General features: G+C 42.2%; 1 pseudogene; it reads right to left on the bottom strand.

Annotated features, from left to right (window-relative positions):
• Nucleotides 1–42,110: 42,110 nt before the first annotated feature.
• On the bottom strand, nucleotides 42,111–94,665 carry LOC110219183 (inosine-5'-monophosphate dehydrogenase 2 pseudogene; annotated as a pseudogene).
• Nucleotides 94,666–144,179: the final 49,514 nt, after the last annotated feature.

The following is a 144,179-nucleotide window of genomic DNA, read 5'->3' as shown; positions in this document are numbered from 1 at the left end:
CTTGCTCATCCTGGCATTGTGATGAGATGATAGATGTAAAATCACATTGAAAAGTATTAAATGCCATACCAATCAATGCAGAGGCTGTTCCAGATAGAACACTCTGGAAATTATTAAAATCGTACCCTAAGTGCCTCAGTGTGCTTCTGGCCTTGAGAATGAGATCCAGATCCTATCCTCAAAGATATCAAATACCTGAGGATAAAAGATATAAAAAGAGAAAAATCCCTCCAAAAAGTCACTTAGCTTCCCTGGCTCTCAGTTTCCTCTTATGAAGAATGAAGGGGTTGGATTGGATGACCTGTAAGTCCCTTTCCACTCTAAGCATATGGTTCTATGAACTGAGAGCTTCCTACAGAGAGTACATGTTGAATTCCTAGACCATGCTGCAAGTGGCAGTTCTAAGTGTTGCTGCAAAACCTGGTTTGCTGCCCTCCCCAAAGAAAGCTAACCACTGTCCCAGAAAGATGGGCACTTGCTTAATTAATCAGACAGATTTTATCTTTTAAGACAGAAGTAGCCATGCATGGTGGTAGGTAGAGCACTGGCCCTGGAGTTAGGAAGACCTCCATTCAAATCTGGCCACAAACATTTGCTAGCTGTGTGACTCTAGGCAAGTCACTGCCTCAGTTTCCCCACCTCCCAGAGTTGTTGTGAAGATCAAATGAGACAACAATTGTGAAAGCACTTAGTAAAGTGCCTAGCACATAGTAGGCACTTAATAAATGCCTCTTTCTTTCTATGAGGAGTTTATATGAGGAAAAGCTCATGTAGTTTAAGGGCAAGCTTATTATCTGAGGCAAATTAAAGTGGATATGAAGAAAATATTTCTCACATTCAGAGTTATCCAAAAGTGGAATGGGATGACTCTGGAAGTAGTGTATTTCACCTTTACTGGAGATCTTCAAACAAAAATAACGTGGGCACTTGATGGGCTGTGTAAAGATTGGAATGGGGGCTAGATGGATGGTGAACACTGACCACGTCACTTTAGCTTACCTTTTATTCTATTTCAAATTAATTTGCAACTAAGCCAGAGGTGATCTTGGGAGTATCTAGAATATAAGAATCTTAGATAGTTATCTGTAACATAAGGCTTTGGTTTCCCTCAAGATATAATTGTATAAGGGGCAGCTAGGTGGAGCAGTGGATAGAGCACCAGCCCTGGAGTCAGGAGGACCTGAGTTCAAATGTGACCTCAGACACATGACACTTACTAGCTGTGTGACCCTGGGCAAGTCACTTAACCCTGATTGCCTCACCCAAAAAAAAGCAAAAAAAAAAAAGATGTAATTGCATAAAAGGAAAGACCTACACTGAGTGGGGGTGGGAGCCACTCTTTTTGGTTGGCTATCGGTAACGAGCTACTTGACTGTTCTTATCAGGAAAAGTCTTTAGCCAGTCTACCCTAGCAGACTGAAGCTGTGATGGATTGGCTGGCCCTGAAGAGGTGAGCCCAGTAGGGCAACATGCTCAGAAGAAACAACAGGACCAGTAGAGTCTGAGACCCGCAGGAACCAACAGAATCAAATGAAGTAACACACCTACAAGAGGTGCTAAGACCAGCAAAGCAATACACTTGCAAAGACTATACGGTAAGACCAGTGAAGCAATGCACCCAAAAGAAATACCATGAACATAATGAGAGCAGTTGTTGTTAGCTATATCTGACTCTTGGTGACCTTATTTGGGGTTTTCTTGGCAAAAATACCAGCATGGTTTGCCATTTCCTTCTCCAGCTCATTTTACGGATGAGGAAACTGAGGCAAATGAGGTTAAGTGACTTGCTGAGGATCATACAACTAGTAAATGTCTGAGGTCAGATTTGAACTCAGGTCAAATCCTGACTCCAGGTCCAGCACTCTATTCACTGGGTCACCTAGCTGACCCAATGAGAGCAGTATAATGATATCATCAGAAGACATTGGAGGTGTGAATTGCCCCCTCCACATGTGGATTCCTAATGAATAATCCATATGCATGTTTATTCTCCCCAGTGATGCTGTATATATTTTGGGGAGTGTGTGTCAGAGGTTTGTAGAGGGAATATTCTATTGGAAAAAACCTTACTATGCTATTTCATTAAATGCTTTTACTTTAAACTAATTGTGCTCTCTGGCTGACTAAACAAAAAAGGAAATACACCAATGGGGGCCAGTGAGTTATTGATTTTAGTGCATGTGGACCCACAAAGTGCCTTGAACCTAACGTGACTATTATTGGGGCTGCAATACAAGAAAGGGGCAGCCCAAGTGCTACATGTCTATACTAAATGAGAAACAATTGGGGTAAAATCAGTCATTAAGTCAATAAAATGTTGTTAGTGATTACCATGTACCAGACACTCTGCTAAGTGCCCCATGCTAAATAGGAAACAGAAAAACAGTGTCTGCCCTCAAGTAACTTATAATCTACTGGGTGAAGACAACATTCAAAAGGAAGCTGAAAAGAGGAGACAAGGAAGGAGGGGCCAGAAAGGAAGGGAACTGAAACCGGGGCATAATGGAGAGGTCCAGAGAAGGGCAGCTGGGGGAGGAATGTTGCAATGAAAAGGCACTGGATTTGGAGTAAGGAAAAACATCTGCTGTGCTCAGTTTCACAATTAACTAGCTATGTAACTACAGGCAAGTCACAATTTCTCTGATACTCCATTCTTTCATCTGTAAAATGGGAATAAGAATGGCCGGATCTCTCTGGCACACATCAATCTGCAGATGACACAAAGCTGGAAGGGAGGACTAACACACAGAATGATGATCAGTATCTAAGATCTCAAAAGGCTTATTGAATGGAATGATGAGCTGACTCTAATAAAATGGCGTTTAAAAGAGATAAATGTTCAAAGATGACGCTGAAATCAAATTGGCAAATGGCCGACGGGGGAGGTATGGCTAGACAATAGTTTATATAAAAAAGATATCAGAGTTTTAGAGGACAGCTAGCTCAAAGCTAGCCACCCCCAAAGCTAATGATATATTAGACTTCATCAAAAGAGGCAATAATGTAGAGGCAGTTAGGTGTTAAAGTGGATAGAGTCAGGAAGATGTGGGTTCAAATCCAGATGCAGACACTTACTAACCGTGACCTTGGGCAAGCCACTTACCCTCTGCCTTCCTCAGTTTCCTCAACTGTAAAATGGGAATAATAATAGCACCTCCCTCCCAGAGCTGTTGTGAGGATTAAATGAGATAATAATTGTAAAGTGCTTAGCATAGTGTCTAGTACATAGTAAGCACTATATAAATGTTAGCTATTATTGTTACTATTACTGCTTGGAACAAATCAAATTTGATAATGTATGTAAAAGGATTTTACAAACCCTAAAGTGCTACATAATGTTAACTGTTGTTTGCTATTGTTGTAAACTAGAGAAGTCCCTCTGTTGTTCTTCCTTCGTTTTTGAAGAAAACCGGTAACATTACAGAGTGGCTCCCTCTGTGTGCCGCTCTGGTCAGCATACAGAGGGACCTCCCTGGTTAACCACAAATAAGTAACGATAAACATGTCCAGAGTATTGACTCAGTTCTGGGTGCTACAATTTAGGAAAGCCATTAACAAACTTGAGTGTGTCCAAAAAGGGATTTTCAAAATGATGAGACCAGAGACTCTGCCATAAAAGGATTAAAGGATCTAGGAACGTTTAACCTGAAGAAGCGACTTAGTGAGGATAGGACAATTGTCTTCAAGTATCTGAAGGTCTCTCATGTGGCAGAGGAACCAGTCTTATTCCACTTGGCTCCAGAGGGTAGTGCTAAAAGCAATAAGTGAAAGGTCCAGAGAGGAAGATTTTTGGCTTGATGTAAAGAAACACTTCTCAACAATTATAAGTGTTGTAGAACTGGCTTCTCTGAAAGCAGGAGATTCCTACTCATATCAGAGACTGGATAATCCATTGTTTAGGGATGCTTTGATGGGGGTTCTTCAGCTCAGATTGGACTAAGAAGTCGCTGAGATCTCTTTCCACTCCCAGAATTGGGGAGCACTGAATTCTCATACTGTTGACGTCATAGGTTTGTTATGGGGACAAAATGTAATGATCTAGATAAAAATGCTTTGTCGATGTAGAAATTAACAGAATGGCAAACGATTATCATTATGGAGGGCCAAATGAGTGCTCTAAGAACTCTGAGGAAGGAGAGATCATTGTGGACTGGAGCGATCAGAGAAAGCTTCACAAGGTAGCCCTTGTAATTGTGGCAGGAAGGACAAATGGGATTCAGACAGGCAAGGAGGAGTGGAAGGACATTCTAAATTTGGGGTCAGGGGATGGTTGAATTCAACTCATTCTGAAAACCATTTATTAAGCACTGTGAAAGGTACAGTGAATACTGAGACAAAATTGAAACTGTCCCTGACGAAAGGTTAAAGAAAATGTGTTACTTGAGTGTAATAGAATATTACAGTGAATAGACTATAACAGAAACAATAAATACGAAATATTCAAAGAGGTACAAGAAGAGTTATGTGAACTGAGGCAATGAGCAATAAGTAAAACCAGTGTAGTGATATAGAGGACCACAATAAAGTAAATATAATAGCTTCCAAAGCCCCAAACCAAGCTTGACCCCAAGAAGAGATGAGAGAACGCAGCTGTCTTCTTCATGTTGAAGGTAGAGAATAATATATACTGTCTGGCTCAATTTGTTAATTTTGCTAGATTGCTGCCCACTCCTTTCTTTTTTATTATTTGCTATAAGAGATGGCTAACTGGGTAGATGAGGGAGGAGAGATACATTCAGAAGTAAAGGTGGTATATTTTTTAGAAGATAACAATAAAAATTAAAAATTAAATTTTAATTTTAATATTGAAAGATTTTTTTTAAAAAAGAGGAAACAAGGAAAGGGATTCAAGATGGAAGTGTAGTAGGCCAGCCTGAATGGAACAGAAGGTTTTTTTATTTGAGAATAGCTGAAGGTACTATTTATGCATTGGGAGCTAAGATTCAACTCAAAAAAAAAAACCCAAACCATAAGACAAGACCCCTGCTAATAAATAATCTTAAAATGATTGATGTTAAGCTTTATTCCAGTCGACATCTCCTTACTCATGGCCTCCCATTTGTGCAGGGAATGAGGCTTGTGCTGAAAGTCATCATAGAAACAACCTCCAACCTCCCCTTTCTGTCTCCAAGTTCCTACCTCATCCTCGTTCTCTTCCCAAGGACTCAGCAGCCTCATGCTCTCTTGTTCTCTCCCATCCAAACTTGATCCCAGTAAAGGCTCATCTGAACTCACTCCCATTGAGATATATTGTAAATGGCTAAAAAAAGCTTAATTTATTGTGCCTTTCCTCAAAACACACACACACACACACACACACACACACACACGTAGAATGGGTGCCCCAGGGTTCTGTTTTGACCTCTGTTCTACTCAACATTTTTTTAAGGAACTTGGATGAAAAAACATAGATGCCATGCTTTTCAAATCTACTATGGACAGGAAGAAAGCTTGGCTGGATAGCTAAGACAGGACTGGAATCTAAAAGGATTTCAGCAGGCTGGAAGAATGGGCTAAGTCTAAGAAGAGGAAATATAATAGATCAAAGGGATAAATGTAAAGTTACCCACTCAGGTTCAGAAAATCAATTGCACAAGTAGGAGACTGGGTGAGATTTGGCTTGGCAAATGGTTCATGTGAAGAAAAATCTAGGGGGTACTTTACTGGCCTAAACTACTGAAATGTTTCTACAATATAAAGTAGCAGACAAAAAAGCTAATGTAATCTTGAGCTTTTGATCCCCCAACTTAATTCGCATTTGATGTTTCACTCTCCCTCACCCCTCAATTCCAACTCTACAATGTGGCGAAAGGGCAAATTTGTTACGTCACAAAATATACCATGAATGCAGCTTCCTCCAGCTCTAAGAGCAGAGTAGGGGAAAGAGAACAGGAGTCTATGCTGGTAGGAGCTCTATGGCAAAAAGAACCCTTTGCTTTTCATAAGAGTCAGGGGAGAAAACTGCTGTTGGGTGGAAAGGTAAGAGTGTCAGTTAGTCAGTCAGTGAATTCATGTGGTTGTGAATATTTTGCAATTCTTCTTTTGAGAACTGTGTATTCACATCCTTTGACCTTTTTTGGAGAACGGCTATTAGTTGTGTGTGTGTGTGTACACTCTTGCACATGCACATGTATATTGTTTATATATCTTAGATGCCAGACCCTTAGCAGGGAAATTTTTATAAACATTTTTTCCCATTCAACTACTTTCCTGCTTATCCTAGATACATTAATTTTGTCTGTGCACAAGCTTTTTAGTTTCATGTGATCAAACTTACCTATTTCATCTTTTGTAATTGCCTCTATCTTTTTGGGTTAAGAATACATCTCCTACCCATAGCTGTGAGAAGTATATGAACTGCTTCTCTTCTAATTTTTTTTTTTACTAAATCTCATCATTAATGTTAATATTGCATATCCAAAAGTGTATTGTGAAATATGGCATAGGGTATTGGTTGAAACCTAATTTCTGCCAGACAGCTTTCCAGTTATATTATTAACCATCTATCTATACAATATAGCCCACTAACAGAATGTAAGGTCCTAGAGGGCAAGGTTTTTTTCTTCTTCAATTTTGGTCTTTGTTGCCCCAGAACCTGGCCCATAATGGGCATTTCATAAATGCCTGCTGGATTGGATTGGATTGTTTTGGGTTGGGTTGGATTGGATTGAGCAGTTTTCCCTCGGTTTTACTGCTGATCTTTTACAAGCTGCTACAACTGCTTTATGTCAGACGAAGTGAGGATCTGAGTAGAGGTGACATCTTACTTCCTGGTGGATGTGAACTGTCCACTGAGAAACTAAGTGGCTCCCCATCCTTGGATACCCAGAGCAGCCCCTCTCCACCTACTGCCACTGTTGGTGGCTTCAGCTGCAAATGGGTGAAGGGGTGAGGACCCTGTTTCCTAAATGCAGACCAGATCTTTACTCTGCTATGACGCAGTGAGGGGACCAGGACTTTGGTTTTAAGTTGGCACTTAAGCTCCCATGGAGCCTTATCAGCCAGTAGGGGAGTGATCGATATTTACACCCCAGCTCCCACTCAGCTCACAGGGGAAAGCTCTCATAAATCCACATGCCATGGCAAACAATTAAAAGAAGAGGAAAAAAAAAACTCACTACCCACTCAGAGTGCTCAGAATTGAGGAATTACAAGGTGGTGGCATGAAAAAATTATATAAAAATCTATTTTTACATCACAATAATGTGTTTTTATACGGGCAGTAATTTCAAGATGTGCAGTAAAGTGGCTTTTACATCAGGCAGAATCAGAGTTTATAGGCAATCGGTGCTTTTATCTGGGAAAATATAACTCACTTGTCCCTAAGCCATTCATCCTGAAGGCAATGTCCCATCATCTCCCGGGACATCATCGTTAGTGCAGGAATAATTGGGCGATTAAAGAGTTGGGCCTTCTGGCCACTGGGAATCTCTCACTGCATCATCCAAACAGGTCCCCAGCTTCTCTCCAAAGGGTAGGACAAGCTAACATCATAGAAGGAAGTATCAGGCAGATGGTGACAGGAGGATGCCGGTGATTAGAGGGCAAGTGGGACCTTGGGCCTCTCTTGGGAGAAGGGAGTGAGAAGATGAGGAAGTTGCTGAGACAGAAAATATAAAAACATCAGAATCTATGCACTGGGCCCAACCTAAAGACCCCATTCTCCTTAAACCTGGAATGAGGGATATTACCCCATGTATTGCCAGGGTTCTGTCCCTGGTAGAAGTATAAAACGGAGACTTAGAGGGAGCAGCTGTGTGGCTTGTGGGAGTTAGCTGTGGTAGAGCAGAGAGACCACTCTATTAGGAGGCAGGAGATCTAGATTCAAATCCTGATTCTATCACTAAATAGGCTTCTACCCTTAGACAAATCATTTCTCTGGGCTTCAGTTTTCTCAACTGTAAAGAAGAGATTGGACTTAATGATCTCTAAGCTCCCTTCCCACTCAGACATTCTATGGGCCATGAATCTCCTTCCTCAAAAGTTAAGATGCTCCAGCCACCCACTGGTTGATTTCCACTTTTTGTGTCATCTCATTTCTACACAAACCACAGCCTGACTGATGTGGTCATTGCCTAGACAGTTCTCTGTCTACAACAACATTTGGAAACATTGCTGGAAAAAAGGAATCCAAACAAAGGTACCTTTTGTAGAACCTCCCTGCCTCCTAATAGTCTTCCTTTCCCTCCCAGATGATAGGGTGGTCACCTTGGCTTTGGAATTGGCTGCAGATTGGAGAAGTCCAGAAAGGCCAGTGTTGCCTGTGTATCAATGGCCACTTAAGTTGTATGTGAAGTGATTTTAGAAGCCTGAAGATTACCTTGCTCAAAGAGCTCCCCTCTCCCCACCTCCCCAACACTACCACCACCAGAATATAAGCAATCCCACCATTTCTTTGCATTAAGACTTGAGAGACATAGCAGCAGCTTCAACTCCTGCCCCTGATACATATCAGCTGAGTAACCCTGGGCAAGTCACTTAACCTCTCAGATAACAAGTCATCTCTTTGGAACTCTAAGTGTCAGAGAAGGTACTGACTGGCATTAGTAGGTGTAGATAGGAAAGCAGAAGGAACAACCTTGAGGGAAGGGTACAAAGGTAAATCCTGGGGAGGGAGGAAAGGATAGATATAGATTCAGAGCATGGGGCACTGCCTGATGAGCCCAGGCTTGGGGAAAGGAACCACAGTGAAGAACTCAGGGTAGCCATGGCTGTGAATATGAGGGCTCTGGTTATCTGGGAGAAGGAGCAGAGGTTCACCAGAAGGGGGATAAAGAGATGGGGACTGGATCTGGAGCTGGTCAGATTTGGATCTAGTTGACCAGCTAGACCCAAAGAATGATGAATTATGGATCACAGGGTCATCAGGTTAAAGCTGGGAGGAACTTCAAAGACAACCCAGCCCAATCCACTGGCTTTATAAACAAGGGAACCAAGGTCCAGAAAAGTGAAATGACTTTCACAAAGTCACACAAGTCATAATGACATTGATGTGGTACTTCAAGGGTTGAAAAGCCCTTCTCATGTATTTTCTCATTTCAGCTTTACAATAACCTCGGGAGGGAGGTGCTATAGGCATTATTATTCTCCTTTTAACAGATGAAGAAACTGAGACTTGTCCAAGGTCACATAGTAAATGTCAGAGGCAGGGTTTGGACCCAGGGGATCCCTTAAGTCCAGTGTTCTGTCCACTGCACTGCAATGCCTCCCAAGTAGCAAGGAGCAAAGGCAGCGTTCAAACCTCTCTCTCTCTCTCTCTCTCTCTCTCTCTCTCTCTCTCTCTCTGCCTTTTCTGTGTCTCACTTTCATACTCTCTCTTCTCTCTTCCCTCTTTCACTCTCTTACTCTCTTTTGCTCTGTCTCTCTCCCCTCTCACTCTTTCATTCTCTCTCTCCCCTCTTATCCTCTCTCTTTCTTCTGTCTCATTCTGTCTCTCTCTCCTCTCTCTTATTCTCTCTGTTTTCATATGGAGGAACTGAGGACCTAGGAGGTTAACTGACCTACCCAAAGTCTTATGCCTAGTTACTGGCTGTGATAGGCCATTAGTTCATTCTCAGAGATCTAGAAAAATAATTGCTCTGGAGTTACACAGAATGAGAAGGAACGCCTAAGGGCCAGAGGTAAGAAAGGGAAAGACTTTTGCAAGGAATTGGAGTACACTGATATCATCAAGCACAGAAAAGACTCCTCTACAGGGATAGTGTCGTTTTTCATCTTTGTATCCAGAGTGTTTAGCAGAATGCCTTGCGCATAATAGATGCTTAATAAATGTTTGTTGAACTGAATTGAATTGGGCAATCTATCTGACTGAAGCTGATCACTGATCAACATCCAGGCAGCCATTGAATCTTTCCCACCAGCTCCCCAGCTGCCTGCAAAGCTGTGAGTGTGTACAGACTCTTCTGTTCATGGTGGTTTTGGAGAGCTCCTGTTTACTTTGCAGGCCTCAGGCTGGGGGTTGGTAAATGGGAAAGGCGACCGACTGTGGGGCCCCAGGGAAGAGATATGGGACCAAAGTCAACCTGGAAGGACGTCTCCATTGTAGGGCCGCAGAGCTTGAAATCTCCAGCCCAAGTCAATGGCTTGAATGGAGGCCTAGATAATAGGCTTATCTGATTTGTAGATGACCTTAAGAAGGAAGGATGTCAAACACATTGGACAATAAAGTTTGGATGGGGGAGGGCGGAGCCAAGACAGCAGGGTAAAAGTAGTGACTTGCTTGAGCTCTCCCCCAAACCCCTCCAGAATACCTATAAAAAATGGCTCTAAACAAATTCTAAAGCAGCAGAACCCACAAAAAGGCAGAGTGAAACAAATTTCCGAGACAACCTGGATGGTTGATTAGAAAGGTATATTTCACCAGGCTGGTAGAGAAGCACAGTTCAGAGTGGGCACGCAGGCAAGGCAGGCCTCAGCCAACCCGGAGCAGCCCTCAGAGGACTGAATTGCAGGCAGCTGTGGCAGTTTCCAAACTTCTCAACTCACAAACACCAAAGACAACTTAGAAGGTCAATGGGAAAGGTCTGTGTCTGTGGTGAGAGAGAGAAGCGGGTCCCAGCCCCAGTCCCCTATCTTGGCCCAGGGCAGCGGCTCCTTTCAGAGCTTCTGGCCCACAGAATCAAGTGTCTTATCAGAGGGGGATTGCAGAGATCTCTCTGCTGGTTCAGAACTCTCTTGCTTTGCCTATGCTTGGATCTGGGTCACAGTTCTGGGTGGTGGTCCTGGGGTGAGGAGGAGCACTGGCATAGTGGAGCTTATAATGGTGGTAAAGAGGAAATCCTCCTCACAGTTCCAAGGTGGAAAAAAGTGCTTGTGGTCACTCATAGACCATAGCATAGGCCAGGAAAGGAGTAAACACCTTGCCCCTTACCATACCACCTTGGAAGAACTGAAAATTTACAGGTCCCTAGAAGTATCTCGGAAAACAGCTGCACAAAACCCCTGAAGCTTGGGACAGTACATTCTCCTCACTGGAAGCAGACCTCTACCTTCACAAACTCTTAACAAAGAGTTTAAAACTCAACTAATTGGCTGGGATCATGAGCAAGCAGCGCAAAAAGAGTCAAACCATAGAATCTTACTCAGGTGACCAAGAAGATCAAAGCATACAACCAGAAGAAGACAACAAAGTCAAAGCTCCTACATCCAAAGCCTCCAAGAAAAATATGAATTGGTCCCAGGCCATGGAAGAGCTCAAAAAGGATTTTGAGAAGCAAGTAAGAGAAGTAGAGGAAAAACTGAGAATGATGCAAGAAAATCATGAAAAACAAGTCAACAGCTCGCTAAAGGAGACCCAAAAAAAAAAATACTGAAGAAAATAACACCTTAAAAAATAGCCTAACCCAAACGGCAAAAGAGGTCCAAAAAGCCAATGAGAAGAATGCCCTAAAAAGAAAAATTGGCCAAATGGAAAAGGAAGTCCAAAAGCTTACTGGAGAAAATACTTCCTTAGGGGCAGCTACATGGCACAGTGGATAGAGCACCAGCCCTGGATTCAGGAGGACCTGAGTTCAAATCCGGCCTCAGACACATAACACATACTAGCTGTGTGACCCTGGGCAAGTCACTTAACCCCATTGCCTAGCCAAAAGGAAAAAAAAATCAGAAAATACTTCCTTAAAAATTAGAATGGAGCAATTGGAAGCTAGTGACTTTATGAGAAATCAAGACACTGTAAAACAAATCCAAAAGAATGAAAAAATAGAAAACAATGTGAAATATCTCATTGGAAAAACAACTGACCTGGAAAATAGATCCAGGAGAGAGAGTTTAAAAATTATTGGACTATCTGAAAGCCATGACCAAAAAAAAAGAGTCTAGACATCATCTTTCAAGAAATTATCAAGGAAAGCTGTCTTGTATTTTAGAACCAGAGGGCAAAATAGAAATGGAAAGACTCCACCAATCACCTCTTGAAAGAGATCCCCAAAGGAGAACTCCTAAGAATATTGTAGCCAAATTCCAGAGTTCCCAGGTCAAGGAGAAAATATTGCAAGCAGCCAGAAAGAAACAATTCAAGTATTGTGGAAACACAATCAGGATAACACAAGATTTAGCAGCTTCTACATTAAGGGACTGGAAGGCATGGAATATAATGCTCCAGAGGGCAAAGGAGATAGGATTAAAACCAAGAATCACCTATCCAGTAAAACTGAGAATAATCCTTCAGGGGAAAAAATGGTCATTCAGTGAAATAGGGGACTTTCAAGCGTTCTTGATGAAAAGACCAGAGATGAATAGACAATTTTACTTTCAAATACAAGACTCAAGTGAAACATGAAGAGGTGAATAGGAAAGAGAAATCATAAAAGACTTATTAAGGTTGAACTGTTTACATTCCATAGAAAGATGATATTTGTAACTCTTGAGATCTTAGTCAGTATTGGGGTAGTTGGAGGGAAAAAATTATATGTATGTATAGATAGATAGATAGATAGGTGGCACAGGGTGAATTGAAGATGAAGGGATGATATCTGGAGAATAAAATTAAGGGGTAAGAGGGGATTATACTGGGAGAAGGAGAAAAGGAGAGGTAGAATGGGATAAATTATCTCACATGAAACAGACAAGAAAAGGCTTTTACAGTGGAGGGGAAATGGGGGAAGGTGAGAGGGAATGAGTGAATCTTATTCTCATAGGGTTTGGCTTAAGGAGGGAATAACATATACACTCAATTGGGTATGGAAATCTATCTTACCCTACAGGAAAATGGGGGGGGGAGGGGACAAGAAAGCAGGAGGATGATAGAGGGGAAGGGGGTAATCAGAAGCAAACACTTCTAAGGAGGGACAGGGTCAAAAGAGAGAATAGAATAAATGGGGGATGGGATAGGATGAAGAGAAATATACTTAGTTTTTCACAACATGACTTCTATGGAAGTGTTTTGCATGACTACACATGTATAATATGTACCGAGTTGCTTGACTTTTCAATGAAGGTGGGTGGAGAGGGAGGAAGGGAGAAAATATGGAACCCAAAGTTTTAAAAACACATGTTAAAAAAATTGTTTTCACATGCAACTGGGAAATAAGAAATACAGGAAATGGGGTATAGAAATCTATCCTGCCCTACAGGAAAATAGAAGGGGAAGGGGATAAGAGAAAGCAGGGAGAGATGGAAGGGAGGGCAGATTAGGGGAAGGGGTATACAGAATGCATGCCGTCTTGGGATGGGGGGAGGGATGAGATGGGGAGAAAATTTGGAACTCAAAATCTTGTAGAAGTGAATGTTGAAAACTAAAAATAAATAAATTTAAATAAAAAAATAAAGTTTGGATGCAAAAACAGCTCGGATAAAATGATGGGCCAAACCTAATAAGATGAAATCGTCTTAATACTTTGATGGATCCGTGTCGTCAGTGCTCGAAACCATTCACTGTTACCTGATTACAACCCATTCATGCCTTCTCATCCACCATGATTCTTTGGTTTTCCCCTAAATCCTCTAAGAAGCCTTTCTCTTTTATTTTCAGTATTTTTAAATAGATACCAATGCAGTGTCTCAGCTGTCCATCTGCTACTCCTCAATTTTTTTTTTTTGGAAGAGCTTCACAGTTTGCAAAGCTTGTCATGCACATGATCTTACTAGATTCTCACAACAACCTGGTGAGGTAGACACTGCAGGTAGTATTATTCCCACTTGACAGATGGACATAATGAGGCACAGAGCAGTCAAATAACTTGCTTATATTCACACAGCTAGAATGTGTGAGAGCCAGGAACTGCACCAAGGTCTCCCAGCACTATGTCCAGCACTCTTTTTAAAAAGCTGAATTTAGCTTTTTATTCAACATATTACAAAAAATAATTACTCACAAAGACCAATGCTCATGTCATCACCAGTTTTAGAGCTGGAAGGGACTTCCAGCTCTAACGCTGTCATTTTACAGATGAAGAAACTGAGGCCTAAAGGAGCTAAATAATTTGCTCAGCTATTGATTGTCTAAGGAGGGATTTGAACCCAGGTCTTCCTGACTCCAGGTCCTGTACTCTATGCGCTATACCACACTTTCTTGGTTTCCTCTCTCTTCTCCTCGACAGCTTTGCCCACAAAAGCAGGACGACCAGCAGGAGAAACACCCACTGCTGGGGCATATCCACTCAGTCCTACACTGCAGATGCAACTTTTAATGTTTACATTGCAAAGAGCTTTTGCCAATAAGTTGGGCCAGAAGTGTTCAGTGGCTACACCTGCTACTGCTAATGAGTACATTAATTTTACACTCTGAGCCATACCCCACTGTACAGAAGAATGAGGGCACATCAGATGCAGGAGAGTTCCAGGATGGCCATTTCAGGAGATGGGTTCAGGGAGATTGTTGCTGCTAGAGTTGCTGACCCGTGTCTGCAGTGAGGGTTCACCCCTCCTGGGCCTTAACTTCCAAGGAAGAACCAGTCACCTCACAGGAAAGAGCCAGAACTCTTTCCACTAAACCATTTCCTTGAAGTATCAGTCATTTGTTTCTTCTTAATAGGAGGCCCTAGAGGCAGCTAGGAGGTGGTGTAGGTACAGTCAGGAAAATCTGAGTTCAAATCCTTCCTCAGAAACTTACTAGCTGGTAACCCTCCACAAATCACTTAATTTTCTGCCAGCCTCAGTTTCCTCAACTGTAAAATGAGGATAATAATAGCACCTAACTCCTAAGGTTGTTGTGAAGATCAAATGAGGTAATGTTTATGAAGTGCGTAGTACAGTTTTTGACACATAGTAGTTGCTTAATAAATGCTTCTTTCCTCAAATGATTTTCTAAATCCTTATATACCTCTCTTTCTTTGTTCATATGGGAATAGAAAAAAAAAACACACCACAGTTGATCACGAGTGGACTAGATGGCCTTTGAGAAACTGTGAGCTTTTTTTTTTAATGACCACAAGCTTCCCATGAAAGCAAAGACCTATATTTTTAAATTTTTTTTCAATGAACAAAAATCCACCTTCTTTCCCTCTCACTTCTTTCCCTACTCAATTAAAAAAGAAAGAAAAATAAAATCTGGTAGCAAATATGCACAATCAAGCAAAACAAATTCCCCTTTGCCTGTGACTACAAATATTTCTCAATTTGAATCTGTCCCTTGAGTCCATGACCTCTCTGTAAGGAGGTAGGTAGGATGTTTCACTAAGTCCTCTGAAATTAGAGTTGGTCAATTTATCGATCAGATTTCTTAAGTCTTTCAAAGTTGTTGTTGTTGCTGTTTTACAGTGTTGCTATTGGGCATCATTCTCTTGGTTCTGGTCACTTTTGCATTAGTTCATATAGATTTTCTTAAGTTTCTCTAAAATTATCCTTCCCCTTTATCATTTTTTACAGCCCAGTTGTATTCTGCTCCATTCATATACCATAATTTGTTCGGCCACTCCCCATCTTTTTAACACCAACATTCTAACAGTGTTGCTGGATGGTAGGAAGCCAGGCAATACAGAAGTCTCTGAAGAATGAGAAATTAGTATTGCACAGAGGGCAATGGAGAACCATGTGTCAGGTGTGTGCAAACCACATATAACAAATAACCGTTGAAGATCTTCAGAGAAGAATAGTGAAAACAGATGTCATTTATATGATGAGAAGAAAAGATGGGCTGGTAATGTTGTGAGAGCAAGGAATAGCAGATGGATGGTCAAAGTGCCACACTGATACCACTGCAATGTCAGGTGAAGGTCTCCATCATGCTGAGAGGACTTCCTCTGTGCCACGATCATAGACAAGAGTTATACAGGCTGGACAGGATCATAGGATCATCATGATGAGATGAAAGCAACTTTAGAGGTCATTTAATTAACTACTCAATTTGACAGATGAAGAAACTGAGTCCCAGGGAGGATAAGTGGATTGCCCAAGGTTACACATGTGTTAAGTGACAGAGCCTGGATTTGGACCCAGTTTATTTGCCTCCAAACCCAATGCTTTTCCCCCTATATCATACTGCTTCTCATGAATTGCAACCTGCATCTTTGGAGGAAACATCCAAATCAGTGTCACAGATACATTTGAGTTTTTGAATAGGCTCCCCCCCCAAAAAAAGAAGTTGCTCCTCATTCCTGGAATACTGTTACCCTGGTCTCTTATTTTGCTGAATATTAGTGGTGGAGGAGGGAAGAACTCATAAAAAGGGAGAGAGGAAGGTAGACATTTGGGCCGTGGTTGCCTTGAACTGTGTTTTCCATCCTTGAGATGTGACAAACCTGCCTCCCTTGTCAGTCACACTGTGTCCTCAGTGATATATTTTATGCCTCTTCTCATATGCAAATCATCACTGGTAATGTGCTGTAACCCACTAACACCCACCATTCATCATTTCATTGCCCCTTGGGTCACCAGCCAATTGTTCATCTTCAGTCACAGGTGTTCCATGATTCTGATCCATCCAGATTCACTGGGAGAAGAGTTACTTCAGTATGAATGAATGAATGAAAAGGCAGTTATTAAGCACTCACTAGGGGCCAAGCCCTGTGCTAATTGCCAGAGACACACATAGAGAAAGCAGGACAATTCCTGCTTTCAAAGAGCTCATATTCTAAAGCCCTAAGGGTGCTACAGAGAGACAGATGGCAAGGCCCAGAGGCACCCTTAGCTGATGCCAGTAGTTTGGATGACTATTCTAGGGGTCTCAAAGATGTAGAGGCAGGGCATGTGGTAAAACTTGGAAGATCTTAGAAAGCAGTGCCAGGGCATATGGGAAGAAATAGAGCTGGTGACTCAACTCATCTAAGCCATGTGAGAAATTAAGCAATCTGAGTGGGTTCTCATCATAGAGGAGAAAGGGAGAAGACAATAGGGGAAGGGTCCCCCCCAGTGGTTGCTGGTTTTCCCACCGGCTGACCCAGATGGGTACTTCAAGGAGCCATGATTTTGTCAATGTGTGTTCTACCCCTATCAACCCAGATGAGAAACCCTCCACAGATTAGGATATGGTCTACAACTGTGGTGTCAAACTCAAATAGAAACCTATTCCTATAGGCTTCATATTAGCTTAGAAAACCACAAATTAACATTATCTATGTTCTATTATATTTTTATTTATTTTTTTTAGACATTTTCCAATTACATTTTCATCTGGTTGGGAGGTTTTCTCTAGCTGCTCATGGCCTAAGGGCAGTAACACATCTAGACTACAAGATTTAGGGTTTCTGGGATCACAGATTTAGAACTATGAAGGACCTTAGAGGTCTTTAAAGACTTGCTCAGGTCTTTCTTCTTGATGCTGTGGGGTTGTACCTCTATACCAAGAGCCCCATCTACTACTACTTAGTAGGTCCAAAAACAAAAATTAAGCACTCTATGGACAACTTAGCAATGACCCTCTTCTAGCTCAGCTAGGCTAGTTCTTGGACAATAAATATCCAGGCCATCAGAATCCCATACTCAAAGACTTGCTACCTGGATGGATAGGACCAGCTAGAGCTTGTCTTAGCCTTCAAGAACTGAGGGTCACCTCCATGCCACAAATGGGCATCAGAACAAAAATTTAGTGGAGGCACAAAGACCCTGAGGAGCTGAGATTTCCAATGGTGTGGGGAACTTAGCATGGGAATTCTCTCCACCAATGCAGATCACAACCCAATAGATGAGCCCAGGAAGTTACTTGAAGCACATAGAGATTAATTAACTTGCCCTAGAGTCACACTGCTAGAAAGTATCTGAAGTGGAATTTGAATTCAGTCTTTCTGACTCCAAGCCCAGTATTTTATATACTATGCCATGCTGCTTCTATACCAAGAGAATACTGGTGTTAAAAAGATAGACTTGCAGTGGTAAGCAGTTTGGGACAGTAGAAGGATAACAGATGTAAGGCTAGCAGGGACCTTAGAAGTCATCAAGTCCAACCTCATTATTTTTACAAATAAGGTAACTGAGGTTAGTTAAATGACTTGCCCAACGTCAAGTGTCCAACATGTGTAAATGTCTGACTTGTACTAGTTAGACACCAATAAGTTGTCCAAGGCAGGATTTGCATTCACTCAAAGCAATTCAGTTCTGGACTTAGGTAATTGCCATTGAAAGAGGGTGACTCAGATGGTGAGGTGACTTAAAATCATGCCATATGAGAACTAGTTAAAGGAATTGGGGGTCCTTGGGTTGGAGAGGAAAAGGTCAAGGAAGGACGTGATGCCTCTGCTTAAATGTTTGAAGGGCTATCATACTTTTTCTGCTTGGCCTCAGAAAGCAGAACCAGAGTAAAGGATATAAGTTGCCAGATTTCATCTTGATGTAATGGGAAAGTTCCTAAAAATTAGAATTGTCGAGGTAGTAAGTTTTCCATCACTTAAGGAGCTTAAAACAGAGGGTAGATCACCACTTTTTAAGGGTGTTGTAGAAGGTGTGGGCTTAAAAGTCCAAACCTCTGAAGTCCAACTCAGAGGTTCTAGGAGTCGGCCTCATAGTTTGGCCATGGGCTGATATGGTAGTCCTATTCTGGTAGTTTACAAAGCAGATGTGCTGTGTAACTGACCTAGCAGCTCCACTTCCACATGGGAGAAAGTCCAGCAACATCTCTCTGGATTCTCCATATTTTCCTCTGTCAATTAATTATTCAGCCAAGCATGTATTTACTTCAGTGCTTCTCAATCTTTTTGGTTACAGGACCCCTTTGCACTCTTAAAAATTATTGAGAACCCCAAAGAGCTTTCATTTGTATGGGTTACAACTCCTAATACTTATCATATGAGAAATTAAAACTGTTAATCTTAAAACATTCATTCATTTTAAAATAATACTACATCTGTTACATATTAACATAAATATATTTTTATGAAAATAAATATATTTCACATATGTACATATGTAGGAAATATATTTTGGAAATGTATATATTGTGTAAAATATTTCACAAAAAATTAGTGAGAAGAGTGGCATTGTTTTACATATTTTTGTAAATATCTGTAGTACCTGGCCTAATAGAAGACAGTTGGATTCTCATATCTGCTTCTGCATTCAATCTGTTGCAGTATGTTGCTTTTGTTATATATATATATATGTATGTATAATATTTTATTTTCCCAATTACATGTAAAATAATTTTAACATTCTTTTTTCAAATTTTGAGTTCCAAATTGTCTCCCTCCCTCCCCTCACCCCCTCATTGAGAAGGCAAGCTATTTGACATACGTTATACATGTGCAGTCATGCAAAACACATTTCCATGTAAGTCATGCTGTGAAAGAAAATTGGTTGAAGTATATTAAAGAAATCTGGCTTCCCACAATTATGTAGTTGGAAAAGGAAGGAATACTTTAATAGACAAATAACTTCTTAGTATTATTATGAAAACAATTTTGACCTCAATGACCCCTTGAAAGGATCTCAGGGACTTTGAGAACCCCTGATGCACTTTACTTGGTGCACTGCACTAGATACAGACTGCAGAGACAAAAATAAGAGTCTCTGCCCTCAAGGCGCTTACACTTGATCAGGATAATCAACACATATACATAAATATGTGCAAAATAGAATGCATGGTCATTTCAAGAGGAGCATCCCCAGTCGTGGGGATTTAGGGGAGCCTCATATAGGAGGCATCATCTGAGTCAAGCTTTCATGGAAACTAGGAATTCTAAGAGACAGAGGTGAGGAGGGAGTGCATTTCAGGCATGAGGTCAGCCTGTATAAAGGCATTAGAGATTAGAGATGGAATGTCATATGTGAGGAGCAGCCAGGCAGTTCAACTTTAGTCAGATGGCACAGTGGATAGAGTGCCGGGCCTGAAGTCAGGAAGACTCATCTTCCCGAGTTCAAATCTTGCCTCAGTTACTTCCTAGCTGTGACCTGGGCAAGTCACTTAACCCTGTTTGCCTCAGTTTCCTCATCTGTAAAATGAACTAGAGAAGAAAATGGCAAACCACTCCAGTATCTTTGCCAAGAAGACCCCAAATAGGATCACGAAGAATTGGACAAAACTGACAGTCATTTGAGTCAGATTTTGAGAGACAGCATAGGAGAGTGCTGAGAAGACCAGCCTTGGAGTCCAAAAACTCAGCTTTGAGTCTCTTAGTTCTGATATTTATAAGCTATTCGTGCATTTAACCTCTCTGAGCCTCATTCTCCACATCTGTGAAATGAGGATGATAATATTTGTACTATGTACCTCACAGAGCTGTTGAGTAGTAAGTCTGTTATAAATCCTAGAGTACTATATAAATGTGAATTGTTACAATTATTGAGCTTGGCCCCAATCTGTCCCACTTTATGAGGCTACACTCTATTTCATCCTTTCACTGGTTTCTTCTTTTTTAACCCTCTCATTCACCTCTATCTCCCTCTGCCTAAATTTTACACATAGCCTCTATCCATCTCAGCATCTATTTCTTCTTCTCCTAATCTCTATATCTCTGATTAGTTTTCTACTGAAGATGTTAAACTAGCCCTTTGTGATCCAGGGGACACATACAGCAATCGGTCTCTACATCTGCACTGTGACATGAAAGCTAAATCTTCAGTTCAAGCAAAGACAGATTCTCTCTACATCAAATAGCTGCCATGCTGACCTCTGACCGTGCAGGATTGTAACACTGAGTAACATGGCCTCGTTTTCTGTGAAGGCCAGGTACGTTAGAATTCACCCCACCCCTCCAGGGTTCTACGGTACCTTTACGGGGTTTGGGGTGTCTAGGTTCTCTGAAAATGGCCCCAGCCCCCACCAATGCTATTTCCCCAACTGTATGGGGGTCCCTTGTACCCCAGTGCCATTGAGTCACTAATAGTCAGATTAGCTTTTACACAAAACTATATACTTCAGAAGGCACGATCACAGCCATACAAATTTATTTCCCCAACCATATGTGTGGGGGGAGGATAAACTCTCTGCCACCACTACCACCTCAGTCTCTGGAGAGGAAAGCAGAATTATTAGGTTCATGGCTTAGCTCAGCTTCTATAAAGTTCTGTCCCAGTTCCAAGTCCCAAAGCCCCCTTGGGCTTGAGTCCCAGGGCTCCTGGGGGCCTCCCTGGCAGGCTGGCTGGCTGCACCATCCTGCCAGGAATCCTGTCTTCAAGGTCATCATGGCTTGAACACTCAGGTCCCTTGAGGATCACCTGAAACTGCTGAGGACAAACACAGAACAAAAAAATACTTCCAGGCCTGTTTCTGGCAGAAGAGGGAGAGCGGGGGAAGTCCTTCCCCTCTCACCAGCTCCATTCATGGCCCTCATGGAGTTACCCTCTGGACACAGCAGAAAAAAGAGGTCAGAAAAGAGCGATCAGCTCAGTCTTGCCAGTCTTAAAGATGCAGGCAGCTAATCAAAGGAGGCTATCCCTATCTACACTCAGAGATCTCCTTGTTAGGCAACCTGGACATGCTCCAAAGACCCTGAAAGGATGTCTCCGTGTTAGCAGAGACAAGCCCAGGTTTCAGGATCATAGACCCGGAACTGGAGGATTTTCTCTCTCCCATTTTACAGAAAAGGAAACTGAGGCTAAGGACTTGCTAAAGGTCAAGCAGGTAGTAACAGAGGCTGTATTTGGGTTCAGGTTCTCTGATTCCAATAGCAGTGCTCTTTTCACTTTACTACCTCTGCCTCTGGACAGCTAGGTGGTGCAGTAGACAAAGCACCATGTCCAGAGTCAGGAAGACCTGAGTTCAAATGTGGCCTCAGACATTTACTCCCTCTATGACCCTGGGCAGATTCCTCATCTGTAAAATGAGCTGGAGAAGGAAATGGCAAACCACTCCAATATCTTGGCTAAGAAAACCCCAAATGGGGCCACGAATTGAACAGGACTGAACAACTGCCCCTAATTTGCTGTGTGTCCTTACCTCCCTCAGACTCAGTCTCCACATCTGTAAAATTAGGATTGACCTAAATGATCTCTGGGGCCCCTTGTAGCCCTAACACACTAGGCTTCCGGGATACCCCCATCGCTGTACTCACTCCCTGCCAATCACCACATGGATTCGCCCACCCTTAGAGCTGAAAGGGACCTTAGAGATCAAAGGCCAACCTCCACATTTTACAGATGAGAACACTGAGGCAAATAGTCTCTCCCAGAACAGATCTAGGCTTGGGATGACAGCCTTCTGCGTCGGAGCGCCAGGCTTCATCCCAGCCTTTGGGCCAAGAGGGCAGCTGAGGCACTCAAAGGGGCACCAGGGACAGAGATGGACATGCAGCCCATGAGTCCTGCTTCCCAATTCGGTACTTTCTCCATTGCGAACCTTCCAAACCCCAGCTGGGTTGAATGCCCGGTCTCCTCACCCCCGCCCAGGATGTTCCTGTAGCCTCCCACCCCCACCCCAGCTTTGCCATTCTCCCCGCAGGCTGGGCCAGAGCCGCCGTCCCTCCCTAGCTCCCCCTGGGGGGCGGGGTGCAGCCTCTCCTCCCCTCCCCAGGCGGCGGCGGCGACGGCGACGGCGGGGGCAGGCTTGGAGCCCGTGTTCCCCCACAGTGATTTCATGCCCCATAAGACGGGCAATCAAAAATAATAGACACACAGCAACCTGCCGGCGGCCTCGCTGCTGCAGCTGCTGAGGTGGCTGCTAGGGAAATAAAACCAATTCCCAGCCCTGGTTGGGAGAAATAACAGCATCAGCGAGGAGCAGCGTCTCGGTCTGCAAAGCCCCAGCCAATAAATGGGCTAAAAATAAGCAGCCCTCTCCCCACTGCGGTTCCCAACCTCCTTTCCCTGAGTTTAGCTTGCAATTACCCATCCCAGCTGTCTCTCTGCTCCCCCTCTATCCCCTTCCCCCACCCCTCCCCCCTTTCCCCACCTCCTCCCCCTCCTCCTCCCCCTTTGCCAACCCCCAACACTCCTCCTCCAGCCTTGGTCCACTGCTCCCTGGCATGCCCAGTAGACATGCTGCTGCTCCTGCCAGGGAGGCACGCACGAGTAAGATTCCTTCTCTTCCTTCTCGAACTGTGTTAGCCTAGAGCCCAGCTAGCTGTCCACCCCCTGATGAGGGTGGAGCTGAGTAGTGCCCATGGATAAGGCGTTGGCAGGCTGGAAAGGGCAGGGGCCAGGTTGTGGGGAGGTAGAGACAGACAGAGAGGGAGGAGGGGAGAGACAGAGGCAGACAGACAGAGAGACAGAGAAGAAAGAGGGAGAGGAAGAGAATCAGATTAAATGCTTACAGAATTGAATTGAAAAGGAGAGGAAGGCAGTGGAAGGAGGAGAAGGAAAAGAAGGGAGGAGGCAGAGAAGTGAGAGAAAAGAAGAGAAAAAAAAGGAGAGGAGAAAGATGAAATGAGGAGTTAACGTTGTGGCAAAGGCCCTCATTGAGCGCCTTTAGCAATTATCTTAGGTGCCAATGACCACAACAGGTATGTAGTTGGAACAGAGACGGGACTTGTGATTTCATTGATATAGGAAACTCTCAAGTGAGGAAACTCCCTTTACAATGCAGGTGAACACATTCTCTGCAACGTATAATCTTAGCTGCCTATAGAGACATTAAATGACTTGCCCAGGGTTGTAAAGCCAGTATGTGTTAGGGATGGGACTGGAACCCAGGTCTTCTGGGCTCGAGGCCACCTCTCTAGCCACTACACCATTCTGTGATTGTATTATTTACCCTCATTTTATAAATAATGAAAATCTTTGAACTCCAGCTTAGCTAAACTAAGACTTCAGACTCCAAGCCTGGCAAATATTCCAGTATACCACACTGCCTCCTCATTAAGGCCCTTGGGCAGTCACCCGAATTAGCCACTCCTTAGGTTTGAATTCCACTATAGATAGTCCTTCTTTTTAGTCCGGATGACATCATTTTGCAGTTCACTTGGCTGACAGAGGAAAGCTGTCAATCAACTGATCTCTCCCTGCCATAGCTTATAATAACAATAAAGCTTCTCTTTCTGATCTGATAAAAGTTGGCACTGAAAACTCGGCTATGGTCTGGCAGGAAACTTTAAGGTATGAAAGGTGCCCAGGTTGTGAGCAAGGGAGGTATGTGATACCTCCCTTGGGGTAGGGAGCTCATGCCAGGCCCCTCATTAACCTTCAATGAGTATTACTCATTGTCTGGCAGATAAAGTCCAAAGTCCTCAAAGGCCATTAGAAATTGTGGAGCCTCTGTAGGTCTTAGCCATTATCTTCTATTGCTCCTTTATTCTAAGCCTCAGGATAGCTTCCCCCTTCCCTGTGCCTTCCCCACATACAAAACTCATTGCCACCTCCTCCGCTCTACTTATGCTGGGTTTTGTGTTTTGTTTTGTTTTGTTTTTTGCCTAGGATGCCCTTTCCTTTGCCTCATCCTTTAAGGTTCACCTTTTCCATGAAGACAAGTAGAGAATCTGAGGCCATGTTGCAGGAAGCAGGTCTTGGGAGAATGGGGCAGTTTGGGTTGAAGGTGTCAAGACCACTGAGGTCACCTTGGGAATGTTCTTTGGCTGACAGGCTGAGATGGAGGTGGTGGTGGGGTATAGATTTAGTGAATACCATCTGTGGAGGCCAGAGCTGGAACTAACACCTGTTAACCTTAATTAATCTGTGGTTGGTAGGCTAAGACTAAGAGGAAAGGAGATCGTACAATTCAGGGGTTCTGAACCCTTTGGGGGACTGTAGGTGGGTTTTGAGGGGGTCTGTAAACTTGGATGGAAAAAAATATCTCTTAATTTCAGTGTAATTGGTTTCCTTTGTAATCCTATGTATCTCACAAATTTAAAAGCATTTGAAGAGATCCATGGGCTTCACTAGAGCACCAGAGGAGTGTGTCTCACACACACAAGGTGAAGAATCCTTTACCAGTTCAATATCTCCTTATCCTTTTTTTTTTCAGTTTTCATGCTAGTAACTTAGCAGAGGCAAAGCTAGAATGCAGGTGTTCTTATTCATTCACTACATCACACTGCCTCTCGTAAACCCTCCTCAAGGCTTTGAGTCTGCACTAGAATATCTGCTATTTGACTCAGAATAAAATAAAGTTCTTCAAATCTGGAGCCACTCAGCACTCCCTAACACATCTTTCCATCTCCACCAGAGTAACCTTCTCCATCCCCATGGCCTCTTCATCTGATTGCTAGCTCCTCTCCAGGCTCCATTGGAGAAGCACCAGCAACAGTCTTATTCTTTTCCAATTAGCCCATGACTTCCTGGACCTCTTCACCTATCCCACTCCCCAGATCCCTTTTATGTTTTACCTTCCCCCACAGAATGTAAGCTCCCTGAGGACAGGAACTGCCTTTCCTTTTGCTTTTCTTAGTATTTCCAGCACGTAGCACAATACCTTGTACATAGCAAGTGTTTAATAAATGCTTTATCTATCTATCCATCTATCTACCTACCGTTCTATTTCTATCATCTATCTGTAATCTATCTCTATTATCTATCACCTGTCTGTCATCTATCATCTGTTTGTCATCTGTCATCTATCTCTATTTCTCTATCATCTGTTATCTCTGTATTAATCAACTATCATCTGTTTATCATCTGTCATTTATGTATCATCTATTCCCTACCTGTCATCTATTTATCTATCTTTTTATTTGTCTATCTATATCTATGAGCTATGAGAATTTGCTTGAATTTAAAAACCTATTCATGTATTAAAAGATGATGGCAGCTAGGTGGCACAGTGGTTAGAGTGGGCCTGTAGTCAGGAAGACTCATCTTCCTGAGTTCAAATCTGGCTTCAGACACTTACCAGCTGTGTGACGCTAGGCAAGTCACTTAACCCTGTTTGCCTCAGTTTCCTCATCTGTTAAAAAAAAAAAGGAGATGGAAAAGGAAATGGCAACGCACTCCAGTATCTTTGCCAGGAAAACCCCAGATGGAGTTGAGAAGAGTTGGACAGAACTAAACAACGTAAAAAATGATACTCCAAGGTACCCCCCGCCCCGGCCTCCCTTCCATCTTCCAGCTGCCCCTGTGTTTTGTACCCTGGGTGGCTGCTTGTCTTGCCTCCCTCTATTCATGGCCCTGATGGGGCATCTGACCTATTTTCATCTGGCCTCTGCCCAGCCCGCTGCTCCTTATTTGGTTACATGCTGAGTAAGTTGTGTCTGTCACAGGCAGTTCAAGGTGAAGGAGGCAATTTGCCCCGTTCCTTTCTTTTGGTTTCTACAGCTAATCTAACTCTGCTGTCTCGAACAGTAGCAGGTGGTATCCCTCTGCTCCAACTGCTGCCTAGAGAACAGAGCAGCTCCAGCCCTGACCTGCCTCAAAAGAACAAGAGGACAGGAGACTCACGATAGAATAAAAAGACTTGGTAAGTGGACGTTGGCATGATTAGCACCAAGCAGTTTTGTTTGCTTCCAGTCTTCTCCCCAATTACTCCCTTTCAAAAATTCTATAATCCAGACAAACTAGGGCACTTGCCATTCTTGTCCTGCCTTTGGCCACCTCTGGGTTTTTGGTCCATGCTGTCTTCCACATGTGGAATGAGCTCCCCTGCCCCCCCCTTTCCATCACCACTTATTGAGGTCCTTCCCTTTCCCAGCTCAGGTGCCATCTTCTCCAACACTTCCCTGATTCCCCTTCCTGCCCCCAAACTGGGATACCTCCAAAATCTTTGTTTATATCTCTGCTTTCTCAGTGTACAAGCCTTCATTCCTCAACCCTTCCCCCCTTCCTATTCAGTTATGAACTTTTGGGTCTTATGTAAGGTTTGTATTCCTTAAAAATTGTCATAGTGACTTGCACTGTTTTCTGAATGAATCAGTAAATGAATGAATGGATGAACAAATGAATCATCTCTAGCTGATTCATTATAATGGTCAAGTAGTTCAAGTCTGCCTTCAGACACTTACTAGCTGTGTGACCCTAGGTAAGTCACTTAACTTCTGTTTGCCTTAATTCACTGGAGAAGAAAATGGCAAACCATTCCAGTGTCTTTGCCAAGAAAATTCCATGGACAATATTGGCATGCTGTGGTCCACTGGGTCACGAAGAATCAGACACAACTGAAGGACTGAACAACAATAATGATATTACAAGTAATCCATTCAATCCAATAAGCATTTAAGCACCTACTATGTCAAGGTACTGTAATGAGTGATAGAAATACAAAAAAGGAAAAAAGTCTCTGCCCTCAAGGAGATTACATTCTATTAGGAGATTAAAAATCATGTAAACAGGTAAGTAAATAAGAGATCATTTGTATTTGTGATGTTTATGTAGCACCTAGTGATTATCCCTAACTTGCAGTATAAACCCCCCAGAAATTGGCCACCCAAGATTTAAGGTATTTTGTGGGGCTGCATCCCCTAAGACTGTAACTCAGGAGACCCTGTCACAAAGGTTTTTAATTAAATACGTAGTAAGAAAAGTAATAACAAAACATTTCCCATAAACCAGGGGCCTTCATTCCCACAAAGGCACATGTGGGGTAGGTCACATATGCAAGAAGCACATGGACCCAGGATATGCATGGAGGGCACATGTATTGGGGGGGGGGGGACACACCGCATACCTTTGATATTACAAGGCCGACGAAGTGTGAAAAGGGCAAAGGACCCAGGTTGAAATGTACCTCAGATATTTACTAGCTGCGTGACCCTGGGCAAGTCAATTATCTTCTCTGGACCCCCTATGTTTGGCATTTAAATCTTTTTATAATTTGGCTCTAGTTATCTTTCCAGACTGATTACTCCCCCTCCTGGAAGGAGGATACTCCAGCCAATAATTGTTCTGAACACCTGACCTTCCCATCTCCTCTCTGTCTCCCTTTAAGCAGGTTGGACCCTCTTGTCAATAATTCTTTCCCTGGGCACAAAGTCCTTTAGGGCTCAGCTCAAAGACCACTCTTCAAGAGGCTTTTCCTTATTCCCCCAATCACTGTGCATTTATTTCATGTATTTCATATATTTACTAATCTGTGAACATATTGTACCCTCTCCAGTAGAATGTAAGTTAATCAAGGGCAAGGACTGTCTTGTATTTGTATCCCCAGCATCTAGTTCAATGCCTGGCCCATAGTAGGTGCTTAATAAATGCTTATTGACTTACTGACTGACATCATCACTCTGTGGGACTGGTCTCAAACAGTAAGTAGGAAAGCAGGATAGACCCACACCAGGTAAGTGAACCATGCAGCATTATATAATGATAATCAGGTACTAATTTTGCAGTATGATACAGTATGAGATAACAAGTGCAAACCGAGTCAGAGCAAGGAGAGGACTGCATGGGGTGGAATACTAAGGAAGCTATTTATTCCCAAAGAAGCCTGGGCAGGTAGGATTGGGATGGAGGGAGGGGGGAGTTCCTGGAATCCATTCTAGAATGGAATTCCCAGTAGAAGCTTCTTTTTCCTTCAATTGCCCCTACCCAGGCTCAGGAAAATACTCTACTATCTTAATTATCCCTCCAAGGGGCCAGGTTCAGCCAGCACAGCTGTCGGAGCGCCCATATTAATACACCCCAAGAGAGGCAGCAAACATCTCTGAGGGTGAGAGGCAGGCTTTCTGTTCTGGTTCAGGCTAAACAACAACCCCAGTGGGAGAGGAGGAAATTTCCTACACACACACACACACACACACACACTGCCCCTCCCCAGTCTCTCTCTTTCTGTCTCCTCTTCTTTGTCTCTCTGCCTTCCTCTATTCTTCTGTTTCTCCCCTTCCTGACCTATGTCACATTATTTGACAAACAGTGAATTGCTTAGCACTAATTAGGTGTTCTAGATGGATCATTTGACATCACTAGGGAAAAAAAAGCCCAACTTCTACAACCCCTAATTTTATCCATTTCTCATTGTTTGGGGGACAGGGAGGAGACAATGGGTGAGAACATGGACCAATCTAACAGTCAACAAGTATTTCTCTTCTTCACCTATTCTTACTGGGCTCTGTGGGGAATACAAAGCAGCATCTCTGCCCTCAGGGAGCTGAGAATGTTTTTTTGCTGAGACAAGAATCCTCTGTTCATAGATACAGGCAAGGGCATATGTGTAGGGGGAAGGAATCTTAGAGGTGTTATGATCATACATTTGGAGTTGGAAGGGACCTCAGCTCGTTACAACCCCTTGATTTTATAGACAAGGAAATGGAACTTCAGAGAGCTTAAGTGACTTACCCGAAGATGCACAGTATTAGTATTATAGGATCATAGAGCTAGGGCTGAAAGGGACCTCAGGTAACATATGATGCCACCTCCTCATTTTACAGATGATGAAACTGAGGCCCAGAGTCATTAAGTGATGTGACCAAGGGCACCTAGCTAGTAAATGGCTAGGATTTGACCCAGGTCTTCTGACTTCAGAGTCATTCTCTCTACTACTACCACTACCACTACCACTACCACTACCACTACCACTACCACTACCACTACCACTACCACTACCATTACCACTACCACTACCACTACCATTACCACTACCACTACCACTGCTACTACTACTACTGCTACTACTACTACTACTACCACCACTACCACTATCACTACCACCACCGCCACCACCACCACTACTACTACTACTACTACTACTACTACTACTACTACTACTACTACTACTACTACTACTACTAGTACTACTACTACTACTGCTAGCTAACACTTATACAGCATCTACTATGTACCAGGCACTGTACTAAATGCTTTACAAATATTGTCACATTTGATCCTCACAACAACCCTGGGAAGTAGAGGCTATTATTACCCACATTTTATAGAGCAACTAAGGCAAACAGAGGTTAAGTGATTTGCCCAGGGTCACGTAGCTAGTGTATGAGATTGGATTTGAACTCAGGTTTTCCTGACTTCAGGCCCAGCATTCTATCTACTGCTCCACATAGCTGCCACTGCCCCTCATCTAGTTCAACTTTTTTTTCATAGATGAGGAAACCGAGGCCCAGAGAGATAAAGCTGAAGTGACTTGTCCAAGGTCACACTGGTAGTAAGTGCCAGAGCTGGGATTTGAACCCCAACCCTCTGACTCCAAATCCTGACCTCTTTCTACTATCCCAGGGTAATATCTTATCCTCAGCAATGGGTTGGGGGAAGTTGCTTTCACCTCAGTAGCTTTATCCTTTTCTCATTTTCTGATTCTATTAAGTTTTGAACCCCAAGAAATAGCTCCAGGGACAGAGATAGGGTGTGTGTGTGTGTGTGTGTGTGTGTGTGTGTGTGTGTGTGTGTGAGAGAGAGAGAGAGAGAGAGAGACAGAGACAGAGACAGAGACAGAGACAGAGACAGACAGAGACAGAGACAGAGAGATGGAGAGAAACGGAGAGACAGAGAGAGACAGAGACAGAGAGATGGAGGTAGAGAGGGAGAAAAAGTGTAAGAGATATATAGGGATAGAGACTGAAAGAGATATACAAATAGACAAACTAAATTATAGAAACCCAGAGGGGAGAGAGAGAGAGAGAGAGAGAGAGAGAGAGAGAGAGAGAGAGAGAGAGAGAGAGAGAGAGAGAGAGAGAGAGAGCGCAACAGAAAGAAAGTGAAAGCCTAAGAGACTAAGAAACATTGATTTGGAAACTGAGGGGGGAGAAATGTTCCTTTTAAAATTATTTGGGAGGGAAAGGAAGGGGCAGAGGGAGGCTCCACCAGACAAATCGATAGGAAACAAAAAATAGGCTGAGATAAGCACTCAGCTCTCCCCTCGCTGGAGCCCCTCGTCACTCAGGCATCTCTCTCGGCCCCTCTGGACTGCACACAGGGTGATGGATGAGCCCTTGTTGCTGAAAGGACTTTTAGTGCCTGGTGCTGTGACGTGGGTCAGATAAGAGCTGAATCCAGATTGGAATTGGTTATTTCCCACAGCAAAAGCTATTGATCCCAGAAGGAGTTCAAATCAGCAACAGGGGCTAGAAGCAGACCCCAGGAAGGGAGGGGGATGCAGACCAGCAGTTAGCTAGCAAGGCCATTCTCCTCTGTCAGGACTGCTCAGATCCAAGCACAGCTCTGAAATAGAGGACTCAATTCAATTTTAAAATATTTATTAAGCATCTTCTATGTATGAGGTACTGTGGACATGGGCGTAGTACACACTCTAGGGCTCACTCCCAACTCCCCTTGGACCAGCAGGTAGAATCTCCAGAGCTCAGATCCTACTTCTCCCTTAAGGATTCTAGAGGCTGAGGGCTTGGGGGGTTGGGGGTGGGGAAAGGGGTTGTCTAATACCATAGATCACAAGCCCCCATCTGATGTGTTCCTACCAATATCAATTAACCAGTTAATATATCCCTTAATTAATTAACATCATTTAGCTTTCCCAAAGGATGTCAAGAAAGTGTAGCAAGGACTAAATTACAACAACCTCACAAGGCCATAACTTGATCTGTTCCATCTCCAGATGCTCATCCACCTAAGATCAGGAAAGAACAAAACCCACCAGACACATAAGAAAGCAGCATCATACATTCACAGCCACGTGAGGCCAGGTATGGAGGTACAGCATCCACTGTGACAGCCATTGCTGTTACCACCATTACCTTGTCCTGCAGGGTGACTGCAGCAGTTCCCTCCAATGGCACAACCAGGGAAGAGTATGCACACTCAACTCTAGCTCGGCAGCCCTAAAACCTTTTCATCACTATATAGTGTACATAGTAGAGTATGTGGGGTGTTCAGGAGGTCCAGCACTGCTGGTGTGAGGGCTGCTCATCCCCCTTTGGTGTCCACCTGTTACCCAATTCTCACCTGTGGCTCCAAGAAGATGTAGTAGCCACATCCCACTAAATCATCTTGGCAGATGGGCTAAACCAGGTTGAGGGTAACTAACAGGTCTCAAACCCATTGGTGAGTTAGGGGGGTAGCTACCCCAAACATGTGAAGACTTCCCTCAGTGAAATGGGCAGATGAAAACAGTTTATTCCAATGGCCCAAAGGTGGCTGGGGCAGGCACTTTGGAGCACCTAGAGCTTGGTCAGGCATCAGAGATGCCAAGGTCATCCATTGCATCCCGGACCATCACAGGTCATCCTGACTTTTGTCCTGCCACTAGACTTTAGTGAAAAAATGATGAGAGATTTCTAACAATGTAAAGAGTGCACCCTCACTGTAACAAGAGTTCTAGTGAATGGCACAAAAGACCGCTGGGTCTGGATAGATAGCATATATTTAATGTATTTAATCACTCTATGTATTTATGTATTTATTTTTTGTCTTCCTCTTTAGAATGGAAGCTTCTTGTGAGTAGGAATTACACCATTCTTTGTACTTGTATCCCCAGTGCCCAGCACATAGTAGGTGCTTAATAACGTTTGTTGATTGATTGGCATTTCTTACCTTCCTGGCCCAGTGCTCCCACCTAGAAAATCTGCAAACTTTACTTCGTGACCCGTTTTGCAACATCACAAATTTAGGGCTGGAAAGGATTGTTTTGTGGTAGTCATTGTTCAGTCATTCAGTTGTGTCCAACTCTTTGGGCACACAGGCCCTTCTGTCCTCCACTATCTCTCAAAGACTACCCAAGCTCATGTTCATTGTTTCCATGACACCGTCTACCCATCTCATCCTCTGCTGTGCCCTTTCCTTTTGCCATTAATCTTTCCTAACATCAGAGTCTTTTCCAATGAGTCCTGTCTCCTCATTATACGGCCAAAGTAGGGACCACCTTATCTTATTTGCTCATTTTTGCAAATGAGGAAACCAAGACCCAGAGAGGTTAAGTAATTTAGCCAACATCACACAGTAAGGTAAGTAAATAGCAGAGGTAGGATTCAAACCCAGGTCCTCTGACACCATATGCAAGTCTTTCTTGTCCCTAGTTTCTCTCACAAATGCACAGTTAAGCTCCAGGAAGAAAAAGTTTATTTACAGCTCAAAGATAGGACTCGTAACAGAGCCAGTGAACAAGGCTCCTCCAGAGACCTGTATAACCACAGCCACTTATTAGCTAGGACTCCCAGCAGTAGTCCCCTCAGCATGGGGTACCTTCCATGGCCCCCATCAGACAGTCTCAGCTATTGCTCCAAGGCTCACTCCTCCTGTAACTTTGGAGAGCTCCCAGCAGGTGGCATCACTGGACCCTTCTTGGAACCTACAAGCTCTCTGTCCTAGGCAGAGTAGCCACTTTGGAGGTAGGATGGTAGGAAATGCAGTCCCCCTCTCTCTTTGCATTACCACTCAAATTCAGGGGCCTCCATTCTGAAGCCTTCTCATGCATCAGGGTTGCTGCAGCCATCTGGCCTTACCCAAAAGTTGGCCCACACTCGGACCCTCTCTCTTTTCCAAGTTTGTCTGACACCTGCTTGTTAAAGGGTAATTTCAAAATTGGATGATGAGAAAGAAAAAAACATTATATGCCCTGATACAGAAGCACGGGGCATTCTGCCTATCACAGATGGCAGCGTCGAAGCTGAGGACAACAAGCAACCCAGTTGGGCTGGCTGGAATGTAGAGTAAATGGAGGAGGATAACATGAAGCAGGGCTGGCAATGAAGTTCAGAGCTGGACTTTGGAGAGTCATAGATGCCAAACTAGGGAATTAGTGTTCTATCTCATGTGCAGTGGGGAGCTGCTGGTGTCTTTAGAGCAGGAGAATAACACACTGAGATCTGTGCTCTAGGAACATCGGCCATTACAGGACCTTTTGGCCACCTACAGTGTGGCTATAGAAGGGAGAGGGTAGAAGAAGGGAGATCAGTTAAGAGGCAGTTAGAGTAGTCCAGGTGAGAAGTAATTAGAGCTGAAACTTGAGCGTTGATAGTAATGGGTGGGGGCCGGGGAGGGACAGGTTCAAGATGTGTAGAAGTAGAAATAACAAGACTCAGCAACTGATTAGATGTGGGGGCAGAGAAACAGAGAAGGACAGAGACACAGAAACAGAAACACACAGAGACAGAGAAAGTCAAAGAGACGGAGACCCAGAGAGAGTCCATGATAACAAGTGTAGAGGAAGAACAATTTGAGGGGAATTGATGAATTCAGTTTTGGATGAGTTCAGTTTAAGCTGTTAATGGATCATGCAAGTAGAGATATCTAGCCCCTTTGAGGTGCCTTAAAGAGGGCATGAAGTTGAGAGAAGAAGCAATCAGAAGTAAAGTAAGGAGATCTGATTTTCAGTTTTTGTTCCACCACCTTCTCACATGCTGTGTGTTCCTAGGCAAGTTAGTTAACCTCTCTAAGCATTTGTTCCTTCGACTATTAATTGGGAATAATGAAATATGTCCTACCATCCTCACAGGGCTGTTGTAAGGTTCAAATGGGATAATGTATATGGAAATGTTATGATCTATAAAACACTATCCGACTGTTATATATTATTAAGAAGAATAGCTGCCATTAATAACATGCTTTAAGGTTTTCCAAGCAATATATATATATGTATATATATATATATGTGTGTGTGTGTATGTGTGTATATACACATACATGTACATACACATATATACATATATAGTTAGTTATGGTTATATAGTTATATGTAGTTATATAATAACAAATAGTAGATATTGGTGATATATTTATTGAATATTTATTTCTGATTATGTTTTTATTTAATATATAATCATTACAATATATTTAATATATGACATGTATATAAAATCTCATTTGACCCTTATAACAATCCTGTGGCCTAGGTGCTATTATTATCCCCCTTTTGCAGATGAGGAAATGGAGAGTGAGAGAGGTTAAAGTGATTCACACAGAGTCATATAGCTATGACTAGCTATATGAGTATCTGAGGCAGGCTTTTAACTCAGTACTTCCTAACTCCAAGTCCACTAGTCTACCAAGTTGCCTCAGTAATAATAGCATTAATGTTAACAATTACTAGTAATTATTATTGCTAATATTAATTGTATTACCATTATTGGACAAAATGTTACCCCAGTCCCACTATTATTTCCACTATTGTTTGTCCTGGCTTCTACCACGACCATCACCAAAGTAACCTTCTTTTCCAACATATAGAGTATGGAGAAAGAGAGAGAGAGAGAGAGAGAGAGAGAGAGAGAGAGAGAGAGAGAGAGAGAGAGAGAGAGAGAGAGAGAGAGAGAGAGAGAGAGAAATAAGAGGAGAAAATCAGGAAGGAGAAAAAGGAATGTAAGACAAGGAGAGAGGGTGATAGGGAAAAGAAAGAATTATGAAAGGAAAGGTAGACAGGAAAGAGGGAAAGGAAGGAAGAGGATGAGGAAGGAGGAGAAAAAGAGAAAAGGGAGGCAAGGGACAGGAACAAGAGAAAGAAGAAAGATTCAAGTAATGAGAAGGGATAGAGGAAGATATAAACAGATGAAATGAATGGGGGGGAACAAGTGAGGAAATCCATCTTCTTCATCATCTTCTACTTATGCAATAATCCAAAAACCATTAAATAAAAACAAACAACTGCAGGGCAGAAACTAGTTTTGGCCTAGGACTGTTTTCCTCTAAATTCCACCCAAAAAATGATGAGAACAAGATAATAATAATTATTATAATAACATGTTTACATAGCTCTTTTTCCTCACAACAATCCTGAGAGGTAAGTAATGTTAATGTTCTTATTTCCATTTTACAGGTGAGGAAACTGAGACCCTTGGATCATAGCTGTAAGAGACCTTAGAGTCTCCAACTCTCTCATCTTACAGAAGAGAAAACTGAGGCCCACACAGGTTGTGACTTTCCTATGACTACTCAGGCTAGTTAATATCTGAGTCAGGGATTAAACTAGCGTCTTCCTGACTCCAAGTCCAGTATACCAGGTCCTCCACTATTGTGACAAAAAGAGAGGAGAATCTGTGTGTGAGACATAAAGTGAGCCTGAGCCTGAGGCCAAGAGCAACACAGAGCTGCAGACTGAAAGAGGTGCCCGAGGGGGAACAAGGAGAGACAGAGGAAGAAAAGAGATGAAGAGGGAAAGGGAAAGTGAGGGAGCCATCTCAGATTTCTTCTCTACCTAGGAACACAGAGAGGTTCGTGATTGCATGTAGAAACATACTTGGCAAGACCATTAGACACTAAGCTTAAGTTAAAAAATATATACACACACATATGTGTATGTATATGTATGTATGTATACATATATACACACCATATGTGTGTGTATATATCTGTATCTATCTATATCTATATATTTATATCTATCTATACACATACACACACACACACACACACACACACACACATACATCCCTGTGCCATAAGGAACAGCCGCTGATCCAGCCACACCACTCCATGGGGTGAGTGATGATGGTGTTCTGATGGAAACCACAGGTTTCTGAGAGCCTGGAGTGAGTCAGGAGAGGTGACTGGGGCCTGTGTGGGATCTGCCCTAGAGCTCTCTTGCAGCGGGGCTGTGGGTAGGAAGGAAGCAGTGATGGATTTTCCCAGCAGTAGCAGCTCCAGGCCAGCAGCCCCCAGCTCTCTGAGAGCAGTACTGCGCTAGCCTGACCCCGATGAGCAGGACTGCGCACAGGGGAGCGTGTGGGTGGGATGATGGATGGCCTAGCGTGAGGCTGCCTGCGAGGGCCTCTCTGGCCTCCCAGCACAGTTTCCATCTTCTCTTTCTTCACGAGGCAAGATAAGGAGCTACGACAACTTAACAACCTCAGGAAGGAAAAAAATAGCGCCCAAGGAGCAAATGTGGACTAGATTAAATTAAAATTAAATTGAAATAAATTAAATTAAACTGGCAACTTTCCGGTGCTCATCTCTCAGGCCAAATGATTGTGCTTCAGTCCAATGTTACAGAGAAGAATGGGTGGCGGGGGTAATTAACATGTTTCATTAGCAGCCTATCACTTAAGCTGGCCTTTCTCATCCACTCCCAGAATAAGATTAAACACATACAGGGGCAGAGATCCCAAACCCTGGGGATTTAGATGCTTTGCTGCTTGAACTTGGTGTCTGTGGGCATCTCGTTTCCTAGCAAGAGGCAGTGGAGGGAGTGGAAGGACAGAGATATGAGTGTTAAGGATGGAGTTTACCAAAGCTTCCTCATCTGGATTTTTAAAGAATTCATTAAGCTCCAGATGCACTGGGAGATTGAGATCACAGGTCCTATCAAGGCTCCAGCTCCTACTCAGGAGGCTGGCCCCAGTCTTGGATACCGAGCCCTAAGCTGGAAGAAAGGGACTCCCTGGCCTGTGGTTGGTAGCAATAGAGCTCATACCCACCATTAGCTAATACTTACATCAGCCAGCATCATACAGAGGCAACATGGTGCAGTGGAAAGTGTACTGGATTTAGAGCCAAACACCTCTCTGCCTCTATGCCAGGTGAGAAGCTCATTAGCTATGTGACAGTGGGGATGTCACTTTATATCTCTGAGCTGCTATTTCCTCTTCTCTAAAATGGGGATAATACTCACCCTCTCTACCCCCTAGGGTTGTTCTAAGGGAATCATTTTGTAAACCTATATAGAGGTAAGATGGTTAATGTTCTTACCATCTTGAATTTCTCCTGTAGCTAGGGTGGGCACCTTAGCAATCTGGGGACTTCTCCAAACTAGAATAGTTTTTGCCCCCAAAGTTAGCTGTGCATCATTTTATCACAGATTTGAGTGGGCTTTCCAGGAATCCTGGATTGATGGCCAGGTGGTATTACTAATCCTACTGAACAGCCAGATTCAGGAGCTAGGCAAGCTCCATGCTTGCCTTGGTGATTATGTGCTCTGAGTAGGCATGCAGAAGCAATAAACTATGATTCTTAGAGGGACCTTCTATCTCTCTGGATGGCTGCCCTGTCTAGTAGTGAGTGTGGATTTACCCAATCAAATCAGCTCTGAGCTTCCACCTGCCAGCCTGGCCCTTTTCCTTCCTGAACTTGCTATTTTTCATTGAACCTTAGATATGTGGCCTTGGCATAAAGGAGTCAGCTCCCCACAGAAATGAGCAAGCATGTTTGAATAGCACAAATAGTGTTTTCATTTTTGCAAGACTAGGACCTGTGCAAGCCACTCTATGAAACGCGTATGGGGATGAGTCTATGGGGACCATCCAGCATGGGGGAAGGGAGAGAGGACATTATTCCCATTACAGAGACTCAATAAAGGTAATACACAATTCATAATAGGACACTTAGCTTATAGCTGTATGTCCACAGCTTCTTCTAGACCAGAGGATTCTTCTTAAAACAATTTTTATATAGCAAACTTGGCCTTTGAAAAATATTAACTGTATTTCTATATAATTGGTTTTCTTTGCAATCCTAGGTATTTTATGAATTTAAAAATAATATTCTGAGTAGTGGTCCATTGACTACATCAGACTGTCAAAGGGGTTCATGATGAAGACTCAGGAGCTTTGAACTCAGGTCATCACTGTTTCCCAAGGCACAGGACATGGACCCAAACAACTGGTGATGTTCTGTTCAGTGTCTTGTTGATGTCAGGGTCCTCCGGCTTCTTCTTCTTCTTCTTCTTGGCTAGGCAATGGGGTTAAGTGACTTGCCCAGGGTCACACAGCTAGTAAGTGTTATGTGTCTGAGGCTGGATTTGAACTCAGGTCCTCCTGAATCCAGGGCCGGTGCTTTATCCACTGTGACATCTAGCTGTCCCCCTCCAGTTGCTTCTTGAAGTGACTAACCCATTGATTGTGAGATGGGAGGCATGGATCAATGACAGGGCCCAGCAAGGAGAGCCTGATTTAGTCATTCTGCCTGAGCGTCCCTCACCTTGAGACTTTCAAGTTTCCATTCCCCAACAGAGGTATGTCTAATCTCCTTGGTCCCTTCAGGTTTATGTGGAGGGCTGACTCAGACCGAGGGCAGGCTGCATCCCACTAGAATCACAGGACAATAGAATAGTAGCGCCAGAAGGGACTTTAGAGATACTCTGGTTCAACTCTCCCAATTTATAGATGAGAAAACTGAGGCCCAAAGATGTGGTAACTCCCTCAGGGTCACATACCTAATTAGTGGCAGAGTTCAGATTAATAACAATAGCAGACATTTTTATGGTGCTTTAAGGATTATAAAGCGCTTTACATACAATATCACATTGGACTAAAACCCAGGTCTTTCAACTTCTAGGCTCAAACCTGTTAAGTCTCCATAGGTGAAGGAGGTTCAGCACCTTCCATTCCATTGCTATAAAATTGAAGTCATTGATTTCCAGTTCTAGGATGAGGAAATTCCCTCCACTAATGCAGGTAGACACTTTCTCTGCAATTTATAGTCTTAGAGCAGAGGTCCTTAACCTGGAATAGATTTTGAGTAGTCTATGAACTCAGATGGGAAAAAAATTACATCTTTGTTTTCACTAACCTCAGAAATGAGCATTTCCTTTAATTGTTTCAAACCAGGCTCCACCAGACTGCCCAAGGGGTCCATGATACAAACTAGGTGAAGAGCCCCTGTTTTAGAGAGTGGCCTGAGACACTAAGAGATGAAGTGACTTGTCCAGGGTCACACAACCAAGATGTGTCAGAGAGAGGGCTTGAACCTACAGTCCTGTTGTATGCAAGACCAGCTTTCTATCCACTAGGCCTCAGTGCTCCTCATAGGCTGCCTCACTGGTGACACAGTAAAAAAAAGTTAGTGTTAAAGCCCAAGTGTGGTAACCCAGGCAGATGTCCTCCCTTTCAGTACCCCACCCTTACCACTACTCCAGGGGAATGAGATAACCCCAGTCCACCTTTAGGAGCTGCAAGGAGGCTGATTAATTAATTAACCCTCATTGAGTGCTCAGGGAATAGGCTTTCTCATTATTATTTTTAATCAGACTTTGCAGTTTTATAGTCCCTATCACCCCAGGGCTACAAAACAGCTTTTAGTTAATTAAGCCTGCCAGTACTGGGCCTCATCCTGCCTCATCCCAGAGAGACCCGGGGGAGGGGTCTCTAGGCTGGAAAAGGACCCATGAGTCCTGACTGTGAAGCAGGGGCACTAGCTGAGGGCTGCCTTTAAGAGAGGTGCAAAGAAGGGGCCAGGAGCAAGCTGAAGAGAAAAGAAGGAAGTTGATTGGTCTTAGCTTCGTACTGCTGGAGCAGATTAGTATGGATAGAGTATTGGTAGTGGGGAGAGGCAGTTAACTAGTGAGTGGGAGTGGGTTAGGTCCGAAAATCTTCATTTCATCCTGGCCCTGGCCCAGGCCTAGGCCTCTGGGGGATCGGTTTACTTTTCTGTACAATGAAGAGCGTACAGTTAGCTAGAGAAGGAGGAAAGAGAGGTCCTGCTTTTCTTTAATACTGTGTGCCTCCTTTCCCACCCTGACCCCATCTTACCCCCACTTCTCAGCATGGTGTCCTAGGCGCTGGACCTAGAGTCAGGAAGACCTAGGTTCAAATTTCAGCTCAGATACGGATTGGCTCTGTGATATTGGGCATATTTCTCTGTGCCTCCCTCCCCCAGGGCCCTCTCTTCACAGTCCAGATCCTCCTCTTCACTACAGGGGCAGGAGGTAGCAACTCCCTCAGCAATTCAGCCAGGAAACAGGCAGCAGTGCCTAGGAGCCAGTAGCCTCTTGGCAAACAACTTCCTCCCCCTCTGACTCCTCTCCCCACTCCCTTCCCCAATCCCCACTCCTCCAAAACACACACACACACACACACAGGAGTTTTCATGTAATATGAGAGGGGTTGGACTTTACTGTGACCTCTAAGGATCTTTCCCAGCTCTGAATCTATGATCCTATGGGTACAATCCACTATCAGTCAATTAACAAGCACTTACCAATAGCTTCCTGTATACCAGGTACTGGGGATATGAAGAATGAAACAATTCCTATTCGAGAGTTTACTTTCCTCCATTTTGATATATCCCCTCTTCTTCCTCTCTCTATTTCTTTATCTCTCTTGCTCTTCTTCCTTCTCCTTTCCCTCAATCCCTCTCCCTTTCTTCCTCCCTCTCTCTAATTTTTCCCTCTACCCCTTCTTTTCCCTCTATTGCTCCATTTTCTCTTTCATTTTTGTTTCTCCCTTCCTTCTTTCCCTCTATTCTTCCCTCTCTTCCCTTCCCTCCCTCTTTACTCTTCCTTTCCCTCTATTCCTCCCTTTCTCTCTATCCTTTGCTCCTCTCCTTTTTCTTTCTCCCTTTCACACTCTTTTCTCTCCCTCTTTCTCCTTTCCCTCCTCTTCCCTCTCTCTCCCCTCCCCTCCTCTCCTTTTCTCTATCCCTCCTTCCCTCCCTTTCCCTCTCCTCCTTTCCCTCTATTCTTCCCTTTCTCTCTATCCTTCCCTCCTCTCCTTTTTTTCTCTCCCTTTCACACTCATTTCTCTCCCTCTTTCTCCTTTCTCTCCCTCCTCTCCCTCCTTTTCCCTCTCTCTCCCCTCCACTCCTTTTCTCTATCCCTCCTTCCCTCCCTTTCCCTCTCTTCCTTTCCCTCTATTCTTCCTCTCTATCTCTCTCTCACCCCCTTTTCCTCTATCCCTCCTCCAAAGCCCCAGATACCTGGGTCTGGAGAGAATTGTTTCTGGTCCTTTTTGTATTCCATTCAGGCTCCCCAGGGAGGAGGGGTGGTTATCCCAGCTGCCTCCTGGGCCTTCCACTGAGTTGCTCAGCAGTGACTCGCCCACACTGGTGCAGATGAGAAAGCTCAGAACAGATGAGGCACAGATGTCAGAAGCAGCTGGGGCACCGGGTCTGGGACCATCTACTGCTACCTCTCCACCCTCCCCCTCTCTCCACAGCCCAGATCCTCCTCTTCACCACAGGGGCAGGAGGTAGCAACTCCCTCAGCAATCCAGCCAGGAAACAGGCAGCAGTGCCTACGAGCCAGTAGCCTCTTGGCAAACAACTTCCTCCCCCTCTGACTCCTCTCCCCCCTCCCTTCCCCAATCCCCACTCCTCCAAAACACACACACACACACACACACACACACACACACACACACACACACACACAAAGAGGAGTTTTCATGATGCCCTAGACAAATTCTTCCCTTACTCTGACACCAAGGTAAGCATCTTGGTGTTTGAATGAGATTGAGAGTCAAAATAGCCTTAAATCATCTAGGTGAACTCCTCCCTCATTTAACAGGTGAGAAAAATGAGGCTTAGATTAAGTAATTTACTCAAGGTCACACGGGTGACCTTGACAGAGTCTTGATTTCAGGGCCTCAAATCCAAATATACTCTTTCCACCGTACCACATTACCTGCTCTCAGACTCCAGATTCATTTACAAATTGTGCTGTGTAAAGGATGATAACACGCCCCAAAATGACCTGAGCAAGGCCTTTCTCTGCTTAATAACAATATTTACAAAAGGCTGCCCTAAACTACTCTCCTCCTGCTCCAGGGTGTGTGTGTGTGTGTGTGTGTGTGTGTCTGTCTGTCTGTCTGTCTGTCTGTGTGTCTGTGTGTGTGTCTATGTCTGTGTGTCTGTGTCTGTGTCTGTGTGTGTATTTCTGCAATAAAACAAAACCAGGCCACTTCTCAGAAGAAACACCGCCTTCCACTTGTACAGATTGGTTTCTTCTCAGATTTCAGCTTCCCTAAGTACATCACGGCTCTGAGGACATCATGGCACCAATATCTTGGCAGGAATGCTAGATACCAGCAAGTAGGGAACAAATTTGTGGATGGACCCTTTGTCCTGAATGGTCAGATGCCCTTTAAGCCACTTTGATTTTGTCTGCTTCACTGAAGTAGTGGTTCTGATTTGTTGAAGTTTTTGTCCATGGTATTAATGGAGTCCATCCCCTAGTTTAGAAGGATCTCAGCAGAGAAGTATTCCTCTCAGGTCTCTGTGAGGGCTGCCAACAGAGAGCCCATCATCACCATGGAAATTCTACGGGCAAGAGCTTTGGCAATGTGGCCAAATTTTGGATGCCGCCGTGGGCAATGACTGGGACACCAAAGTGCCCATGCATATTCTGAGACTTTGTATACAGCTGTCACCTGGGGCCACCCACATGCCAGCACCTCCTGTGTAATGCAAATGGAGCCACTTCCCTTGACAACCCCTAGCGCACCCACTCCAGGATCAATGACGTTTTTTGCCTGTGTGGGTGTTACCACATTGCCACTGATAACCTGGAGGTTGTTATATTTCTCCTTGATTTACTTGATCATGTTAATTTGGAAAATGGAGTTTCCTTGGGAAGAGTCCAGAACAGCCACCTCGACACTGGCCTGGGCCAGCAAGTGAAGCCGATGTTAGTCGGCCTCCTGGGTGCCAATGGCTGCCTTGAACAAGAGCCGCTTCTCAGTGTCTTTGGATGCCCACGAAGCAGTCCCGAGTCTTTGCCAGGTCCCTGCAGGCAATGATGACCACTAGCTCCTCATCCACCTTCATAACGGGTAGCTTCCCTTTCTTACTCCTCTGTAGGATTTCATTGGCTTCCTCTAGTGTGATTCCTGCTGGAGCCACCACTAGATGCTCCTGCCTGGTCATGATCTCACTTGGGACACAGTCACACTTCTTCTTGACAAAGTCGATGTCATGAGAGGTGATGATGCCCACTAGGTGGCTGCCTGTCTTGTCATTGTCCGTAATTGGGATTCCACAGAAGCCATACCTGGCCTTGGCTTCAAGCATGCCTCTGACTTGATCTTTGGGGCTGAGGACCAGAGGGTCAATGATGATGCCCTGCTCATATTTCTTCATTTTGCACTTCATTGGCCTAGAATTCTGAGCCAATACCTCCTGTGAGCACCATCCCAGCTTTAGTGACTGTTTCCATTAGAGATGAAACAAGTGAGGTCTTCAGGGTTATCTTCTTGGTAAGTGCTGAGGTTAGGTTTACTTGCACTACTCTGAAGTCTATATAGCCAAGGAAAATGAGGAAGTCATTGTGTATGAGTCCATCCCTACAGTGCCCTGGTAAGAAGTGCTGCTGCTGATGATATAGTCTGCCATGTTGGGGGTAGGACTGGACAGGACCAGGAGAGGAGGGAGTCGGCTAGGCTGCCAGGAGGCCTGGGTTGAGCTTCATGGGGCATGATGCTTTTCCCGCAGAGGTGCAGGAGGCTCAGTGGAACCAATATAATCCTGACCCATGGCTCTGTGCCCCAATAAAGTGTCTTTTTAAACTTGCAGAGTAAAATTGATGACACATTACAGCAGAAACATATAAATGTGAATTATTATTACTATCAATTTCTACGGGCTGTATATCTTAATAAGGAGTCAAGTGCATGAAGAGTAATTCCTTTCAAAAAGTGTGGTATAGTGGAGAGAGCCTTGGTTTTGGAGGTAAGACACCTAGGTTCAATCTCCAGCTTTACTTCTAACCCTGTCTGACCTGGTACTCAGTTTTCTCAGCTTCAAAATATAGGAGTTGGATTTTATGATCTCTAAGGTCCCTTCCCGATTATATGTGACCTTGGATAAGTCTCATCTATCCCCACTGAACTTCAGTTTCTTTTCTTTTTGCTTTTTTTTTTTGGTGAGGCAGTTGGGGTTAAGTGACTTGCCCAGAGTCACACAGCTAGTTAAGTGTCAAGTGCCTGAGGCCAGATTTGAACTCAGGTCCTCTTGACTCCAAGGCCAGAGCTCTATCCACTGCACAACCTAGCCATCCCTGAACTTCAGTTTCTTTATGGCGGGGGATGGAGGGGAGGGGGAAGGGTAAGACTAGATGATCTCTAAGGTCCCTTCCAGATCCAAAGCATGTGCTTTACTGAGAATCCATCATGTAGAGAGTTTTAGGGTGTAGGGATATATAAAGGAATTAGAGAAAACAATCCCAGAAAAGACAAATGCAGATAAATACATGTGGACATAGGAAAAACATGGTCCTAAGAACATGGGTTCATACATTTAGAACTAGTAGGAACCTTAGAGGTTCTCCATCTAACCTTTCCATTTTACAGATGAGAAAACTGCCAGAGAAGTAATCAACTATAAACATACAAAATCAGAGTGTAGGAAAAAAGAGTTCTGGACTTGGGATCAGAGAAACTGGGTTCAGTGCCAAAGCACTGCTACTTCCCTGGGGTGTGTTGGTAAACATTTATCAAACAGGTCCCTGGAAAAAGAAAGAAAGTACATTTGACAACAAAATGTGCATTAATATTTTTCTATCACTTTTTCAAGTCTAGATAATCAACAAAACAATAAATCAAGCCCTGATTTGTAGCACATTATTTTCTGAAATATAAATGCTTATATTGAACATTTAACAATCAGCCCCTGCTGGTTTGAGCAGGCTCCAGCACCCTCCTGATAATACTAGGCAGTCTCTCTGGACCTCACTTCACTCACACTATTTCTCACTCGCTGATATACCACTATCTTTGTACCCCACCAAAGCACAGTGATCCTAACCCCTCTTCCATTTCTGGAACCTTATATGAAATCAGCTCTCATTTCCTGAAAAGTTAGGTCAATATACTCCTACTCACCAACTCTACTCATCAGCTCTAAGATGATCCTTCCTCTGTGTGTCACCTCTCTCTGTTAGAATGTAAGCTTCTGGTAACAAATGTCAAAGTCAATCAAAACAAATTCCTGCATTGACATATATGAAAAACTGTTTCCTTTTTCTTTTCTTTTTTATTTTGGTGGAGGAAAAAGGTGGGAAAGAAAAAAAAGACAGATTTTTCTTAATTGAAAAAAATTAAATTTTAACGATCAATAGTCAGTTACTCTTTAAAAAAAAAAGAGTGTAAAGAAAGTTGAGGAGAACGTGGAAGAACAACACAGTGTTCCTGAATGGTTCAAAAGAGAAATAAAAAATTGTGAGAGCAGAATTTGTGGCATATACTACTAGTAAAAATAAGGGGTAGAATGGGGGGGGGGAATCACCTCACCTGAGAAACAAAAAAGGGAACACTAGATTGGGAATGCAAATATACAGAAGTGAAGGACAATCTAGAAGAAGAGAAGCAAAAAACAACATGGAAAGAAAATATGTTCACTATGCAAACAAAACATACCAATCTCGAAGAGAGGATACACAAGAGATAAACTCAGGACTATAGGTGTCCCAGGAGAACAAGCCAGGATGAAAAACCTTAACATCACAGTGCAGGAAATAATAGAAAAGAACTGCCCAGAATTTCTGAACATAGAAAGTGAAATTCCAAAAGAATTCACAGATTACTTCCAGGAAAAAGCCCAAGGTTGCAAACTCCAAGATATATAGTAGTTAAATTTAGCAATTCACTTCAGAAACAAGTTCTGCAAGCTATCAAGAGAAAGACCTTCAAACACAAAGGAATGTAAAGTCAAATAACTCAAGACTGTTCTGCATCTACTAGGAAATATAGGAGGGACTAGAAACGTGTTTCAAAGAGCTGTGGAGTTCAGGGTGCAGCCTAGAGTGATCTGCCCTGAAAATCTGAACTTAACCTACAGGAAAAAGGATAGATGTCCAATAATAAAGAAGAGTTTGAAACATTTTTAGGAAGAAAAACAGAACTGAAGATATTATTCGTTTTCTGAATACCACAAACAACAGACACGTAGGAGGATTGAAATCAGCAGCCGAGGACAGAAACAACAGAGCCCTGACAGAGAAGTCAGGAAGAAACTTTCTTTCTAAATGTACACAAGTAGACAAGGGTGAAGGCTTAAGTCTGGTAGAAGTAACAGTGAAGAGGTGGGCATGGGCATTATTGACAGAACCCAACAATACCCTGCTTACCGGTGATGAATGTCTTTGTGGGACTAACTACGTTACATTACTGGGGATATAAAAGGGGGGAATGGAGCAGAGGTTTTGATAAAGGGGAATGTGTGACAAATCAAGGACAAACAATGAGGGGAAAGTGAGCTTTGTGGTCTCAGAAGAGCCTTTGCTGTTTTCTGGCACCGTATACTGGGATGCAGTATGGGTAAAGAGGAGGGGTGAAGGATTGAAAAGTGAAGGGAAAGGAAGTCTCAAGGCATTGTTTTGGTGGCAGGAAGGGGTTCCACAGGCAAATGCTCCCGTGGAAGAAGAGATATGGTTTGGGACCTTTACCGGGTGTGGCCTGAAAGACTGTGTGATTTTACCCTGGGAGTCGGGGAGTCTGAATTCCTAGAGCAACTAGCACCTTGGGGAGTAGGAGAGTATGGAGCCGGGAAGAAATTTACAGGAAAAAAGGGAGGGAGGAATAACCAAGGGAGGGCATAGATCAGTGGTGGGCTACATAATCTGGGCTGCGGTGGGGGAAGGACCCTAATATGGGAAAGTGTCCTTTTTGACACCTGAAATCGACGGAATTGTGCTGAAGTCAAGCACTATGGAAAAGGGGAATCTTGGGGGCAAGCTCTACTAGACAGGGGCAGGAACTGCCTAGAGGGGAGAGCTAGAATGGATATCCTGAAAGCTTTGATGGTAGGAGGAATACAGAGAAAAAAGAGACCAGATAATTTAAAAAGTGACGGATATTCCTTTTGAAAAGGGGTGCAAAAATGAAATTAAAAAAACAAACAAACTAATGAGTAGAACTAGTTGAAGGGAGGTAAAGGAAAGGAGAATCTACTTCACAAGAGGAAAAAAAGAGAGGAAAAATCATGTAACCAGATAAAAGCAGGAGAGACAGGAACTAATAAGCAAAACTCCAAAGGGTAAGGGGTAACAACTTAGACAGGAGCATCAGGGGTGAGAGGAAGACAGCCAGTGGGAATAAAGCTATCTTTAAAAAGATTATGGTAAAGTAACTGGAGGAACCAAGTTCTGTGTTTATAGCAGAAGAGGGAAAAAAATCTTAAGTCGAGGGAAAAAACAACATTAGAGATTTATAGAGGAAAATATAAACCTAATTCTCATAACTTTAAGTATGAATGGATTAAACAGTCTAATAAAATGAAAAAAGAGAGACAGAATGGATAAGAAAACAAAACCCTACAATCTGTTGTAAATGATAGACATTTTTTAAAAAGATGCACAATATTAAAAAAAAAAAGAATGTAAGCTTCTGGAGGGCAAGGATTGTCTTTGCTTTTATAACTGTATTCCAAGTGGTTAGCACAACACAGTAAGCACTTAATAAATGCTTATTCATTTCTTCATTCAATCATGAGAGGGTTAAACCCCATGGTCACTAACATCCCTTATAGCTCTAATATCCTCTGATCCCACGACTAATGAGGGAGTTTGATTCACTGATTTTCTTTGTCACAAGAGAAGCCTCATTGAGTAAGATGTGGGGAGGATGTTGTGTTTGGAAATGACTGATATAAAACAAAAAGCATCAATAAAACCTTTTTTTTAATGGAAAAAAAAAAAAAAGAAAAGTAGAGAGAATTTAGGAATCTGACCTGAAGATCAGGCACGTCAGGCCTTTTGCATTAGCCAAAATATCAATATTCAGAATAAAGGAAAGAATAAGTGAACAGGGTACACGTTGAAGATCCTGTATAATTTACTTAGACTTTGCTTTTTTCCCTAGGTCCATTTGCATGTCCAATCAGAGTGCACCACGAGAATGAAGAGGAGACTAGTTGGACCAACCTTCATTTAGTTCCAGTGAGGTATTACTGGCACAGTCTGCAAAAATTTTCTGGGTAGAGTGTCCATCAGGGATTTAACAAAAGTTAAAAGGAATTTTCAGACTTCAAGTCAGGTAATTATCTGGGAGAAAATCAGTCAAAAGAATAGGACTTAATTTTAGCCTAAAGGCTTCTAACTTTTGCTGGTTGCCTGACTGGTGGGGGGTGGGAGTGAAGGGTGGGGACTCACAGCCCTAGGCTATTCACTAAGGAAAAAAAAAATCAGCCTAAGCTCCTCAGGGAGAGTCTTTCTAACCACTGCATCCCAGGATACCGTGCCAGAGAACAGCAAATGGCCCTGAAGAGGCTAAATAGCTGAAGTCTAGCAGGAGCACTTGAGTGACCACAAGAGAAGCAGTGACATGATAGAGAAGAGAGATGTAAATCCCAGCAGAATTAGTGTACTGAATACAGATGCAATGTCTGATTCAAGGCCCAGCAAGAAAGCAGTGAGATGATATCCCCAAAGGATATGGACAGTTCTGCAGCCCCAGAAACATGTTTCTGGAGCTATGAAGTCTTCCAGCATATACTCCTTCACTCATGTTCCCTGGCCACATAAGCTGCGTCTGTATGGGCGCTCCATGTACATTTCCTGGTCACAAATGTTCCCTATGCGTATCTTCATACAATGGAAAAATGCTGACTCTAGAATCAGAGAATCCAAGCTTAAATTCAATTCTGTTACTAATTGTGACCTTAGGCAAATCATTTAAACTAGGGGCAGCTAAGTGGCTAAGTGGCAAAGTAGATAGAGCACCGGCTCTGGGTTCAGGAGGACCTGAGTTCAAATCTGGCCTCAGACACATAACACTTATTAGCTGTATGACCCTAGGCAAGTCACTTAACCCCATTGCAGCCCCCCCCCCAAATCATTTCAACTACCTGGACCTCAACTTTCTTATCTGTAAAAATGAGGAGATTGGATTAGATGGCCTCTGAGCTCCCTTCCAGCTATAGATTAATGATGCTATGATTTCTTCCTGATGGGTGGCGTAGATATATACTACCATATGTAGTGCACAGAAAAGTAGGGTGTATGGGGTGTTCAGGGAGGATTAGCACCTGTGGTGAGAGGGCTTGCCAAGGCCTTCTCAGGGCTGCTCATCTACCTGGTGTCCACCTGTCACCTAGCTTTCACCCGTGGTTCCAAGAAGCTTTAGCATGGGCAGTGGCCACACCCTGGGGAAACCATCTGCAGACTAAACCAAATTGAGGATAACCCACAAGAGGTCCACTGATGAGTCAGAGGACTGTCTATGTCCCCCCGCAGCACTGGCAGATATGCAATTTGTTCCAATGGCCATGAAGGTGACTGAGGCAGGTGCTGTGGAGAGCTTAGAGCTTGGTGAGACATCTAAGATGCCAAGGTCATCCACTGCACCCCCAGCCATCACCAGCCATCCTGAGTTTTGTGTTGCCACTGGATTTCAATGACTCTGAAAGAGAGAGGGAGGCTGCCGACTTTGTAGAACTCTGCCTCACTTAAATCAAATTTATGCTCAAGTCAAAACATCAGCTGTGATGTCATTAGTCTTCTTTGAAAATGAAGGACAAAGAAGAACAAGAACACAGAAAAGTATACTCCCCGTGCTCATGGGAGGATCCTTTCTAGGTATTTTTTTTTGCTGTGTTTTTGATTAAAGGTCTTTTGATTTGAACTAATGTGTCCTCCTATTGACTGGTATAAATAAACACATTATGGGGGGAGGTGATGAACTATGTCTCTAGTCTGGAATAGTTTTCTGAGGCCCATATATAAGGAAAACTATAAGAAATACACAAAGCTGACAAAATAATCTTCCTAACACACTGTAAGGGTCATGTGCGACCATGACTCTTCCTTCTTCACCTGTTAGCTCAGCCCTCTGTAACTTCCCCAAGTAGCCATCCAGCCTACATCCAAACACCTCCAGTGAAAGGGAGCTCACTATTTATGGAGGCGGCTCTTAATTTCCACTCCACTTTTGCACTTGCAGTTCTTCGTTTCAATTCCTCAGAACAAGATGTCCCTCCCAGGATAAACTCATCACTTCTAATTTCATCACCCTGCTGCTAACTCAAGCCTTGATATCACCTCCCTCAGCCTCTTCTCCCCTCTGAGGGAGGGTTGGAGACTGCAGTACCAAACTCCTCCCCACCCCTTAAAGAGGTTAGAGCTTGGACTTCCAGCTCAGTCCAAGTTGTATCTGCAGTTCTGCTTGGTTTCAACTCCACAAAACAAGATACCCCCATGCAGGTATCTCTTGGGGTCCACCATTTCTCCCTCCTGCTTCTAGCCTCCTTTTGTGTATTGTGTTTCCTTGATTAGATTGTAAGCTCCTTGAGGGCAGGGACTGTCTTTCTTTTTATTTGTATCCAATGCTTAGCACAGTGTCTGACACATTACAGCTGCTTAATAAATGCTAATTAAATTGATTAATATGTTAGAAAGTCTTTTTTTTTGGTGAGACAATTAGAGTTAAGTGACTTGCCCAGGGTCACACAGCTAGTAAGTGTTAAGTGTCTGGTCTGAGATCAGATCTGAACTCAGATCCCCCTGATTCCAGGGCCGGTGCTCTATTCACTGCACCACCTAGCTGCCCCTAGAAAGACCTTTCTTAAATTAAGTCAGAAAGCTATATCCCTGTAACTTTTACCTACTGGATTCTTCTCCTGCAACATCTCTTGCATCCATTCCCTTCTCTCCACTTAAGCAACCACTGACCCAGTTCACATTCTCACCTGGGCTATTAAAGTAAGTAACCTCTTAGTTTGTCTCGCTGCCTGTAGCCTCTTTCATCTCCACCCACCCTCCCCACCACAGATCCATGTTCCTAAACCACAAGTCTGACCACATCAGCCCCCAGCTCAAGAAGACTCAGGGATTCCCTCTTCCTTCAAAATACAAACTCCCCCTGTTCAGCTCCTAAAGCCTTTCGCAGTCTGGCACCAACCTGTCTCTCCAGATTTATCTCCCACGACTCCCCATCGTGCATTCTTATATTCCAAACAAAATGTCCTACTCGCTGTTCCCTCTACATGACCTCCCTCTATGTCTTACAGGCTGTCTCTCCATACCTCCAATGCTCTCCTTCCTCATCAATTCCCATTAGAATCCTTAGCTTTCCATGAAAAGATTTATATGCTCTGATGTATAGTGAAGTAGACAGAGCCAAGAAAACAGCATACACAATGACTGCAGCGATGTAAACAAAAATTACAACCACAAAAAATCGGAAGTGAATGTGGCAAAATTACCAAGGACAAGCATGACCCCAAAGAAGAGCTCTGAGAAGCTGCCCCCCTCCTCCTCCCACTGCCTTGCAGAGATGGGAGATCTACGGGTGTATAATATTTCAGATATTTTCACACTTTTTCTACATATTGATTGGTTTGCCAATTTTTGTCTTTTCCACTTTTTCTATTAACAACACCCTCTTCCTGGCTCTTCTCTATGGGCATAGTTTTAGTTACCCTGCTCTCTCTTGGTTTTCCTTCTTCCTGTCTGGCCCTTCCTTCAAAGGTTATATTTTGCTAGATTTTTATCATTTGAAGGAGTGACTAGACAGGCAGAAGGAAAATGAGGAGAGAGTCAGGTCAAAAGCTGGAAAGAGGTCAAAAAGGATGAGGATTGAGAGAAAGCCATTAGCTTTAGCAATTAAGAGATCCTTGGTAACCTTGGAGAGAACAGTTTCAGGTGCATGGTGAGGTCAGATGCCAGACTGGTGAGGGATTGAGAAGGGACAGCTGGGAGCAGAGGTAATGGTAAGGAGCATAAATGGCTTTAACTGGGAGTTTGGCTGTGAAAGGGAGAAAAGATAAGATCATAGTTTATGCCCCCTTTTTACACACAGTGAGGGCTAAACCCACAAGGACACATGCCTACAAAAAGCAGAGACTTCATACCTTCTGCCATTACCCTGGTATTCATGGACCCTAAGAAATTCCTCCCATCCTATCCCTGATTCAATAGTTTGGCCCCATATAAATTTGGCCAGACCTAGATTAAAATCCTAGTTGCCCCACTCTAATTACAGGTCTGCCCAAGAGATGTTTTCCTCCTAACACCCTGCTGAGGTGGATGGAGTTTTGATAGGTAAAAACTGTGGAGCATTTATTATTTTGGGGGTGGAAGATGGTTGGGATTAGGGCTACCTTTACCTTCAAATTAGGAGTATTTCAGTGGGGGCCAGGGAAGAGGAGCAGCTGGATATTGGAAGGAGTTGGATGTAGTAAGTAGGAGATAGTGTGGGCAGCTAGCTAGGGCAGTGGATAGAGTGCCAGGCCTGAAGTTAGAGTAACTCTGAGAAAGTCACTTAACCCTGTTTGCCTTAGTTTCCTCATCTGTAAAATGAGCTGGAGAAGGACATAGCAAACCACTGCAGTACCTCTGCCAAGAAAACCCCAAATGGGATCATGGAGAGTCAGACACTAGTGAAATGATTGAGCAACAACAAAGGGAGATACTGAAGACAAAGGTTACCTTTTCCCGGAGAAATTCTGCTTCAGTCTTGCTTTCTGCTAGAAAAGAAAAATAAAACCTTCTTCCTCTTCCTTGGGACATTTCATGATCTTTTGTTCCCATCAGCCTAGCCCCAGATTATTTGTATCATGGGTTTGATAGCCTGGGAATTTAGCCACTCTGTATGGAACTGCTTCTCACAGGAAGATACTGGGCCCTACCCTGGGCTGATGCTTCATTTTCCCTCTCTTTCTATTTCCTAGCATCGTATCTGAAGGGTGGAAACATCAGAGTCCCACTGGGACTAGAATCCAGGAAGATTGCAATCAGAGGAACCTAGAAGTGGAACCTTCAGTCTGAAAGTTTGAGTCCCCTAGTCAAACTAGGCAAGACGTTTTCCCTTTCTCCAACTATTTTCAGCCCTCCCCACCAGCCTGCTACTTCCAGAAATGACCTCCCCTGCTGCTAGTTTGTGCAGTGGAGACAACATTGGGACTGGAGTCAGGAAGACCTGCGTTCAAATGCCCCCTCCCATTCCTCCTCTGTAATGAACATAATAATAGCATCCACCTCTCAGGGTTATCAAGGATAAAATGAGATAAAATTTGTAAAATGCTTTATAAACCCTACAGACCTATATAAATATGCACCATTCTAATTACCATTGTCTCCCCAATAGAATATAAGCTCGTGTGTGTGTGTGTGTGTGTGTGTGTGCCTTTTTCCATTTTTTGTTTTTGTATTCTCTGGGGCTAGCTTAGTTTCTGGCACATGGCAGGTGCCTAATAAATGTTGGCTGGTTGATTGTTTGAGGTCTAGGAAACTAGCTGGCCTTAACTAGCTGGCAACTAGTTGGACAAACTACTGAATCTCTATGAGCCTCAGTATCCTCAGGTGTAAAAAGAAGGGAGATGGACTAGGGGCTCCCTAAAATCCCTTCCAGCCCTAGTATAATCTATATGTGCATCTAGCAGGAATCCTTGCTTCAGCAAGAGTCCAGGATTCCAGCATGAGAGATGGGGATTTGGAGGGCTGGGATGAGAAAGGTTGAAATGGGCCCAGACCTTGTTCCTTTTTCTCCTCCAGCCTTGGTTTTGACCTGTGCAATCTCCTCCACACAATCGCCATGGATTTGCCAAAGTCCTACCCCTCTTCCACCTTCCCTAGCTAGTCTCAGAATTGGATAGAAGCCCAGAAATCCTCTTGAGCATGAAAACTTATAGTTCCCGGCAGCCTCCACCAGATGGCAGGCAAGATTAGCATCTCCCCATCACTGCTGCAGGACTCTTCAGAGACCGAGGAGAGGAACAGAGGGGACAGGGTGTGGAACTCAACTCCGGGGCAACGGTCCAGCCCCCTGCTTGGGGAAAAATGGGCTTGGGATCAGGCACTGGCATCACTAAGGACCTAGAAGTAGCCCAGGGGCCTGTGTCTTTCCTGCTAGGCCCCAACCTTGTACATCTGTGATGCTCTCTCCTCTCTCAGCAAGCCTTCCTCCTTGCTATGCGGAACATTCTCATTGAGGGGAAGAGGGAGGGTCCTCCTGTCCGGAGGTAAAGATACAGACACTCATTCTCATTACTGTTGAGTATACAGACACTAACATTTTAGGTCAGTACTATGAGGACTGCTTTTTTGATGAAGGGAACTCCCTCCACAGGGACACAATCTTTCAATCAAACATAAAGCACTCATTAAGTGTCTCTTCCACTGGGGCCATTGTGTTAGGTTCTGGAAACAAAAACAAAAAGATAACAACAAAAGAGTCCTTACCCTCAAGGAGGTTACATTCTGTTGAAGGAAAAGACATGTCCACATATATCTGAATGTAAGTTATGTACAAGGTCATTCGGTGACATTGTGGAGATTAGGCAAGTGTTCCCCTAAGATGTCACTCAGGAAGAGCTTTGAAGGAAACTTTGCAGAGATAAGGGCGTGCATTTCCTATAGCAAGGAAACCACACACTTTGCAGAGGCGTGGAGAGGGAATGTTGTGTGTGAGGAGCAACAAGCCTGTCAGCATGGGCTGCAAAGTAAAGTACTGGAAGAGAGGTAATGTGACAGAAAGTCGGCCTTTTTTCAAGTCTGACTGAGGCTGGGTAAGGATGGTTTCATTCTTTGTATTTGAATCCACAGTATCTAAGTAGGGAAGTAGGTAATAAGTATTTATTAAGCACTTACGATATGCCAGGCACTGTGGCAAGAGTGGGGACTACAAGTACCAGCAAGAAAGAATGACAATTCCTGCCCTCAAGGAGCTTACTTGCTAATGGAGAAGACAACACAGAAAAGGGAACTGGAAAGGAGGAGGAGGAGGGGAAAGAGGTAGCTGTGGAGGCATGGTAATAAAGTCCTTAGAGTCAGAAGCATAGAAGGGGAATGAATCATGGCCAACCTGGGCTGTCTCCAAAATGGAGGCCCCAAAAGGAGCTTACCAATGGAAGAAAGGGTCTGCATGGCAGAAAGATATTACAGAGTAAGAAGGTCTCACATGCTGAGTGAAGTTTCTGGGTGAGAGGGCAGCTTAGTCAATTGTGGCAAAGTCCATAGGATCAGAAGCAAAGCCAGGAGGAGAAGGAAGGATGACTATCCTGGATCCATCCTCAAAATGGAGATCCCAGGGGCAGCTAGGTAGCGAAATGGATAGAGCATCGGCTCTGAAGTTAAGAGGACCTGAGTTCAAATCCGGCCTCAGGCCAAACACTTGACACTTCATAGCTGTGTGATCCTGGGCAAGTCACTTAACCCCAATTGCCTAAAAATAAAAAAATAAAGCGAACAAAATGGAGATCCCAAAGAGAAATCACCCATGGCATCAAGGAAAATTTAGCACAGTGCTTGATACATAGCAGGTACTTGATAAATAATTGATTGATTGATTCTCCCATTGAAAAAACTAATCTCTTTTCTCTTTCATCAAGTTCTTAAATCCATTGCCTCTTATTCTTGTCAAAGCTCTCTAGCCTCAGACTATAAGCCTCAATCTCCCATTTTGCTTTTCTGTCTAGCACCAGCCTCTTAGGGCATGTGGTTCAATGTAAAGGCCTCATGGGTGTGAGGTACTCTTTCTATGTCTACATGTACCTTGGCATCTCCATCCCTACTCTTTGAATACCATAGAATTCCTTTCTATATCCAATAGTTCTTATGAATGGGGGTAGGGGAAAAGATTTACTAAAATGTCTTTTTTATTCTCCTATCAGTTAAACATTTATTGTGGCTATAGATTATCTCTGTGTGTAATGCTACCCCCAAATGCAATTCAGGGCTCTGTGATAGCAAACATCACTAGGTTACATAAATGACATCATCATTTATCTCTTCAAAGACATCCAATGTTTAGAAAGTCACTGGCTGAATAGTCACGGTATATCTTTGGTGACTCATTGCTACTTCTGAATACTCAATCTCCTCATCCCCTTTGGAGGAATGAATGTCTTCAGTGTCCTGGCCTACAGCTCCAACTCTGGGCCCAAGGATAGCCTAAGATAAATGGGATTGTCTATGGCAAATAAGGGGTCAACTGACCAATTGGGTGGCCTTTGTTCTCTTGGAATATCCAAGGTAGGAGCAGTCAGAAAATGAGTGGCCATCAGTTTTCTATTTTGCATTTTCCTGCTATTCCACAATTTTGTAACATGGTTATTCCCTGGCTGGAATTCCTGACATTGAACTTCAGCAATCGAACATTGCCTTTTGCTTCTGGACTCCTCTGGGCCAAAGCCAAGTCAAATACTGGTCATAGGTTTGTAGGTCTTTTCCATCCTTGGCAAGGCTAAAAGCACAAGTCACAGCTGGGGCTTTTACCCAAACATCCACATGTACAAAGTGAAGCCTGTGGCATCGATCTTGGTGCCATTCTAGGCATGCATTTTAAAAAGCTACATACTGACTCCATCAAGCCTTCTGCTTAAGCTTCAGTGTCTCCCCCCAAATGTTCAGCAAAGTGTGACTAAAATACTTTGGCCGTGGGTCTCCTTGAGGCGGGGATGGCATGATTCTGGACTTCCTCATCCTGCCAGATTGTGCATTATTTTGAGCAGCTTGCTCTCAATACTTCCTCCTTGATTAGAATGAATTCTGGCAGCAAAACCACATACTGAGAAATATTTCTCCTAATGTAAAGGGGGGAGAGAGAGAGAGAGAGAGAGAGAGAGAGACAGAGAGAGAGACAGAGAGAGAGACAGAGAGAGAGAGAGCGCTGGCCTCAAATCTTAGAAGACCTGGGTTCAAGTCATTCATCTGATATACACTGGCTGTGTGACCATGGACAAGTCACCCAACCTCTTAGTGCTCTAGGCCAGAGGTATCAAACGCAGTCTGAACTAGATTAAAATATAATTGGGAAATATTTATCAAAATCAATAAAGATATAATAAAACACAGATAATATCATGTTTTAAAACTAAGTCAATGTGTGCCCTTTGGGATCCTTATAAATGGATTAGTGGGCCTCATTTCTATTTAAGTTTGAAGCCACTACTCTGGACAACTCTCTAAAATGAAAAATTTGCTTAGAAGTACTGACCTTTGTTGGTAAAGGGAGTTTTCTCATTTGGGAGTTCCTTGTACAGATTCTATCCCTATCCTAATCCTTTGGCTACTGTAGAAGCACCCTGGTTGCTGATTGGGTAAGCTTGTATATATTAAATGAAAAGATATGTGCCTACTAGGATACTGACTCATGCTCTTCCACCCCTGTTCCTCTGCCCAACCCCCAGCCCAGGCAAGAAATCTGCACACACCAGTTCCCAAGGTGTACCACCACTTATGTTCTCCAGGTAGACAGCTGGAATAGGTGACACTTGCCTTTGAATTCACTGGGTACATCTCACGCTTCTGGGTCACTGGGGGCTGGCCTGCTCTGCATCAAGTCCATAGTTTTCTCTTGGTGACTTTCTCTCAAGTATCATCATCATTTCTCCCAAAATCATCATGGAGGGCCTTCTGAGCCAGGGATCAGTAGGCTCTGAGCAGCATTAACTTACTTCTCACATCATCTGTAGGATCAGTCCTAGTCTTTTAAATCCCAACTAAAATCCTACCTTCTAGTGGAAACCTTCCCTAAATCCTCTTAATTCCAGTGCCTTTCCTCTGTTGATTATTTCCCACTTGTATCTGACTCTTTGTGACCTTATTGTGTCTGACTCTTTGTGACCCTATTTGGGGTTTTCTTGGCAAAGACACTGGAGGTGTTTGCCATTTCCTTCTCCAGCTCATTTTACAGATGAGGAAACTGAGGCAAACAGGGGAAAGTGACTTGCCCAAGGTCACATAGCTAAGAAGTGCCTGAGATCAGATTTGAACTCAGAAAGTTGAGTCATCCTGACTCCAGGGCCTGGAGCTCTACCTAGCGCCACTTGGCCCAATTTCTACCACTCCCTATAATAATCACATGCTTTCACAAGAGTGAAGCCTGAGTTCCTGAAAGTCATATCTCTTTCCCCGGCCAGGATCACTGCTTCCTTGCAGCCCATATCAGTCATCCATGTTCAAGAGGCAGATTGGTGGAGGAGGTAGAGGTGTTGAGTCATGACGACCTGGGTTCACATCCATGTGACCACCTCACCTGAAGACTGTGACTTTCAGTGACTGTAGTAGTACCAATCTCACACAGTTGTTGTGAAGCTCAAGTTAGATAATGTTCATAAAGCACTATGAAAACATTGGAGCACTATGTAAATAACCGCCATAATCCTAATCTTGGCAGTAAAGATTGCCTCAAAACTGCAAAATCTAAGTCAGGTTCACATCTGTGTCTAGGATTCCCAAATTTTTATCTCTGCCCTTAACATCTCCCTAGATTTCCAGTCTTGAACTTCCAGCTGCCTGATGATTACTCCTATTGGCATTTCAAACTCAACAGGTCCAGAACTGAATTTATCTTCTCCACTAAAACCTTCCCCAGCGTCGAAACTTTGGAATCATCTGTAACACTGGGTTCTTGAAAACCCTAAGACCTCTGACTCTGGACTCTTGCTACATTTTCAGTGTGGTCCATTTTGTGTAATCAATTGTGCAAATCTTGGCCTGACCTCTCTATTTACAGACCACATGTGAGCCACAAATCAAATAGCAAAAGCATTAAATGAAGACACAAAATCAATGTAAATAATGAAGGGGAACCAAGTAGTAGAGATCTTCTCTGCCCCATCCCCCAAGTGGGTGGAATCCCCTACACACCCTAAAATGGTGGACAGGGAAGAAACTGCCTGGGAGAACTTATGAGGGGGCCGCTAGGTGGCACAGTGGATAGAGCACCGGCCCTGAATTCAGGAGGATCTGAGCTCAGATTTGACCTCAGAACAAACACTTGACACTTACTAGCTGTGTGACCCTGGGGCAAGTCACTTAACCCCAATTGCCTTTAAAAAAAAAAAAGGAAAGGAAAACTTACTAGGAAGTGAAGATACTATCCATTGGTGCATGAGCAGATAGGGTAAAGAAGCTGTTAGTTGCTTCTCCAGCTCTTCTCAGCATACTCTCAGTCCTGATAATTAGGAACTATTTTGCCCAACTGTATGCCAATAAATTTGGCATACAATCTTAGTGAAATGGATGAATATTTACAAAAATATGAATTGCCCAGATTAACAGAAGAGGAAGTAAAATACTTAAAGAACTCCATCTCAGAAAAAGAAATTGAACAAGCCATTGATGAACTCCCTAGGAAAAAAATCTCCAGGGCCAGATGGATTTACAAGCGAATTCTATCAAACATTTAAAGAACAATTAATTCCAATACTCTCAGTCCTGGAATGGAGATCTACCTCCCATTGGGGCTGAATTTGCCTTGGCTCCAACTCTCCTGGTGGAGTCAATCTCCTGGGTTCCCATCCTCAGCACAACTGTAACTTGAACGTGCCACACATGACTGCAGTGCTGGCCTCTCTCTCAGCAGACAACGTCCCATGATATCAAACTGGATCAGTTTGGCTTTGCTCATTTGTTCAGGAATATCCCAGGATTATTCTTTTCCTATGTTTCCATTTCATTTGCCTTCATCTTTTATTCATGCAACTCTGTATCTCTTTTCTACCTTTTTAAAAGTTTGTATCTTCTTGAGTTATGACACTTCCTAAGTCCAGGCACAAGGACCCACAGGATTCTAACATCCTCAGACTTCCTCCAGTGAATAGTAGCGCCCTGGTTTCTCCATCAGGGAAAATTGAAGCTACACTAGAGAGTTCTCACTCAGAACAATCTGCCACTATTACATCCTCCTCCAGCTAAGAAACTTGTAGTCCCTGCATATTAAAGTGGGTACACAGGTACATCAATAGGTAGACGTCTTAAACATCCATTAATTTGCATTTATCAAAGTCACAAACAATTATGCTAAGTACACAGGTTTCATCCAAGTACATATTACATAAAATAGTAAAAAATAACCACTTCGGAGCTGCCTGTAGTAGATCCCACATAGTTCATGTGAAGAAATATAACATGTAGCACATACAGTTAACTTGTATAACATGAAAAATAACACGTCATACAATGCAGAACATCACAATGAGGTTACATACAAAGTATATACTATAGGAATGGACATTTACTAGCTCTATGTGGTAAACTCCTCTCCCATTATTGCTGAGACATTACATATTACCCTGGTTATGGGCCAGATGGTCCTATCACTTCTTTGGTGACCTGCTTTCAGATGTACACCCTGAGAATCTTCATATTGATTAGTTTGCAGGCTCAATCCTGAGACCACGGCTGGCCCAGGCTGACTATAACTGTATCAGGTCCTTAGTGAATCAGATTTTATAGATGATTGCTATTCCTTTGGGGAACCACACAGCTGGCTTATTAGGCAAGGAAGGGATGTCCTCTGGATTCAGCCTCTCTTCTATCTGGGCAGAATCTCCTTCAGGCCAGAAGCTTTGACAGGCTTCTTTGACCTTCAAAAGAGTATCAAAATTCAGTTTCCTCATCAAACAAATTATGATCCAAATCGTCTCCATATGGTCCATCAACTGATGCCAAATGTCCATTTGCAATGGCTCCTCGAGCCAGCCCACTTCTCCAGTTCTCCGTGGTTCCTATTTTCCTGTTTTTCTGGTCACTAGGGAGTTACCCTTTCTCCCATAAAGGCAGTAGGTGGTTGCAATGTCCTGTCTTTTCAGGGCCCTGACAATTCTGTGGACTGGCAGATTGTCTCCTTTCAATGACTTGGGATGGGGTGACTCTTCACCGATCCATTATCCCATGTTTTTACTAGCCACCAAAAGTTTTATAACAAAGCTTTCTCCCTGATGGTGAACTTCGAACTTGCAAATCATACTTGTCCCTCTCTCAGCTCTTTGGAGCTGAAGCTAAGCTAGACAGAGAGTAGACCTCCTTCAGCTTGTTTCTGAGCCAAGAGATATACCCATTGTGGGTCTCCAGATCTGTTCCATCGCCCAAGATTCCAAAGCATGGATTGATGGATAAATGTGACTCTTACCCAAGCATCAGAAAGTAGGATTCTTATGTTCTCCAGTGAACAGTAGTGATATCGACTTGATACAACAGGCATTTGAAGATGGACAGGAGAGCTCCCCACTCAGGGCAACGTGTCTTATACCATATCTTTGATTCTTCTCTTGCCTTAATAATAATGATAATAAGCATTTCTTAAGTACATACGATGTGCCAGACACTGTGCTGAGCACTTTATAAATATTAACTTATTGGATCCTCTTAATAACTCTAACGAATAGTTGCTATTATTATCACCATTTATAAAATGGGGAAACTGCCTTGCCTAGGGCCACACATCTAGTAAGCGTCTGAGGCTGGATCTGAACTCGGATCTTCCTGACTCCAAACCTATCACTCTATCCATTGGGCCACCTAGCTGCCACATATCCTTGACATATAGCCAATTGCCAAATTCAGCCAATTCTCCTTCCACATCTCCCACATGTATTTCTTTCTACTCATGCTGTAATTATCTCATTCCCTTCTTACCTAGTCTATTATAATAGATTTCTTAATGGCCTTCCTAATTCTAGTTTATTTCCTCTCCGATACATACTTCACATTGTTATGTAAGTAACCTTCTTAATGCAGCTGCTCTGATTATGTCCCTTCTTTGTTCAAAAAACTTTCAGTGTAGCTCCCTATTTTCAACCAAATAAAATACAACCTTTTGATACAGGCTTTCAAAGCCTTTGGAGTCTGACTCCAACCTAGTTTTCCATATTTCACTCAGATTATTGTCTTTCATGTATCCTCTGTTCCCAGATCTTATCCTGTGCTTTGCTCATGATGTCCCCCATACTTGGAACAGACCATCTTCCCCTACCACTGCAGATTCATCTATCAAAATTGGGTTTCCTTTCCTTCAGGGTCCAGCTCAGATGTCCATGAAAGCTTCTCTGCCCCTACCCCTGCCTTCTTCTTCCTTCTCCAAATCCCAATGAAAATTATCTTCCCCTCCTCAAAATTGCGCATCACTTTGGCTGATTGACTAAACCTCCCTTTTGCAACTATCTCAGTCTCCCTTATATCATATTATTTGTCTCTATGTCTTTCTCATCATTAGGCCATAAACTCCTTGAGGGCAGAGTTTGAGATGTAGCTATCTTTAGATCCCCAGGACCTAGCCTACCTACATAATAAGCACTATTAACAAAAGTAGTGAGACATAATGGAAAGAACATTGGTCGTGGAGTCAAGAGGTCTGGATTCAAATTCTAGCTCCCTGGGCCTCAGTTTCCCCATTTGCAAAATAAGGATAATAATGCTTGCCTTGTCTATATCATGAGATTGTGTGTACTGTAAAAAAATGTCTATTGTAGTGGAAAGAGCACAGGATTTAGGTCAGAGGATCTGGGATTGAATATTCTGAACCCAAATCCAACTTCAGACATGTACTAGCTTTGTGACCTAGGGCAAGTCACTTAACTTCTGTCTGCCTCAGTTTTCTCTGTAAAATGGGGATTAAAATGTAGCACCTATCTTCTAGGGTTGTTGGGAGGCTCAGATGAGACCATATTTGTAAAGTGCTCGTCATGGCTCCTGGCACACACGTGGCTCTATAAATGTTAGCTACTGTTCTTACTGCTGTTATCCTGGCTTTGCCAGTTACTAACTCTATGACCTTGGGCAAGTCAACTAACCTCTCTAGAACTCTGATTCTTCATCTGAAAAATGGAAAGGTTAAACTGGAACCTCTCTAACATCCTCTGTACTCCTAGGATTCTATGGCTTATTACACTGAGTTACTACTATCACCACCATCCCAAGATACACTGGCATTAAAAAAAAAAAACATGGAAAACTCAATCCTTAACCAAAAGGAATAAATCTCCAGTGATGGAATTTCAAGTGCCTTGGGGAAATATTTCCGGTCAGACCTTCCTGTTGCCCTACTTCAGACATTTACTAACTGTATGACCTCGGGCAAGGCACTTGACTTCTGTTTGCCTCAGTTTCCTCATCTGTAACATGGAAAGAATAATAGCACCTACCTCCTAAGGCTGATGTGAAGATCAAATGAGATATTCATAAGCACTTAGTACAGTACCTGCCACATAGTAGGGCTCAATAAATATTTGTTTCCTTTCCTTCTCTTTTCCACTGCCTACTCCTCTTACATGCAGCATGGTCCTGTCTCTTCTACAGTCCTCACAGACTGGGGCCTCATAGGAACAAACAGTGAATCAGCAGCCATGTCATGGCTCCCAGCCCTGTCCCTCTTTAGGCAGTACTCTTTGTTCCCTTAGAAAGTTAAACCTAGGTCATAGTCCTGTCCCTCTTAGCATTAGTACCCACCATCTCCTTTCTTCCATCCCTCCCTTAGGCTTTGGGAATTCAAGGATCCACTTAGAGATTGCCGTGGGACATGAAGTAAGGAGTGAACCATTGCAGCCAACACCAGGTCCAGAGCTCCAGAATAACGCCCTGAGGGGATAACCCTGATCAACTGGTTTCTGCTAATACCTTGGCTTCTTGACTTTACCCAGAACTTTTCCTAATGAAATTAGAGCCCTAGACTCTTTTGTCTTCCTTCTTTTTTCCTGTATCATGCAGGTTATGCTATGTAAAGTCCAATATCTTTCCTGATCTATCTTTACCCACTGCTGTCTTACCATTGGGAGAGCTCTCTAAAAACCCCTAGAAACTCCTTTTGGGTTCCCTTCTTTTTATTTTTGTTTGTTTATTTTTAGTTTTCAACATTCACTTTTATAAGATTTTGAGTTCTAAATTTTTCCCTTCCCTCCCCTCCCTCTTCCCCAGATAGAATGCAATCTGATATAGGCTATACATGTACAGTCATATTAAGCATATTTCCACATTAGTTATGTTGTTAAAGAAGAATCAGAGCAAAAGAAAAAAGCCAAGAGAAAGAAAAAAAGAGAGAGAGAGAGAGAGAGAACAGTATACTTCAATTTGCATAGTTTTGTTTTTGGGTTTTTTGGTGAGGCAATTGGGGTAAAGTGACTTGCCCAGAGTCACACAGCTAGTGAATGTTATGTGTCTGAGGCCACATTTGAACTCAGGTCCTCCTGACTCCAGGGTTGTTGCTCTATCCACTGCACCACCTAGCTGCCCCAGATTCCATAGTCCTTTCTCTGGTTGTGGATAGCATTTTCCATCATGAGTTTTGTGGAATTGTCTTAGATCATTGCATTGCTGAGAAGAGCTAAGTCTATCAAAGTTGGTCATCTCACACTGTTGCAATTACTGTGTACAATGTTCTTCCGGTTCTGCTCACTTCACTCAGCATCAGTTCATATAAGTTTTTCCAGGTTTTTCTGAAATCCACCTGCTCATCATTCCTTATGGAACAATAGTATTCCATTATATTCACATACTACAACTTGTTCAGCCATTCTCCAATTGATGCGCATCCCCTCCGTTTCCAATTCTTGGCCACCACAAAAAGAGCTGCTATAAATATTTTTGTACATGTAGGTCCTTTTACCTTTTTTTATGATCTCTTTAGGATACAGACCTAGAAGTGGTATTGCTGGATCAAAGGGAATGCACAGTTTTATAGCCCTTTAGACATAGTTCCAAATTGTTCTCCAGAATGGTTGGATCAGTTCACAACTCCACCAACAATGCATTAGTGTTCCAATTTTCCCACATCTTCTCCAACATTTATCATTTTCCTGTTTTGTCATGTTAGCCAACCTGAGAGGTATGATGTGGTACCTCTTGGTTTCTCTTATGAATTCTCTTCCCAGTGCTTACAACTCTGTACTCTATGTGACCAATATATTTTAGTATTTAGCAGAAGTAATAATACTGGGGTCTCGTGCTTCCTCCAACCCAAACGCTCTGTCTTAGACCTGCAGGGACCTATATAGCTCCAATGGGGAATCTGCTGCCCCTGGCGACTCTCTGAATTGTCCAACATATACAGAGGCTCAGCCATATTAGGAAGAAAGTTGGGACCCTTGGTCATTATTATTAAAGAGGGGAGTGGTGAAATTGTTGGAGATTGAATTGACAGCTGATTAGGTCCTAGCTAACTCACACACTTACCTTTCATGGCCAAGAGTAAAATAATCGTTACCCAGATTCATAAACTGGAGAGCTGAGACTGAGAGTATCAGCCACCAAGCTAAATCTGGTGTTCCAAAGACGAAAGTCAGATTCTACTTATTGGCCTCAACAAGACTGGGTTATCCACCCATTCTGACCATTTGTGACAAGTGACTTTCCCAGTGTGCCCCCCCATACACACACATATGAGATTCCCAGACTCTCCTTGTGACCAAGGGCAGCTGTCCTGGGACAAATGCGACTCTCCTTGGTGGGGAAAGCAGTTTCTATATGAAACCAACTGGCTTGAGTAGGGCTTGACTGGATGATTGAACTTCACTTTCTAACTTACAAGTGTAGCAAAAGCTACATTGGTATATAGAAGCCAACCCATGGAGCAGACACAAAGCTGCCCTCCCTGGTTCCAGCTGACCACACAAGAGCTTTGGGGACTACTTCTGTACATTTGGTGATCCAGAATTGAAAGGACTGCATTTTGGTATGGCATGGTAAATCCTATGTGATCTCTTCATTCTTCCCTGACCCAAGGGAAAGGCACTGCATTAGTTATAAGAAGAGATAGATTCTGGGTCTAGCCTTTCCTTTGGTTCTAGGTAGTATCATGTGACTAAGACTTCTAGTAGGGCTGGCCTTTTTTCCTCCTTTAACCCTCAGCATCATGGTGACCATGCCCACATAGTACCAAATACAAGGAGCTTCAACTAGATAAACTTGTGCCAGGGACCCTGTCTTTCTTTTTCCTTTAGGGTTTTGTCCTCTTCTGATCCTAAGTGAATGAGTATCTATCAATCAATCACTGGTGGGATGTGTACAGTCTTGGAGATGACATTCTGAGTTTGAGATGTCCAGAAGCACGAGGTCTCATCAGACTGCAGCTGGAAGTCAGTAAGGGAGGAGTCCCTGGCAACCACTCCATGAGTCTTGCAATGGACAGCAACTAACAAGAGAACTGGCCCAGAACTGAATGTTTTACTAGCAAACATGCACTAGGAGTGGTTTGGAAAGTACAGAGACAAGCTGAAACATAAAATACCTAATTAGCAGTTCTACAAACTGCTTTACATTCTGCTGAGGTTGAAGTATCAGCCTCCCAGCACTTTGTAACAGTAATTATAAGTTAAGTTACTAAATCCTGTTTTAAGTCAGTTTGTTAAAGTAGTCTGTGTTTTGTGTTTGACTTCTTTTGTGTGCAGGAATAAATTACCTGTCCCCTACCTTATTCATATTAACAGTAAGTAGCTTTTTATTACCCCTTTACTCGAGATGTGATATGTAATTAAGCTAAAAGTAAAATCTTCCCTGGGATGACAGGGACAGGGTTCAATGAGCCAATCAATGTGGTATCAGAGAGCCTAGTTTCTCTCAGAGGCCAAGAACCCCCAGGACTGAATCCAATCTAAACAACACACCTGTTCATTTTTTAAAGATATATTTAATTTGTTTCTATGTAGAAGAGATTCCATTATGCCATGGTCACATGACTGGGGCTCAATTAAATAAAGGAGGTAGAGTTTTGAAGTAGGATGGGAAAGCAGAGATGATTCTAATTGATTCTAATAATTTTAATCCACACTCCCTAGATAAGGAATTGGTGTAGATAACCAAAGAGAGGTAGAGCTGAGGGAAGAGAAGGTCAGTCATTCTGTAAGAGCCATGGAGAACTTGGCAGTTCCCCAGAACTTCCACCATGGGGTGAAGTACATAATCACCAAGGTAAGCATGGAACTCACCTAGAGCAAGATCCTGTTTGTTGAGCAGGACCAGACATTTCCTAGCAGTGCCACACTAGAGGTTTTGTCTGCCTGTTTATCTGTCTATCTATCCACCTATCTATCTATCTAGTTGTCTATCTATCTACCTACCTGTTTATCTATCTATACATATATACACACATACATACATACATATGTCTGTCTATCTATCTGGAGAGGTAGAGAGGTTAGGGGAATAAGCAATATAGCTTAGATCAGAGGTGTCAAATACAGTGTCGGCAACACTCCTAAGTATGGCTGAACCAGATTAAAAGGTAGTTGGGAAATAATTAACAAAATACATAAAAATACATTCTAAAATAAGCAATGTTACTATGTGGTTTTCTAAGTCAACATCCAGCTACAGGGATGCTTATGTATGGTTTAGTGGCCCCCGTTTCTAGTTGAGTTTGGCCCCACTAGCTCAGAAGATAAAAGGTCAGACGTGGAGTTAGAAAGATCTGAGTTCAGATACTGCTTCTAACACACACTAACTGTATGACATAGGTACCCAGCTTCAGAAACTTACTCCATACCACCTTTGACATCCCTAAATGGTAAAATGGAAAGAGTGCTGGATTATGGAGGAGGATGGATTGGAGTAAACAGAGATTTGGGTCATGGGAACCACTCAGAAAACCATCAAAATAGTCCAGGCAAGAGGAGACAAGGGTTTGTACCAGAGTGGTGGCTGTATGAATGGAGAGAAATATATATGTGGTTGTATATACACACATATGTATGTGTGTATACATGTACGTATATACATGTGCGTGTGTATATTTGTGTGCATATATGTGTATACACAAAGAGACGTGGTACTGTGAAGGTAGAAATGACCAGATTTGGCCACAGATTAGATATTTGGGATGAGTAAGTAAGGAGGCCAGGAAAGCACCAAGACAGTGCACCTGGGTGGGGCAGCTAGGTGGGGCAGTGGATAGAGCACTGGCCTTGGAGTCAGGAAGATATGAGTTCAAATCTGACCTCAAGCACTCACTAGCTATGTCACCCTGAGCAAGTTACTTAATCCTTATTTGCCTCAGTTCCTCATCTGTAAAATGGAGGTATATAGGAGAAGGAAGTGGCAAATGATTCCAGTATCTTTGTCAAAAACCCCCCACAGACAAAAGTCCATGGAGTCACTTAGATTTGGACAGGACCAAATGACTTAACAACATCAAGAAGAGGGCACCTGGGTAACCGGGGAGGGCGGTGGGGGCACCTTCAACAGCAAAAGAGAAATTGAGAAGCCTAGCACCACGATAATAGCACCCTCAAGCAGAATGCTCTCACTCCCTATTAGAAGGCAAAATTCTCGGGGACAGGTACTTTTTTTTTTTTATCCTTTACACTTAGCATAGTGCTTGGCACATGTAGGTGCTTGATGCATTTCTTTTCTTTATTCATACACTTATTCATTCATTCCTTTAAACAGTCTCTTACATTAACCCTCCACACCAACCAGTAAAGTCTTTTTCTACGTTTTGCCTTGTTAGAATGCTTCCCTCCCCCCAATCCAAATCCTAACCATCTTCTAAGGTTTATCTTAAGTTTTACCTTGTCCTATTACTCCAGCCCAAAGATCTTTTCCTTGCCCAAATCCCTGATGTATTTCCTGGCCCGACCACACAGTTTAGCATTTGTTATATTAGTAACAGGGGTTGGGAACCTCTAGCCCACAGGCTACAGAAGCAGCCATCAGCTTTATTCCATTTGGCCTGCAGTAAGTTTTCTAAAATTAAATGTCTGATAGTCAGTTCGCCCTGCCTCCCTGAGGTTAAGATCAATAAATACAGCAGTGCCCATATCTGAAAGTGAGACACAAGTCCCAATGTTTAGCTAAGGGACAGACTCACCATCATGTTTCACTCTTATTGGGAACAGACACTTGGCAGGTGTCAGGAAGTAACACTTGGTGGCCTTGGGGGAAGGAGGAGGATAGAGAGTGAGGTAGGTAAAAAGGGAATTTACAACTTTGACAGCCACACTGAGCCCTGGCCTAGGGACAGAAGGCATCATGCCAGGTGGCATCTGGGAGGTTGAAGGGAAAGTGAGTCTTGAGACAGCAGGCTAGAACTTGGAGGACAGGGGTTAATGATAGCGGCAGAGGGTGGGAAAAGTGAGAAGTCAGAGAGGGGCATAGGGGCATACAGTCCAGGTCAGAAATCAGAGAGGGAAATAGGGTTTATGGACAGGGCCAGACATTAGATATGGGGCCAAGAAGAGGTCAATTTAAGCTACTGAACAAGAATATTGAGCCAAAATGAAGGAACAGAGGCCTTGGAAAAAAAAGACTCTGGGGTCACTAATGGGGCTGGATAGATTAGTTCAAGTAACATTTATTAATTAGCCACTCTACACAGAGTACTATGCTAGACGATAGGAGAGATATAAAGGTTGAATAAAAAATTGGTTTCTGCTACTATTGAATTTAAAATCCAATAGGGGAAAAAGCACAGTCACATACTTCTGTGGATCATAATCTCATTTACATGGGTACTCCCTCCATCAATGCAGATTGTGACGTGGTCACAGCTTCTCATTCTGTGTCTCCCCTCCTTTCCATAAGACCTCCATAGAAGATCTGCTCAATGCACTAGAGGTCTTCTTGTAACACAGCATGGATACCAGTATAGCTTTCCTACTGCACTCTCTCTCTACATACATACATACATACATAATACATACATAACACATACATACTTACATACATACATACATATATACATACACATATCTCCTCAATATACAACCATTTTTACCTCTGTTTCCAATTGCACATTTTCTAGACAACAGGGTTTTAAATCTTATTTTTATTGGAATCTTATTTTTATTTGAAGCACTATATAAATGCTAGCTATGGTAGTATAGTGGATAGAGCACTGTGTCTGCAGTCAGGAAGACCTGAGTTCAAACCCAACCTCAGACACTATCTGTGAGACCCTAAGCAAGCCACTTAACCTCTGTGTGCCTCAGTTTCCTCATCTGGTAGTAATCGCACCTACCTCTCAGGATTATTGTAAGGATCAAATGAGATAATGTAACATGTATCAAATGAGATAACATATGCAAAGCTCAATATCAATGCTGGTTTTATTGTTACTTTGTTGCTGTTCAGTTGTTTTTCAGTCATGTCCGACTCTTCCTGACCCCATTTTGGATTTTCTTGGCCAATCTGACTTTGGCCAGGATCGCACAGTTAGGAAGTGTCTGAGGTCAGATTTGAACTCAGAAAGATGAGCCTTCCTGACTCCAGGCCTGGCACTCTCTATGCACTATGGTGCCACCTACCAGTCCATTATTATTACTATTCATCATTGTAATAACTGCAATGTTGTGTAACAAGTAGAGGTTTTTTTCCTTCTCATAATAGATCATTTAAAGTGTGATTAGGGTAATGGATTTAACAGTCAAAGTCAACCCACCTCATTCTTTTAAAGGGAAAGAATTTGTTTGACCCTTAAAATGTTGAGCTATCTAATAAAAACTTATTTTCTTACATTTTAAAATTAGATAGCTCCCTTTGGGAATTCCGCCCCATCTCCCGTCCACCCACTGCCCTCTTCTCCATTCAATTTTTTCTTTTTTTCTTTTAAATATTTTTCCAATTACATGTAAAGACAACTTGTAACATTCATTTTTAATAAAATTTTGAATTCCAAATTTTCTCCCTCTCTCCCTCCTCTCCCCTTTCCCTAACACTGTAAGCAATTTTATATAGGTTATATATGTGCAATCATGTAAAATATATTTCCATATTAGTCATATTGTGAGAGAAGAAACAGAATAAAAGGAAAAAAAACAAAAAGAAAAAAAATAGTATGCTTCGCTGCGCATTCAGAGTCCATCAATTCTTTCTCTGGATGTGGTTAGTATTTTTCATCATGAGTCTTTTGGAGATGTCTTGGATCACTGTATTGCTGAGGAAGGCTGTTATTCATAGCTGATCATCACACAATGTTGCACTTACTACGTATAATGTTCTCCCGGTTCTGCTCACTTCACCAACAAATGGATTTTGAGAGTGCAAAACCAAGTGAGAGTTATTGCCAGGAGGAGACAGTGAAGGTTTTATCGAGTAGACAGTATTTGAATTGGTGATTAAAGGCAGGGCAGGAATTTAGGCAAAGAAAGGGAAGGAAGGCAGTCAAAGCTTATAGAATAACATAAGCAAAGACATGAAGACAAGAAAACACAGGGAATGGTCAAGGGACAGCATTCCAGTTTAGCTGGAACACTGAGCATAAAGGGGAGCAATATGAGACAAAATTGGGGAGCTGTAAATTGTGAAATGTCTTAAATGGTAGATAATGAGTTTGAATTTTACTATGGGAATAATAGGGACCACTGATGATTTTTGGGAGCAGAGGGCTAGCACAATCAGATCTATGAGTAAGAAAGATTATTCTGATGTGGAGAATAGATTGGATTAGAGAGAGGCTGGAGGCAGGAGACTGTTAGGAGGCTGTTATGATAGCTTATGAGGGTAGTAATAAGGGTCTGGGCTGATCTAGGTTGGCAGGAGATTGGAGATATTGACACTTTCCCCAGGTTTGCCACTGGTTTCTTTGTTGAGTACTAGAAAGCTCTTTCTCCACTTCTTTTCCCCATCTCACATGGAACAGTAAAGTAGAAATGGCTAGGACAGCCAGGGCCAGAAATCCAGAAGTCAAGTTCCCAGGGAATATTAGATAGTTGTCATAGGTAAGTCAGAGGTAAAGTCCAGAGGACTCAGCTAAAGCAAGAAGGAGCAAGGAAGTAACAAGGATGCAGGCAACCAGGACCCAGCAGTGAGAGCATAAACAAGCAGCCCAAATGCACAGGAGATGACGAAAGGGGGGTCTATTACTTGTTCTCTGTTTTCTTTATGCACTGGGATGTCTATGGCTGAGCAAGAGTTCACAGGTTTGTGTTCATAGTGACAAAGTCTTAGCGCAAAGATTCTTCACTTTTTTTGCACCAGGGACTATCTGACAGTGTGGTAAAACCTATGGACCCCTTCTCAGAATACTGTTTTATTTAAAAGTTCATAATCGAAAGAAATGCAAATTTTTCAGTTTGAAGTTAGTGAAAATAAAGGTGTAATTTCCCATCCAAGTTCATAGACCCACTTGCCATCTATCCATGGACCCCTTGGGGGTCTGTGGACCCCAGGTTAAGAACTCCTGTCCCAAAGACAGCTAGGTGGTGCAATAGAGTTCTAGGCCTGGATTTGGGAAAACCTGGGTTCGAATCTAGCCTCAGACACTTACTAGTTGTGTGACTTTGGGCAAGTCATTTATCCATTGTGTGCCTCAGTTTCCTCAACTGTAAAATGGACATACTAATAGCACCTGCTTCCCAGGTAGGTAAAGATCAAATGAGAACATATTTGTAAAGTGCTTAGCACAGTGCCTAACACACAGTAGGTACCATATAAATCTTAACTATTATTATTGTGATTATTATTAGTTCATCAGATCATAATATAGGAGTGGGGAGATGAACTAAGAAAAGTTGTTCATCTATTCCTACCTGCTCCACCCCCTGCTCATGGCCTAGATGAGTTTCCTAATATAAACTCTCTTCCACTCTGGGAAGCTATATTAAAGGATCTGTAATTCTACATATTTTTGGCTCCAAGCCCCCAAACAAATATAGCACTCCAGCAAAACACTTCATTATTAGATCTTTCTCCCTAGGGATGCTCCTTCTTCAACTGCATCCTACCAGCTCCATTTCAAATAAGTATACCCAGATGAGCATAAGACCTTTGCATATAGTTGTTTATAAAGACAAAGTAGACATCTAGAGCAAAGAAAAGTAAACAGATTTTTCCTGGGCTGAGAGAAGAGACCCTGGGCTCCTATGAGAGAGCCTAAGGGGAAAAAGAAGATACAGAATTATCACGTTGGAGTCAGTAGTCCTGGGATGTTTTAGCAATGCAGCATCTTATCTCAAAGCACTTTGAGCCTTCTCAGCCCAAGCAGGCTCAATCCTGGAAGGCAGGTCCTTTTACAGTGGCTGCCTCTACCCAATTCCTCATGATTCTGGCTTCTCGAGTTGTCCCTGTCTCCAGCTCTACCTGAGTTCCTCTTCTCATTCTACTTCTGCCTGGACTGACTTTTACAGGTAACCCTGCGGCCTAGTTTGTGCCATTCCATTGCTCCCTTTCTAATTCACTCAAAGCACTTGTTTGCACCTCACTTTTTAAAAAAAATCACCTTCTACGTACTTTTTTCTTCTTTTCCTTTTTACAGTTCATTTAATGCCTCTTAATCAGCCCCTTTTCTGTGAATAAACCTCGGACTTTCAAGGACCAACTCTCTTATAAGAGGGTCATAGTTTTATTTTTTTTTTAATTTTTCTTTTTAGGCATTTAGGGTTAAGTGACTTGCCCAGGGTCACACAGCTAGTAAGTGTCAAATGTTTGGTGTGAGGTCGGATTTGAACTCAGGTCCTCCTGACTCCACGGCCGGTGCTTTATCCACTGCGCCACCTAACTGCCCAGAGGGTCATGGTTTTAGAGGTAGAAATAACCTTTCTAATGTTCTAATGCAATCTCCTCCTTTTACTGATGTGCAAACTGTGTTAGCCCAAGGTCAAACAAGTAGTAAGTGATCTGGAATTATTTTGTAGATTCTTATACACTAGCAGTCTCCAAAGTGGAGGCCAGAATCTCATGGGAATCTATGGGATGGCTCGAAGGATTGTTCAAAGGAATGGAAAATGAGTTGAATCCCACCATCCACATGAGAAGTAATTATGGGAACTGTCCTCCACACCACCCATTAACTTCCAACATTCCCCCACTCCACCTTCTCCCTCTGTTCAAGCTACCAACCTCCCACTTGTGAGCTGAGTATCTGCCCTACAGTATCTGTGTAGTTACAGTGTGATTGCTTCCCCAGGCACTTACAGCACCAACTCTGCAAGTACCATTGGGATAATCTCCCCCACGTCCCCAGCATGTCCACCCCCTCCTTCCCAGACCAACCGGTGGCTTTAGCAGTCATCCCTTGGAGAATGGGCTCTGTGCTCTGGGACAGACTGCTAAATAAGAATCCCATCTCTCTTTTGGTTCTGCATGGAACAGTCAGTAACATAGAATGATCAGGCGTAGATGAGTTGTGCTAGAACTCAAATGCCATAGCATTCTCTTTCTCCCCAAACCCATCCTTCCTTCCAAACTCCCCTAAAATGATCAAGGGTACCATCATCCTTCCAAACACCAAGGTATCCACAACTTTGGTGTCTTCACCTATTTTCCTTATCGTGTTGCCACATATTCAATCAGTACCAAGTCTTGTAAGGTTCCCCATTCACATATCTCAGGTCTGTTTTCTTCTCTTTACTCCCACAGTCACCAATTTAATTCAGGCTATCATCACTTCTCACATGGACTAGAATATTTCCAACTGTAAAATGGAGATAATAATAGCCCCTACCTTACAAGGTTGTTAATAAAGATCAAATGAGGTAATATTTGTAAAAGCACTTAACAGAGTGCCTAGCATATAGTAAGCATTCAATAAATACGAATTCTCTTTCCTCCTCCCCACCAATTGCAATAATCTTCTTCCCGGTCTCCCTGACTCAAATCTTTCTCCATTCCTATCTGTCCTCCACACAGCTACAAAAGTGATTTTCCTGAAGTGTAGGTCTGAACATGTCACTCTCTTACTTAAGGATCTGAAAAAATTATGATATGAATATAATTGAATACTATTGTGCCACAAGAAAGAGTGAAACCTGGTTTTGGAGAAAACTGGGAAGACTTATATGAACTGATGCAAAATGAAGGGAGCAAAACCAAAAGAACAATTTAAATAACCACGATGTAAAGACAATCCTGAAAGACTTATAAGAACTCTAATCATTGCAATCATCAACCATTCCAGCAGGCCAATTATAAAACATACTACCCATCCCTTGAAAAAGAGGTGATGGACTCAAGATGAAGAATGAGACATACATTTTTTGGATATGGCCACTGTGGGAATTTTTTTGCTTGACTACATATTTTTGCAAGAGTTTTGATTTTCTTTTTTTAATGAGAGAAGAAGGAGCAAAAGAGAGAGAAAATAGATTTTTATTAATTTAAAATTAAAAAAAATTTAAAGTATAGACTTTAAGAGGTGAGGATAGAAGAAGGGGGAAGGGATGGAGGAGGGAGAAAGGCAAGAGAAACATAAGGAAGAAGAAAAAGAAAGGAGGATATTCCAGCCAGGAAGAAGTCATGAGCTATGGCCTTATCAGCCTTCAAAAAGTACTCATTGGGCAGAAGCACTCCCCCCCCGCCAAAAAAAAAAGATACAGGGCATGGACTATTCTGTTCCCTTGTTCTCTGCTTCTCAGAGGGTCCATATTCCAACAGATCTTCGGGTCTCAACAGATTATAAGGACGAGCTAAATCTAACAGGATGAAATCAGGATAAATGTTAAGTCCTGAACTTAGGTTAAAAAAAAAATCAACCTCACATATATAAGGTAGAGAGTGTGGCTAAACAGTAAGCAGTTCATGTGAAAAAGACCTAGGAATTTTGATGAACTGTAGAACGACCAGTGTAACCAAAAAGCAATGCAATCTTAGGCTGCATTAATAGAAATTTAGTCTCCTGAAGTGAGAGGTAGCAGTACTAATGTACTCTGCCTGTGATAGACTACACCCAATAAATTGAGTGTATTTGGTTCTGGCTACCACTTTTTTTTTTAATTAATATTATTGTAGGGGTATTGTTTCATCTCTGTCAGGTTAGCCCTGGGCTATTGCAATAACCTTCTGGTTGGTCTCCCCTCCCCTGGAACTGAATATCCCATTTTTATTAGCATTATAGAAGTGAATATTTCTTCATTATTGTTTCCTCTCTGTAAGGATAGTCTGGACTAATGCAATAGCCTTCTGGTTGGTCTCTGTGCCCCAAGTGTCTCCCCACTCTAATACATTCTCCAGTTAGCTGCCAAAGTGATTTTCCTAAAGACCTAATAAGTCTGATCTTGTCATTCCCCTACTCAATAAACGCCAGTGGCTACCTATTACCTCCAAGATCAAATAGAAAATGTTACGTTTGACATTTAGAGCCCTTCACACACTGGCTGCTTCATTTCTTTCCTATCCGCCCACCCTTTCCCGCCCTCCCTGTACTCTATGATCCAGCTAATTAATACATTGGCCTGTGTGCTGTGTTCTTTTCCCATTAGATTGTAAGCCCCTGCAAGGCAGGGACTGTCTTTTTTATTTGTATCCCCCATGCTTAGCACAGTACGTGGCACATAGCAGGCCCTTAATAAATGTTTATTGACTGATTAACTGTTCCTTGCCAGTGACACAATCCAGCTCCTGACCCTGTATTTACACTGACTGTTCCCCAAGCCTGGAAAACTTTCTCTCCTTGTCTCTGCCTCTGGGTTCCTCAGCTTCCTTCAAGACAGCTCAAATCTTACCTTCTTCAGGAGGCCTTTGCAGATTCTCCCCTTACCCAATGTCTTCCCTCTGATATCATCTCATCTCCCATTCACACTGTAAATATCTCACACGTACATAGTTATTTATGTGTTGTCTTCCTCATTAGACTGTGAGCTTCTTGAAGGCAGGGACTGTATTTTTGCTTTTCTTTATGTCCCCTGGACTTAGCACATGGTAGGCTTTTAAGAAATACTTGATGGCTGATTGACTGAAACAAAATTGTGAAACTCAGATCTATGCTGGGTATACAGGCCCCAGTTTCCTTTCTCCTTCTTTTCCTCTTGAGAGAGACTTCCTGATGGCCACATGGGTCTCAGACATTTAGCTGCTTTGAAGATCAAAATTGTTGTTGTTTGTTCTTTGTTTTTGAAGAGAGTCAATGACATCACAGTGTGATGTCATTGACTCATGTGTAAATTGGATTTAAGTGTGGTAGAGTTGCACAGTCCTCCACCTCACTCTGTCTCCCAGAGTCATTGAAGTGCAGGCAAGATAAAAGTCAAGATGACTGGTGATGGCTGGGGACGCAGTGTATGACTTTGGCATGTTTATCTGACCAAGGTCTAAGCACTCCACAGTGCCTGCGTCAGCCACCTTCATGGCCATTGGAACAGATTGTTTTCATCCACCCATTCTGCCAGGTGAAGTCTTCACATGCTTGGGGTAGACACCTCCTAACTCACCAGCAGGTTTGAGGCCCATCAGTTACCCTCAACCTGGTTTAACCCATCTGCCAAGACAGTTTTACCGGGGTGTGGCATCACACAAGATCAAAATAAGACTTTGGGATTGGAACTGTCTCATAGCAGTGGCCACTGATTGCTGCCAATGGTCAGGACCAGATGAAGAGGAGATGAGCACACAGAGCAGTGCTCATCCAAACTCCTGTAACTCTGAGACCAAGACATAGAAAGGAAGTGGAGTTCAAAGAGCACTGAGTTTGGCATCAAGGGACCCAGGTTCAAATCCTTGTTCTGAAGTCTACTACCTGTGTGACCTTAAGCAAGCCGATTAGCTTTTCTGGCCTCATTTTCTTTACTTTTAAAAACAGAGAGATTGGGCCAGATGACTTCAATGGTGCCTGCCAGCTCTAAGTCTATGGTCCTATAAGAGCAATGATAGCAAGAGTGGATCTGGAACAACAAGGAGGAGGAGATGGCTTTCTTCATACCCACCAACCCCTACCCCAGATTACCTTTGGTGTAATTCTTGACCCTGAGAGGGATCCCACGAAATTACTTCCTTCATCTTTTCCAGATGACTTGGGACTGTTCCCTCAGAACTCCACAGATCACAAGTTTAGAGCATAAGAGACCACTCTCCCCTTAGAGGGTCTATCTAGTCAAACTCCCTCATTTTACAAATGAGGAAACAGGCACAAAGAAGTTAGGTGACTTCCCCAAAGTCACACAGATAGAACATGACAGAGGCAGGTCTGAAATCCAGGTCCTCTGACTCCAAAGTTGGCACTCTTTCCACTATACCACACTACCTCTGGGAGTGTAAATGGAAGGAATTTGGGGAAATGACTAAAAGAGGACAGCTTCATGTTGGAGCACTTGACTTCTGTTTTCCTTTTCATTTGCACTAAGGACTCTAAAAAGTGTTATGGTATGGTGAGTACATATGTGTTGTAAAGGTGGAGCACAAAGACAAGATTCCAGATGTGGGTTGGGGGAAGAGTCATAGTTTTCCTATTTTAAATAAGTTTAGCAGTGTTTCATATCATTTTCTAGTTTCAATTCTGAATCAAACCAGCAAGGGGATTAGCTCAGCATTGCCCTGGGACCTGCACAGTGGGGCAGTGTGGAAGACACTACAGCGCATGTGCCAGAGAGATTCTGATGAGACCACTTGGTTGATGCTTGAGTCGGAGTGCTACCTCATAGGCAATAAGGTATCACATTCAACTGAAAAAAGATTGTAAATTCATGTTATAATGCCAAACTGACTTTCTGCGTTCTTAAGGAAGGCAGTTTATGATTGTTTACACTGTGGAAGTCACATTCTGTGCCCAAATGTCAGTATACACACAAAGTCACATGTACAGTCCACACACTGATGTTGCCTTATGATTATCAATATTTTGAGAAGGACACTGATGAAATGGAGGGTGCCTGGAGGAGGCAGATCAAGAAGGCTAAAGGGACTAGAAACTAGGTCTAATGAAGATTAGTTGATGGAAATTGAAAAGTTTAGTCTGGATAAGAAAAGATAGAGATTTCTGTCTTCAAGTATTTGAGGAGCTGTTTTGCAGAAGAAGAAATAGACATGTTCTGCTTTGCTCTAGGGACAAAACTGTGGGAAAACATAATTTGGCTTAATATAGAAATTTCCAAAATATTAGAGCCTTCCTAACAAATCAAATAAGCTACCTGCTGAAGTACTGAGTTCCACATCACAACGTGTAATAAAGCAGAAGTTAAATAACTAGTTTCTGGGAATGTTAGAGAATAAATTCATACTTTAGGGGTGTTGGCGTTAGCCTTGAATCACTTCTACTACCTGCCATCTTTGTCCATCTACACGTACTATTGAACAAAAGTGGGGAAAATCACACAGAAGTTTTGATTTGTGTTATAAATTTGTTATGCACAAATTTATGTTATTCAACCTCAATTGGTCCTCACTGCTTATAGACAATCCTGCTATACTACCCTCATCAACTCACAATCCTAATCTCCATAGCAGCTCTTCCAAACCTTTTTATCCCTCCTCAAATCTCTCATGTTCCCTCCCCCCTAAATTCAGCTAAGAACTTTGCTTCATATTTTACAGAAAAAATTGAAACCGTCCATCATGAACTCCCTCTTCTCTCCTCTTTCTCATCTCATATCGCTCATATGCCTTCTGCCACCATCTCCTCTTCTACCCCTGTCTCTCATAATGAGGTATCTTTACTCCTTACCAAGGCTAACCCATCCACCTGCACAAGTGATCCTACTGTACCCCAAATTTTCCAACAGATTTCCCCCTCTGCCATCCCCTCTTTATCAGTTATTTTCAATCTCTGCTGACTCTTTCCCTACTGCCTGTAAACATGCCAGTGTCTTCCCATCCTCAAAAACCCTCACTCGATCTCTTCATCCCTGACAATTATCATCATTTTTCTCTTCTGCCCTTTGTGGCTAAACTCCTTGATAAGACCATCTTCACTTTCTCTACTCTCACCCTCTTCTTAACCCCTTCAATCTAGCTTCTTATTCACCAATCCACCAAAGTTACCAATGATCTCTTGATGCCAAATCCAGTGGCCTTTTCTTGATCCCCAATCTCTTCAACCTCTTGGCAGCCTTTGACATTATTGATCACCCTCTCCTTCTTGATGCTCTCTTCTCTCTAGCTTTTCAGAACACTGCTTTCTCCTGTTTCTTTGGCTGTTCTTTCTCAGTCTCTTTCATTGGCTTCTCATCCAGATCATGCCCTCTAACCAAAGGCACCCCATAGTGCTCTATCCTGGTTCCTCTTCTCTTATCCCCCTGCATTACCTTACTTGGTGATCTCATCAGTTCCCATGGGTTTAATTACCATCTCGATGCTGATGATTCTTAGATCTACATATTCTGGCATGACCTCTCTGCTGGCCTCCAGTCTCACATCTCCAATCTCACAACTGTCTTTTCAGACATCTTGAACTAGATGTCCAATAAACACCTTAAACTCGACATGTCCAAACTGGAACTCATTTTCCTTCCACTAGAAGCCTCCTCACCTCTTACCTTTACTATTACTGTAAAGGGCAACACCATCCTCCCAGTCCCTCAGGCTCAAATAAGAGTCATCTTGGACTCCTAGGTATCTCTCACCCCTCCCTCCATATCCAACATGTTGACAAAGCCTATCAATTTCCCCTTTACGACATCTCTCAAACATGCCCCCTTCCTTTGCTCTGACCCTGCCATCCCTTTAGTTTAGGCCTTCATCACCTCACACCTCATTGCTACAATAGCCTGCTGGTGGATTGGCCTACCTCAAGTCTCTCCCCACTCCAATCTATCCTCCATTCAGCCACCAAAGTCATTTTCCTGAAAAACAAGTCCAACCATGTTACTCAATAAACTTCAGGGGCTCCCAATCACTTTCAGGATAAAATACAATGTCTTTTTTTTGCATTCAAAACCCTTCATAACCTAGCCCCCTCCTACTTTCCCAGTCTTCTTACACCTTACCCCTCCACCCCATACTCCTCAGTCTAGAGACAGCAGCCTCCTTACTGTTCCATGAAGAAGCCACTGTCTCTTGACTCTGGGCATGTTCTCTGGCTGTCCCCCATGCCTTGAATGCTCACCCTCTTCACTTCCTTCTCCTGGCTTCCCTGGCTTCCTTTAAGCACCAGCAAAAATCCCACCTTCGTCTGGAAGCCTTTCTTTACCTTTCTTAATTCTAATGCCCTCCCTCTCTTATTTACTTCCTGGTTATCCTTTAATATGGCTTATTTGTACATTTTTGTTTGTTTGTCATCTTCCTCATTAGAATTCGAGCTCCTTGAGGGCAGGGACTATCTTTTGCCTCTTTTTGTATCCCAGCACTTAGTACAGTTCCTGGCACATAGTAGGTAACAAATGTTTATTGACTGAATGACTGCATAGGCGGACAGAACTAGCTAAGCTCTGAGGACTTTTCTAATGTTCAAATTCTTTATGATTTGCCCAAGTTTGTAAAAGTAGTTAACTGCAGAGCCAGAACTGGAATCCGGTCTCTAGACTTCCAATCCAGTTCTTTCCATTCAAATAAAGAGAGAAAATACATATCAGCATGTGACAACCAGAAAAGAGAGTTTGGGTCTGGGGGAGGGTAAACGGTGAGTGGAGCCACTGAGTATTCCATTGTTATGCCCTTTCCAGTAGCAATGATAATATAATATAGATTTGATCACCATTCCCAGGGTAAGAGGTACAAGAGGTGTGGGAGAGGGTGGTATTGGTATATTTTGCATGTAGATGGAACTGGTGTACAGATGAGTATGAGTTTCCTGGTGGATGAGTGCATAGTGTATGGAATATGGTTTGGGGCTGGCTAGATATAATGGATTGAGTGAGTTTGTACTACTCATTCTTCAGGACTACTCAACTCTAGATTGGTATTCCAAAGCTGAGTGGATCAACTCTCCTCCCTGACCCCCCTCCAGATATGGCATGCCCAAATGGGGCTATTCCAGGTTGGGAGAAGGGGCAGGGCAGATGATAAGTTGTCTACAGTAGATGGATGTGAAGTATTGTTTGAGGCTGGCTAGATCAGAGATCTAGAATTCTAGAAGGGATCTCAGATGTTAGCTAGTCCAGGGGTGGGGAACCTGCAGCCTCGAGGCCATATGTGGCCCTCTAGGTCCTCAAGTGCAACTTCACAGAACAAATCCCCTTAAAAAAAGGATTTGTTCTGTAAAACTTGGACTCAATCAAAAGGCTGTACCCAAGGACCTATAAGGCCACATGTGGCTTCTGAGGCTTGCAGGTTCCCCACCCCTGACAGTCCAACTTATTGTGCAGATGAGGAAACTGAGGCCCAGAAAGACTAAATGATTTGCTCAAAATAATTTAAATAGTAAGCTACAGGCGCATCATCGATTAATCGATCAATAAACATTTATCAAACACCTGTTATGTGTCAGGCATTGCACTAGGTGCTGGGGATACAAAAAGAGGCAAAATACAGCCCCTGCTGCCAAGAAACTCACAGTCTAATGGGGGAGGTAACAAGCAAACAAATATGTACAAAGCAAGCTATATACAGGATAAATAGGAAAAAATTGATAGACAAAAGGCACTAGAATTAGGAGGCTTTGGAGAAGGCTTCCAGTAAAAGATTAGATTTTAGTTGGGACTTAAAGGAAGTAAGGGAGGTCAGTAGTTGGAGTAGAGGAGGGAGAACATTCCAGACATGGGGGACAGTCAAAGAAAATGCCTAGAGCTGAGAGATGGAGTGTCTTCTTCATGGAATAGCAAGGAAGTCAGTGTCTCTGGCTCAAGGAGTATGTGGTGGGGAATAAGGTGTGAGAAGACTGGAAAAGTAGGAAGGGCCTACATCATAAAAGGCTTTGAATGTCAGAGGATTTCAGATTTGATCCTAGAGGCACTAAGAAGCTACTAGTGTTTATTGAGTAGAAAGTTTCATAGTTGGAGCTGTGCTTCATGGAAATAACTTTGGCGGCTGAATGGAGGATGGCTTGAAGTAGGCTATTGCATTAGTTCAGGCATAAAGTAATGAAGGACTGTACCAGCATGATGATAGTGCCAGAGGAAAGGAGGGGGTATATTTGAGAGACATTGCAAAGATGAAATCAACAGATCTTGACAACAGCTTGGATGTGGGGGATGAGAGATAGTGAAGAGTCCAGGATAACTCCTAGATTTTGAGTCTGAGAAACTGGGAGGGTTGTGTTTGCCTTCTACAGTAATAAGGAAGGTTGAGGGAGGGAGGGCAGTTTGGAGAAAAGACAATGAATTCTGTTCTGGATATATGGAGTTTAAGATTTCCACTGGATATCCAGTTTGAGATGTCTGAAAAAGCAGTTGGAGATGGGACATTGGAGGTCTCTCCAGCCTTGACCCCAACCCCTGTTCAGCTTCTTTTTGTGTGTTGTCTTCCCTTATTAGATTGTAAGATCCTTGAGGGCAGGGACTATATTTTTCATATTTGTAAACCCAACACTTATTAGGTTTTTACATAGTAGGTGCTTCATAAACATATCGATCCCTCAGTAGAGTTCTAAAACTAAATGGATTAATTCCTCCAAGGAGTGAGTGATGATGCTGGAGGTCTGTCAGAGGGTGTTGTTCCAAGTGGAGAGAAAGGGGTTGGGGAAGGAAGATGTCCTATAGCAGATCAATGACATTAGACACAAATCTACATAACTATAATATACAGTATTGCATGTTAAATGCATTACAGAATTATAAAACAATTCTGTAAGGAGGTTGAAAAAGGAAGGTTTGAAGAGACAGCTGCACTTTGCCCTCGAGTAAAGAGATCAGGACATGTTCCGATGAGTAAAAGGTGAAAGACTACTGAAGTTGGGACTTGGGTTCTAGTTCCAGCTCTGGTACTAATTATGTGACTTTAGACTAGATTGTTTCTAGGCACATCCCATCGAGCTGTGAGATTCTGTGATTCTATGACCTATTGGCTATCAGGCCTCAGGTAAAGTGAGATCCTGCGGCTACACTGTGGAAGCCAGCAAATGATAGTTTGCTCTGGTGGCTGGGGTCAAGGACACAGTCTCTTCCCTTTTGTTTCTCATTCTGTGGTCCCACCCCCAACCAATGACCTTTCCAACATGTCACAAGGACAGAGGTCCAACTGTATCTGCTCAGAACAAGCTATTCCCACTACTTGGAAGACAATTCAAAGCACATGTCCTAACAGTCAATAGTGTCGTCTCTGGCTCCCAAAGACAACATATTATTGTCCAACAGTTATCTTGTTGATTACAGAGGACCAGAATGAAAATGCCCAAAGATTGCCCTCCCTTACAGTTCTCACCTTTCCTTCTAGCAAGCATTTATTTAGGCACTTGGGAAATAAAGGAAAAAAATGAAAAAAGTTCCTGCTCTCAAGGAGCTTACATTCTACTTCTAATGTAGATGAGGGAATGTCAGAAACTCTGTTTCATTTATACTGTATTTTAGGTACTAAGAAGACCTAGAGAGAATTGCCAGACATAGAACTTTTTACCCACTCATGAATTTTTCCACAAACTTGCCATTGCGAGTAGCGACTCTACACTTTCCAGGTCTCAGGCTTGAACTAGTTTGGACAAGACATGGGGTGGATGGCACTGGTCTCGGTTGCTCAAAGAGGCATTGAAATCATCCCCACTGCTATCAACTATCAGGGTGAATGGAATAGACATAGTTTATCTAGATTTTAGCGATGATTTTGATAAAGCATCTCGTGTTGTTTTTGTAAAGAAGGTGAAGAAATGTGAACTATACTAGAATGCTGCTTAAAACTGCTTGATGGCTGGCCTCAAAGGGAAGTCATTAAGGGTCCAAGGTCAGTGTGGTGAGGTCTCTAGTGGAGTTCCACAGAGATCTGTGCTTGGGTCTGTGCTGTTTAACATCATTATCAATGATTTGGATAAAGATATACAAGGCCCATTCGTCAGTTTGCAGGTGATTCAAAGCTGGGAGAAGTAGACTGAATGATAAAGTCAGGATCCAAAAATATTTAGACAGACTAGAGCGTTGAGCTGAATCTAATAACGTACAATTCAATGGGGATAAATGTAAAGTTTACACTTGGGTACAAAAAAATCAACTTTACACATATAGGATGGAGAAGGCATGGTTAGGGAGCAATTGTTCAAAAACGTATCTGGGGGTTTTAGTGGACTACAAGCTTAATATACCAGCAACCTGATTTGACATCCAAAAAAGTTAATGCAATTTTGGATTGTATTCGGAGGGGCATAACTTTCAGGAATAGGGATGGCTCATTCCTCTGTTTCTACCCTCATCAGACCCCATTGGGAATACTGTGTTCAGTTTTGGGTGCCACAGTTTAATAAGACCATTTATAAGATGGAGAGGGTCCAGAGGAGGGCAACTAAGGGGTCAAGGGCCTTGATTTTGTGCATGAGCATTCAATGTAGGAACTGGGCATGTTTAGTATGGAGAAGAAGATTTGTGGACATAAGATGATAAATTTAAAGCAGGAAGGGACTTCAGGGACCATTGCATCCAATCCCCTCATTTTATAGATGAAGAATTGAGCCCCAGAGAGGTTAAACGATCTACCAGCATCATACGAGTTGTAAGTGTCAGAGGTGGGATTTGAACTCAGGTCCTCTGACTCCAAATCCAGCAATGTGATAGTCATCTTTAGGTACTTTAAGGACTGTCATATGAAAAAAGATTAGACTTGTTTTATCCCAGAGGACAAAACCAAGAGCAACAGGAGGGAACTTCAAAGAGGCAATATGAGTGGGCTACCTGCAGTGATTGTGGGTTTTCCCTCCTTGGAGGTCTTCAAGCTGAGGCTGGGCATTTGTCTTTGTGCCAGGCACTGTGCTAAGCACCTTACAAATTTTGTTTCATTTGATCCTTACAACCCTGGGAAGTAGATGCTACTATTATCCCCATTTTACAGTCAAGGAATCCTAGGCAGAAAAAGGTTAAAGGAGTTACCCAGGGTCACACAGCCAGTAAGTGTCAGAGGCTAAATTTGAAGTTTTCCTGACTCTAGGTCCAACATTTAATCTATTGTGCTACCAGATGTCTCTGTGAGTAATCACATTATATAACCCCCTTCTCTTGACTCAAAATATGTTCTAATTAAAGGCTCTATACCTGGAGTTCATCAGAAGAGGCCATGTGGCCAAATATGTAGCTGGCCCTCATAAAGACTATAGCTACATACAAGTGGTAAAGCTTGGCTCAGGGACAAGTCATGAAAAACATAAAAAGACATCAACAGGAGGCCTTTGATGATTTCCTAGACTTGCCAAGAAACTGCCTCATGGAAGGCATTCCACTGGGATATTGGTGAGACTGAGGGATCAGGGAAGCTACCCATCAGCCAGCTGCTAAACCACCAAGAGCTCTTCTCTGCCTCAAGTATCCTCACTTTAATTATATGTTGTTGCTTAAAGCTTAATACGTTCTAATACTAAGCATTAGAAAACAAAAGCCCTTTGTCTGCCTATTATTGTAGCATAGCGGGAGGCAGGGAAGAGCTCAATAAAGACCTCTACCTTGAGGAAGAAAGTGCAGAGGCATCAATGTCATTCTTACCATCGGTACCAACAACCCCCCTTGACCCTGCTGCAATCAAATGAAGAGATTTTTACCCAGAAGACACCACGTGGAGACTTCTTCATATTTAACCTAATTAGAACCTTGGAGCTGAATTATTTCTACAAACTTTTGTGGACTTAGTATTCTTCTTGCCTTGTGGCTAGAAAATTCTTGGCTTCCATGTTTCTAATTCCTGTGAGGCAGAACTAATGTCTGCAGGAGCCAGAATGATTTTCCTCTGCTACCTCCCCTTACACCTTTGTCCCTAGTCTACTCAAATCTATTCGGAGGATTTTGATGTCCATCCTGCTGTCTTCCCCTATATTCTCTGGATCATAGGAATAGAGTAGAAAAAAACCTTAGAAGCCATCTAGTATAACCCTTTCATTTTGTAGATGAGGAAACTGAGCCCAGAGAAGATGTGACTTATTCAAGGTCACTAACTACATGTAGCAAATTATAGGTGAAGAATTTGTACTCAGATCCTTCGACCTGAGTTTATGCTTTTCTTGGATACTGCTCAATAGTTTGTTGGCTCCCCTTTATCTTGAATTTCTCACACTCTTTCCATTTTCTGTCATTCTCTTGAAAACACCTTGTCCCCATGAGAAATGAAGAAAGAAATGGTTTCAGAAAATCCGGGAAAGATTTGTATGAACTGACACAAAATGAAATGAGTAGAAGTAGGAGAACAATTTATACAATCATAATATAAGGACAAACAATTTTGAGAGACTTGGGAACTATAATCAACATTATGAGTAACCATAATTCCAGATTCAAGATGAAAATGCTACCCACTTCTTGATAGAGATGTGATAGACTCAGAATGCAGACTGAAGAATAATCTTTTTGGAAATGTATAATGTAGGAATTCATTTTACTTGACTATACATATTTGTAACAGGGTTTTCCCCCTTGCTTTCTCAATTCAGGGGAAGAAAAGAGGTGAGAGGAAAAGAATTTGGACCTGAAAAGAAAATGTAATTGAATTTTTGAAAAACATCTTGCACCCAGCCACTCTCTCTGAAGCTGTTGGCTCCTTTTCTCCTACTCCCATACACATGAGGTTAGGAGGGAGGAATCGGCATATTCATTTCTTCTCACTGCCTCTTCCAGATCCTCTGCCACTATCCCTCAGCAATCTGTCCTCCTTTGAGTCCACTTCCTCACTGTGGATGAAGTGTCTGCTATCCTGTCTAGATTTTAGATGATGCTTTCTACCAGCTCCCAGATCACTCCCCACCTGTCCTTAACACCTTCAATGCTTGTTTGAGTCTTCCTCTTCTTTTTTTTTTTTTAGGCAATTGGGGTTAAGTGACTTGCCCAGGGTCACACAGCTAGTAAGTTACAAGTGTTTGGCCTGAGGCTGGATTTGATCTCAGGTCCTCCTGACTTCAGGGCCAGCACTCTATCCACTATGCCACCTAGCTGCCCCAGTCTTCCTCTTCAACTTCTGCCCTTATGCCTGATGACTTCAGCATTGATTTGAATGTCCACATGCTGGCTTGCTAGTTAACCAATCTCTTCACCTTGAGGCTATGTCCCACTCTACCTCAGTCATGCACAAAAGTGATCTTACATTAGACATCACCATCACCCCAAACTGTACCAACTTGATCGTGAACTCTGAAATCTCCCCCTCCAATCACAATCTCCTATCCTTTCATTTCTCCTCTCTCCTTCTAAACGTTTCTTTCATTCTCTCCACTACCTTTTCTCTTCTAGTACATCATGTCCCTGTTCTAGACTTGCTTTCCTTACTTCACACTCTGCATGCCATAGTTAACTAGCTGAATAAGGCATTGTCTTACCTGCTTGAGTTCCTAGCTATTATTCTTATATTCTTATATATCTTCTTATATATATCCTTATATATACATATACACACACACATACACACACACACACATATATATATATATATGTATATATATATATATATATACATATACATACATACATATACATATATACACACCCTTATTACCCTGCTATTCATACCTTACTAATCTTCAATCTTTGGTCATTCCTCCCGTATCTTTTCTCTTCTTTGACTCTTTACACAATTTTTTCCCCTGAACTCAACAAATACCAAATAAATGCACATTTCCATATACATACTAGAGTAGAAAAATAGGTTTGTATATGAAACCACGTATCTTTATGGCATAGAGCTTGCTTTTCTTTTTGTGTCTATAAATTCAAATTGCAGCTGTCAAAGCTATCTTGCTTGTCTGTGCTTCTTTCTAGCTTTCTTTGTGTTCTCTTCTATGCACCTTTTTCTTTTAATCCTTAGCATTACACTGAATGCTTCAGGAGGAAGCTACCAAACCATGATTTTTGGCTCCACTCTAAAATCATGTTATCTCTCCTCGAATGGACCCTCACTCTGGCAAGATGAGTAGACAGATAGATAGACAGACAGACAGATCAATTGATAGAGCATTTATTAAAAGCACTTACAATATGCCAAAGCCCTGTGCTAAGTGCTGGGTATATAAAAACAAACAAGGCAGACCCTGCCCTAAAGAAGCTTTCATTCTAACGGGAGAAAACAACACATACAGTCTAAAGAAGCTGAATGGGGAGGGGAAAAGGTAATTACACCAGAAGAACTTGGCTGGTGAAGAAAATGGGTGGAGTCCAGACCTGAGTGAGAAGAAGTATGGCTGGAACCACTCCTAAAATGGAAGGTTCCAGGGAGGGAGTCACCCATTAAGAAAGCAGGGCTTCAGGATGGAGGTGACTCAAGCCAGGCAAGAAAGCCACAGAGGAGAAGGGAGAGAAGGGGTCTAGAAGGAGAGGGAGTCTAAGTGTGAGTAGGTCTGTCAGCCTTTCATTCACCTCTAGTAGATCTCCTATCAGTGCCCATACTGGCTCTTCCAAACCTCTTTTCTTCTTAGGCTCTCAATTCTACCCTCTGCTCTCCATTTCTCTACCCTTACTTAAAGGTCTCGGGAGCCTCCCAAATCAGCCCTCACCTCTTTGAGAAATAATTGACCATTACCGTTGGTTTTTCTTTCCTGAAATCAAGCTTAAACCTCTCTCTTTGCAAATTGTACCCAATACTCCTAGTTTTCCGTGTTGGTTTTGAGCAGAAAAGGTTCAAATCTTCCTTCACATGACCAAGTTCCAACACTTTAATACACTAGCAACCAGCAACTTCTACCAGAGATTTCCAAACCTTCTCTTCTCCAGGATAAACATCCCCAAATCCTTCTTTTTTAAAATAGGTTTTTGTTGATGTTTTCTGTTTCTTACAGAATCATAGTTATCCTCAGAATCCCTTACCCTCCCCCTTCAGAGAGCCACTCCATATAACAAATGGTATTTTTTAAAGAGAGAAAGAATGAGCACAGCTGAATTCCCAAGTCCCTCAACTCTCATCCTTGAATGGTATGGACTCCAATATTCTCAACATCCTGACTTCCCTCCTCCACTGTACACCATATGTTCTCCCTAAAATGCGACATCTAGAACTGAAGACAAGAGTCCAAATTTAACTCAATCCAACAAACATTTAATAAGCATGTACTGTGCTTAAGGTACAGTATCTCTCCCTTCCCTAATCCGTTCTTCACACAGCTGCCAATAAAATCTTCCACAGGTCTATGTCATTCACCCTGTTAAAAAAAAAACTTCCAGGGGCTTCCAGTTATCTCCAGGATAAAATACAAATTCATTAGCCTCACATTCAAGGTTCTCCAAACCTACCTTTCCAGCCCCCTTCGACCCTTTTTATATTAATCTTCATCACATGTTTTATCTCCCAGACAAACTGGATGTCTAGGTGGTCCCCGAACCTGACATTCCAACTCCAGGACCTACTCCAGGCATTGGGTATTTTCCTTTCTTAGCTCTGACTTTCAGAATCTTCATCTTCCTTTAAGGCTCAGCACTGGCACTATCTTCATCATGAATTCTTTTCTAATTCTCCATAGCCATTAGTGATTCCTCCTCAATTATTCCTGAAGTGCTCTGATCCTTCATTTGGTCCCTTTAATCCCTGCTTTGTATTTTCTGTTTCTGTCTTCATTTTGGATTCTCCCTTTCTTCCCACCCTCCACCCTCCACCCCGCCAAAGGAGAATGTAAGATCCTTGATGGTGGACTATGTGTTGGTTTTCTGTTTATGTTCTCCACATGAAGCAGAGTACCTTGCTCATAGTGCATAAATAAAAAATGTTTGTTGAATGAATGTATGCTTCCTCTAGATTTCTTCTATAGGGACCTGGCCTAAAGATGACAATTTGCCACCCTACATAGGTCTGGGATCATAGGATCATAGGACTTATAATTGGGAGGGGTCAGAGAAAGTGATTCAGCATCAGGAAAAGAGAAAGACGGATCTGGTTCCCATGGAATTCTGCAGCAGAGAGAAAGGGTATCTGACCACAGTCACACTTCAGGGCAGTTCAGTGAACCAGTCCAATGAGTCCAGCCTAGCTCTACTCAGATAATTTTCACCATATGCACTAAGGGTGGGGCAGCGCAGTGAAGCTTCTCTCTGCCCATAGCCCTCCAGCCCTTCCTTCCTCCTTTTCACTCATTCTAGGCTTAAATGTCATATAGTTCAGGCCCTGGAATTCTGCTGGCTATGGTAGGAAGGGGTGGTGACATTGGCAGCCACTTAGTGACAGAGAATATCATGCCACCAAGGCCCAGAACTGAGAAGATATCACTGAAGAGACATCCTAAGGAGAAGGCCATCCAGTGAGCCAAGCCAGGGCCAGGTAGGAGAGTGCATCAATACTCTGTGTTTTGATATCACAGAACAGGGAGTCAGGAAGCTGCCATATTAAAGTCTAAATGGGACAAGATAAGGACTTGGTTTAATATGACAGGAAGGCCACAGCATGTTCTATAGCCTCTGGTGAGGTCTAGGAATCCCTCCTCTACCCCCCTCCCTTCAAGGGGTGTGGTATTGCCAAGGGGAAAACCATGGCACTCAGCTTCTCTGGCACATAAAGTCTCAGAATTCAAAGAAAATTTAGAAGTCAGATGGTTTCCAATCTACCTCTCAATCCAGGCATCCCCTCAATAAGCATCCCCAACAGATGGCCGTATAATTAGGCATCCATATAGTTACCAGTACTTCCAGGGACACTGACATTGAAGACCCTCACTTCTGACCCCAGGTCTCACCTTGTAGCTTCAAATCATTTCATTTCAATTCAACAAGCATAATGAGCCCTCTGCACTGTGTCCAGTGAGTTGAAGTACTTTTTTATATTGGATCTTCAATACTGCTATCAAGCCTAATTCTAGACATACTCCCCACTTCACCCTCCCCCACACACACCTTCTTAGGGAATCTTCTGGGGTAAGGCAACTGACTCTTATCTGATCTCTTTAGAGGGTCAAGGGGGCCATGGCAGAACACAGTCAGGGGTGCACCATTAGGGTAACAAACAGGACTTAGGTAACATCTTTCATGGCTGGCTCCACCCATTATATAATGTGTTCCACTTTTCCTAGGAGTAAAGGTGGGAAGAAGTGGGTGGTGTGCTGACCATTCCAAAGACTGGTGTTCATCATGAGTCCTGGAAATCCCCTTCCTGACTGAGGAAATGCAGAAAGCATAGCCAAGGAGAGTGGGGAGTATGTACAAACTGTGTGTTTGTGTTTTTGTGAAATCAAACTAATTGTTATTCATTTCCCCTTCTCTCTGAAAGCTAGAGAGTGAGAGGGCAACTGAGTGGAACCAGGCTGCAATGGCATAATCCGTATCTTTGCCCATACCCAGTGTAGTGAAGCTGGACCTAGTGATTGTGACTGGGATCCTGCCCTTTTCCTTAACTTGGGTTCCTTATCTTTGATCTCTGGCGATCTTTGTCACAAGACCTTCTGGAAGGGAACTTGGAGATCACCTAGTCCTTTATTTTACAGTTGAGGAAATCATAGCCCAAAGAAAGGAAGGGACTTTCTGAAGGTCACACAGGTAGTAATAGAGTGGGGATTTACATCAGGGTTCTCTGCCTTCAAATCAGTTGTGCTTTCCACTACATCACACTGAAGAAGGTAGAGATTTGCTCCACTTTGTCATCAGCAGAAATCCTCCTTCTCATTCTCACATCCCCAGGTGGGGACCCAGGTATCCTGATGACAGATTCCCCCACATTCTGAATACCATGCCAGACAGATCATAGCTCCAAGTTTGGAATCTCACTCTCTCCCTCCCTCCTTTTTGCTTTCCCTCCCTCTACCCTCCTGATAGCTCCTCCTTTTCTTGTCTCCCCTGCAGGCTCTCCTCAATGACAGCTGACTGTTAAGCACTTTCTATTTTTATCCCAGAGGTACTGTTTTTCAGCATCTGCAAAGAAACACTGAGTCAAAAACCTAGGAAATGGAGTGGGGAGGGAGAGAGCGAAAAGGAGTAGGAGAAACAGCAAATCATAAAGATGTGGGAAATGGGCCAAGTTCTGTCAGTGAATTTGAACTCACTTCTTCCACCCCATCTCTGTTGGGGAAGGTGGCCAGGGTACATATTTCAGAGCCCAAGGAAAGATGGTTCCCATTTACCTTTTTAAAGTTCAATGGAATTTTGGGGTGGAGTGTGGAAGAAGAGATCAAAGATAATATCAAGAAAAGTATGCAGTTCCCTCAAGAATTTACAAAGCTAGACAGTGTGGGTGTGAAAAAATCAATAGGCCCACAACCACATTGTGCAAATGTCCCTGTGTATTTATACTGTGTGTCTGTGAAATTAGACTAATCATTATTCACTTCTGCTACCTGGGAGTTAAAGTGTGAGTGCTGGTATCCAACCAAATAGAGTGTGCCTTTGCCTACACCCAGTCTGGTGAAGCTGGACCAAAGGAGACAGAGAGACACAGAGAAAGAGAATGAGAAAGAGAGACAGAGACAAGAGAGAACATTTTCTCAGCATTTTTCACAGTTCAGGCAATCCATGGAATGTGTCACAAGTGGGGTTTGTCTGTGTATGGAGGGAGGGCTGGGAACCTGTGAAATCATATAAAAATCCTTCCACCTATCCAAAACAACATCTGTTTGGAGTGTGTATTGCTGTGTTAGGAGTTAAACAATATTCTTAAGTGGCATTTTTCCTCTGTGGGTGGAAGTGCATTGAGGAGAGGGTGTCCTTTCCTAGTTCTGTCTCTATTCATACTACAGGTCTTTGTGCAAATGCCAAAATGCAGCAGACTATCCCTCTTTTCTCCCTGCACACACTTGGAGATCTAGACCTAGATCTTTGGGTATGTGCATGTGCCTTGAGTGTGCCTATGTGTGTAAATGTGTGTGTGTGTGTGTGTGTAAGTAAAGAAGGGTCTTTGCATCCCTCTCTCCCTCTCTATATATCATTCTATATATTGTCTCCCTTTGTTCTCAAAATAGTCTTCTGAGTTAGGTTAGTGCTGCCCTTGGGTGGGGGTGGGAGACTATTCCTAGCTTCGGCTCCGGCAGAGTTTGATGCAGGGTTACAAACAGTCTCTCCCTGCTCTCCTGGGCTGAATTAATGTGTTACTATTTCTGGCGCTCCAGTGTTTCCAGGGGAAACCTAATGACGCAATGACGTCAATGCAGGTCAGCAGCAGACTCCGGGCAGCTAGGGCTTCCAAGCTCCATCGCAGTCTTTGTAGGCAGGGGAAGGCGAGGGTGGCATAGGCATCTAGGTCTGCAACCCAGGAAGAGTGGGGGATGGGGACGGGGAAAGGAAAGGGGGGCAGGGCCATGGAAAAGTAGATGGAGCAACTTCCCCATGGAGCCAAACAGAGTTTCCTGACTCTTGCCCCCGGCTAACACTGGTGAGGCAAGGGAGTAACAGACAGGCACGGTGACCCCCGACCCCCACCCCCCATTCCCAGAGGGAAGCAAAAGGACGAGGAAGACCGGATTGCATTGATGTGGTATCGTCGAGGTGGGTCCCCACCCACAGGTAGGTGCTAGTTCTGGAGAGGACCCCAGTATTGGGGAGGAAGGGGCACATATTTACACACACACACACACACAAAACCTTCGCTCCATTAGAGTTTGGGTAAAGGGACTCAGGGAGGCTGGAACACTCAGAATGTCTCAATTACTCTTTCTGGAAACAGGGGTTCCTCCTTTCTGCCCAAACCCAAACACCGGAAAGGGAAGAGGGCACGTCTTATGGTTGGGCAGGAGTGGGATCTAGGGCTAGTGCATCTCCTGAGGGATAGAAGGATGAGTGTAAGGAAAGAGAAGAGGGAGGAGACACCTGCCTAGATCATTCAAGGGGAAATGAGACGGATCTGAACATCAGCAGCCTTTGGGGAAGGCTGGCACGCGTGTGCAGTGTACGCGTGTGTATTCTTCTGCTTGTGTTCTGTGTGCGCGTTTGTGTCTGTGGTTGTTCTGGGTGCGTTCCCTGTATCTCTATATGTGCACATGGATAATTCTCCTCTGAGGGTGTTTCTTAGTTCTATGCCATACATATATGTGATTCTACTCCGTGTGTCCTTCTTGTACGGACTTAGTGTATTTGCCATGAGAGTATGCCCTGTGTGTACGTTGTGAATGTAAGTATGCCCTGTGGATATGTGTGTTTGTTTGTGTGTATTGGGCGTGGAGAGACGTTCAGAATCCTGAATCTCTCTTTTCCTGCCCTCTCTCTTACTTCTGCGTACAGTTACCCCCACTCACCTGCAACCAGGACTGTGAGCGTCGGTTCTATGCTGCGCCCTGATGGGGACATCACCATGCTAAGCAGAAGGGGCGCACCATGGCACAACCCTACACACTGCTTCCTACCCCCTTTCCCCTCTTCACTGCCTCTTCCCCCTCCCACTGGCTCACTGCAGGCTCTGACGGCTCCACACCTCACAAAGGCTCAACCTCGACGCCACTTTCTCACTTTCACTCCCTCCGTGCCCTTTCCTCTCTGGGAAATTAGTAGGAAGGCGAGACTCTCCCTCTGCCGCGGTTTTTCATGGGTGGAGCACAGGATCTCCCTCCACTCTCCCGCTCTACCTGCCTGCCGCTTCCCCTGTTCAGCACCGCCGCCGGGGAACAGCTCCCCACCCCATACCTTGAGCAGCTCTGAGCCTGCCAGCAAGGAGAACTGTAGGTGGTCTGCAGTCAGTGATCTGTTTCCTGCCCACTAAGTGAAGGGTCCTTTAACTTAATGGACCCTTTCCTCACCCCACTATCTCTAGTGCCCCAACCCCGGACTTCGAAAGAGCAAAGGAGTGAATTCTGGCTGAACAAGCCCGAAAAGCGATTCCGCCTCCAAGGCTCAGCCTCTCCTTTTGCCAGAGGAGAGAAGGAGGCTAATACTGCAGGGCGGTGGCCCCACCACCTTCAAATAAATTAATTAAATAGGATTCTTTGGCCCGAAGTGCAGCCCCTGCCCTCAGATAGATTGACTCGTGGGGAAATAGACCCAGGGAACATAGCTGTTGTCTCAGTCAGTAAGTGGTTGGCAGCTCTCTGCAGCCCAGAGAGGGCGCGGCATACCCTGCAATGGCGTCCAGAAGCTGCTGCTCCTTCCACATGGACCCAGGTGTGGCTCGTGATGCAGTGAGGGCCAGTGGTGTTTCTCCTTCCAGATGTGCCTTTTCCTTGCTGCTCCATCAGCCACTATAGGTGGCTCACTATAGCTCCAATGCACTTCCCAGACTGGTCTCAACCAAACCAGGCCCTTCTCTCTAGCAACATAGACACCCACCTGTGGCTCTTCTTACCCTATTTTTCCTTATATGGTATACTACCAGATATATTCCGGAAATATTATCCCAGACACCTTTTCCTTAGTTCCAAATTCCCAAAAACAATCCTCCTACAGCTATCCCAACCTCATCAGCAGAATTATTGTTCCTTGGATGTAACAACCAGCTTGGAGGTAAGCAATGGGAGTCAGGACTGGGTCATTTCTCTCCCAAATCTCCCTCCATTTCCAAGGACACGGCCCCCAACTAGCCCAACTCAATTCTCCTGCCTAGAGGGTCACAAGGATTTGGCCTGCTGTATTCCTTCAGCTTTTATACCTCTGTGGTTGGGATTGATGATGCATTGTTTGGATGCAGCAGAGGTCTAGGGTGGTGGAAAGACTATGGGGCTGAGAGTCCAAGAGACCCGAATTTTAGCCCTGGAATTATGTGACCTTGGGGACAAATCACTTAATTTTTATGGGCCTCAGTTTCCTTATCTGTCAAATGAGGAAGGGGTTGGAGGTGACCTTTAAATCCCTTCCAGCTCTAAGATGCTATAGCTCTGCTGCAGATTCTAGATTTAGCTGCCCAAATTGTATGTGGCTAGCCTGGGGCAGATTCAGATATTGCACCAGTTCCAGGCATTGTCATCAATGCTCATTTTCTTCTGGTGGGTATCTTTGGGAGTGGGGGAGGGGAAGAACTGGCAACTGAGTCCTTCACGTCAAAAGCCACGTAAGCAAGGAGCACCGCCTTTTCTCCCCAGCAGTGGTAGGAATGTTGCCTTTTCTCCACAGCAATGGTTGTTTTCTTCAGGACGCGTCTGCTGTTGAAGAGACTGACCAAAAGGTACTTGGTGCCCCGTGGAAGGCTTGGGAGGGCACTGGGCTGTGGGGATCATGTAAGATCCCAAAGAATTGATATCTCTTGGTCTGATGGTCCTAAGGGTAGCTGTAAAGCAGTGGGATTGGGAAATCCACCTGATGAGGTTCCCAGACAGTTCCATCAGAGTTCCTGGTTCTCATAACTGGAGATGAGTAGTGGGGAGGATTGGGGAGGGGGGTGGACAGAGAAGGGAAGAAGCAATGGAGAAGCATGGCAGAAGGCCCACAGAGACTGCTGAATTATAGGAGGGTAGCTGACATGGGACAGGATGAGGGCTTGGCCAGGTTGGGGGAGGGGAGGGGAGGGAAATGCCCCAACTCCATAACAACTGCTGAATTTAATATGGAAGAGAACCTCCTTTTTCTGTATTTCTGCAATGCTTAACCTTGGGTTTGTACACCCCATCCATCTTTCATGCATCATAGTGTAATGAAAATAACTTAAATCTCAGCTGATTACTTGCTAGTTCTGTGACCTTGGGCAAGTAATTTATATTCCTTGGGGCTGTCTCCTTATTTGTCAAATCAAGGTGAGGCACTAGATGATCTCTACTGTCTTTTTCCATAATAACCCCCATATTTCTATGATCTCAAAGGTTGTCATTAAGTTCAACCCAAGTGCATTGATTTTAATGCAACCTGATATTTAGGCCACCACGAAAGAGGTAAGAATGGGGACATACCAACAAATGTCGTTGAGAAGGCCTTGCAGTTTCACAAAGGCAGGATCATAGTTCCATAGTTTCCTGGGAGTAGAGGAGAAGGAGGATCTTAAATCTCCCTTGGTTTATCTCTTGCTTGTGCTGGTCTTCTGGCTCACTCCTCTGGGGCTGGCAAGTGGTCTCTCTAGCCTGAAGCATTCAAATGGAAAACATCTAGTCACGGCTCAGAATGGCGCTTTAATACTCATACCTACCACTTATTGTCCCTCTCTCCTTCAGAGGAGAGTCTATTCTCATTCTCTCTACCAAAGGTGAGAAGCCAAAGGAAGGCTAGAATCTAAGGAAGAGACCTTGAGAGGGATCCCTGGGAAGCAAAAAGTTGTTTCTCTAATTCTAAATACTCCTTAGGGGAATAGTATTCCACAACTTCTTTCATTAAGTATATGTTAGAGCCCAAGGGGAGAACCCAAGAGTTCAGATTGTCTTCAAGAATGACAACAGGCAGCTTTTGATAAATAGGCTTTTTTATCCTCTGTGTCACCTATACTTTGAGCGCTCATTTTGCAGTATTGAGAAAAAAGGTCGGGGCTGATTTAATGCTGTCTCCATTACAGAGGCTGACTATTGTCTTCACTTCCCTGACAACTCCTTAGGTAGGTGACAACCTTTCTGAGCCTCGTTTCCACATCTATAAAATGGGGTTACATATTTCTATACTATCTCAAAAGGTTGTTAAAAGAATCGAATGAGATCATGTAGGTGAAAGGACTGTGAAAAGCATACATAAGGCATTATTATTATCATCATCATCATCATTATTATTCCTGTTTCCTGGATTTTTCTAAGGCAGAAGATATGAGGTTTCATCAGCATCTATGAGTTGGAACTGGGACATAGAGTGTCTGATCCTGGAACATTGCTAAGTGTGGCTAGTTTGTACAATTAAATGCAAAAGGATCTACAATGCCCAGGAGGCTGAAAAAGTGTCTACTACTTCCTGGGGAGTCACCTCTCTTGTCTGTGTCTCAGTCTCTCCTGACTGAATAGCATTAATGCCACTTGAACAACAGAGATGTCCCAGTATATAATAGCACCAAGTCCTTCTTTTCCAGCATTCCTGGGAGAAGACAATTTTAAAAGAAACCTGTGAGTGAAGGAGAAATAATTTGCCCCAAAGTAGCCAAATGGCAGAAAAATTGATGGCAGAAGAGTCAAGGTTTCTGACCCCCTAATCTATGATTCCATTTAGTGTAGAACAGTAGATAGGGCATGGACTTGATATCAGGAAAACATGGTTCCCAATCCCACCCCTAGCTATCTGGCCCTCTACAAGTCACTTAAGCCTTCTGTGTCTCACTTTCCTCGTCTGTTAAATGAAGGGGTTGGACTTACTGACCTATACAATCCTTACTAATTCTAAATCTGTTATATTACCTTGTCACATTAGGAAATATTATCATTCATAGCAATAGGATTGCCAGTTGCAAAAATAAAAAAAAAAGTTACATACAAAATTCATGGACAGAGCAAGTGTACTGGGAGCCCAGAAGTCCTGGGTCTGCCTTCCAGAATGAAAACAGGCAGCTTTTAACAGATGGGTTTCTTATCCTGAAAGTCACCTATATGTTGAATATACATGTGCAGAACTGTGGGAAGAGGTTGAGACTAACTTAGTGCCCTTCTTAGTATGAGGCTGACTTCTGTCTCCAGTTTGATTTGGAATCATAAGGGCTGGGTTTAAATTCTTCCTTTGCCACTTACTAGCTACATGACTTTGGGTAAGCCATTTAAGTAAACTCTTGGGACCTTAATTCCTAATTTGCAAAATTAGGAGTTTGGGCTATATGACCCTCAAAATTCTGTACATCTATAAATCAATATGCTTAAATATAACATTAGGGGTTTATGGAACCCAACCTGGGAGGCTAGGCTTCAGTTCCTCCCTGGGTAGAAGGTAAACCAGCACTCCCATTATTGCTCTATGTGATTTTCTAGGGCATTCCATTTAGGGTCCAAGTCACGATGGACTAGATCCTAAGGGAGACCAACCTACTGAAAAATCCTCTAAAATTATGGACACAAGACTCCCTGAGCTATAATAGGGTGGTCTATAAAGACCAAACACTTAAACACTATATAGTCATCTTCAGTGGCCAGTGGGTTAAGAAGCTGGTGGTCAGGCAAAAAAAAAAAACACGTTACTCTGCCTATATTAAATTAAGGGCTCGAGAGGAGAAAGCAAAGTGTTATGACTTGGTAGTCAGGGGACAGAGCTTGACATTGGTGAGCACCATTCTGAATGGTGCTCTTATTTCATAGGGTGGCTGAGTTCGAGCCAATGCCTGTCAATTAGTCCTCATCTTTCACTGAGTGTCTGACACTATACTACACCCAATGTTAGGTGAGAAAGGAATTGGGAGGTATAGTTCTTGTCCTGGATGAGCTTTTAGTCTCTAAACAGAGACAGGCTAAATATACATATAAGTAGACAGGAACCCAAACACAGGACTGTAGATGGTCAGTTTGTCCCTAGAAAAAGCAACAACTGAGGACAGCTGATGTGCTCTGCCTTGGGAGTAGGGAAGATAGTCTGGGAATGATTATTGAAACAGGTAAGATCTGACAAATATTTACAAAAATGGCATCTAATCAACACTTCTTAAGTGCAAGGTACTGGAAATACAAAGACAAAAAGTAATGACAGTCTTTGTCTTCAAGGATCTTACATTCATCAGGTTGATACAGTAAGCACACTGATTTGAGGAAGGAGAAAACATTATTGCCCAGAAGAATGAGGAAAGGCTTCCTGGAAGAGATAGGATCTGAGTTGAACTTTAAAGGCCACTAAGGGTTCTAAGGTATGAGGATCTAGAGATATGAGATTCTAGAAATGAGGATCAAATGATTCTAGGACTGGAAACATCCTGTGCAGAGATAGAAGGTATAACACTAAGCTTGGAGGACAGCAGGTGGGTCAGTTTGTCTGGAAACTAGAAAATAAAGTGAAAGAAGGCTACAAAGATAGGTTGTTCCCAGATTATAGAGGCTTTTAAATACCAGGCTGAGTAATTTACATTTCATCCTAGAGGTAATAGATAAACCCTAAAGACTTTTGAGTCTGATGTGGTCAGACTTGTGCTTTGGCAAGGTTATTTTGGCCATCACAAAAGGGGGGATGCATTTAAGTAGGGAAAAACTGGAATCAGGAAGACCAATTAGGAAGTTTTCCCAGGAGAGACTGGAAGCAAGGAAAACAATTAGGAGGTTATCACAGGAATAATCCAGACAAGAGGTATACTGAAATAGGGTGATGACTGTGTGAGGAGGGAGATGTATGTGGAAGACGTGGAGGTAGAATTGACAAGAGGGAAGAGGTATATTTTTGCATAGAAGAAGAGGCACAAAGGGTATTAGTGGTTATACAGGTGCATTATGTGTGTGGTGGTTTGGAAGCCTTTGGAAGCTAGAGAACTAGTAAGCAGATTTAACAGTGAGAAGCAGAGACGATGAATCAAAGGCAAAGTAGGTAATGTTAGGAGTCACAAGACAAATCAGCAGAGGGATCAACTCAGAGGTTAAGTTGTGTCTAAGTGGAAAGTCAATTAATTAACTGGATGCTTCCAAACTGCCATTTGCTCCATATAGTGTAGCCTTGAGATTTGGAATAGAATCTTTAGGTTTTCATTGGGATGTCAGCCACTACATGGCTCCCAGCCTTAGGGATAATGGGGCAAAGGACACCTAAGGAAGATGATTCTCTTCATGCTTGCCTTTTTCTCCTACCTCAATATCCCCATCAATAAACCAGGGACGAGCATGGTTGAATGCCTAGTGAAAAGCACCCTCAAGCTCTTGGCAAGCATGGGAGATGATCCTTAGACATGATCAAATGAGAGCAGGAATAGACAGATTAACCTTGAAATGTATAGCCACATAGTGAGAGGATTAAAACTCAGATGTCCAAGCATCAGCCTTGTCCCTGATCCAAGGAGTTTACCTACAGTATAATGGTAAATTGAGTAGCAGAGAAAACAACCGTACCACATGATTTGCCTACTTCATTTTACTCAATGATTTCCTGTACTGTGACATTTGCATCCAAACATTACGATGACCACAGCTGATTCCTCCCTACCCCACCCCACAGGAAAGTTTTGTTTTTGTTTTTTTTTCCCCAAGGGGAGAATAACAATCCTGTTTATATTGAATTTCACAATGTACAAAGTGCTTTCCTCACCATATGCCTATGGAGTACTTAGCATAAGAATTATCCTCCACAAAGGAAAGATAGCAAGCACTAGAGTCTGAGGACATGTTCAGACTATAACTCTAACATTTATTATTTGTGTGATTCTGGGACAGTCCTTGGGCCTCAGTTTCCTTATCTGTAAAGTGACAGTGATGGGTTAAATGACCTCTGAGGCCCCTTCTAGATCTATGGTCCCATTTTGCAGATGAAGAAACTGGGACTCTGACAGGCTAATGAATGAAAGGAGTTAGTTAAATAACTTGGACCCAATAACATAAGCCAGGAAATGGTGAAGCTGTGATTTTAACTCAACTATATCACCTCTAAGTTAATCTGAATCCACTAAGCTACCTACAACCAAAATACTCAAGGGATAGCTTTTGTTTATAAGTCTCAGGTGTTTGCTGTCATCCTCAATTTCCTCTTTCTGTACTCTTTCCACTGCATCCAAATGGCTACTTTTCCCCCTAGTTATCTACCGTTCTTTTCCTCCCCACCTTGAATAAAAACCCTACCTAACTGACCGATTTTTGTAAAAATGAGTTTCAGTTGATGCATTGTTCATCATGTTCATTCATTTTCACTGTTAACCTTCCCTGGCAGCTACAGAGCAGGAGACAGGAGCCAAGAAACCTGAATTCTAGTCCTATGACCTTGATCAGGTTAGCCTCCCTCTCTGGGCCTCTGACTTATCCTTTTCTTATTTTACTAATTTATTTTGATTTATCAACAATCACCTCCATATGGTTTTGAGTTTAAAATTTTTCTCCCCCTTCCTCCCCACCAACCTCCCCAAGACTGAACACAATCTGATATAGGCTATACATTTACCTTTCTATTAAATATATTTTCACATTAGTGATGTTGTAAGTAGAAATTAAAACCAATAGGAGGAACCGTCAGAAAGAGGAAACAAAACTCAACAGAAGAGGAAAAAATAGCAATTCAACTTACATAGTTTTTTCTTTGGATGTGGATAGCATTTTCCACCACAAGGCCTCTGGAGATGTCTTAGATCCTTGTATTGCTGAGAAAGGTTAAGTCCATCAATATCAGTCATCACACAACATGGCTGTTATTGTGTACAATGTTCTCCTGGTTTTGCTCACTTCACTGAGCATCAGACCATACAAGTCTTTCCAGGTTTTTCTGAAGTCAGCCTGTTCATCATTTCTCATAGCACAATAGTATTCCATTACATTCATATACCACAACTTGCTCAGCCATTCCCCAGTTGTTAGGCATCCTCTCAATTTCCAATTCTTTGCCACCACAAAAAGAGCTGCTAGGAATATTTTTGTACATGTGGGTCCTTTTCCCATTTGTATGATCTCTTTGGGATATAGCCCTGGCTTATCCTTTATAAAAGGTATTGTCATTATTGGGATGGATGAGCTCAGAAATCCTTTCTATTCTATTGAGCCTTCCGAATTCTGCCCTCCCTCTCCCAAGTGAAAGGAATTCTAAGCTTCATGAGATAGGCATGGAAATAAATATATTTTTGCCTTGAAGGGGCCCTTTAAAGCAAATTTGATTTAATCCTTTTTAGATCAAAGGAGGGTGAGAGCAGAGTTAAAAAAGAGTTTAAGAAATGAGCAGGGTTGGGAAGGCGAACCTGGCTGTGCTAGAGACATGTGTCTATGGTTTTTGTTTTGCTTTTTTTAAAAAAAAATGTTTGTATTGATGACTTCTATTTCTTATGTCATCATCATTAGTCCAAGTATCCTTCTCTGTCCCCCTCTCATAGGAAATGTGTCTACTGTTGTTACCAGCTTCTTTCATGATCCAGAACAAACTCTCCTATTGGCCAGATCTGGATAACCATCTCCTGTCCTGTCTCTTCCCTGATTCAGCAGGAGTCAGTCCCCCTCTTCCTTTGTTCTCTATCTCTAACCCTCTTATTTCTCCTACCTCAAAACTCCTAAGTGCTAAGGATTCATAACCCATTCTCAGTGTGTTGTATCCTACTACCCATACCTTCCCCCCAACCTCTTATCTGGTTCTCCACTAACCCCGCTCCAAATGTACAATAATCCTGCCGTTGTTCCATTCCAAGCATCCACAGGCTCAGGGCAAGCTGCCATCAGGCCTCTACTACCCAGGCATCCCCAGGGTAGAGCACATCTGGATGTGCTGCTTCCAACTCCTTCAAGTTAAATAAGAGGACATAGGAACAACATTAAGAGATAAGTACAAGGAACTTCTTATACTGGAGGACTGGATATATGACTTCAGCCTTAATGAAGATAAAACTATGTAACATCAGGGGAAACAACTTGGCATTGACACTGATTAAATATATTGGAGAACTAATAAAGGGAGAGGAGAAAAACTGTAAAAACTTGGTTTAGCTGTGCAAAAATAACATTAATTAGACTGTTATGTGACTAGCTTAGCATTCATGCCTAATTACTAAGCAGCACAATAACAATTATGCAGATCATTAAATGTGTCAGATTAACTTTGTTGTAGTTTTCTTTGATTACAACACCCAACTCTACAGATGTATGTTCAGCATTCATGGCTTGTTGCTCATGGGGCGTGCTGGTCTGCTTACAACTCAAACAATTAGGAGGACCATTGATGAGAATGTTTTCCCTATCATCCGATCTCTGCCTCACATTTGTGAGATGGACTTTGTGTGGTTACTCTCTCCCTCTCCTTACCCTGCTCTCTCATTCCTCCTGATCCCTGCATGTTATGGTCTGTAATTAGTCCCTGTTTCTGAGACTCTGCCTTCAAGGTAAATTCTGCAATGTTACACCTGGAATCCTAGAGTGAGAATGAAGAAATCTCATTTCTGCCATTAACTCGCACTGTGTGGTCTGGAGCACATAATTTTGCATCTCTGGGATGGGCCATGGTTTCTGTTTTCTTTTCTTCTTGTAAAATTATGAAGTTGTACTAGTTAATTTCTGATATCTATTTCAAATTTAAAATTCTGTGATTTTATGAAAACAAAAGTCAGGTTGTTAGCGGCAGCCCTAAAACATGGAGACCTCATGAATCTAATTCAGTGCCCTTTCCTCTCTACCCCATTGCCCTCAAAGTGCCCTGAAGATTCAACTGGGAGGGGTCTTAAGAGCAAAAAGCCTGAGAGGGCATGAAGTGACAACTAAGGGGAATAGTCACCAAGGGGCTCCAGTCTGTCCCAGAGCTCTCTGGATAGGTATTGACATAAAGGAAAAGGGAGTCATAGAATCAGAGATTTATAGTTGGAAAGGACCTCAGAGGTCACCCAGTTCAACCTCTTCATTTTGCAAATGAGGAAACAAGGGCTCAGAGAGGTTGGTAATTTGCCCAAGGTCACACAAACGACAGATCCAGGACTAGAACGCAGGCATCTTGATTCATGATTTAGCACTCTTTCTACTATAATATTCTGGAAATGGTCCACTTGCTTCCCATATGGATGAAAGTCAGAATTTTTCTGCAGAACAATCTCTCCAGAAGGTCTGGGGAATCCTCCATGGTCCCAGAACCAAGAGGATCCATAGCATGAGCTGTCCATTGTACATTAGTTATTGTTTGTGATTGATGGAGTTTGGATTGATGGGTAGGTTTTGATGGCTCCAGTCATTCTGGAGCAGTAGACTGGGAGTCAAAGAGACCTAGAGCATAGTTTGGCTCTATCACAAATGAGCCCTGTGACCTTATGCAAATCACTTCATTTCCCTGACCCTCAGTTTCCTCAGCTTTTAAATGGGAGGGTTGGACCAGATGAGTCAGGCAGGAGCCTGAGGTATCTGGACCTCTTCCATCAAGACTTAACTCAAACGTCACCTTCTGCTAGAGACCTTTCTCAGTGCCCCCAAATGCCAGTACCTTCATCTCTAAGGTTACCTTATGCCCACTCTTGAATGTGTCTTGTGTATAACTATTGGTTTTCTGTTTCCTTTCCCATTAGGATGTAAGCTTCTTGAGGACAGAAGCTATTTTGCCTTTCTTTGTATTCCTAGCACAGTGCCTTGCACCTAGTAAACACTTAATAAATGCTAGTCAATTGATTAGCCTATTGGGCACCGGGGCTTTAGGAGTGCCCATACTCCCTTGCTCTTGTTGGAGAGTAGTACAGACTACAGAGGATGCCCAGGGGTCAAGCTGGGCAGGAAGATAATGATGCCCTTGGGGCACTGGTAGCTATTGACCTCCCTCTCTCCTTCCATCTTTCCATCTTTCCTGGAGAATTGGTCAGAATTGGGATCAGAGCCCTCTTGAAGGGTAGACTTTGGAGCTCCAACTCAGCCCTAATGGTAGAAAACTTTCAGATTTAGCTGTGGCTTGGAGCTGAAGTCCCCTGAAAAATGTGTGTGTGAATGGCACACACAACATGCCCATCAACGAGAGGCAATGTAGAGCAGGGGTAAGTACAAAAGACCTGGGCTTTATTTCCAATTCTGACACTTGCTGGCTGTCTCTCTGATACCCTAACTCTCTTTCCTCATCTGTAAAGTGGAAAGAATATTAATTACATTTCTATTGTGCTTTTAGTATTACAAAGCATTTCATTTGAACCTCCCGGTAGTAATCTTGTGAGATAGGTATTCTAGAGCCTAATCTCTGGCTTCTTTTTGTTGCTGTTGTTTAGTTATGTCAGACTCTTTGTGACCTTGTTTGGGGTTTTCTTTGGGAGGATACTGGAGTGGTTTGCTATTTCCTTTTCCAGATCATTTTACAGATGAGGAAACTGAAGTAAACAGGGTTAAGTGATTTGCACAGGGTCATGCAGCTTGTAAGTGTATTGAGTCTGGATTTGAACTCAAGTCTTCCTGACTCCTGGCCCAACACTCTATCCATAGCTCTATCCACTGGCTTCTTTTAAAGCAGCTCAAATCCTATCTCCTATGGGAGGCCTTCCCCTTTCATATTATCTTTTATCTACTCTATCCTCATCAATTCAATTCAATTAAGCTCTATAGGCACTTACTAAGTGCCGACTGTGTGCCAGGCACTTTACTAAGTGCTGGTGATACAAAGAAAGGGAAAAAAAAACAGTCCCTGCCCTCAAAGAAGCTTCCAATATAATGAAGGAAATAACATGCATACAACTCTATGCAAACAAATATATAAACAGTAGAAGTACAGAATACAGGATACCTGGTAGGTACCTGGTTATTTATGTAGGGGAGTTGTCTGCCCCATTAGATCGTAAGCTCTGTGTGGACAGGGAATGTATCACCAGCACTTAAAGGCCCATTGCCTGGCACACAGTTAGCACTTAATAAATGCTCATAGACTGGATGACTGATAGGTTAAATAATTCACCCATCAGGTCTAGCAGCTACTCTTAGAAATAAGAACTGAACCTTGACATCACTGACTCCACTTCTCACCTGTTACCTGCTAGGTCATACTACCTCTCAATAACAATAATACAAATCCTTATACTATTTACCTTATAGGGCTGTTGTGAGATAACTGCTTTGCAAACTTTATTATTTTGTGCAAATATGATTTGTTATTATTCATTGGTGTGTTGTATGCCCTCAGAGCCCCTGACTCCTCACCTATTCTGTTTGTTCTGGGGTGCTCCTCTTGAGCAATACGCAGGGAACTTCTGGGCTGGTCACCTGGATGCTGTTTGGATCCCAGATGGAAATTCTTGTCCCTTTTGTCACCTCACAAAACCCTTCTGGAAACTGGGGGCCCTCAGAGTGAGCTTTATACCCTGGAGAAATTAACCAGTCTGTGAGTGCAGATGGAATCTGTGCTTAACCAAAATTCTGCTTGGGGCATGTTAGCTCAGCTGGTTAGCACATGGCACTAAGGAGGACAAGGTCATGGGTTCAGTCCCAGCATGAATCTGTTAGCTTAGCAAAGATAAAAGCTGTTTCTGGTGGCAATCTGAACCCTCAGGCCCAGCAAGCCCACCTATTGGGTCACAAGGGAGAAGGTCCAAAAAAGGGTGGATGGCCTAAAGCAACTCATTCTCACTACTAGGGAAAAAACCAACTTTTTCAAGCACGTGTCCTACAGCTAGGATTTAAAAGAGGTATTTTTCTACATAAAGAGTGACCACAAAGTGAGGAGATGGATGCCTTTTTCTGGTGTGATTGCAGTAGATGATAATAATACAGAGTAGTAGAGAAAGGAAGGAAGGAAGGAAGGAAGGAAGGAAGGAAGGAAGGAAGGAAGGAAGGAAGGAGGAAGGAAGGAAGGAAGGAAGGAAGGAAGGAAGGAAGGAAGGAAGGAAGAAAGGAAGGGCCTCATAGCAGATTTCAAAAGAACAATCTTTTTGGCCTAAAGTAGAATACAGCCTATGTGTTACATAAAATCCATAATTTTAAAAAAACCAGGGGCAGCTAGGTGGCGCAGTGGATAGAGCACTGGCCCTGAAGTCAGGAGGACCTGAGTTCAATTCCGGCCTCAGACCAAACACTTGACACTTACTAGCTGTGTGACTGTGGGCAAGTCACTTAACCCCAATTGCCTAAAAAAAACACCAACCAAACAAACAAAAAAAACAACCAACAACCAAGATATATGGCTACAGTTCACCCCAGATTCTTTCTCCCAGGTTGTCAAAACAAAGCCTGTGGGACTTTAACTGTTTTCCTGCTTTTCCTTCCCCTCTCCCCCTACTCTACCTCCTTCAGGCTGTATGTTCTACGGTTTCTTTGCTCTGAAGGTTACCAAGGATGTTTACTGTAAACTGAGTTCACCTGTAGGAAAAACGGGTACTGGGGAGTATAGTGTGATTTTCCCAAGCCATTCCCTCCTCCCTGCCCCATCCCCAACCTGACTTCCCCCTCAGAGACAGAACCTTGAGTTTGGGTCTTCCTCAGTGGGACTTATGCCTTACTCCCTACCCTGAATAGGTAAGATTGAAAAGTTTTAGAGGTTCTTAACTTGAGGTTAAGGTAGATTTCAGGGGGTCTATGGACTTAAATAGGAAAAATTATATCTTTATTTTCACTACTCTTAAGTGAAACTTAGTATTTTCTTCCATTTTAACTTTTTTAAAAGCACTATTCTGAAAAGGGCTATACCAGACTAGACTTCCAAGAGAGTCACAGAAAAAGGTTAAGAATCCCTGCTGTAGTTATAGGAGCCAAGGAGACAGCAGGCTGATGTCCTTTGAAATTCCATAACATCCTATCACCATTGGTTCTGTCTCAACATTTTCTAATCAGAGCAGAGGGACACTGGCTTGTTCAGAAGACTTAATTTTATTTTCTCATTCCCTTTATTTATTTGCGTTTTAGTGAGGTGATCAGGGTTAAGTGACTTACCCAGGGTCACACAGTTAGTAAGTGTCAAGTGTCTAAGACCAGATTTGAACTCAGGTCCTCCTGACTCCAAGGCTGGAGCTCTATCTGCTGCACCAGCTGGCTGCCCCTTTTGCCTTTATTTTTAACCAAGACTTAGAGAAAGTTAAAGCTGAAAGGGATCCTAACTAGAGACTGTCTTGATTAGAGGATGGAAAAGGTTGTAACTGTGCTGGATAGAGAAGAAAATGTAACTGGGATACAAGCATACATCTGTATAGTGTGTGAGAGTGTATGAGTGTGTGTGTGTGTGTGTGTGTGTGTGTAAAAAAACTGGTTGATGAGTGGATATCAGTGAAGTAACTTACCCCCCCTTCAACATACACACACACACACACACACACACACACACACACACACACACACACTCCACCCCCTCCTAACTAGTCCCTCGCCTCCAAGTTCTCCCTGCTATAGTTTGGCCTCCCTTTTTTCCTCCCTCCAATCTATCCTTCATGTTGCTGCTCAAATTAAATTCAATACAACAAATATGTATTAAGCTCCTACTTATATGCAAGATAATCCATATCTTAAGCTTTGGGGATTTAAAGACAAAACATGAAAGAGATGATAATGACACATGCTAGGGAGTGAAAGTAGCAAAGATGGAATTAAAGTATTCTAAAAGTATTAGAGGAAAGAGATTTTCCCATTAACAGCTGGGGGAAATCAGGGAAAGCTTCACAGACACAGTGGTTTCTGAGCTGGAAGGAAAGAAGGAAGTTGAAAGACATAGATTAGGAAGAAGTAAATTCTGGGCATGGGGAATGTATAATATTGGAAGATAGCACAATGAGTTTGGGGGGAAATAGAGCCCAATTTAACTGGAATAGAGAGTGTGTGAAAAGGAATAATGTGAAATAAGACTGGAGAGGAAGAGTGGAGCCAGACTGTAGAGAATCTTAAATTCCAGGATAAGCAGTTTGTATTTAACCTAGAATCGATAGGAAGCCACCAGGATCTTTGAGCAAGGGGTAAGGGTAGGGGTGGGGAGCAAAAATGGCACCATCAGATCTTTCCTTAGGAAGATTATCTTGGAAGTTGCTTAAAGGATGAATTTGAGAAGAGAAAGATTAGAGGTTGAGTGGACATAAGAACTTCTTGACTACATCTGGCTCTCTACCCACTGAACCACATGGCTATTTGCTGAAATGAATTGTATTGCATTGCATTTATCCTCTTTCCCTTGGTAGTGTTCTCCAATCCCACAGCTCCAACTAATGCCTACATGGGGATAGTCAACAAATCCATATATCCAGCCTTTATTTTTCCCTGAGCTCTAATCCAGAATTCTCAACAGCTTGTAGGAGATTCCATCTAGATGTCTAGCTGTCAGCCCAAATTCAATGTGTTCAAAATCTATTTCATTTTCCTCTCCTCCCAGATTTATTATTTCCATTAACACATCATCACTGTCCCAGTCACCAAGACTAGGAGTTCACCCATCCTTGACTCCTTCTGTCTCACCCTCACACCATCCACTTGCTAAGTTCTATCATTTGCTCTTCCTCAATCTTTCTCCCATGTATCCCCTATTTTCTAGTCCCACTGCCACTGGCCTTGTTCAGATCTTTATTTTATTACCTCATTCCTGAACTATCATAATGGTCTCTTAACTGGTCTTCCTGATCCCAGTTTCCCCATTCCCAATCCATCACGTTGGCTGCCAAATTAAATTTCTTAAAATGGCCTTTTCATAGATAACTTCTCTGATCAGAAACTGTCAATGGCTCCTCATGGACTGCCAAATAAAGTCCAAGATTTAGCCTGGAAGCCAACGAATTCCATAATCTAGGCCCAACCTACCTTTCAGCCTAATCTGCTACTACCTATCTCACTGGGTGTTTGAGAAGATGATTTTTTATAAACTTTAAGGTGCTAAACAAATGCCATATTGGTATTACAAGTTCCTAGAACACTCTTCATTTCCCCAGCTTTGCACCTCCACTTCTGCCATTCCTTCTGTTTGGCGTGCCTTTCATCCTTTTCCTGTACTAACCTACTCAAAAACGGGACCATTCTTTAAAGCAGCTGGAAGAGATCTTCATGTTAGGAGTAGTTCATGGCACTGGGGATAGTCAGCCTCGAGAAGACTCAAGGGTGTACATCATGGGTGTGCTCAGGTATTTGAAGTGCTCCCATGGGGAATGGAGATTAGCCTTGTTTTGTTCAGCCTCCAAAGGCAATGGGTGGAGACTGTTCAATCATTTCAGTCGTGTCTGACTCTTTGTGACCCCACTTGAGATTTTCTCTGCAAAAAGACAGAAGTGGTTTGCCATTTCCTTCTCCAGCTGCTTTTACAGATGAAGAAACCAAGGCAGACATGAGTTAAGTGACTTGCCCAGGGTCACACAGCTAATGAGTTGCAAATAGGCAGATTTAGTCTTCATATCAGGAGAAATTTTCCAACAACTGGAGTTGTCCAAAAGCATAATGACTTGCTAGAAGGCAGTGGGCTCCTCCTTGGAGATCTTCAAGCAGAAACTGGATGACCCTTTGTCAAGTATGTTATGGTGGGGATTTGTTTCATGTATGAGTTGGACTAGAAGGTCACTGGGGTCCCTTCTAATTCCCCCATTCAGTGCTTCTATAATCTCTCTCTCCTCTAACCTCCCTTAGAGTTCTGCTCAAATTCTTTAATGGTATTTTTTTTTCACATTTTGTTTGTAAAAATATCTTATCTCCTCCACTAGAATGTAAGGCCCTGAGGGCGGAGGCTGTGTCTTGGAACCATCTTTGTATCCCACTCTGTGCCTGGCACAGTGCTCTGTCATAGTAAGGGCCTACTAAATATTTGTTGAATAAGATGAGCAATCACGTAATATGGTGAGAGGACAATACAGTGTGGTGGAAAAGAATGTTGATCTTAGAAACAATAACTGGGTTTTTGTCTTTATATTCCTAGCACAGAGCCTGGTACATAGTAAGTGCTTAATAAATGCTTGTTGAATTAAGTAGAATTAGAAGATCTGGGTTTGAACCGCAGGAAAATCACTTCCTCTCTTTACCTCACAGTCATTGTGAGGAGGGGCTTTACCAAATGTAAAGCACCACATTGTTGTTCAGTTGCATCCAACTCTTCATGACCCCATTTGGGGTTTTCTTGGCCAAGGTACTGGAGTGGTCTGCCATTTCTTTCTCCAGCTCACTTTACAGATGAGGAAACTGAGGCAAACAGGGTTAAGTGACTTGCTCGGGGTCACACAGCTTATAAGTGTCTGAGGCCAGATTTGAACTCAGGGAGATGAATCTTCCTGACTTCAGGCCTGCCACTCTATCCACTGCACTACCTAGTTGCTCAAAAGCACCATATAGATGTGAATTATGAACCTCATCTCTCTTCCCTTCCCAAAGACTTGCTAATGGCAGCTCAGTGTTGTTGATGCTTCTTAAGCTTGTGGGAGAGAACGAAAAAAGAGGAGCAAAGAGAAAGAAGGACTATTTAGGACATCTGTCACCCCTGGAGGGCATCTGTCTGGCTTCTCCCAAATCAACCCTTGGGTTACCTATAACAATTAGGATGAAGGAAATGTGTGATAGAATTCTAGATTTGAGGTTGGATGGGACCTCAGAAGTCATCTAGTCCAGCCCTGTCTTTTATAGATAATGAAACTGAGACCTAAAGAGGTTAGGTGAATTGCCCAGGGTCATACAGGTAGTAAGCAGTAGAACCAGGATTCAAACTCGTGACCTCTGACTCTTTACTAAGTCACAGATGGTTGGATCTTTGTTGGTTGAGAGAGTTCTCATATGAGATGTAATCCCAGCTCTTTCATGTACTTGCATATGCTATGCCCCCATTTTGGAGAAGTTGAATTAATCCCATTGCTTTCTAGTGGTCCTGACAGAGCCCAGAATGGAATTTGTGCCTTCCTCTTTTTCTTCCCTTCTCATTCTCTCCTCATTCTCTCCCTTCCACTCCCATTTCTCTTCTCCTTTTCCCTATTTTCTCCCCCTTTCATTTCTCTTTTTCTCACATTACCTCCTTATTCTTTCTTGTTTCTTCCCTCCCCTTTCTCTTTTCTCTCCTTTCTCTGCCTTTTCTCTCCATTCTTCATCAGGTTGGAATCCTGAGATCATGGATGTCAGGGCAGGTAACTGGGAAGGGGGATATGGGGCAGCAGGTGTCAGGGGAGTTTTGTAGTGTGAGGTAGGGAAGGTGCTGTGGGGATGAGAAGGAGCAGTTCTTCCCCAGAGCACAAACCACTGTTTTTCCTCCATTTCAGGCACTACCTAAAATGATCTTTCAGCTGCTCAAAGAGAGTTATTAGATCCTCCTTTCATGCTTTTGCACTTTGGGGCTAAACAGTCCCATTCCTTTCCCTTTTCTTCCCAGGTTCTTTTTTCTAACCCTTTCATCATGTTGTTCTCTACTTCACATTTAGCAATTGAGATTGATTTAGTGCCCACTGGGAGCCAGCATTGTTACCAGGCACTTAACAGTCCTTTACACAACACCAGCATGATGGAATCCTTGTTCTTGAACACCTTACAACTCAACCTATAATCATAAGACAACTAGACATGTTAAGAGGAACAGAGACAACCAAAAAACAGCGTACCACTGCTGACTGGGGAAGGACTGGCTCATGATTACAACATATCATATTCCTTCTGGGACATGGTATTTAGTTACAAGTAGCTCAGTGTTGGTTACTCACATTCAGCTTGTGGTCTTCTGGGACCTAAAGCTTTTAATCTGCTATCCCTGGCATTCACCACCAATCAATCAAAACATCTACTGGTAATGCTACATCTGGTATGGTGTTTGTGTTTTTCCTTCCCTGCATATCACATAACAGGCGCTTAGTAAATAACTATTGATTGAAATTGATTATGTATAATAAACCAGTAACCTACCTCTTCCCTTTATACCAAGTTATCATAAGCACAATTCCCTGATAGTGCTGGGTGGAGAGTAGTGGGGAGAGAAAGAATACCTTTCCCTTTGCTATGGATATGCTACTGTAGCAGGAATGAGATTTAAGTGTTGCAGAAGAGAGAGGAGGGGAGACATAGCACCAGAGCGGGGGGGGGCGTTGTTGGGGAGGGAGGAAGGGAAGGAGGGAAGAAAAAGGAAAAGGAGAGGGAGACAGACAGAAACAGAGATAGGAACAGAGAGACAGAGAGAGGACAGAGATATGAGCTAATGCTTAGACTGAATCTCAAAGGATGCCTGTACCTTAGCATGGACACCAGCAATCCAGGGATGGATCTTCAGCCTTGAAGACGCTAGACCTCAATTTTATTCATTTCCCCAAAGGTGATCAGGTTTTGGGAAGGCTAATTAATAGGAACCAAACTCACAGAAGATGCTTATTTATGAGCCAGAATGACTGGCTCATAATTATTTATTATTAATTTAGATCTTGAAGATATGTGTCTGTGTTAGAAGAGCAAGGAAATCAGGGCAACTGGGGTATGGGGCAGCAAAGTAGTAGCTAATGTCAATAGCCCTAAGGAATGCCCTAGCCTCTCTCTCTTGTCTTGGGGATACATGCAGCCAGAATGTAAAAATGAGGATGTTTGTTAAAAGAAAAAATATGTATATACATGTACACATAATATAATTTTAATTAACATAATAAATATATTAAATAGATGTAATTAAATGTACTAAATTAATATATTAAATAAATACAAGTTTAATATAATAAAAACAAAGAATATAGCTCACCATAATCATTTGAGACTAACCATCATGGTATTACTTATGTAGACCACCACTCTTCTGATGCACTTGCCACTGACCTATAATAGTTTCTAGAATTATAGCTCATCTTACATGAGTTAGGAATAAGTTCATGTTTTCTTCACTGAGTCCGTGAGCAGCCCACCTCACAAACCACCTCTGAGGGTTATGTTACTTCTGTAGAAGACTAACCTCTTTCATTTTTTGTTATTTCTTATTAATATCTGACTTTGTTCAAAGAATCTGGGTGACATGCCTTCCATGGAACCTGGAGCCTCATGTGTCCTGACATAAGGAAATTGCAAGGGAGTTCACACTAAGCGATAGAGGAAGGAAGTTCTTCTAGGTGTCTACCCATTTTGCAATGATGTCCCCCTCAACTCACTGCTCTTTATTAGACTTCCTGTTCTCTTCCTTCCTCTGCTTAGTCCCACTAAGAGCATGATTTAGTCTAAGAAACTGATGGTCCCCATATTTACTTCCTGGTAATCAAGTTTGGTCTCCCTACTCAGTTGATAAGCATGTTCAGACCAATCCTTGGCTTGACTATGGGTCTTATGGTAGAAAACACAGCACTGATGGATTTCAACCTCACTGTCAGGGCTGTCAACAAGTCAGTATCTGGATGACCTGGCAAGTAATTGATTATCAAAATTAGGAAGACTCTTACTGTTGTGCTCTGTTATGGTCAGTTTATTTCCATTTTGATTCTAGTAATCTTCCTGCCAGCATGGGTCCTAAAGATCCTGTGATTACAGAATCACAGAACCTCATACAGAGAAGAACCTCCCAGGCTATTGCGCCCAACTTACACTTAACCATGAATCTCCTCTACAACATAAATGACAAAAACTCCATTGAGGGAGAACCTATTCTCTTTCGATGGATAGAGCGGTAGGCCTGGAATCAGGAAAACCCCAGTTCAAATCTGGCCTCAAACATGCTGTGTGACCTTGGGCAAGTCACTTAATGTCTGTATGCCTCAGTTTCCTCAACTGTAAAATGAGGATAATAACAGCACTTATTTCATGGGATTGTTGGGAGGATCAAATGTGCCTGGCACATAGTAGGTGTTTTATAAGTGCTCATTCCCTTTTATGCCAAGGTAGCATATTACACTTTTGGAAGCTATGGTTTTTATGAAATTTTCCCTTATGTTAAGCCTAAATTTGACTCTACAATTTCCATGATTTGCTTCTTGTTCTGTTCTCTGGAGCAAAGAAAAACAAGTTTAATCCCTTTCCCACATGGCTGATCTTTATATATTTGAAGAGAGTTGCCATATTCCCTTCTCCAGGTTAGATACCTCCCATTCTTTCAATGAATCTTCATAAGTCATGATATTTAAGCCCTTTATTATCCTAGTTGCCTTTTCCCTGAACACACTCCAACTTATCCACATCCTTCCTACAATGTGGTATCTAGAACTGAACACAGTACTCTAAACGTAACCTGATCAAGGCAGTGTACGGAGGGTCTATCACCTCCCTGCTTCCAGCCATGATGTATCTCTTAACACTGTCTTAAAATTTTCAGGTTAGCTTTCTTATATTCCATATCAGATTGTTGACTTACATTGAGCTTGCAGTCCACTAAAACTCCAAGATCTTTTTCAAGTGCAGGTTTATGTATCTATGCTTCCACCATGTTGTACTTGCAAAGATGTTTTGAATGATTGAATTCAAGTGTGTGACTTTGTATTTATCCCATTATATTTCATTATATTAGATTCAGCCCAACGTTAGAACATTCTTTCTCAAGATTTTTTGGAATTCTGAATTTATCATCCAGATGTTCATTAGCTGTCTCAAACTTGATAAGCATGCCATCTATGCCTCTATCCAAGTCATCAACAAAAATATTAAACAGCATGGGGCTCAGCACAGATCCCTGGGGTAATCCACTAGAAACTTCATCTAAGTTGGGATTAAATAATTTGTGACCAGGTTCTAGCTCACAGCTCTCAATCTTTTCCACAAAAATAGCATGAAAGACTTTGATTAGAGCATACCTAGGCAAACGATATGTCTCCAGCATTCTGCTGATCTACCAGATCAGGAGATATCTTGTAGACTTTTGCTAGGAATCAAAATCGAGCCCATTGACCAAATTCACTCTTTGCTTTTTTGAAAAGCAGGACATTTGTCCCTCTCTAACACTATAACTCGTCTCCCTTTTTCCATGACCTTTTGGATAATCACTGACAAGGTGTTTGTCAATTCTATCTGTCAGTTTTTTCAGTACTGGAAGACACAATTCATCACAGTTTAGTAACTTGAATTTGTCAAGGACAGCAACGTACCTATTCTCATCTCCCTACTTATCTGCATCAACAGCCTATTATTCTTTTTTATTCTGACCTTCCCAGCTCAAAAATCATTCTCTGTGGCAGAGAAAACAAAAGCAAAGTAAGAGCTGAGCAGTTCTGACTTCTTTTAATCTTCCCTCACTATTGTCCCCTCCATCCCGAGCAGTGGTACTATTCTTTTTTTGATCCTCTTCTTTTCCCCGGGATAGCTAAAAATGCTGTTTTTGTTGTCCTTAACTCCCATCTAGTCTCATAGTTGAGTACTCTTTCCACTACATTGCACAGCTTTTCAATTTTCTTATAATCCCATTTCCACTCGTTTAATCCTCCAAAAATATAGAGAGCTTATCAGAATCACCCTGAGAAACCTACTTCACAGACTTAAAGCTAGCAATCAAGGAACCTTTTGGCCTCCTTTTCTAAAGGCTAAACAGCTCCAATTCTTCAGAGGTCCTCATTTATCTCCAGTGAATGCTCCAGAGAATCCAAGAATCCTAGAGTCAGAAGAGACCTTAGACCAGGGTTCTTAACCTGGGGCCTGGGAACATCTTTAATTTAATTTAACTTCTTTATATTTTAATAAGTGTATTTCACTTCAATTGGGTTCCTCTGTAATCCTATGTATTTTATTTTTATACACTTAAAAATATTATTCTGAGAAGGAGTCTATAGGCTTCACCAGGCTGCCAAAGGGGTCCATGAAACAAAAGAGGTTAAGAATCACTACTAATCCAGTTCATAATGAAATATGAATACCTTCTACAATATTCTTGGCAATCCATCCTCTGCTAGAATACCTCCACTGATGAAGAACTCATCACCTCAAGATTCAGTCCATTCTTTTTTTTATCAGACAGTAGTAATTGTCCCTTCAGAGAAGGTCTGTTCTGATATGACATGATATCTTGAAAGTGGTGCTGGGCTCCTGAAGGTTGCCCCAGCTGAGCACAAGTCAGAGCAAGTTACACCAACCTGGAATGGTTCTGAGAACAGTCCTGGTAACAAACTGTGGCTGCTGTCCAAGAACCAGCTTGGCTAAGTATGGAAACATTCATTATCAACAGCTTGGCTATATTGTGGTGAACATTTTGGCAACCTGTGAAACAGATAAAAATATAAAACAGCTGTCAGTCACAAGACTGCCTTCTACCTCCGCAGTGCCAAAGGCAGAGCAGCAGAAAAAAAAAAGGGCCGGGGTACTAATAATCATACACATGCTCTTCAAGCATGAATACAATTGTTGGTACTCTTTTTTTTTTACAAATAAATTTTTATTGCTGATATTTTGTTTCTATATCCCCTACAGTTCCCAAAATATTCCTCCACTTCTCTCCTTATAGTCATTTCTTATAAAAGACATCAGCAAGCAACGTCCCACCAACCAAACCATCTGCTTTTATATGGCCAGAGAAATAAGAATGGTTTTTAAGTTTTAATAAAGTTTTGTTGTATTTAAAAAGGTAAAACCCATTCTTAGCTCCCCCGCCATGGCCCTCTGGTCATAGTGTGCTGACCCTTACCTTGCAATAAAGAATACAAAAGAGAAGAAAACTAAAAATAAAATAACTCAGCAAAACTAACACATCAGAAAAATTATATGCAATGTTCCATGCACGTGGTTCCCCACTCATGCAAAGAAAGGGGAGATAGATGTTTTCTCATATCTCTTATTTAGGATCAAGCTTGCTTATTTTAATTTTACAGAATGTAGTCTTGATTTTTTTTTGCTGCTGTTGTCCTTTCTGTTCACATTGTTGTAGTCATTGTGTATATTGTTTTCCTGGTTCTGCTTACTTTACCTTGTATCCGTTCATATAAGTTTTCCCATTTTTCTTAGTATTCATCCTACTCACTGTTTCTTATGTTCCACATGCCTGGAATGTACTTCCTCCTTACCTCTGCCTCGTAAAAGCCCTTTTCTTCCATTAAGACAAAGCTCAAGAATTATCTTCCAAATGAATCTTTTCTGACCTTCCCCAACCACTAGTGGCCTCCCTCCCAAACTACCTCATATTTAACTATTTTGTATAAACTTGCATTTATTCGTTTTAGGTTTATGCTATACGTATTTACATATGTACTTGCTGTCTTTCCCATTATGATATAAATTTCTTGGGGGTAGAGATTATTTTATTCTTTGCATGAGTACCTGACACATGGTAAGTACTTAAATACTTGTTGATTTGTTGATATGATATTAATATATATGTATATATACATATATACATATATGTATATATACATATATACTCTTTATGTGTGATCTTTGTCTAATGACCAATAATCAGCACACTATTGGAGGATAATCTCATTACAAAAGAGGAAGCTCAGCTAACTGGAAAGATGGTTCACAAGTTCTCCTCAGAATATTGAAAAAAGGCATTGGCAGAGTGAAGTGAACCATGGCTATAGCCCTTCCTCAAATGGTGGTCCCAGACTTCTTGACTCCAATTCCAGCATTCCATCCAATACTCTTCTCTGTTACAGATGAAGTTTTGTTACTGTTGTTGGATTGTTTTAGTTGTATTTGACACTTCGTGACCCCATTTGGGACTTTCTTGGCAGACACTGGGTTGTCATTTCCTTCCCATCCAACTTTACAGATAAGGAAAAGGAGGCAAACAGAGTTAAGTGACTTGGCCAAGGTCACACAGTTAATAAGTGTCTAAGTTCAGTGCTCTCTATCCAATGCACCAACTGGTTGCAGATGAAGTAGGGAAGTACTATAAAGAATCTGACAAATTCCTCTAAACTAAGTCAACAAACATATAGATCACTATAGACTTTCAAGGCATCTGTGGACATAGGGGAGGAAGGGGAAAATTTTGTTGGAAAATGTGGTTTGAGATCAAGAAATAAAAAGACATATATATATATATATATATATATATATATATATATATATATATATATATATATATATATATATATATATATATATATATATATGACTTAAGAATCCCCTCACCCTTCATATGTACAGCATGAATTTTTTTTTTTAGAGAAAGCCAGAAGGTTAAGGGGCAGCTAGGGGTGCGGTGGATAGAGCACCGGCCCTGAAGTCAGGAGGACCTGAGTTCAAATTTGGCTTCAGACCAAACACTTGACACTTAACTAGTTGTGTGACCCTAGGCAAGTCACTTAACCCCAATTGCCTAAAAAGTTTTTAAAAAAAGCCAGAAGGCACTAAAAATGATGAACATTGGGGGAAATCACCGCCAAAAAGGAATTGCTTATAATGTAACAGAATCAACTGATTGTCTGTGGTCAGATCATTGATTATTTAGAGAAAAAGTCAAAATCAATGCCAAACTCTATGAAAGGATATGGACAAGGTTACTGCAGTCAATTATAGCAGCCCCAACCAAACCTGTTAAAATGAGTAATATCTATGAACAAAAAGTAAATTCAATGGCTTGAATGGTTTGAATGGATTGAAAACATGCCAAAACAAGGAAGCTGAAAGACCCCAGAACTGCCCCAGCTAGCAAACACTTGATCTCAAGCCTAGAGATGTGGCATCCAAAGACAACACCAATTTCGGTATCAGTTCATTTGCAAAATGCTACAGATGAGAATGATAGAATACTGTGAACAATATAATTTCCCGTAACAGCGAAATACTGTTAAGAGGAAATAAGCCGGTGATTGCTTGTCGTCAGAGCCAGCGAAGGCAGATCATTACCAAAATATTTGTAGATGAAACTTGAAGGACAACAGTTAGACATGAAATGGAACAGAACTGCCAGGATTTCTTTAGTAAATTGTATACTGAGAAATGTTTAATAACTGGCTCTCTGGGAAAAGAAAATGTATACAAGACATACTTTAAAGTTGAATCTGTCATTAACATTTTCTCTATCACTTTCTTAAATCTAAACAACCAACAGAACAATAAATGAAGCCCTGATTTGCAGCATTTACTGATTTCAGAAGTGCAAATGCTCACTCTAAAAATGTAATGATCAGCTTTCTTGAGCTGATACAGACTACCTCCAGCACAATCCTGCCCTAAAGTGATCTCTTCTTAGCAGAGATGATAGTAGAGCCACAATATTTGAACTCTACCATCTCAGTACCCAAAAGACATTTGAGGGATAAGCAGTTAAGAAGATGACACTAGAAAGGGCATCTGGACCTAACCAAATATACCCAGAAGAAATTCCTACTGGAGGTGACCCAATTTTAAAGGCACTCAGGGATGAATTTTCAAAAAATCTCAAAGAGAAAAAGATTCCGAAAGAATGGAAAATATTTTACAACTTTGAACACAACACAAAAAGACAAAACCAAGGGTGACCAAGAGCAGCTACCTGCCCGTATGCTTGCTTTTTAATCTAAATGAAAACCTTTATAAGTATTGTCTGACTACCAGCGAGTAGATCCTTGGCAAAAGTACAAGAAGGAAATAGGCAGGTTTAGATGAGATTTTACAGCAGGACACAACTTCACAGTCTCACAACTGAGAGATATAGAGAACATAAGCTTCTTTTGTGTCTATGGGTTTTTTTAAAAAAAAATTTATTGATAACTTTAATTTATTTCATCTATGTTTCCCAAAATATTTCTTCTTTTTTCCCACTCCCAGAGAGCAACACCTTCCACTATTGGATATCTAAATGTTAGGAAGTTTTTCCTTACATCAAGCCAAATTGCCTCTCCTCAACTCCCACCCATTGCTTCTAGTTCTGTTTTCTGCAGTCCAGGGGAACAAGGCTAATCCCTCTTTGTCTGTGACAGCCCTTCATATACTTAAAGGCAGCTATCTCATCTCTCCTAAATCTTCAGTTCTCTAAATTAAACACCCTTAATTCCATATGACCTCATGACTTGTTCTCCATCCCCCAACCATCCTAGTCATGGGGCAAAGGAGTGAATGTAATACTTCAGATGTGATCTGACCAGGATAAAGACAGCAAAACTATCACATCTTTCCTGCTGGTCATTATAGCTCTCTTAATACAGACTAGAATGGCATCATCTTTTTTTTTTATCATTGTGCTTGTCAGCACTCATCCTGTTGGGTCACAAAGTCTGCTGTACCCTAAACCTTGCAGATATTTTCCCCACAAATTACTTTGCTTCTCCCATCCCATGTTCGTGCAGTTTATTTTTTGGAAATCAAGGGTAGAACTTTACATTTCTCCCTATCAAATTATATCCTATTAGACTTGGCCCATTGTTCTAGCCTGCCAAGACATTTTTAGATCCTGACTGTCATACAGTACATTAGCTACCCTTTCCCAGGTTTGTGTCATTTGCAGATTTGACAAGCACATACCTCCTATGCCTTCATCCAAGTCATTGATAGAAATGTAGAATGGCACAATCCAATTTAGCAAGCATTTAAATGCCCGTTATGTCAAATGCCTTGCTGAAATCCAGAAATCCTATGTCTATAGTAATTTCTTGATCTTCCAGACTAATAACCCTGCCAAAAAAAAAAAAAAGCAATCAAATTATCTCACATGACAGTTTCTTGGCAAACTTATGTTAGTTTCCAGCAATGACTATTTCCCCTTATAAGCCTATTCATTTAGTAATCTAAAATGTTTTAAGGGAACAGTGTCAAGCTACTAAGCCAGAAGTTTCTAGAATCTGTACTTTTCTTCCTTTCTGGTAGCTAATCATTAAGGAAACTAAATTCCAAAGGTCTATAAGGGGAATGCTCTGCCTAGGTTACTCCAGGCAAAGCTGACAGGCACTTCAAAAGAGAATTTCTTTATGAGTGGCTTCTATTCAGTCAATATTTCTAATAACAGATTTGTCGTTCTGATTGAATGCAGAATTAAAATATTTCAGACCTGATTGCAAGTCATAGCTTTTGAGTTTTAATCTTCAAGAAATCTTTTACATTTTTATACTTCACTCCCACTCCAAGGATCTAAGACTTCTGAGAACTTCCCAGCCATCAGACAAGATCTGAGGTCATTCATCCCACTCTAAAAAGAGATGCTTAAACCTAATTAGTTTAAAGTTCCCCTAACAAATTCAGTTCCATCGGCATTTATTAAAAGCTAAAATGGAAATTGTGGATTTGGGGAGTCAGGAGACTTGGGTTCAAATCCTTGCTTTGTTACTCTCTGAAATGCCTTAGACAAGTCACTTAACTTCCCTGAGCCTTAGTTTCCTAATGTGTACAATTAGGGGGTTGGACTAGGTGACTTCCTAACAGCTCTAAATCTATGATCACATAGTATCTAGTCCTATGATTGAGAAGAGTTCCTTGTCAAATTCTAGGTACACAAGAGGGAATCATCTACTGAGTGTAAGATATTAGGGATGCAAAGGTGAAAGGTGATATACAGTTCCTGCCCTCAAAGATTTTATATTCTAATAGAAAAGATAAGACATGTATACAAATGTGACACAAGATAAAATGTGATTGAGGAAAAGGAGAGACGCAAGTATTGTAAGAAATCCAAGACGGCAAAGATCACTAGGGCTGGGGGGATTCAGTTAAGACTTGAGAAGGCAGAGAGATTTCAGCAGGCAGCTAATGTCAATCTCTTATTTACTTATGATATGACCTTTAACATTCAGATCATGAATCCATTATGAACTTATTGTAGTAAATGGTATAAGATGTTGATCTAGATGTAATTTCTGCCTAACTATTTTTCAGTTTACCTAGCTGTTCTTGTCAAATAAGGAGTTCTCTGTTCTGGAGTTTATTAAACACAGGGTTGCTTACAGAGTTCAGTTGCTTCAGATTCCTTCTTGCCTAGTCTGTTCTACCATTTGTTCTGTTTTTCTATTTTTTAAACAGTACCAAATAGTTTTGACAACTACCACTTGATAATATAATTTAAGGTCTGGAAGTGCTATTCCCCTTTCATTTTTTTTTCCATTAGTTGCCTTAGTTATAGACCTTTTGTTTCCTTCAAATAAATTTTATTATTTTTTCTAGCTTTGCAAGGTATCTTTCACAACTATGCTAATTTGAGAGGTTTTTTTCCTCTCTTATTTTTTCCTTCAATTACATGTGAAAAAAAAAATTTAACCTTTGGTTGTTTTTTTTTATTTTTGTTTGTTTGTTTTGCTTTTAGGCAATTGGGGTTAAGTGACTTGGCCAGGGTCACACAGCTAGTAAGTGTCAAGTGTTTGTTCTGAGGCCGGATTTGAACTCAGGTCCTCCTGACTTCAGGGCCGGTGCTCTATCCACTGCACCACCTAGCTACCCTGTTTTTTTTTTAATTTTGAGTCCTAAATTCTTTCCTTCCCTCCTTTCTCTCCCCCTCCCCTTGAGAAGACAAGCAATTTTATATAGCTTATACACATGAAGTCATGCAGAACATATTTTGGTATTAGTCATGTTGCAAAAGAAAATACAGATGAGGTGACAATTCTTAACCAATAAGGGATAGAGAAGATCACTAAAGACAAAATAGGTAATATAAATTACATGAAATTAAAAAGGTTTTGTATAAACAGCACCATTGATTGAAAAAAAAAAGACATCTTTGACTCAAAAACCTCAGATATGTAAGGAATTAACACAAACAGATAAGACCAGGAGCCATTCCCCAATGAATTAATGGTCAAAGGATATGAACAAACTATTTTTAAAAAGAAACACCTTCCAGGCGTCAACAAAGCTGTATTCTGTTCTTGCTTAGTTTTAAGAGGTCTTCACCTCTGATTTGAACTATGGTTCCCAATGGTCTTTTCCTTTCCATACTGAGCCCCATGTCTGTGCTCCACTCTCTTCATGATGACCCTATCTGCCCACTTCCCCTGCCCTAGAGCTCCTCCTCTGGGCCCCTCATCGAGACCAGAAATGTCCCCTGAGGGTATCTATTTGAAATGCAATGCAGTAGAAAGTTCTGCCACTTCTCCTTTCAATTTTCCCCTCTATAAACTAGGAATAATAATTTCTGAGGAGGTTTTGAAATAAATAGGAGTCTGTAGCTATAAAATGCCTTTTAAACCATGAGCTATTAAAGGAGAAAATGCAACTCCCTCTCATCTTTATAGAGGTAGATAACTAAGCATGTGGAAGAGTGGCTGGTCTGTCAGACTTGCTCGAGTGTTGATTATCTTGCTCAGCTTGCTGAATGTGTCAAAAATCTTGCTGATTTTTCCCTTCATCTCTTTCTTTCTTGTTTATTCTTTGTTATAAGATATACGTGTGTGTGTGTGTGTGTGTATATATATATATATATATACACATATGCTCCATTTGTAATTATCCCATATGTCTTATACATAGTATACACACACATACACACACACACACACACACACACACACACACACACCTCACAGGGTATATACATACCTTGTAATATATGTGTGTATATACCTTATAAGGTATGTGCGTATATATGTATGTATGCGTGTGTATAGCTTGATTTCCATATATATTACCCATCTATATGGATACATATGGAATTCAAGGTGCTGTAAATGCCAAAGATATCCATAAAAATATTTTGCTGTGAGCTATTATTGTTGTCATCATCTGTTTCACAAGGTCATTGAGAGTCAAATGAGATAACGTTTTGTAAATGTGCTTAGATGAATCTATCATCTACTTGACATAGGTTCTCCCTCCACCTGTGCAGACAAAACCCATCCAGTCACAGGATCATATATTTAGAACCAGAAGGTGTTTTAGAGGTCAAGTCCAACCTTTTTATTTTACAGATCAGGTAATTGAGGCCTAGAGAGTTTAAGTGGCTTGCCCAGAGTCATATGGCCAATAAGTGTCTGAGGAGGGATTCGAACTCAGGACATTCCAACTCCACTGTATCATGCTGATTCTCTCTTTCTGTAAGATTCTTATCCACTCCTTCTCATGAATCTTCCAAAGAGGCTCTACACAATGTAATGAAGGCCTTTCTCTAGTTCTCTTAGTGTTCTTTGGCCACTAGTATAAAGACATCATGACAAATTGGAAAATGAACTGAATTTAGTCAGAGGTCCTTCATCCAAAACACTTCTTTACTACTTATTATCCATCTGTCAAATGAGGAGGTTGGAGGTTGAACTTCCAAGGTCCCTTCCAGCTCCAAATCTAGAATCCTATGATCTGCCTGTTTTCCTTCACCTTTACCACATAACTAGAACAGTCTTTCCCCCAATCATGATTTTCTTGATTGTCTTGCCCACAAATCATTGTTGGTGAGGTGCTGTAATCCACTTATAATTACCATGTGTCTCCCCACTGCCCTTTGGGTCAACCTACAATTTTGATTCTTCCGGCATCATCTGGCATCATGGCACCATGAGTCACAATATCATCAGGAAAATATTGATATTTAAAGGATGAGCTTTTGTGTCAAGGAAAAGCTGAAGGTCATTCAAAGTGCTACAGTTTCTCAAATACAATCCAGCACTTCTTCCTATTCAATTCCAGCCCTGTCTCTGTGCTAATCTACAGCACCTGTCCAAGCTATATGCATCAGTGAGAAGCATGATGGGCTATGCAACCAATGGGATGCTATGATCTGGATGATAGGCATTCTACGTTGCTAAGGCCAATTTCTTTTGTGGGTTCATGGATCTCACCAAGAGGATTTATAATCTAGTACAGAGGTGTCAAACACACAGCCCATGAGCCCCATGCAGCCCATGATACTCCCAAGTACAGCTTAAACCACATTAAAATGTAATTAAGAAATATTTAACAAAATACATTTTTAAAAATGTATTTAAAATGTATTTAAAAACATATTTAAAATGTATTTAAAAAATATAAAATGTAGGTAACGTTACATTTTGAAACTAAGGCTATATGTAAGTTGCCTGGATCCCTATAAACAAATTAGTGATATTTGTTGCTATTTGAGTTTGACTCCACTGGTCTAGTACATGCTTGATGCAAAGATCACCTTAAGTATTCTGGGGCTTGATGTGATCAACACAGCATCCATAAACAGAAGTATCTGGGGGACCTCATCATCTCTTCGTGCTTTTCTCCCTATTCTAGAATGTGAGCTCCTTGAGAACAGAGACCATCTATGCTTTTGTATTTGTATCACCATACTCAGTACAGTGCTTCGTACATAGTTCTAAATACATGCTTTCCCCCCCATTCATTCATTCATTCATTCATTCATTCATTCATTCATTCATTCATTTATAAGGGAATCTTCTACCAGGACTTCGCAAGGATGTCCTCTGTCATAGTGGTGAATGTCTTTAATCAGCGTAAATATCCCTACTTATGTCTCAGTTGATAACCGGGGTAGCTAAGTGGTGAAATGGATAGAGTGCCAGGCCTGGAGTTAGGAAGACTCATCTTCCTGAGTTCAAATCTGGCCTCAGATATTTTACAAGCTGTGTGACCCTGAGCAAGTCACTTAACTCTGTTTGCCTCAGTTTCCTCATCTGTAAAATGAGCTGGAGAGGGAAATAACAAACCACTCTAGTATCTTTGCCAAGAAAACCCCAAATAGGGTCACAAAGAGTCTGACACAACTGAACAACAAATGATAATGATACTCAAAAAAAAATTGCCAAATAAAGTTGTCTCTGTGGTAACTCCATTGCAGAATCTTCCATGATCTTAACATATACAGGAGAGACTCCTTGTTGGAAAGAGCTTTAAGACTGACTTTTTGGAAGCAACAAATTGTAAATTCATCAGCCTTTTACATTCTCCCTACCTTTCCATCAATTGTATGAAAAACATGATATGCTGAAGAGAATCAGGCAAAAACCTATCTGTCTGTTCCCTTCTCAAATGTTCATCAAATATGTCCTTGATGCATACAGACCATTCTCATAAAGATGTGATGAAGATTTGACAATGAGACAGTTGCATTTTTTTCCATTTTTAGAAGGTTAAACTAGCAGAGTGATACATAGTTAATCAATCTCTTGTAGAGACAAATATAATATGCAATATCTTGCTGTCTTCGTATTTAATTCTCTCTTTCCAGACAGTACTAAAACACTAAAGAGTCTGTTGCCTTTATTATTTTAACTATTACAAAATGTTGGGATTTAATCTTAATACAAAAGGGCAAGACCATTTCTACTTAGATAATTACTGTCTTAATTTTTCTAGCTACATAAAATTAATGAGGTTTATGAGTTATCATTACACAGAATTACAAAATGATAGAAGATAAATCAAGATGCTCTGATTAATCACAATAATGAACTAAAACTGTCATTGGAATTCCTATGATATTTAGTTGGAAAAACATTCATTTAAAAGGCCATAGTCTTCATTGGGCAGCTAGGAGGAGCAGTGGATAGAGCAAGGGGCCTGCAGTCAGGAAGACCTGAATTCAAATCTGGCCTCAGACACTAGCTGTGTGACCCTGGCCAAGTCACTTACCCTTGTTTGCCTCAGTTTCCTACTCTGTAAAATGAGCTAGAGAAGGAAATGGCAAACCACTCCAGCACCTTTGCCAAGAAAACCCCAAATGGGATCACAAAGAGTTGGGCATGACTGAAACAAGCAAATAACAACAACAGTTTTCATTTTTACCTCTTGTGGAACATCTAAGTGGAGATACTGAAATGACTTCATTGTGAATTCCATGGAGGCGGGGACCACATTCTCACTCAATGTTGAACCTCTTCTAGTGCCTAGCATGGTACTCTGCATGCATTAGGGACTTGGTAAGCATATCAGATGGATGATAGGTGTTATAGGAGAAGGAGAAAGATTGGATCTGTGTTGATATAAGGAATTCCTTCTAACAATGCAAGTCAGTACTTTCTGTGCAACTTACTGTCAAAGACATCTAGATCACTGAGATGTTAAGTGACTTGGTCGCAGCTGTTGTATATCACAGGTGGGACTCGAACCCAGGTAGTTCTGGCTCTGGGGACAACTCTCTTTCCACTGTGTTACACCATGCTGCTGATGTCATAGAGATAAGAAAGTAGCACATGGATTGGTAATTGCAGATGTCTACTCAGTAACCTCTTTTTGATACTTTCTTTCAATGTCTTTCCCTCTTTGAGATATTTTGAAAATTGACTTGTCCAGGATCACACTACTGGTAAGTATGTGAGGCATGATTGAAACTCAGGCCCTCCTGACTCCAAGGCCAGGGCTCTGTCTACTGTGAACGCAGAGTCACCTCCCTACCAAGCTAAGGCATTAGAGCAGGGTTTGTCGGTTCATATCATTGTTACTAACTCCTACAGCTTGGCATATGTGAGAAAGAACCTGAGGATGAACCAGAGAAGATGTCTGTATTTCCAAAGACTACTCAGAAAAGGAAGTTACCAGCCTGGAGCACAGCAGGCCACACACATTCTTCTAAAGGTACACTCTAAAGTTATTCTCTTAAATTTAATGTTTCCTCCCACTTGTCTATCTTACCAACTCTCTCTCATTAATGCCTATCTGTAATCTCACTGATGCAGGCACTCCATCCAATGGCACAAATCACTTCCCAGCCATACTTTCTCATTCTGTGGGACTCTTGCCCAAATCTTCCCATAAACCTGCCATAAGAAGGTTGAATTGTTGAATTGCATTTTTTTTATTAATTTATTTTTAGTTTTCAACAATCACTTCCATATTCCTTTGAGTTTAAAATTTTTCTTCCTCTCCTTCTCCCCCTCCTTCCCCAATACAGTGTGCAATCTGATATAGGCTCTACATATACATTCCTATTAAACATATTTTCACATTAGTCATGCTGTAAGGAAGAATTAGAACCAATAGGAGGAACCATCAGAAAGAGGAAACAAAACAAAACAGAAGAAAGAAAGAGCAAATGGTATATTTTAATCTGCATTCAAACTCCATAGTTCTTTCACTGGATGTGGATAGCATTTTCCATCATGAGACTTTTGGAGATGTCTTAGATCCTTGCATTGCTGAGAAGAGCTAAGTCCATCAAAGTTAGTCATCACACAACTTGGCTGTTACTGTGTACAAAGTTCTCCTGGTTCTGCTCACTTCATTTAGCATCAGTCCATACAAGTCTTTCCAGGTTTTTCTGAACTCCGCCTGTTCATGATTTCTTATAGCACAATAGTATTCCATCACATTCATATACCAAAACTTGTTCAGCCATTCCCCAATTGATTGTTGAATTGTTTCTCTCTCTCTCTCTCTCTCTCTCTCTCTCTCTCTCTCTCTCTCTCTCTAAAGGAATGGCTTTCTGGGGAAGGAGAAGGGAATATTCTGAAATGAAGTGATATAAAAACAAAAAGTATTAATGTAAGTTTTAAAAAATAAATAAAAATAAAATGCATATGTTACCTGGAAAAGAAAGAATGACTGAGAAGCTGGACTCTCCCAATAACACTGTAGGAGGTTGCTTAACGGATTTCTTTGATTTACTTGCTGCGCTTACTGGGGAACACTACAAGTATGGAGAGAACTAGGCAGAAGGAGGGATCTGACAGGATATCAAGGGGTTACCTTGGGATGGCAATCCCAAGTTCATTCCCCTTCCAAAGGGAGTATAAACCACTAGGTGGCATTGAGCTTGGAAGACTTGAGGACTCTGGTAGAAAGTGAAAGTATTGGGGGGGGGGAATTGTATGGCTTACAGGCTATTGTGAATCCTTTTTGTGTGTTATGAATTTATTTATGGGATCCTGTTAATCCTTCCCATTTTCTGTGGCATAAAATAAAGGTTTCCTGGACTTGGTATATATGCAGTGTTACCTTGAGTGCTTGTATAGGATCTGGGGTCCAAGTATTTGCCCATATCAATAGAGATTTGGACACAAGCTCCATTTTGATATTACCCAGAACAAACTCTGGGAAGGGAGGAGAAACTTGAGCCAGAGTAATATTTCCTTATTACTGACCCTTCAAAGTAGTGAAGTGAAGGCAGAGGATAAATCAAATGAACAGAACTTGGATTTTTAAGATCTCAGGTCAGGTTTTGGCTTACTTTACTAACTGTGTGACCTTGGATAAGTCACTTGACTCCCATGAATATCCTTTCCCTCATCTGTAAAATGGGGCTATTAATATTTGTGCTGTCTATCTCACAAGATTGTTGTGAAGAAAGAGTTTTGTTAATGTTCTAGTGCTTTATAAACCTATATAATGCTTTGGCATCATGCAGGGTGTCCCAAAAGTCTTAGTGCCATTTTTAAGCTTTTTAAAGCTTAAACTATTGAACTATCATTATTATTCATGTTATTATTGTGATTTCCTCATACAACTGGTGCAAAGACCAAATAAAATAATGTAAATGAAAGTAATTTATGATAATAATGTAAAGTTAGGGGGTTGAACTAGACCAGGGGGTCGGAACTTGGGGTCCATGGATAAATTTAGGAAGGACTGTGACCTTAGATGGAGAAAAGGTACATCTTTATTTCAATATAATTGATTTCCTTTGTGATCTTTTTTATTTTATGTATTCAAAAGTGTTACCCTGAGAAGTGGGCCACAGGATTCCCCAGACTGCCAAATGGGACCAAGACACAATAAAGGTTAAGAATCCTTGGATCTCAAAGCTCCTTCCAACTCCTATGAGCCTATGAAGTGTAAAGTTCTGTTATTGTCATGTTTTCCTTATTTACCCAGGGGATGCCGGGTGCTGGTTTTCCCATTTTTGCCTTTTATTTGGAGTTCTTCAGTGTCTCTCATTGTTTTATCTCCTTCTTTCCCAGATCCTGCCTGTGACTCCCTGATCAAATTTTATCTTCATTTCCCACCGAGCCCTAATGGGGACCACTCTTCTACCTGGCCTCTGCCTCCTCTGGATCTTTTTGCGGTCTGGGCTTGCTGTTTGTCTAATCAGTAGTCAGGAAGCCCTTACCCCAAAAAGTATCTACAGGGGGCTCTGTCAACAGAGTGGCCCTCTGAGGGTTCCAGGTAAGCAACAGACCAAACCTAAGAAGAAATGGGATCAGGCTTCTCTCTGCCCCAAAGTAATAGTCAGGTCCTTTCTTTGCATTTCCAGAGCTCAGTGCGTAGTGGGCACTAAATAAATGCTTGTTGACTTGAATTGAGAAGGAAAAAGGCATTTTTGTACATCCATTTCCTGTGGGTGTAAATAGATAAGGACAGAGACAGTGTGATGTAGTAGAGACAGTATTGGATTTAGAGTTTGAGGACAAAGGTTTGAATCTCAGACTAGCTTACTAGTTGCTTACTAGCTATATGATCTTTTTGGAGGGGTGGGGAAAGGCAATTGAGGTCAAGTGACTTGCCCAGGGTCACACAGCTAGTAAGTGTCTGCGGTTGGATTTTAACTCAGCTCTTCCTGATTCCAGAGCTACCTTTATGATCTTGAACAATTCATGAGGCCTCACTTTCCACCTCTATGAGAAAAAGAGTTTGGACTAGACCTTGGGTTTGAGTCTTAGACTCCTTGAGTAGTCCAGTAAAACCTATGGATACCCTTTCTTTAGATGCAGAAAATCAAATACATAGGATTACAAAGGAAATCAATTATTGAAATGCAGTTATCAAAGTTTTTTTTAAAAAATAAATTCACGGACTCCAGTTTAAGAACCTCTGGACCAGATGATTTCTAAAATTCCTTCCAAATCCTTTTTGCAACTTCCCCCACATTGCTCCTAGTTTTCATTCTCTGAGGCCAAGCAAAGCAAGCTTAATCTCTCTTCCACATGACAGCCTCATATTTTGCTTTTAGCTGTAGGTTCAAGCAACCTTAGTAGGTGCTTAATAAATGTTTGTTATTTATAGAATTTTCAATGAATTCATTGAATTTGGGGACCTTCTCCAGAGGACCTCAATTTTTTTCAGTGAAGTCCCTCTGCTGATACGGAATGTGGGAGTGGGGTATAGATGGCCTAAGAAGAGAAGATTTGGGGTACAAAGTTAATCAAGTAAGAATAAAATGATTGGTATAAAGTAGCTAAAACCTAGTTGAGATTTAATAACATAAATATATATATTTTTAAATCCAATTTTATTTTTATTTTCAGTTCCAAATTCTCTCCCTCTCACCTCCTCCTCTACCACTCATTGAGAAGGCAAGAAAAACAAAACCTGTTACAAATATGTACAGTCATGCAAAAAAAAATTCCTCATTATCCATGAATAATAAATTTGCAATGGACCTAGTCAGCATGGTTGTGTGTTCAACAAGATGACAGCAGAAGGAGAAAAGGTAGATCATGGAAGTAAACTAGTGTTAGAGTTTGGAAAGGTATGAGCAGCACAAGGAGGTGATGATCATTGGTGTAGAGGTGGAAGGAATGGAAGGGACCTTAGAGTTTGAGTCCAAATACCTTATTTTACAGATGGGGAAACTGAGAGATGAAAAGACTTAAGTAATTTCCTAGTGGACACACAGCTAGTCAGTGTCTAAGGGAGAATTTGAACCCAAGTTTTCCTGAATCCAAATCAAGCACTCTATCTATTACACCCTGCTGCTTTTCCTTGTCAAGTTGAACTTATGTTTATAGGGTCAAGATACAGGTGGAAGTACAAAGCCACATGGATTGATAGAAGGTTATGGTCAGATGAAGGATTATCATGAAGAGTGTAAGCGAAACACTTGTTTGTGAAATCAAGAGTATAATTATTCAGAGCATAATGACCTTGATTTCTTTCTTTATGGGTCCATAATGAAAAACAGCCCTATTCTGATGCTTCATTGTGATATGAAAGTGACTCTGGCATATGGCCATTTTCATTTAATTATCTATTCGGCAAGTATTTATTAAGTGTTATGTGTGATTGAGGTTGAGTGAAGGTGCAAATCATGAGAACTGTGGGGGTTGAGCCAAAGTTTATTAGAGTTAGAAAGGACCTTAGAAATCATCTAGTCTAATCCCCTTCTTTTAGAGTTGATCACAATACCCCTGATCAGTCAATTTCCCCCCAGCCCAGCTGATGAAATCATAGAAGATAAAAGGTAGGTAACATAAAGGTAAAAGATCTTAAGCAAAGTGTAAAGAAATTCATAAGTCAAGCTTTTGGGAATTAGAGCGTAGTCAGCCATTGGTTTTGAAGGATCAGCCATGCCTCTTGTGACCCTTTTAAAAAAATCAAGATACACTCTCTAAGTAGTCTTTCAGGAAGGAGAGTTCTGAATGCAACCCCTGGCAGAAGAGAGGAGAGCCAGCTGTAGAGGAAGAATCCAACTTTTGAGAAAGGATTATCCTTTGCTTTTTGCCTTGTGTCTTTACCAGAGGGCAGTGGTGAGTAAAAAGCACTCTCTCTTTATTCTCCCTGCCCCCATAAAGTATGGCATCTCCAAATCAGATATTATTTGGGGAAAAAAAACAGCAGTAACAACACTTAACACAGTGTCTGACACATAGTAGGAGCTATAGAATGGCTTATTCCATTCCCTTCCTCTTCTCTTTAAGAGGGCCACAAAACTAGAGACAACGCTGGGAATGAATGGTGAGGGGTCCCCAAGAATACTTTAATATTAATACATTAATCCATTAATGACCTACAGCCTTAAGTTTGGAACTCATAGGTCCAGTCCATCTGTGATAACCCATTCCTAGCTCCTTACCTTTGCATTAGCTATTGTCCCCCATGCCTGTAATGCTCTACCTCTTCTCCACTTCTTAGTTTCTCAGACTCTTTTCAAGACTCAGCTCAAATTCCACCCACTCCAGAAGGGCTTTCCTAGTCCCTCTCCCTCCCCCAGATGCTAATGTCATGCCTTCTCAGAGTGCTTTCCATCTATTCTGTATGTATGTATCTTGTATCCACCTACCCAGTTGTTTACATATGCAGCAAAGTGGGCTCTCACATATAGCACGGGGATGTCGTGTGTGGCTCAAAGGAAGGAAAGATGATGAGCATTTCTATTCTCTTCTCCCCACACCTTTCTCCAAGCGATGCTTTAATTCCTGCCAGGAAGGGAAGCAGGAGGTGGAGGGTAGAGGCTAATCACTCTGCTCTACTCAGAGAGAGGGGAGGCGCTAGGGCTAGAATTATCTTTATCTGCTCCCTTAAATATTATTAGTCTAGGGGAATGAAATATTTGATTTTGAGCTAAACTTCTGATCACTGTTCATTAATGGAGAAAGGAGGACCCCAAACTTTATATTCAAGGCTTGACTCCTTTCCTTCCAAATACTATTTCCATAATGAACGTACACATAGCAAATAGCAAAAAAGAAAGAAAAGAAGAAAACAAAAAAATTATCCAAGTTAATAGTAAGACAGAAATCAGAGAGAGTGTGTATATATGAGAAAATATACCAGAAAAAAAAAGTAAAGGAGGTCTCCCATTGGGAATGAAGTAACAACTAAACCAAGAGAAAGAGACCCAGATTTTACCCAAGGGGAAATAACCCGAAGTCTCTAGTGTAGTAAGCTGGAGATAGGGACATGATGGAAACTGCCAGTTCCTTTCATGTCAAATTCTTTCCGGAATCTTATTCTCCCTTCAGCAACCTGAAGTGGGATTTGCATTGTCCATCTTCTCTCTAAGCTGGATGTCAGCAGGGGCAGAAGCAACCAGAAGCTCCAGAAGCCTGAAGAGACTGAAAAGACTGAAGCTCTCCTCTTTCCTACTCTTGCCAACTCTGCCGCACCCCTCACACAGATGCAGGGCATTGATCTCTACCAATGAGGAAAGAGTCGCATAATTTGGGACACAGGTTACACATTCTTCATTAGAATGTAAGCTCCTTGAGGGCAAGGTCTTCCTTTGTATCCTTTCCACTTAGAACAGTGCCTGATACTTAGTATGTTTAATTGATGGCTATTCATTTCAATTAAGTGTTTGAAAAAAAAATTTGGTCTTAGACCCTGATTCCACAACTGGAAGACATCTCCCGTGAGTACACAACTCCCATAGCTACACAACTGATTCACTTACAGATAGAAACAACCTCTTTGGCAGGGTCAGATAATGTCTGCTAATCTCACTAACAGGTCTAGAGCATGGAGATAAGAAACTACAGGTGTGCTATTATTATCATCCTAATACCCCAGTAAAGAAACTGAGACTCAGAGAAGTTTGGTGATTTGCCAATGGTTGTGATTTGAACCTGTCTTCCCTACCCTAAGACCAGTACTCTATCCATTTTACCATGCTGCCTTGCCAATTAAAAAAAAAAAAAGACGGAGATGGTGAGAGTGCTCCTGGAATGGTAACTAAAGAAGGGTGCCCATCCATGTCTTAAATTGCCTCTCCTTGGATGCAAAAAAAGAATTGGACCAACAAAAATGCATATGGTAGGCTGAAAACAGTCCTTAACTTCATTAAGGACGGACAAAGTAATCGGATCCTGTGTAATCACAGGAAGAGGAAAATGCTGCATATAATCGGTGACTTAGCAGGATGCTTCCATGACCCCAGGCAAGGATCTGTATAGGCAAAGGACAATGGAGAGTGTTCTGGTCCAGTCTTCACTTGGGACAGTCCAGTGTTTCAGATGGGTTAAACAAAATAAGAAACTCATAGACTATATAACATTTAGCAAAAAGAAGCTTACCGAACTGTATCATGGAAAGGATATTCCACAAAAATCATTGTTGGTTCAGTTGAGCACCCAAGTCTTCTTAACTCTAAATTCACCATAGTGGTACAGGAAATCAGAAAGATGCACCGGCTAATATATCACAAAGTGTATACATCATGAGATAGGTATAGAACGAGACTCAATGGGCTTCTCATGGAAAGTCCGTGGCGCCTAAGTAGTGCCAACAAATGGACTGTATTTTTATGCCTTAGATTAGTAGCCTCTAAACATTTTTGAACTGCCGTCATAATTTTCCCCTTGGTAGTAATGCTGAAGGAGGGTAAAGTGTGGGGAGGTGCAGATTTTCTGAGTTGTTCCTGCACAGTTGCTGCTACAAATGCTCAGGTCAACTTAGATCATAACTTCCCTGGTAGATTCATGCTTGGCTCAGAAAAGGAAAAGTTGGGAGCTTTCATCCTTCAGAGAGCTAGTGGAATAAGGAAGCATTAGCCAGTAATGGGTGAAGTTGAGGTGAAGTGTGCTTGTGTTGGAGATGAGTCCCATGATTGACTATTGATGGAGAGTGGAATGTGCCCAGGGGTTGCTGGAGCCAGCTCCAATATGTGAGCATTTATACTTCTAAAATCGGCAAATGCTGCAATTCAAGGTTTGATTTAGTTTTTTGATTGTCTAGACTTAAAAAAGTAATGGAGAAAGAATTAATAATGTAAATTACACTTAAAAGTGTGCCATGGACACATTTTTCCAGACAGCCAGTTGCTAAACATTTACTAACATATTTCATTTTTTTCCTTCTTATTGGTTGATCAATTGCCATTTGGGGCCAAGCCATGACACCCTTGAAGAGGAGAGAGAAAAAGAGAAGAGAAGAGAGAAGCAGAGAGGAGAGGAGCCCTTATTTATGAACATTCTCATGTTCTTTTCCCTCCTTCCTTCCCCCTTCTTTGCTCTCCTCTCCTCTCCTCTTCACTCCACCATTACCTTTGCCCTTATACTTGTAAACTTCAAATACAGTACTTCCCTTCAAATACCTTTGCTTCTCAGTCTATCAACCTCCTCATTGCATAATCATCTGAACTTTCATTCTACCTCAACCCTACACAAGGAAACCCTTTATCTCTTCATCAACCACAGTGTTCCAACTCCAGTCCCTGACTCTGAAATTCCTCTTTCTGACCTGAGCTTCCTATCTTTACATCTCTCCCTGTGCCTACCCTTCTTAAAGCTATTCTCTATCCTCACCATAACCTTCAGTCACTCCACTGCTCCCTACTTCCTCAGGCCATCCATTACTCCTGTACTGCCTTCACTTTCCTTCCTTCAAAACCTTAACTCTTTTAGAACCTAAGTCAGACCAGTTTTCTACCCTTAAATCCCTTGTCTCATTGTCCTACATATTCAGTTCTCATCTTTCTCAAGCCTCTAGTTCCTTATATACAATTGCCTGCCAGACATTTCCAAGGAGATATCTCATTGGCATCTCAAACTCAGCATGTCCAAAATGGAGCTCATTATCTTTCCCCTTAAACCCATACCTTCTCTTAACATCTAGCTATTCACCCAGACCCCAAACCTATGAGTCATCCTTAACTGTTCACTCTTATCTTCCCATAGCCAATCAGTTGCTAAGTTTCATTGATTCCATCTCCTTAACATCTCTCAAATTTGTGCCATCCTCTCTTGTCAAATTGAAACCACTCCCATCCTCCCTCACTCGAACTATTGGAATAGTTTCTATGATTCCACAATTCACAACTCTTCAATCATTAATTCATCCTTCTCTAATTCATCCTTCACAGAGCTACCAAGCTGATTTCCTAGAGTACAGGTCTAACCATGCAACTCTTCTTCTTAAGAAATTCCAATGGCCCCCCATTGCCTCTATAATAAAATGTAAGCTCTGTTTGACATTTAAAGCCATTCAAATCTGGTACCAGCCTATCTTGCTAGGCTGAACTGATTATATATTTTTTTCCTTCACACAGTCAGCATTCCAGTCAAAGTGGCCTCCTTGCTGTTCCCCTTACAGAACATTCCATCTCCCTCTTTCATGCCTGGTGCAGTCTGCTCCACATTCTCAAAATTCTCTCCCAACTCCCCTCTGTCTCTTGGAAGCCCTGGCTTCCATATCTGCCCAGGTGCCACCTCTAACATAATGAATTTCCTGATCCAACACACACACGCACACACACATACACACACACATTCACATGCATGCACTCACGCACACATACACACACACTACCACCACCACCACCAAGTTGCTAGTGTTCTTACCCTGTCCTTCAGACATTTTTCTGTTGTTGTTGTTGGGTTTTTTTTGCACATATCTTATATATAAAGAATGCATTGTGACATAGCAGGTATAGAATGATACTCACAGCCAAAAATATCTAGATTCAGGTTTTGCCTCTAATATATCCTGACTGTGTGATGCTGGGCAAGTCACCTAACTTCTCTGTGTCAGCTCTCTAAGACTGTAAATTGCAATGCCAACTCTACATTGATAGAGGGAGTTTCTTCCCCAGGTGTTCTCTTAATCAGTGAAATCATAGATCTAGCCCTCACTTCAAGACTTTGAGTCCCAAATATATGTGTGTATCAGAAACAGGGACCCAGATCTTCTCCACTTCATTGGCTCTCTATCTAGTTCACCATGCTGCCAGGAAGGAAGAAAGGAAGGAAGAAGAAAGCAAGAAAGACTGCAGACAGAAAGCTTATATTTGCTCATCTAGAGGACATTTCCCCTCCCACCCCAGAATGCATACTCCTCAAGGGCGGGGACTGTATGATTTGTATTTGCATCCCCAATGCCAAACACACTTAATAAATTTTATTGATTAATTAATTGATTCATTTGAGAAAACAAGGCCCAAGGAGATGAAGTAACCATGGGACCAAGTCACACAGGTAGTGAATAGAAGAATAAGTATACTAAGCCAGGTGGGCTGACTCTGGATTCAGTACTCTGACTGCTACTTTTGGGACTGCTTTACAATGTAAATAAATCACGTACAGGACCCCACCCCCACCCACATAGAGAAGCAGTTTTGTCACATCCTGCTTTGAGGTGAAACAGGTACTGTGCCCCTAGCTGTTTCAAATAGATTGAACCAAAACAGCTTTTTTGTTCCAGGATTTATTAATACATTCTTCAGATCTGGGTATATTTAAGCCATAACAGCAACAATAGTGGCAACCTGCTGCTATAACATCTGGAAAGCTACAAATACCTAATGGAGAAAAAATGGTTTATTTTGCTAGAATATCCTTTTGCCTCACCTGGGCCCTGAAGCTCAATAATCCTTCTGCTCAATTATCATTGACTCACTATCCTCACACTGACAATTCCAAATCATATCCTTGTTTTCCTCCAGCCCCCACCTGCAATCCCAGCTCTCATACGCAGCAGATGGCTTAAGTTCTGACTTCACTGAGAAGAATGAGCTCTTCCTATGGAATCTCCCATAGATCTACCCAACATCATTTATTCTTCCCTTGTTCCCTTCCATCCCTGAGGAAGACGTATCTCTTCTCTTTCCTCGGGCTCATCTTTCTGCCTGTATCCAGTTCCTTCCCACCTCCCAGAACCCCATCTCAAAGTTGGCAGCGACCTCAACAGCCATTCAGTCCACACCAAGAGACCCCTTTATGTCACCAGTGAGCCTCTGAAGAAGAAAAACACCATCTCCTGGGGCAGCCAGTTTCACTTTTGGACAGCTCCCATTGCTAGAAAGATTTTTCCTCCTGAATGTCTAACTAATTCTCTGCAACTTCTAATCTTAGTTCTGGGGCCAAGCAGACCAAATCCAGTCCCTCTTCCAGATGACAACCCTTCAAATACAATATTTGGAAACTGCTATAATTCCCCATCCCCATGTTCGACATCAATTCATTCCCACCTCTGGGCTCCAGTAGAATCATAATAATAGCTCACATGTTGTTGTTCACCTTTCATTTTCTTTTCTTTCCTTCTTTCCTTCTTTTTCTTTTTCTTTCTTTCTTTCTTTCTTTCCTTCTTTCTTTCTTTCTTTCTTTCTTTCCTTCTTTCTTTCTTTCTTTCTTTCTTTCTTTCTTTCTTTCTTTCTTTCTTTCTTTCTTTCTTTCTTTCTTTCTTTCTTTCTTTCTTTCCAAGCAATTGAAGTTGTGACTTGACCAGGATCACACAGCTAGTAAGTGTCTGAGGCCAGATTTACACTCTGGTCTTCCTGACTCCAGTACCAGTGCTCTATCCACTGCACCACCTAGCTGCCCTTCCTCCTTCATTTTCAAAGAGGACCACTGACCTCATGGGCTGCTGTCTTGACTATGTATGTAACATTTTAAGGAAAACAAAATACTTTCTTCCCTACATCCTTGTGAGGCAGGTCAGACTACAGAATTTTAGGACTAGAAAGGACTTAGAGGTTGTCTCAGCATAGCATCAAAACCTTAGGGATTATCTAAAGAGAAGTGTCTTGTCCAAGATCACTCAGTGTTTAAATAACTGGAATTAAATAAGCTGAAATTTGAACTCAGGTCTTCTGACTCCAAATCCAAGATTTTTTCTACTACTAGTTGGAATGAATAGAATTGAATTCAGTAAGCATTTACCAACATGAAGTACCCACCATCATGCTAGATATTAGCTAGAATGATAACTATAATAATAGCAAGTGTTTATATAGCACTTTAAAGTTTATGAAGCGCTTTGCAAATATTATTTCATTTTATCCTCCCAATCAATACCCCTGGGTGGTAGATATTATTATTATCCTCATTTTTACAGATAAGGAAACTGTCACAAGCTGAGGTTAAGTCACTTGACTAAGGTTACACAGCTAGTAAGCTTCTGAGGCAGGATTTGAACTCAGGTCTTCCTGAGTCCGGGCCCTTTGCTCTATCTACTTATACCATACAGTTGACTTTAAAAAAATTTTATAAGAGAGAAGTAGAGGAGTCATTGCTCTCTGCCCCTTAAGAGTCACCTAGATTAGCCCAAACGGACAAACCTCATAGAGTCATAGAATCTTATAGGTCTATGAATCCTTCCCAAGGAAGAAATTGCTTCCAAAACACTTCTGAATAATAGAGGATTATCCTGCTGCTGCTTGGACACTTTACAATCTAGCTGGGGAGACCAGATACTTGAAGCAACATCTAAGTAACTGGGTGATTATAAAGACTGTTCACAGATGATGGAGCAATTTGAAATAAGAGAAAGCTCATAAATGGAGGAGGTAAGCTTACCTAGGTCCTGAAGAAAGTATAAGGCAATTGACTATAACCATAATGATAATAAAACCATAACTCATTTTGTAGCTATTTAAAGTTCACAAAGTATTTTCCTCACAATAACCCCAGTAGGTAGGTTGTGAAAATGTTATCATCCCCATTTTTACTGGAGAAGGGTTGGAACAGGTGTAAGCAGACCTCAGCGGCAGGGATTGGGGGAGAGAAGGAAACAATGTCTCTCAATGTCCTTTCATCAGCAAGGCTGATATCACTCAGCCTTTTACCACTGGCTTTCCTTGTGCTCCCCTCCCACCTGACAAAGCCTGAGGTCTCAGACATGACCTGTGAAAATGAATATAGCTCAAGGGTGACACTAAGTGGCCATAAGTGGGAAATGCAAAGTGTTTGCATCAGAGAGGCTAGTTTCCTATTGGTCTCCTGTATGAGATAGCTCTTCCCTGATTCCCAAGAAAGGAAGAAGATTAGAACTACTGAATATTTAGAATCACAGATTTGGAGGTGAGGACAACGGGGGAGTTTGATCTCTCTTCCATGAGATAGCCCTTGGGATACTTGAATTCAATTCCATTCAGCAAATATCTATTAAGTGCCTTTGTGTAAAAGACTGTGCTAGACAAAATAGTACAATAGATGGAGTATTGGATCTGGAATTTGGGATATAATATAGATGCCTCAGTTTGACTTTGAAAGACCTGCACAACCTGGCTACCATCTACCTTCCAATCCTTATTTCGTACCACCCCCTCTCAAGTACAGTATGTTCTAGGCTGTTCCCTAAGCTTGACATTCCATCTACTGTCTTCCTATAGTCACAGAAGTCATCCTCATGCCAGGAATGAATACTCAGTTTATGATTGTGTAAGAGGATTATGAGGGATGAGATTCAAGAGGCATTGTGGAACTAAATCTGCAATACTTGGCACCTGAACGAACATGAGAGCTAAGGGAGAAAGAAGGGCCAAGATTATGAATGTGGATGATTAGAAATATAGCAGTACCCTCAACAGAAATACCTTCACTCAGCTAGGAGTCACAGCAGAGTGCTAAGCCTGGAGTCAGGAAGACCTGAGCTCAAATTCAACCCCAGACACTTAGGAGCTCTGTTACTTAGTTTCTGTCTGCCTCAGTTTCCTCACTGTAAAATAGGGATAATAATTGCACCTACCTCCTGGAGCTGTTGTGAGGATCAAATGAGATATTTATAAAGTGCTTAGCACAGTGCCAGCACATAGTAGGAGCTTAATAAATGCTTGTTTCCTTTCTCCTTTTACTCCTAGGTCTTCTCTTCTCCAGCCTAAACATCCCCAGTTCCTCTGACATATCCTCATGTACCATGATCTCAAAGCCTTTTACCACCTTAGTTGCTCTCTTCCAGACATTCTCTAGGTTATCGAAAATTAAGCCAAAATTATCTGAACCCTATACTTCCAGTACATACAGATATACAGCAAGATATATAAAGAAACACAGACATGCTATACCTGAGCATACAAACAGACATACATATACAAGCAGAGACAGAGATCATCATAAATCTAGCAAACACTCGAAACAGCCCATAGCACTACCTAGAATATCAGAGAGAGTGACCGGATCTTAGCAAATAGGCACACAGAGGAAATCCACACTGGAGAGAATGACGTTTTCAAGCTATCTCAAAAAGAGGGGAATGCCCAAAGAAGGGACAATATCAGTAATTACTGAAGTATGCATGGTAAGGGGGACAGAGTGGACACACAGTGTGGCATGTGCCCTTCAATACCCTAGATCACCCTCCTACTGTCCTAGACCCTATTTCAATGAGGGATTAACCATTTTTCTCAATTTATCCAAGCCCCCAGCTCTAAATAATACCACCAAAAAAAAGTCTTCTCTCTACCTCAAGGACTTATTTCCAGGAAAAGGAGAAGAGGAGAAAGAAGCAGAAACCAATACAGCAGAGAACAAAGTTTACTCCTTTCAACCTGGCTGAGAATCAATGACCTGGAGAAAAAGGATGCCATGACTCTGTGTCTGTATCTATATCCGTGTCTGTGTATCTCTCTATGTGGTACAGTGGAAAGAATTCTGAATTTGAAGTCAAAGGACCTTGTTTCCAATCCTGACCTTGTCATTTTAATACCAGGTCATTTCAGTAATGTGGCCTCTCTTCTCTAGAAAATGAAATTGAAGGGGCAGCTAGGTGAAACAGTGGATAAACACCGGCCCCAGAGTCAGGAGGACCTGAGTTCAAATCTGACACTTACTAGCTGTGTGACCCTGGGCAAGTCACTTAACCCTAATTGCCTCATCAAAAAAGAAAAAAAATGAGGTTGTACTAGATTACCTCCAAAGTTCCTTCCAGCTCTAAATTTGTGCTTCTATACATGTCTATGTCTCTTTAGGTCTCTGTATATGTATATCTATTTGCATCTTCAGATATGGCATATCTGTGTTTCTCTGTATATATTTCAGTATATGCGTATGTGCCTGAAGTATATATGGTGCAGAGATCTTTGGGCCAAAAGAGATGATAAGACTCTTTTAATTATTTCCTGTCCATTTAAAAGTAAATGCTTTCTAAATGGGTGGTCTGTTTTGTTTTGTTTTGATTTAAAAATGAGTGGCAGTAATAGAAAAATTGGACAGTTCAGTTCATGTATTTGTCTATACCCATGAGCTCTTTCCAAGTAGATGTGTGTGTGTGTGTGTGTGTGTGTGTGTGTGTGTGTGTGTGTGTGTGTGTGTGTAGTTGGGAACTGACTGTCTAGCTAAATTGTAGCCACTCTTTTGCTTTGGGTTTCCCAACCCCCCCCAAAAAAAAAACCCAACTGGTTTCTGTATATAGATTTGGCCTATTTGTGTGTTAGGCCTATGATGGATAAGGCAGAACTACGAGGCCCTTCTAGAATTGTGCTTTAGTTTCTCTCCTGTGAGTGAGGAATATGGAACACCTCTTCTTCCATCCTCATCA

The sequence above is a fragment of the Phascolarctos cinereus genome, unplaced genomic scaffold, assembly GCF_003287225.1.
Source record: "Phascolarctos cinereus isolate Bilbo 61053 unplaced genomic scaffold, phaCin_HiC Scaffold_1;HRSCAF=81, whole genome shotgun sequence".
In the NCBI taxonomy this organism is placed as follows: Eukaryota; Metazoa; Chordata; class Mammalia; order Diprotodontia; family Phascolarctidae; genus Phascolarctos; species Phascolarctos cinereus.
This window is presented reverse-complemented; position numbering and strand designations above follow the sequence as displayed.